We start from the raw sequence: 144,179 nt of genomic DNA, 5'->3' as shown, positions 1-144,179 counted from the left end.
ACTCAGTGCCAGAGAAGGCTCCAAGTATAAAATCCATCTGTCTAATGCAGGTTTTACCTATCAATCAAATGTGTCATTACTTGGATTAAGTTGTTCAAATGATCGGCATCTTGAAAAATAAGGAAGGTAGCTATGCCATGACAAATTTAGAGTGAATTATAAAGATTTGGGGCAAATGATCATGTCCCATCAGGTATCTAAGATCTTAGTACTCCACAAGTCGAGAAAATATTCTGTTCAATGTGTTGCTTTTGTCCTTTTGGCTTCCTCCTGAGACACTTGCCCTGGTCGTTATGATACCTGAGGCTAACAGTGCCTTCATGACTAATTAAAAACTTGCATAACAGCAATGTTAAAAGGCTGAGAGTCCTTTCTTTCTAAAAGCAGGACTTCTGGCACCAAGTTTTGGACTTAGTGATATCAAGCTGATTCCACAGCATGGACACAGGCTATTTTTGAGCAAAGCTAGCTCCAGTGTCTCATTCTCTATAGTGGGAACAGGAGCTGACCTTGGTTGACCCTACATAGCCTAGACATCATGGCTTCTCTTAGGAAATATCAGAAAATAGTGAGAAGCAAGTATTGCTTGAGTAGGGCCTGGAGCTGGAGAACTCAAATAAATCTACAACCTCTTCTTCCCCACCCTCTCTTCCCTCTCAGAAGTAGATGGACATGGTAAAAAATATATGGTAAGGCATGCAAGTTTCTCCTAAGCTTATACATAATGTACATAACCTATTGACCTATTTAAAAATAAGTTTAGTTGTCTTGTTCTCCATGCAAGTCCTATAAGTCCTTGTTAAATAACCTTCTCTAAGATTGAGAGCATCTTAAAGAGTAGAGACATGCTTGCCTAACTATATTTCTCTGAATTCGTCAGTAGTTAGTATGTAAAAAATAAATTATTTTGTACTCAGTGATTACAAAGAAAACTTTTTAGAAACATTTTGTATAGACACCTGAAAGCAGATAGCTATAGAAAGCAAGTCTTCTATTTCTTTCCATGAAGGCAGGGTATTAGAAGAAAGAGATAAAAAAAAGTTGGCAATGGTAGAGAACTATTTTCCAACATTCCTCCTTGTCTCCAGGGAAGAGGAAGAACTACCTGCAATTCTGCCCCAGACCCTGGCCCCACATCAGACTTCGGTTTTCTTCTTAGGACACATAGGCAGCTGACTTTGTTTGTTTGTTTGTTTGTTTATGCCTGGGGAGGAAATTAAGCAGGATACTAGCTGTCCTTCCAAGTACATTCTGGAACTCCTAAGTCCTGTCCTTTTTCCCTTCTTTCCATTTTCCTTATCACCGGCAACCTATTCCACTCTATATCAGCACACTGCTAATTTAAGTCCTTTACTTCTTTACCTGGTGATTAGGAAAAGGGTGGAGTAAGAGTTACAGGGAGAGCATAGAAGACAAGGGTAGGACAACGCAAATTCCTCTTTTTTTGTCATTTATTTCTCTCATCTGTTTATTGAAGAAAGAAAAAACTATACTATGTACAGATGGTTTTAAATAGTAGTGAAAAAATACTTTGAAAGAATTTTTTTGGGGGTCCGGTTTTGGGGCCTGAACTCTGGGCCTGGGCACTGTCCCTCAGCTCTTCAGCTCAAGGCTAGCACTCTACCACTTGAGCCACAGCGCCACTTCCAGCTTTTTTCTATTTGCTTATGTGGTGCTGAGGAATCGAACCCAGGGCCTCATGCATGCAAGTCAAGCGCTCTACCACTGAGCCACCTTCCCAGCCCCACTTTGAAAGAACTTTGAAGCTACAAACTAATTTGTAAATGCTACTGAGGTACTAAAAGAATATCAAGAGTGGAGTGCTTATTTCTTAATTGTTTTGAGCCTAATGGATTTTAATTATCAGTGGAAACACACTCAGCAATTTTACTGCTCATATTGTCCTGGTAATACAGTTAATCTTCTACATTTTAAAATTATTATACCAGTATGTCATTTAACAAACATTGAATTCTTCCTATAAGTCCAGGACTATGTTAAGGGCTAAAATCTATCTGAAATAAAACATGATTCTTATGTCTGATAAGCTTAAAATCTCCTATCAAGGCAGATATGACATGATGGGAGCTTCTTATAAATTCTGTAAGAAACAGGAATGATATGGAAATATTAAAAATAAGTTATTTTTCATGAGTGTAATTTGGAAGGCTCTTTAGTGAATATAACATTTAATAATAAAGTATCAAATGATATTTTTCATAAATTCCTTCATGTATTTTCTCAACTACACCATCATCTCTTTGTAGCTAGATGCTATATTATACCTAATTTTTTTATTCCTCTCTATATGGACTCTAAGAATTTGATGCCTAGGAAACCTCTCATATATATTTGTTGGGGTTTTTTTTGTGGGGGGGGTCCGGTCGTGGGGCCGGAACTCTGGGCCTGGGCACTGTCCCTCAGCTCTTCAGCTCAAGACTAGCGCTCTACCACTTGAGCCACAGCGCCACTTCCGGCTTTTTTCTTTTTGCTTATGTGGTGCTGAGGAATCGAACCCAGGGTCTTGTGCATGCAAGGCAAGCGACCTTCCCAGCCCCTGTTGGGGTTTTTTGAAGCTGGCTAAATGGTAAGTCAGAAAAATGTCAAAAATCCATCTGCATCTTTAGCTGACAAGATTTGAACAAGGGGTTCTGATAGATACCATGAACTGGCAAATATTCCAATCTCTTTCTTCTGTACTGAAGAAATGAAAATTGGATTCTCATTTTCACTTTTCTGTAATGTGGGACAAAGTATTCTTCAATTATTGCACCTAAAACTAAGCTTGATAACATGGAAGACTGGAAGACTTAATAAGTATCATTTTATGCCAATGAAGGACTTGTAAAGTTATTGGGAAAGACATTATACAGATGCAAGATGCCATTACAACCATAACTTTCATGTGATGTTCATTCATGACAAGACTGAAGAGATTTCTCTAGAAGCTTGTCTTCGCTGTAATTTTTTATTTCACTTTTATGTTTCATCTGGCTCATCTTTTGAAGTCATTTTCTTTATTTAAATAGTTTTCTATTGTACCTTGCCTCTCAAACTGGTTTTATTTTGACAAATTTAGCTTCCCTGGAGGAAGGAACATATGGAAAAACCTATGAACCATTGAGCTGCTAATAATAATTATCCTCTGCCCTTTTAGAGCTTCTTTTATCTCAGGATATCAAAGTACTTTTCAAACTGGTGTCTATAATTGCCTCCATGATACAAAAGAATATAGGAAGTGAGTCTGAGTGATTTACAAGTTGACAAAGGCAAAAAGCACAACTCAAATTCCCTGTGTTCTTCCTGTGTCCTAGACTTCAGGGCTTTTACAAAGGGAGGAATCAGATTTCGGTATAGGAGATTCAAAGAAAAGAAGATAGAGACTTTGGACATGTAGCCTTAGTGGAGGACAATACTTCATCTGACGATAAATGAACGCAAATGGCAAGATCCCTAAGCAACAAAATGGTGGAGTGAATTGTAATGCTCTTCTGGTAGCAAAGCACTGTCAAGTGGAATTTGAGTCAATCTGCCCATCTAAGTGGCAAGTTCTCTGCCTGGCCATTGTGATTTTCTTTCTCACCTAAGAAAAGTGCTTTTCTATTTGGTAAAGTGTAAGAATTTAGTTTTTTTTTTTTTTTTAATCCATGAAGCCAAATTAAGGGTTAGCAGAACAAATTTCTCGGTTGTCCTTCAGGGCATAACTTAGGCCCAGGATTTACTGAGATTCAAGATGAGTAAACAATTTGCCACACCTACTTTAAAACATCACCATTTACTCTTCATCATTTTCAGGATTTTTTTTGGGGGGGGGTGATGGTTCTATTTGTAGCGGTAATGACATGTTTCAAACTGGCAAATTTGAAAAAAAAATAGGTGAGGGTTGGTGAGCCATGGTATTTCCATTAACTTCGTGGGTCTAAGAGCTGGCAGCAAGTTTGGCCTGTTGATAGAGGAAAAGGCTCCAGGGCCTCCATATCAAATGAGAAACTAGGGACTATAAAAGAGATAATGTGGGGAAGAGCTACAACAATCAAGTCATTCTAAAAATGGACGAGGGCATTTTATATGTGCAGAGAAGAGCACTCATTATTATCTGACTATCACTAATATGTTCCATCGAACCTACTTGGAATCATTTTTTACTATTAATTTGAATAACAGCACTGGGACTCTTATATATATAATAGAGCTAATTTTATATTTAATAGACAATTCCATTTTTTAATATTCGTAAAATCAGAATCTTGTTAATTTTTAGAAGTGAATACATTTTATTTTATAACTTCAGGACTTTCTGGGTTCTATTTGTTAATTAAAATATTCTTCCTTTAATACTTTTAGATTTGATTGGATTTTATGGTGTCTTCAATGTTTTTCTCTTGGGGGTATCTCCAATTTGAAAAAAAAAATTTTTTTTGGTCAGTTGTGGGGCTTGAACTCTGGGCCTAGGTGCTGTCCCTCAGCTCTTCAGCTCAAGGCTAGCGCTCTACCACTTGAGCCACAGCATCACTACTGGCTTTTTCTCTTTATGTTGTGCTGAGAAATTGAACCCAGGGCCTCATGATTGTGAGGCAAGCACTGAGCCACCTTCCCAGCCCTGGTATCTCCAACGTTTAAAAAAAAAAGAAGAATTTTTTTCAGTAGACTGTTTCATCCATTCATTTTTCACATTTGCTCTCATGTTTCAGGTTGATTATTTTATATTTTTTTAAACAATCTCATGATATAATCCATGCTTGCTTCAGACTAGTGATCCTCCTACATCAACCTCACACATGCTGGGATTATACAGATGGGCCTTTATATCTAGCTTTGTGATGTGTTATTAACTAAATCATCATTAACTAACTAAAGTATTAACTATTTCTCTGATGAACAAAAAAATTGAAGATAATAGAATTTAGGGAAATAATAGTACTTAAACATTTATCCTGTTCCTGACTCTTGGTTATGATATGTATGTCATTTCATCCCTCAAATAGCTTATTTATTATTTGCATTTAACAGACAAGGAAACCAGCTTAGAAATTAAAGTCATCTGATTAGTATCTCACTTCAAATAAAGCTATCATTAGAACACAGATCATACTGACTTCAAACCTACTCCTATAGACAACAACTTCAACTGTTTTGTAACTGATTCTTAAATTTCTACTTCTGTGACCTTCACTGTGTCTAGCCAAATCATCACACACCATATGCCATTTACAACCTGCTCCAATATTTTCAACCAGCCTTTGGGCATATATGTACATATGATCAAGTTGAAAATACACAATACCCAGATTCCATACCTTACACATTCTTTCTTTACGTCTTATTTCAGTTTGAGTACATCTCTGCTACATTTGCCTAATGGCTGTAGTGTCCTCTCACAAGGAGATGACCTTACTAAGTGTCATTTCTTGGTAAATAAAGCTGGGCTGCTGATGACTTTTGATTCATCATCACACTGATATTTAGTGTCAGTGAGGAGTACGCTGGAAGAGGCAGCAGTCTTGAGCTCTTATGAAGGGAAACAGGTGGCTGGTCATGTTGGACACATTCCCTCTGGCAGAGATGGGGAAACTACAACTTGCACTTAGCATTTTAATTGAGCTTGGCGTTTTCAGAACTATTTTTCTCTATAAAACTCGTTTTTTTTCAGACAAGAGAAAACCAACATAGAAAGCATGATAACTTTTTCTTTGTCACCAACATTTAACTCTTTCCAGAGATGAGACCTCCTCCTTTTTTTTTTTTTGTTTGACTCACGCATAGCATTTGCCTCTTCCTGAACGAATAGTCAGAAGTCAAAACTAGTGCACACAGGTGTTTAACATATCAGGGAGAGTAAGTGTTTTTGTCAACATTTTAAATGACTTTCCCTACAATTACCAATGCTCTCCAAATAGAATCTGCTGACTTCAAAGGCAGGGTCAGTGTTACAATGACTCACAGCCAGATAGAACAAACAAGCTCAACAAAGGCTTCAATATGTAAATACTATTTCCTTATTGCCAGCAGAAAGCTAGATTTTTGACCAAATAGAGCTAAAAGAAGATCTGTGTTGGAGGCTTTCTTCTGTGTCTCACATACCTCTAGGTCTCAAGAAATACATACCCTCTGACAACTGTTTCCTTCCCCTTCGACTCCTAACTCCTAGAGTGCACCAGAGGCACTCAGTTCCTCCGTGAAAATACTCCTGAACCTGATCCAGTCCAGCTCTCACCCACGCCACTTCCCAGAAGCTAGCCTTGCCAAGGTCTCCAGTAACATGCTCACTGCCAAGATGAAATGGCACTTCTCCATCGTGATGCTCCTTGACCTATGTACAGAATCTGACACTGCTGATAACCAATTACACAACTCTCCCTTCTTGACTCCTGAGCTTCTTTCCCCATTTAGTCTGCCTCTCACCTCATCTGCTTTCAAGACCCTTCACCCCAAATCCCCTACCTGCCACATTACAGGGGGTGTCTGAAGTTGTTTTGACTCATTCATTTCCTGTGTGGCTGACTCACAGGTTGCTGAAGCCATGCTTTATTTGTAGTAGATCCCCTCAATGGCTGGCCAGTTGTTGCAAAATACAGAAGGCTAAACAATGTTGGATGAATCAATGTTCATTATCTATTGGGTAAATTTCTATATTCCCTATAGTCCTGAACATTGCATATAACTTTCTTGTATGAAAGAGAAGTTTGTCATCTTCCATGAACTTTTCCCATACCCAACATCTAGTCCTGAGAAGAAAACATTGATAAACAAAAAAGCTCCTGAATCCAGTTCCCCACTGATTCTTGGTTGTTTGTCAATTTCTATTTCCAGTTCCCAATTAAATCTGCTCTTTCAGTCATGACATTTTCGGAGTCTGATTTGTCTTGTTCTCAACACTTCCAATGATTATTTTTTCTACAATATCTGTGCAGGGTAACATTTTAAAGGTACTCTGTGTTCAATTGACATTTTTTGTAGTAACTTTTTGCCCCTATGTATTGCAAAGTACAGCCAATTAATATTTTTTTCAGTGATGCCTGCACAAACAAATGGATTTTGTGCATTGTTTCACAATTTGATGATTAAAGTAGTCTGACAGGTGAATAGACTGTTCTATTATCTGTTTACTCTGTTATTTTAATTGCCAACATGTTCTATCTCAGAAATGATATAATCAAAAGCACAGAAATATATTATTCTAATGAAAAATAATGAATCTGTAAACTTCTTTCTGTTTTATAGCTTATATATATAATCTTTTATTTAAATATGAATCTGGGGCTGAGAAAGTAGCTCAGTGGTAGAGTGCTTGCTTTGCATGCCTGAAGCTCTGGGTTCAATTCCTTAGCACCACATAAGCAGAAAAAGCTGGAAGTAGCACTGTGGTTCAAGTGGTAGAGTGCTAGCCTTGAGCTGAAGAGCTGAGGGACAATGCCTAGGCCCAGAGTTCAAGCCCTATGACCTGCAAAATAAATAAATATGAATCTGAACATACCCCAGTGCCAAAGCATAATGTTTCTGCTCTGTATAAGTCTTCAGTTTTTCAGCTAAAGCATTCTTACTTATTTATTTTTGATCAGGATCTTACTACATAGCCCCAAATGATCTCAGGCTTTTAATCCTTCTGTTTCAGCTTCCTGAGTGCTGAATATTTGTCCCTTAGTTTGTGTGTGAATACTTTTCTTAGGGCATTTAATTTTTGCAAATCTCCCCTATAAGTCAGGTGTAAGATTCTGTTATTCAATTGCAATATCTTTATAACTTTTAAGATACTTTATTAACCATTTTCCCACTTCTCATATCCATAACATCTCTTAATGTACCACAGTCTAGTGAATCCTTGATTGTTCACTTTGCATATTCTCCATTTTGATGCTTGGATAAATATAAATAGATAGATATGTAGATATTTACTTTTTACATGTGTCAAATAATTGTTTCTTACATTCCCTAACCAGCAAGAAGTTACTTCACAATAAGAGATATTTGCTTTCATCTCTTCATTGTCAGCAAATTTTTATATTTGTAGTAGAGTGAAAGTATTTTTGAACACAATTATATTTGTAGCTAGTGAAGCTATTCTTCCTTTTGGTAGAAGTTTTCCTTTATTTACATTAGAATACCAGTGCTTCAACAGTGATTTATTGAGTCATCAGACATATCTTCTAAGTGAACTCCTCTGTATTATTATCATTAGTCTCTGATTATAAACTCCTAAAAGGAAGCACTGCTATTTATTAAACATATCCTAAAATGTGTATAGCCTTGTCCACGCTACATGGGCAATTAAAACATTGTTTATGAGTTTATTAACAAATTATTATGCATATAGCTAAAACTATATATAGACATCTAAAGGTACAAAAAAAACATTCTTCCTTCTCACACCAGTACATTCATTCAACATTGCTGAAGGGAGTACACAGTAAAAAATGAACCCCTTCCATTGTTCAATGGCTCTTGTTAGATCAATAGTATTTCCCATTTAATATAATGTGATGTCTCATGACTTTTCATAGCACTCTGTATAATTGGAAGGGATTCACCTGATTAACATATAAGAGTGTTAAATCAGATATGAGGCACCACAGTAAGGCACAAGAAAAGTCTATGTTGATATATCTAATTGAAAAGAGAACACCCTTCCATTTCTCTTGTTGCTTACTCTTTGTCATAGTTGATTATTTCAGTTACAAAACATATGCATTTAGATTTTCTCTCTCTGTTATAGACAGACTCCTTTGCCTAACATTTTAAGCCTTGGATAAAATATAAATGAGCAACAGCTTCCTGCTAACCACAAATTCTCCTTCTTGTTTTACTTTGTCTAAATGTTCTTCTTGAATGCCCGAAGGACTTTCTCTTCTTGCTTGGCATAGTCCTAAATTAGTTTGAATCACATTATTCTTACATCCAGTGTATGTACCTGCATTATGACTCCAAGGGTAATTTGTGTCCTTTAACCAGAGTGTGCTTATCATCAATGCTTCAAGGGATTACAATCTGGCCTTGATCTTGCTCAGTTCATCAAGGTTGCTTGAGGGTGGAGCTATTAACTGGCACAACATTGGTTGCATGCCATGACAACTCAGAAATCTATTTTCTACCAAGCCAGATATTTCTAACAGAGTTTTATTTAATCTAAATTGCATTTGCAATCTGGTTTTGATTTTTTAATGGGTGCATCTGTTTTTTTTTTTTCAAAGCAAGAAATGTCTGTTATTGGCCCTTCTTGAACTTCTATCCTGACCTAAAAATCCAACCCCTGAGCATCAGATTAAAGCCTACTTTTATGTTCCTGTTATATATTTTTCTTTTTAATTCAGGTATGGGTTTATTTTCAATGTCTCATTAAAAGATTAAGAAGTTTGACTGAAATACATAGATGATAGCTATGCCTTGTTTTTTGCTCATTCATGCTTTTATCTTCTCCGGGCTAAACTGCCCTCATGCTGGGTCAGTTGGTCTGCCAAAAAGATTGATTTTAAAAAGCCTCTTGTAAAATATCCACCGTCTAAAAATATGATTCAGAAGCATTCATCCATCCCTGAACTATCAGAGTACTATTATTATATATTTTGTAAATAAGCAGAATTCACTTAGGAAATTATTTGTGATTTGTAAGTTTGCTTCTATAGATGGAGCCCAATAGTTTATTTCTGGGCCTTAACACCACCACTGTCTCCTCTGCTCAAAGCTATCATCACAAATGCAGGTATAGGAGCACTGAAGATAAGTAACATTCTTACAGTTTCTGAAATTCTCAGTCCATAGCCATCTTGCCTTAACTCTATGCAAACCTCAAAAAAACTAACATGTGGAAACAAGAAATTGTCAAAGCACTCATTTTGTAGCATGTGTGGGAAAATATTTTTTATGAGTTCTACTTTGTATATTCTAAATTCAGTCAAGTCAGTTTTGATGTGAAGACAACATCTCAAAACTACATATTTTAATACAGAATGTATCAGTGGCTTTTGCAAACATGAAAACAACAGAGTTTGGATTTGTATTCCCAATATCAATCATGGTTCTCATTGCCTTAGGTCTCAACATACCTGAACCCTAGATCAAACTTTGTCATTCCAACTTAGCCACATGGTCTAAGAGCAGTTAGCTAGGCTCTTGGTTCCCTTTCTACAAAAATGAGGATCAGACCTGAACAGCAATTCAGCTCTGTCTGGCACACTAGAGTACCAAGTCCCGATTCTGTCACTAGATAAAAGGTTCAAACCTCCAGCATACATCTTTATCATGAGCTATGCAGCCAGAGGGAATGTATAGTACAATGTACACATACAGAGAATGTGGCTGGTATATGGTATGTAGTGAGTAGTATGTGGCAGTAGATAAAGAGCTGAAGAGACATCCTCAGAGAAGATGATGTATGGGTTATTAAATAAGTTCTCCCACCTGCAATACATCATTGCAATAAAAAATTTAAAGATTTTCCACCTGAAAACTGAGATATTAAACTCTACACTTGGAGCTGTGACATATGTCTTTGTCTGCTCAAGCTGCTATAGCAAAATACCACAGAGTTGGTAACTTATTAATAACAAAAACAAATCTCACATGGTTCTGAAAACTGGGAAGTTCCAAATCAGGGGCACTGGTCTTTGGTGTTTGGTGAAAGTCAGTTTCCTGGTACAAGGACTTCACTTTCTGTGTCTTCACCTTGTAGGCAAGAGGAAGCATCTTCCTACTTATAAGGGCACTAATCATTCTCATGAGGGCTCCAAGTTGATGAGCATCTTCTACAAATGCCCCGTCTCCAAAATACTATCATACGAGGGTTTGAATTTAAACGTATGACTTGAAGTGACACCAAAATATTCAGAACATAGCACCATATAGAAATGTAATGCAGTTTTAAAAGATGATAATTAGATTATAGAATCTGTGAATAATCTATGAACGTAAAATGAACACATCCATCACCACTTCACTGGAAAGTGTAGAGCTATCATGGTGCTCAGTAAGTATTTACCAAGTGCTGAGAATGGCTGAATACCTTTCCAGAACACAGTTTCTGACTGGTGAAGCATCACCCAATCCAGGGGTGGGGGCAGAGGTGTTTTCAAACAACAAAATAAAGATGCTGTGTGAGATTGTGATAAGCTCTTAGGCTCTGAGGAACACCTAAGGAAAAATATGAGGAATTTGTGGGACTCCATTAAGCAAAAGAAAGTGGCCTAGGTCATTAGGAAAAAGGTAGATTATACTATTGTGTTTTATAAGCATATCTCATTTTACTGAATTTGTTTGCTTTATTATTTGTGGTAGAGAAAGAACATTTTCTTTTAACAAATGGAAGGGTTTTTGGTTTGGTTTTTTTTTTAGATAACCCATCATCAGAAAAGTCAATGGACACCGCTTTTCTAACAGCATGTGCTCATCAGCAAAACAATTACAATTCACTGAAGGGCCACAGGAATGCTACCATTTTTAGCAATAAGGTATTTTAAAATTAAATGTTATATACTTTTAGACATAATGCTATTGCATAGTTAATAAAATGCAAGATAGCATAAAAAAATTTTATAACCCAATGGCAATCCAAAGCAATTTTTGTAACTCACTGTATTGAAAGATTGTTTTATTACAGAGGTAGGAAATAAACCCATAATACTAGTGTGTTATGGCTACATTGTTCAAAGACAAGTGAAAAGTTGCCTAAACTTGGAGAATTAGAAAGGTGCATGCATGTGAATATGTGTATATAAGAGAAGTGGAAAAAGGAGACAGACAGACAGTCAGAGTATAGTATTTATATAGTATTTATTTAAAGTTTCATTTCTTTTTTTTTTTTTTTCACCAGTCATGGGTCTTGAACTCTGGGCCTGGGTGCTGTCCTTCAGCTCTTTAGCTCAAGACCAGCATTCTACCACTTGAGCCACAGCGCTACTTCTGGTTTTCTGGTGGTTTATTGGAGCTAAGAGTCTCAGGGACTTTCCTGCCTGGGCTGGCTTTCAACTGTGATCCTCCGATCTTGGCTTCCTGAGTAGCTAGGATTACAGGCATGAGCCACCAGCACCCAGCCCCTATTCTTTTATTTATAGCTGCAACTACTTTCTAAGAAGAGGGTAGCAAATGGAATGGAGGTGCATTTTGTCTGTGATTTGATGGGCATTGTTGGATAAGAGGTTGGGGTTAGGGTTAACTGAATTGTTCTGAAAAATAGAAGATGAGAAACAGAGAGACAAAGGACAAGAAGAACTCAAAGAGAAGCAAGAAGTATGTTCAGAAACAAGGTTACAATATCCATGGTGTAAGGGAAAATGAAAGATATTTTAAGAACAATTACCTCTCTGCTCCTTTTGAATTTATTTGCATTGCTAATGTTGAAACCATTCTTCAGCTTTTCTCTGAACTCTCCAAGTCTGCTGAAGTTGTATTTATGTCAGTAGGACCTTTAATGTGAAAATCAAGGAGTGAGCTAAATTAGTGGAATATCACACAGTGGAGAAGTAGGATGCTAGACAGAAGATGAAGGTAACATAAGAATTTGATTCTTACAGGCATAGATGAATTGTTTGGTCTTTGATCATCAACGAGCCATTGGGGAACAGCAAGAGGGTTTTGTTGTTGTTCTGGTTGTTTGCCAATTTCACCTAAAAGTCCTATATCAGGAGGTGAGGGAGTTGGAGAAGTCTAACTAAGCTGTTTATGGCAAGCTTTTCAGTCAGGAATCAGCATGGCTAAATTCACTTTCAGACAGTTTAGTGGCATGGCATTGGAGGTAGGGAGAAAGTATATGAAGCACAGTCTTGATATTGAATTAATAGAAAGTAGTGTTAAAATGCACTTACACATATAACCTGGAAGACCTGGGAAATACGGTTACTGTAGGGAGCACAGAAAGTCAAATAGGTAGGAAGAGAGCTAATGAGGTGAATGAGATTTGGGATATGTTCACTTTGAAATAGTTGTGATAGGCTAAGAAGAAATGCCGTTCAGTGACTGGAATGACCAAAGAGTGTTTGTTAGCAATATTATTTTATTTAATAAGATTAAAATATTTAAAACATAAATAGCATACTTTACTGCTACACATTTCTCTTTTTCCTTTTTCTTTCCATCTTTTTTCTTTTTTCTTTCCCTTGTTTTTTTTTTTTTAAAAACAAACTTTGCAGGGCCTGGAACCTGAAGTGAACTCAGGTTCTGGGTGCTGTTCCTAACCTTTTTTTTTTCCCCCTCAAGGCTATTGCTCTACCGCTTGAACCACAGCTCCATTTCTGGCTTTTTATGAGCTTCAGTGGAAATAAGGGTCTTATGGACTTTCTTGCGCAAGCTGGTTTTGAACCAGGATCCTCAGATCTCAGCCTCTGGTAGGATGATAGTCCTGAGACACCTGCACTCTGCTGCCTTTGTTCTTTTTTCCTTCCTTTGTACTCTTTCTGACTCTTCTTTATTGCCTACTTCCTTCTTTACTCCTTTAGGATATAGTTACTAGAAAAAATGAATATTTTCTATCACTTGCAATTTTTAAAAATTTTGGCTTGTTTTTTTGCAGTGCTCAAATCAACTCAAGGTCTTTTTCCAGACAAGGCAAATGTTCTTAAACTGAACTAAACCCTCAGCAAAAACAAAAACAAAAACAAGAAAATCTTATCTTTATAATTATTTTACACATGAAATTTATGTGACGTGGTGGAAACATCTGCTCTCAGATATACCAAATGAATTAACTGTAACTGTGATGATGATATCTTTTCTCACTTTATAATTATTGCGTTTCTATTGCTACTATTAAAAATCATTGTTTCTGACAAATATTTTATAAGTAGCATATTTTTTATAATTTTGTTCTCACAAGGAAAATCATTCTTAAAACCAGTCTTCTGTCATTATCTACTAATATGACTTTCTTCCCTCAAAACCAGCTTCTCTTTTTTTCTCTTCTTCCTATTTGATCTTCTCATATTAATTAGTGATTTTCCGGGTCCTCTTACTTTGAACTTTGAATGTAAATAGCTGATGGGATGATGTCACTGTGCATTTATGAAGCTTTAATTACTTTTTGGCTCTGTTATAATCATTTTAAGGTTATGTAAATGCTCCATTAAGATCATTTAAAATTCAATTTATTAAACTAGTCATTTTCCCCTAGTTACAGAGAAATGTGAAAGCATGTAGAAACCACAATGAAAATGAGTGGTATGTACAACCTAACATTATTTCTTCTTTAAATGAAACAAGAACTAAAGCTGAGTCTAGCACATTTTAATTACATTTTTCCTGGAAAGCATCTGAATTTGGAAAATAATTAGAAATTAAACTGAAAATGATCTCTTATTAAAGATAAGATAATTTTAAAATGTAGTTTTCATGTTATACATATTTACTAATAAGGTAATAAGTGTATAAAATTTCTAGTAACTAAAGGATAATGCCTACATAAAAACATTAGATTTTTAGTGAAAAGATCAAAAGTATAGAAATTGGTGGCAGATAATGGGGATTACATTGAATTTATTAAAGTAATATTCCATGGATACATTGAGACAAATATTATCTCCACAGACAGTTGACTTCTTAACATTGTATTTTCCTCCAGCAAACCCATTCCTAAAGTCTAATATGTACAATACCAACAAATTACACTGATTAAAGTAAAAAGTAGGATAAACACTTTTTTTTTGGTTTGGCAATATTGGATTTAAACTTGGAATCTTGTGCTTGCTAGGCAGAAATTCTAACACTTGAGTCACTCTCCTAACCCTTTTTGCTCATTTTTTTTTCCCAGACCAGCCTGTGATTATTCTATTTCTACTTTCCAATCAGCTGGAAAAACGGACATACACCCATTGGTTGAGATGTAATGTTAGGAAATTTTCTGTGTAGGCTGGCTTTATATTGTGAGCCTCTCAGTCTCAGTCTCCCCATATCCACGGTTATAAGCATGAGCCATTGGGTCCGGTAGGTATTCTCCTACATACATAATATAAATAAACTATGTATTAAGAGAGAATGCAGAATATTTATAGATAGATAAAATAATAAAAGTTGCTATTCCCACTAAAGTGTCTTCATGTAATTTCCTCAAAGTATCACAAGCCAGTAATGGAACTAAAGTCAAGAACAAACGCAGTGGTTCAGGAGAATGAATCATCACAAAGTCCAAACTATTTCCACAAGTGGTACCATTGATGTGTAAGGGTATCCAAAGTGACTTCCTTTGGGAGATGGGGCTGGGAATATTCATTAATTCATTAGTAGCAAGCTGAAGTATTCTAACCAGTATTTCTCTCACAATTGTTCATGAAGATATCGTTGCTACCGGAGCTCACCCTTCCTTTTCCCTTGTTACTTAAACGTGTCATTCAACACTTTTCTTCCTGCATGGAAAGCAATCAAGAACTTTTAAGATCCCATTGCCAGCTCTGTTTAATGAACTAGTCAGCAGGATTCTAGGTAGTTATATGTATAAACTTGCCTATGTTCTTTTTCTTGGGTTCAAGATGTCATTACTTCAAAAGTTAGCTTTGGGAAAGTCTTAGAAATGTGCCCTGTTAGTTATGTAGCCCAAAGTTCTCAATATAGCCTATCCTTCATTCCCAGACATTTTGCTTTAGTGAAGTCCACATATTTATATAGGTTTGTCAATCCAAGAGAAATTACTAAAACATCATGCTTTTTTGCTTTTAGTTTTTCTCAACTATGTAGATCTGGAGGCATTAAAATGTTTTGGGTAGCATCCCAACTGAAAAACACAAATTTACAGAGCCTTCCAACATCTTCTGTTGTTTTATACTCCTTACCCCAGGATATTATCATATTTGGCAAGATAGGATTCAATTCCACTTAGAATGATGGAATTGAATAGTCAGCCCGTAGAATGTGTAGAATCTATATACTCTTAGAAGCATAGTTAAATTTAATTAGATATTAGACCATAAAATTAATAGTTCTGTATTTGGAACCAAACAGATTTTTGAATTTCATTTGACATTTAAAGAGTGAGTTAACATAAATATGCAGTAGAGCATCAGGCCCATTAAACCAAAATATTTATTGATAACATTTTATGGTTTTTCAGTAATGTAAATTGCTGGAATCTATTTCAATTGTTCGTATTTGTATGTTACATCCAAAATGAGAGGAAACAAAGTAAAGAAAGCATATGAAATATGTGAAGAAATGATTATACCATCAATAAAAATTAGCCACTAATGAATTAAAGCGAATCCATGGAGTGTGCAGTGGATACTGTAGTGAGTCTTTTGGCCCACCAACTATCCCTTAAATTGCTAGAAGAGAGTTCAGATGTATTCTAGCAAGTTTTTAACAAATAGGATTGATAGGTATATACCTCTCTATTGAAGTAGACTATACCTTTGATTCTTTCTACATGAATGAAACATATATCACTGACTTCAGATTGTTGATCTCGTTGCTTAGCTATGACTTTGAGTGTCTTATTTGTCATCCGGGGAGGAGAGCTATCTCTATTTGAACATTACTTCCAATCCTCCAATGTTAAAGGCCTACTCATAACTGCAACCTTTTGCTTCTTTTTGACAACTTCATATATTTTCCAAAAAATAACTGCACATTTCTAAAATGTTAGAATCCTCAAGCCAGTATAGTACAGTCTTCTTGTCAACTTTGATAAACTAACTTAAAATTTGAAGCCAATTTGTCTTATCTATTTTTTTAGTTTGATTCTCAGTTCTAAGAGTCAGAATCTACCATTAACCATTTTGGTTGAAACATCACCATTCATGGCTTTTTTCAAAGGAAAAGGAATTTTGTTTTCAGTCTCCCATCAACATAGTAAGCATATTTAATCTCTATCTTCCCAAATATGGTAGCAATATCAAGGGAAGGTTATTCATAACTTCATAGTTTTGTTCCTGAGCAACATAGACTCTCACAATTTTCTGCATGCTTTGAGGAACTCCTTTGGCAGTCTAATAGGACCTCATTTTATCTGAAAGCATTTGTGCTCATTAAGGCAACTTGGAGGGAATTCAACAGAAGACAGGTCATCAGTTACAAAGAGATGAGCAATATAACAGGAGATGAAATAGATGTCATGAAATCACATAGTCAAAAAATTTTGCATCTAGGAGAGTCATTAGAGGTGATGTGCTTCAAATTTCTCATCAATTATTAAAAACTTAGGAACTCCATACCCATACCCATACATATATAATCCTTGGGGGAGTGACGAACTGCTTATGTTCATTTCATAGGTAAAGAAACTGAGATTCTGAAAGCTAAGACGACTTCACAGTGTCACCTAACTATATCAGGTAGAACAAGAGTTCTAAAAACTACAAGACAACATTATTTCCAAAGGCCACATGAAAGAGTAATATAGCTCTCTATAAAATAAAATATAGACTGTGGCATAATTTGTCAGTCTTATGTAGAAAATCATTTCTAACTCTAACTGATTTAAGATAAATAATTCGCAAAACATTAACTTCCATCTTTCTAAGTTTTAGATTGCATGTGCTGAGCATTAAATGCATTTTGTTCTAATTGTGTGAAATCAATTGGTAGGTATATAATAGAGTACAAATTTCTAAATCAATCCTTAACTTTGGTAGATGCCAATGGCTTGTTTTGAAAATCTGATAAACCAAGAAGAGATAAACATCTAGATTTAGAGGTCTTAGAAGCAGATTTAATAGGTCCATGATTATAAAGAACTTTTAGGATTCTAGATCATTTTCTAGAAAGAATAGTCCCCCCCACAAAATACCATCATGAATATAGCAGTATGTATATTTTACCACACCCTCCAAACACTAAGCACTATTATCATGACATTGAAAGAGTTTTGAAAAATAGCACATGGATAATGATATTCTGCATCTTCCCCTCCTAGCCCGCTCTTTCTTATTTTTCAATCTTTATATTTTGTTATTTTGATTTTAACTTTAAATGGGTTAAGTTTGGCTGGGCATAAGAAGTGTAACAACTTGACATAAATTGAATATTAAGCCATGTGATCCTTGTACTATAACAGGGATTGAAGTCAGTAAAGGAAGATAACAGTATGAGACAGGAATATCTAGACTTGAAGGATGGAAGCATTTGTGGGACATGAAAAACAAAGACAGAAACTTCTGAGATTCAAGGGAGTGCAGTGTTTTCTATGTACAACTAAGTAAACTGGCTGAAGTCAGATAGGGGTGATTTGATTAAAAATCTATCTTGTTGGTTTTCCCTTCTCATCTTGCATTTGCTGGCAGACCTTTGACTTGGTCCAAACTGGTGATATTATTCCTGAATATTTTTGCTTTCTCCATTTGTTGTTCTGAATTTTTAATCACAATATTTGTAGGTAAAAAAAATCTCCTTTAACTTGTAGGAGCTGACCTGATGGTTTTCAATTCTTTGCGTCCCATAATTTCATATACTGAAGTATAAGTTCTTTTCCAAGTGAGCGGAAGAAAGAAAACTTTTTGTAAGCCTGTTTTTAGAATTATGTTTTAATGAGCTATCCCAAGTAAGGACTACCACTAGCCCATCTGCAAACTTGTATTCAATTCTGACCACCACATTATGTGCAAACAGTTAGACTGAAAATTCGAAAATAAAAGGGAACCATCTGGATATCTGATATAACACCAAAAAATGAGTTTTAAAGATACCATGTTTACATTCAGTTTCTTCTTATTTATGCATTCATTTCTGTACCTTTTTATCCAGAAAAAAGTTGTGATTTGCATAACTGGACATTCCCCAAAATTAAAACTCATGCTGTGAACCAGAATTACCTTTATCACATTCTTAAAATACACAGGAGTACACAAATGTTCAGCCCAGCTTTATTTGTAATATCCTTACACAGAAAGTAAAACATATGTCCTTCAAAGGCTAAGTGGTTCAACTCTAACATATCTAGGATAAAATAGTACCTGGAAGGAGAGGGTGAATTCCTGATAACATACAATTTGAATGTGCTTTAAGAGCCTCATGCTTAGGGGAAAAAAATCAGTCTTAAAGGTTGCATACTACATACATCTACTTATGTAATATTCTTTAATTTAGAAAGCTCTGAAGGTAGAGAGATGATTAGTATTACTAATGAATATAAATAAGGATGAGAGGCTGGCTGTCAAGGATTACCTTGAATCCAGGTGCCAGTGGCTCATGCCTGTAATCCTAGCTACTCAGGAAGCTGAGATCTGAGGATCACGGTTCAAAGCCAGGTGGAGCATGAAAGTTCATGAGACTCTTATCACCAATTAACCACCAGAAAACTAGAAATGGAGTTGTGACTCAAAGTGGTAGAGCACTAGCCTTGAGCAGAAAAAGCTCAGGGACAGTGCCATGAGTTTAAGCCCCATGACTTACAGAAAAAAAGCAAAAGTAAACCTGAAGATCTTTTGTGATGGGCTAGTTCGCTTCCCAATGCTGGTGGCATAGTTTACATGAATATTTGCATAAAGTCAAGTTTTCTACAGTTAAACATGCATACATACATATGCACATACAGTTGATTGCATGTAAAAATGGTAGAAAAGGACCATAGTATTGTAACAAATCATTCCATTTTACATCAGTAGGCACTACAAGATGCTGCCATTGGCTACAGACTAATCAACACTCCTGTTAATAAGTGTTGCCACTTTGCACAAGTTATTTTGAAGTTAGATTTAAAGGTGTATCAGAATCTTCACCCATATTCTTTCTTCTACTGAGACCATCAGTGCCTTTCTTCATTCTTCCACTGTTACAAAATTAACTTTGCTTCCCACTGTTACATATTTTCCTGGACCTTCCTATTCATTATTTAGGCTTACCACAATGGTTATTAGGTAAGCCATTAAAGTAAAAGGGTTTCATAGCATCTTTCTCTTACTATATGGTTTGAAAAGGCACTGATTTGCATTCATTACTGCATCCTAGCACTTGAAATATTTCCTAAAACATACAGGTGCTTAGTCAATATTTGTTGAAATTACAGTGGAGAATGGCACAATACATAAAACTGCATTTTTGGAAATCATAGCTAGCCAAATTTAGTCTGACTATAAAGATGAGATTATGGGGAAAGTCAGTCCAGAGCTACGAACTTGTACGTCACAATTCTTTTTTTTTTTTTTTTTACCAATGTCCATAACCACAAAAAGTATTAATATTAGTTCATATCACACAAAAGAGTTCATTTAAACTCAGTCAGTTATAGTTATTTAATTATTTCCATCTTATCAGAAAGCACGTTTTGACTACTTTATTTGGTGGGAAGAAAGTTAAATCTCAAGCTGGGCGCCTGCAGTGTCTTCTGCCTATAATCCTACCTACTCAGGAGGTTGAGATCTGAGGACAGCCTAGGAAAAGAAAGTTTGTGAGACTCCTATTTCCAATTAACCAGAAATATGGAAAGTAGAGCTGTGGTTCAAGTGGTAGATTTACAGCCTAGGGCAAAAAAAGTACGTGACAGTGCCCAGGCCCTACGTACAAGCACCACTACCAGCTCAAAAAAAAAAAAAAAAAGAAAAAGAAAAGAAAAGAAAGAAAGAAAAGGAAAAAAAAACAATCTCCACCTATTTTCTAGTGTGTAGGGTATTTCGTCAACCAAACAACTTAGGATAACTCCTGATTATGAGAACATTATAGGTAAAAGTACAAAGTTTGCTTTTCAGCGACTTTCAAAGCTCTTACTGCCCCTGAGGCCTGAATAAAACATTGAAAGACTACTGATTATCAACACTTTTGAGACTTTTCATTCCAACCTTTCTGTCTTGTAGAGCCACATCGTAATAACTTAGAACAAATTTCATTCTTTCATACTGGCTGTTAAATACATTCACTGTATGTGTGGGTTTCCTCTCTCTCTCTCTCTCCCTCCCTTTCTTTCTCTCCCTCCCTCCGTCTATGTCTGTCTATTCATCTCCTTTCTCTGTCTCTGTCTCTCTCTCCTCTGTCTCTGTCTCTGTCTCTTTCTCTCTCTCATTCTTTCTCTCTCTCAGAGCTTCTTTTTCTTCTGAACTCTCCAACACATCTTAGTTCCTCCAGTTCAGATGCACTCTATGAGGAAAGAAGTGAACTGTGCAGATTAAAGTAATGAGGAAGCATAAATCCCTTCAATACTACAGCGATCTTTTAGAGCAGAGGTAGCAAGCAGGCATCTCATCCGGATCATTGTTCCCATTTCCTCATTAGACCTCGCAAGAATAAGGATGGAGATGCGCGCATAGCAGCTCATTTCTGAAAGGTTTCCAATCCTCAAAGTCTAAATCAAAGGAAAAGTACAAGAGACATCTGGACACCTAAAACTTTGCAATGCTAATGTGTGCGTTCTGGAAGCAAGTACACAGAGATAGTATAAGAACCCAGTCTCTTTCACAAAATTAGTTCAGAGATACAAAATGAGGATAAGTCTACTAGCAAACTCCAGATGCCATGTAGCACTATGGAAATTTTGTAGAAAGCCATGGATGACACTCAAATATTTCTAAAAACTAGTTCTTATGTAAGTGAACTTGATTTTACTGGGGTGGTTTAGTATGGAGTAGTTATATGACTGTGGACATTTTGTACCATTGTTTTCTCATATATTATTTTTTAAACATCATAAATTGAATGCTTTGAGTTTTTTGTTTGCATCTGAAAAGTATACAATATTTTCATTTTCTGATACTGAATCATCCCCATTTCAGGTAGTAGTCAATACAGGTCAAATCTAACTTTGGAGTAACAGTACTGTTAATTAAAAGGAAAAAAAAAGTCAAAATTAATATGTTAAGTAGAATTTTTGAGACAACTCATTTTTCTTCGGGAATAACAAAGTCTTTTGTTTTCATTTCTCTATTTGGCATGTTTCTTTTTAATAAAACAAGAACCATATTTTTCTCTTTTATACTCCAGTTTGGATAATATGCAAACTTTTTAACTCCAATTTCAAGTTTTCCACTATAACTAGTAAATTCATTTATTTTCAAGTACAATTCACTCATCTGCTCCCCTTGTTCTCTTTTAAGACTTTTTGTAACACAATATTGAAAATAAAGTTATTAGCTTTAAACTATATAAAAACTCTCCAGAAAAGAAATGGGAACAGCACACATAACGAAAACGAAAATATCATCATCTGTTCTATTATATTCATAACACTTATTGTCAGAAACAGAAAATTCTTACAAAGATAATAAAAAATATAGATTCCAGTGGGCAAATGAATTGTGCTCCCAAGTGTTATTTGGAAGCAGGTTGTTTAGAACATTGACACCTATAATAGATTCATATTCCACAGCATCATTAGGACCCTCAGGCATTCTATAAATGACTATTTAGTCCACCCAGGACAGACTGTGAGAATTATATTACACAATGTATTCTTGGTCGCCAAAGAAGAGAAGGAAGAAAGGGAGTTAAAGGAGAAATGTATTGTCAACTGTGTCACAGGCTTAAATCCATTTTTGAAATAAGAAGTCTTACCATGGCATTCTCTTACCTGCCCTGTGGCATTCTTTGTCTGCCTTTGGTACTTTTAATTCTCATTTACTACTTCATCCTGCCTTCATACCACATCATAGAAACCATATTTGTCTTCATGAGCCATGTGTTCCATGGCAAAAATGAATTTTAAAAAATCACCTGTTATTTCTTTCAGGTCTATTCTTTCAGGTAATATCAACTCACTGCCACATCCATACATCTAGAATAATGCTTGCCTTACATTAGGTTCTCCATAAGTATTTGTTGACTTAATAAATAAACGATAGTTGATGTCAACACCAAGTAAAAGAGGAAATTTTTTTGATTTGAGAAAATCCACATTTGTATTGGTTTGGAGCTCTTAGCTTCGGTGTAATTCATCCACAATTAATTTTGTTTTTACTGTAATGGAGGGGGGTCTTATAAAAACGGATTGGGTTATTCACATTTTAAAGTAGAAACCTAGTGGCTTTCTTGAACACTTTTATAATAATAGTTACAAATATAATAAATAAGAACATGTATACCATTATTACTCCCCCCCTTTTAATCTTCTTTTCAACCCTAGGGTATGGGTCAATGACAATCCCATTTTAGACAAAAACAAATGACGGCACAGAGTCTTCATGACATTGCAAATGTCACACACAGTTGCCATGTCTAGCAGTTAGGCTAAATTTTGAGTTCTGAACTCTTTTACTACCTTTAGGGAGTTCTGTTCTCCTTTTTATTTGCCACTTTTCAATCTTCATATAAAAGTTTCTTGATGAGAAGGGATTATTCCTACAAGTCTCTCAGAGGCGATGGTGGGTAGTGCAAAAGTCACCACTTTATGTCAACCATCTGAAAGCCTTGAGAAGACATGATAGTAGTCATGTGCAAGAAGTATGCAAAGTACTCTTCAGATTTCTCAACTTTATTCTAAACATTAGGAAGAATTAACCAATTCCTTCCTTTAGAAATTGACAATTGAGCCGGGTACCAGATGGCTCACACCTGTAATCCTACTCAGGTGACTAAAAGATAAGGATTGTTGTTTGAAGCCAGCTGAATAGGAAAGTCCTAAAAACCTTATCCTCAATAGACTACTCAGAAAAAGCTGGAAGTGGTGCTATAGCTCAAGTGATAGAGCACTAGCCTTGAGCAAAAGAAACACAGGGTCAATGTAGAGGCCGTGAGTTCAAGCACCAGGACTGGCAAGAAAGAAAAAAGAAATTGATAATTGATATAGAGAAATTTTCTTTTCAAGTGATATCTTTAATATTGCTTATTTCTGTCATCAAAGCAGACAGCTTGACATGACTAGTTATATTTTCCTGTACTAGTTATATCTCCATTCTTGGACTAACATTAAGATAATTGGTTAGCTTTAGACTCAGCTGTCAAAATCAAAACTAACCTCTTTTTTTTTTTTTTTTTTTTACTGTGAAAATGCAGTACAGAGGGGTTACAATTACATGGGCAAGATAATGAGTACATATCTTATCAAGCATTGTAGCCTCCTCCTTTGTTTCCCCTTCCCATTCCTTCCCATCCCCCCCCCGCCTCCCCTACCCAATCCTCCTCCCCCCCACCAAAGTTGTAAAGTTCGTTTTTGACATAACGACTTGTACATCTCATTGTTGCAATGGGTACACCTGTATACTTAGTTAAACGATTTGTTTTTTCCCTTCCCCTCCACAAATTATACCAACATCAAATACAGTGAAAGCAGAGGTTATACCGTGGGGGGAGGGACATACAAAGCAACACAGAAATCATCTTATAAATGTGTTAGAAACAATTGTATGAAAGAAAAGAAACATTTGAATACATATCTTAGGGTTCATTTCCCTAAGTTCAACTTATCTGACCTTTTCTGCTTGACTCAGACATATACTAGTTATTGCAAGTAAGGGAAACCATGGAACCTATGTTTTTTGGGCCTGGCTTACTTCACTTAATATAATTTTTCCAAGCCTTTCCATTTCCTAACAAATGGGGCAATGTCATTCTTTCTGATGGAGGCATAGAATTCCATTGTGTATATGTACCACATTTTCTTGATCCATTCATCTACTGAGGGGCATCTGGGTTGGTGCCATATCTTAGATATGGTAAATAATGCTGCAATAAACGTAGTCGTGTTGGTAGCTTTAGTGTGGTCTTGTTTGTGAATACTTGGATAAATGCCCAAAAGTGGGATTGCTGGGTCATAGGGGAGCTCTATGTAGAGTCTTTTGAGGAACCTCCATACTGCTTTCCAAAGTGGTTGAACCCCTCCAGCATCTGTTGTTATTAGAGTTCTTGATTCTAGCCATTCTAACTGGGGTGAGGTGGTATCTCAATGTTGTTTTGATTTGCATTGCTTTTATGGCTAGGGAGGTTGAGCATTCTTCATGTGTCTATTGGCCATCCTTCTTTCCTCTTCAGAGAAGTTTCTCTTTAAGTCTTTAGTACACTTATTTATTGGGCAGTTGTTTCTTTGAGGATTTGTTGTTGGGAGATTTAATTTTTTGAGTTCCAGGTATACTTTAGATATGAGATTCTTGTCCATTGTATAGCTAGTGAAGATCTTTTCCTAATCCGTGGGCTTTCTATTGATCTTGCTAGCTATGTCCTTTGCCATGCAGAAGCTCTGCAATTTTATGCAATCCCATTTGTCCAACCTTTCTTTGATTTCTTGTGTTTCTGGGTCTTTATTAAGAAAATTTTGGCCTGTGCCAAGGAGACCTAGGGTTTCTCCTATTCCATCCTGTAATGTTTTCAGAGTGTCTGCTTTCACTCTGAGGTTAAACTAAACTCTTAAGTAAAATTGCTATGTATTTTTGCCATATTTTTTCTGTTGTTTTAGTTTATGCCGGGGGTTTCAATTCTTCTCCTGTGTTTTGTCACTGTAGTTGACAAACATACTACTGTGTTCAGCCTTGTAGATAGAAGGCATCTTCCACCTCACCCAACCTATTGGTTGAGATGAAGTTTTCTAACTCAAAGAACAAAACCTTTTTTGCCTAGCCTTGTTTTGAACCATGATCCCTAACTCTGTCAAGTAGTTAAGGTTACAGCCTTGAGCCACTACACCTGACTTGAAATAAATTTTTGCTACTTAAAATAGTACGTGTCTATTGATTTGGGGATTTAGTCTGTCTAATGGTCTAATAATTTGCTTTAGTCCTTGCTCTTTGACATTTTTTTCAAATCACAACCTAACTTTTTATGTTTTGTTCTCTCTTGAGTGATTTGTACCAATCTGCTAATTTTCTTTTCTAGAGTATGGTTTTTCATATATGTTATGAAATAAGCCATCTTTTAGATGTTTTAAATAATCCTACATTTACAGGAGCAATAATAATGGTTCATAAACTTTTTGAACCCTGGTTCACAGAACTGAAAAATACAAATGAAAAATTGCATAGGTTTTTATTGGATTCTGGACTACATGACATCTCTTATTTACTCTTGAGTTATCCAGATACTAGGAGAATGTTTTATTTGGGTGGTGCAGTCATATTTATCTTGCTAGCTTGCTAGAATCTTGCTAGCTTAGTATGAAAATCAAAAGTTGTCAAAAACATCTTTCAGAACACAAACAAGAAAGGGAAGCACACACTAAGATAAGGAAAATGAATATTTTTATCATGCCCTACTTCTATTATCTTCTACTTCTTAAAGGCAAGGGATATTAAGGAATTTATTTTCAACATGAAAGTCTATGCCTACAACTGAACATAGTACAACATGGATAGTTGGCATTTTAGTTGATTAATTGAATTAGTTTAGATACAGAATCCATATGAATTCATTGGCTCTTAGTGAAGATATTTATTATCTCAAAATTTTCAAAAATTTCTACTTTACGAGAAAACAGTTAAACAATTCAACCCCTTAATCAACTGGGAGGCTCACATAATATTTTTTTGCTAAACTATTTACTCTATTGACTGATGGATTTTTTTATCTTTTCTTCAAGAGATTTTAGCAGACATTATTTTTTCCCCATCAGTATTTTGAGAATCAATATTTATTGAATATCTACAATAATGCATAAAGCTGTAGAAGATTAATCCACATGTGGATTAATCACAATATATGACTTATGAGGCATCTAAGGAAGAGTTTAAAAATGAACAATGGATAACTGTTTGACTAGACAAGTACAAGAGACAGGTTCTTCCTGAGGTTTTCTGATTGATCAATTTTGTGCTTTTTAACTCTATCATTATTTGTTTGGTCCTTTTTCTTTCAATAAGTGAATCTGCTCTCTTTGTTTGGGTTTGTTTGTTTGTTTGTCATACTGAGGTTGGAGCTAAGTTCTGATTTGCTAAGCAGTCTACTACTGAGCCTTCCTTCCAAGGCCCCCTTTTTTTGTTTTTGCTTTGGTTATTTTTGTGAGAGGATCGTTCTTCTTTCCCGTGCAGGTGCCAGGATTATGACCCACTTATTTTAGACTTCCTATTACAGCTATGATGGCAGCCTTGTGAGACCATCCCAGCTTCCTTGGGTTGAGATGAACGGTTACAGACTTTTCTGACCAGGGTGACCTGAAATAGGGATTCTCCAATCTCAGCCTCCCTTAGAGCACAAGATGACACCATCTTGGGCTATTGGTTGAGAAGGGGCCTTATAAGCTTTCTTCCCAGTTTGGCCTCAAACTACAATTTTCCCATTCCAAAGTTATTAGGATTACAGGGGTGAGCCATTGGTACTTGGTTTCAGTGCATGATCCATTGGCATCATTTCAGCCTTGGGTCTGTTTCATGATGGAGTGGTAACTAAGTGACATATATAGAAATTACCCTAGCATTTAAAATTTATAGAGAGCCAAAGACATGACCTATGTGTTTCTAAAGAATGATGCCAAAATAAACAGAATTTTAAAACCAAATTGGAAATTTCTGTCACTAAAAGATTACTCTAGAAAGAGCTTGAACTCAAATAAAGATATCAAATCCTTAAATGGGTTTCAATCCTGGATGTTATAACAAGGTACTGTGTTTTTATTGCAGCCACGTGGATAACAGTACCAAGCTGTAAGCTTGGACTTTGACCCAGGCCCCTGGAGACTCATATTCTCCATGTATGACTCTTAAAGTTCAAGATTAGAAGCAAAATGTTCTACAGGCAAGTAACAAACACTGAGGTTAAACAAAAGAGATGTATTCTCCCTGACACACACACACCATTATTTAGAGTTGTACTTTCTGATGACCTTTTAAAGTTATATTTTTTTCCTCTCATTGCTGCCTTGTGTCATAAAAATAAAAACAAATACTCCTTTCTCTCAAGATGGAAAGTAAATTTGGCCTCTTTTTGACACCACCAACATGTTGCGTTAAAACAAATGTTTTAATAGTCAATGAATGCTAAGTTAATCTTTGAAAAGCTTATAAGAATACGTAAGTGCTACATTAAATGTTAAAAAATAGGGCCAGGAACAGGTGGCCTGTCATCCTAGCTATTTAGGAGGCAGAAATATCAAAATCATGGTTGGAAGTAGAGATCTGAGGACTATGATTTCAGGTGGGATTGGGAATAAAATTTCATGTGATTGCATCTCAACTAGTGGCCAGCATGGGGCTGATAAATGCAATCCAGCAACACAGAGACACACAAGAAAGAAGACTGCAGCCCAGGGCAGCCTAGACATAAAGCAATACTCACCCCACCTCAAAAATAACTAACATACAAAGGGGTTGGCCTAGTTCAAGTGGTAGAGTACATGCCAAGTCAATTTCCATTAAATATTAATTATTTCAGTTAAAAACTCAGCCAACTTTGTATTGACAATGTTTATAGTTGTTGATAGGTACACATAATAAATCTCAACTTCTATCTGTTGGGTTTTAATTCTTAAACCTGATTATAACTTTGGACAATTTAGAAAATAGCTAACGGATTCTTTTTCTGACTCTCTTCCCCCTGAATTCCGTGTTTCTACACTTAAATCATAAAATGGAGAAGGTTAATATAAAGTCTAAAGATAGAACACAAACATCTCCTTAAATTGGTTCATATAAAATTCATCTTACTAATAGTTTATACAGCAACTTATTTGTAAAATTTTATACTCCAGTGTTAAATGTAAAACGTTGCCATTGACATTTTGAACCAAACTCTTCTCATGTAAGTTTGATCCTGACAAAGGCAGCCACCTAGGCCCACAGCAAGAGATTTCATGGTGTGTCTAAGTTGCATGAATGAGCGCTGCTGATTGCAAGGTGGGTTTGGAGAATGTGTGGAGCCCAAATGGGCCTCAGCCTAAGGCTGTCAGCTCGGCAAGTGCTTGGGATAACCTGCCAGGGTGTGAACAGTGGTGAAAGCTCATCCACATTTCATTACGAAAGCGTCAACCTAAAAGGCAAGATGCCTTTTTCTTTTCCTTTTTCTTTACTTTTTAAATACATTTTTATTGTAAAAATACTGTACAGCGGTGTTCCAGTTACATGTACAGGTAATGAGTACATTTCCTATTAAGCACTGTTACCTCCTCCTTTGTTTTTCCCCTACCCTCTATTCCCCTCCCACCTCCACTACTACACCCTCCCCCACCCCGGCCTAAATTGTAAAGTTTGTTTTCAACATAGTGTCTTGTACATCTCATTGTTACAATGGTTCAACCTGTATCCCTATTTAAGCATTTTGTATTTTCCCTTCCCCTCCCCAAGCTAGAAAAGGGTATATACAAGATGCAGGGCACCAACATCTTGACAACAGGGGTTACACTATGGGGGAGGAAAATACAAAGAAACAAAAAAATCAAATGGTACATTATAAATACGTTAGGAACAATAGCAAGAAAGAAAAAAACCACTTGTGTCTCTATCTTGTGGTACTATGACTCCATCAGAAAGAAGGACATCACCCCATCTGTTAGGAAATGTAAAGACTTGGAAAAAATTATATTAAGTGAAGTAAGCCAGGCCCAAAGAAACATAGGTCCCATGGTTTCCCTTATTTGCAATAACTAGTATATGTCTGGGACAAGTAGAAAAGATCAAAAGCTATGTACATATGACCAGATAAGATTATGTCAAGTGAAAAGATGCCTTTTTCTACTTTATCCAACCAGGAGACTTTCCTTTCTTCAGAGTCTGTGCACTGATCAGAACTGATATCTTCAGTAACACACATGCAAAGACCCGATACAGAGAATCATGATTAGCTCAGTTTACTTGGCACTGTCTCTTCTACCAGGGTTGATTTCTTGGTTCATGTTGGTGAATCAGAATATCTCAAACTCTCCTCTGTTTGTATTGAATTTATGTATAAGGATCATTTCAGCATTGTTTATTTTAGCTAAGCATTGCCAATCACAGACAGAGAGAAAAAAACTTACTAAAAAAGACATATCCTTAGTGTCTCCAAAGAAATATCCCGCCTGTAAAAGTTGAATGCATCAACCATCAAACCACACTCTAATATATTACATAGCCATTGTTTTATCTATATTTTGTTTTCTCTTTTTCTCCTTTCTATAGTTTTCCTTTAGTAATTTAATAACCATTTATTATTTTACTTTCTTCTCAGTTTGGGAGCATTGAGAAAGGGACAATATATATTGTTTCATATCCATTTTAGATAGAAGTAGTTTGGAAGGTGATAACCGGGGAATTGTCTGTGGATACAAAACACAAATATTATTCTGGAAGTACTCAGCCTACCTTTTTGATGCTTGATGAAAGTCTTTTCAATTTATCTATATTTCAGGAAGCAAAAGCTTGAGGGTTTAGCACTCTCTGTCGGGTGTGATTTGGTCACAAGTGAGGTGACTAGCTAATTTGGTAAATTGCTGTTTGAGCTTATTTTCAGTTGAACTTCTGCTGAGGGAAGAAAGAACAAGCAGGCGAGCAGAGAACATACTATATGCATCACTGAAACTTATTGCTTATCTTTATTGCATTTGAGTAAATGCTCTTTTTTTGCTGTTGCCAAGTAAGTCATCATATTTTAGTTCTGCACTGAATCCCTCAGTGGGAGACAAGATTTGAATAGATCTAAAGTGCAGGGCATAAAAAGGCTGCACACTTGCTAAAATGTTCCTATCCCCAGGCTCTTTCGCACCTCCTTCCCTGGGAATCTACACAATTTTTTCTAAGGATATTATGCTAATCGATATTTTTGTGAAAGGATATTGGAGTTTTACAATTTCCTGATAATATGTTTTTCTTAAGAATAATAGAGTTTTTGGTTTTAAAAAGCGAAGAAGCATATAAGAAAAAGAGCAAGATTTATCTCAAATTCTACCTCTCAGAAACCCATTAATACTTAAGTAACTATCTCTTAAGATCTATGTTTTTATAGATAAATCTATATGATGTTATTTAATAAGATAATGTTTTTTAGTAGAATGAAAAACCATTTTCCTACATTATTTGCCTTCTCTCCCTTTCCACTGACATCTTTACCTTGATCAAATATTTGTAAATGTATGTAAAGAATTTGCTATAAAAGCTCCAAGGTGGACTCATTTATCTAATAGTTGTCTGTATATTGATTTCCCACCTAGCTACCTATTGTTGAAAACATTCAAAGGATAACATTAGCATATTCTTTTGAATGGCTGAGTAATAGACCCTAATTCAAATGTTCCACAGTGTATTCAATAATTCCTTACTTACAAATATACCAATTTTTTTTCAGTTGTCTTGCGATCACAAGTAATGATTCTACAGACATCTCTGGCCATTTTACTCTGCAACAAAATAATAAAATAATAATAGTAAATATCTTTCTGTATGATTGCTGAGCCAGAAGTACATGTGTGTGTACAAACACATACATATTCCGCATTATAGAATGCCTAAGTACTTCACAAGGTAGCTTAGGCAATTCACATGTCTTCTTTTATTTACTTACTTTTTTCTGTAGGTCAGGGGCTTGAATTTAGGGTCTAGGTGCTGTCCCTGAGTTTTTTCACTCAAGGCTATTGCTCTACCACTTTAAACCACAGTGTCACTTCCAGTTTTCTGGTGGTTAATTGCAGGTAAGAATCTCCCAGATTTTCCTGCCCACGCTGGCTTCCAACTATGATCCTCAGATCTTAGCTTCCTGTGTAGCAAAGATTACAGGTGTGAGCCACTGGAGCCTGGCTTCACGAGTCTTTTTTTTTGTTGATTGTCGGGCTTGAACTCTGGGCCTGGGCTTCTGTCCCTCAGCTCTTCAGCTCAAGGCAAGCGCTCTACCAATTGAGCTACAGCGCCACTTCCGGTTTCCTCCTGGTTTATTGGAGATAAAAATCTCACGATCTTTCCTGCCTGTGCTGGCTTTGAACCGGGATCCTCAAATCTCAGCCTCCTGAGTAGCTAGGGTTACAGGCGTGAGCCACTGGCGCCAGGCTTTCACATGTCTTTAGTAATGCATAACCCACAACCCCAAATAGCAATTGAAGAGAAACAACCTGTTTGTTTGTTTTGTAATTTGATAAGTCAGATGCTATGTCATTGTAACTTTGCTTTCCTCTTCTCATACTATTAGTTAGGTGGAGGAAGAAAGTCTTTGCTGTGTTTATTGATCATTTACTATTATATCAGTCATTTCCCTAACCTACTTTCCTCTGTCGACTTTATTTTACATAACCACTAAAAATCAAAATGATGGGTATTTGAAGGAACCTCACTTTTTTTTCCTGGCATTGTCTTATGTTCTCATCTCTCATTCTTGATGATACCATCGCCTGAAACTGCTCTCTTTGCCCATATTTACTTGATCATGCAGGCTGAATACTTTCTTCTTGGGTAAAATGGTTTGTGTTGTTCTTGGCTTTGGGGAATTCTGCTCTGTGACAATGATCACAAGCAGATTATAACTCTTTTGTGAAGAAAAGGATTATTTGCTGTATTTGTCACTCTATTTCTTAGATGCCCAGTTATTTATTTACAGTACAGTAAGAAACTAAATATATTTTCTCAATGTCCTAGAATTCCTTGATCCATTCCCAGACTGAGCTGGTCGTCGTCTGTGCTGTTCATTGTAAATAGGCTTCACAGAGGGTATCGCTTGGCCCAGTTCTTTTCATTTATTCCAGGTCATCGCTAACCAGGTAAATCCAAGTTATGTAGAAGGTTTCATTTTTTGTGTGGACATGGGTTCTGTGTTGAGTCTGAACCTTTGAAGCATTAAGTATCTGAGCAAAGTAGGTAAAGGTTTGAGGGCTTGTGGGCAACAGAAATATGTGTATATTTAGCTTTGTTTGTTCTGGCAAACTTCAGAGCTCTGACTGGGCCATCTCAGCTCCCAGCAATGTGTGGCCAGTCTTTCGTGTACACCTCTGATCATATTTGACTTTTTACGATGTAGCAGCTGCCTCATTTTCATCACTTTGTTCAAGACAGGCCTTATACTACCCAGTTCCTAAGTGACAGGACCCACAGACTGGCTGATTAAAACCTCCGGAAGAAATGCCAGATTCCAAACAATATAGCCAAAACAAGTACGTCAGAACTGGAAACATAATATGTTCTCTCATTCCCAGTACTCTCTTGTAAAAGGTGGTACACACAGATGCTGACAGCAGAGCAACTCTTTAAGGAACTCAGAGCCCTGTACAAGAAATAAAATGAGGCTGCGTTTTCTCAGAGGCATTCAGGTATGCATTCCCAGATACGGGCAGCATGCGGCACCGGAATTGTGAAGCTTTCCTAATTTACTCATAAATCTTGCACTTTCTTGAAGCAATTCTTTCCCTTGAAGGGATCCTTTAATTACCATCCTCTGGACTAACCAACCAAGCTGCAAAAGCCTTAAAGCAGCTGAGAGTCCTCCCTCCATGGCTGTCATGCAGCCTCAGCAGGTTTCCCTGCCTATGGAAGCAATTTCTATCTGCCACTTCCTGCCAAAGCACCGAACTGAATGGAGTGTGTTGTTTCAGACACCACTTCATTATCCAGAAGAACAGAAAACTTTAAAGGGATCATTATCAGAATGTGAAAATTGACATAAGGCTCTTATTTAAAGCCAAATAAAAGATACCAGAGGCCTTTGGGGGTTCATATTATCCTTTTCTCCTGAGAAAGGAAAAAGAAAATTTTCTTTTCTAGGGTGGTGTGATGTTACTGTAGGAAAAGACATGCTATGATTTGTTCGGCAGAAGCAACCATGAATTTCCCCTGCTGTAGTGCACTTTTTTTTTCTGTGTGCCTCTCCAATGGAAAGGTGAAATACAATCATAAACGACAGTGAAAGAAAGTAACACTGTCTATTATTAAACTCGTGTTTATTAGCACCTTTTTCTAACCATCTGAGCAACAAGCACATTACTGCTCAATGTAGACAAAAAAAAATTGTAAGTGAATTTGAATTGTGGGTTTTTTTTATCCATAGTTTTGCCAGGAGGTATTGTTAATTCAGAACATTATCATCTAACAATGAGATATAGTCTACTGGATTCAAGTGTCATGCCCATTAATAAAACTAGACCAATCACATATAGGTTGAGGCAGGGTGAAAGTTTATGATTAGTGTGTAATAAGATGAGTCACTGCATCAAACTTACTCATTAAATCACAGAACTCAAAGGGGCTTGTAGACAGACTCTGGTTTTACCGTCTAGGTTAGGTTAACAGAAGCATCCAAAGGCTTCATTTTTGAAAGTATATGTCTTCAAACCTAAGCTAAGTAATCTACTCAGCCAGAAGAATAAATTTGTTAATGCAGTATAATCTAGTGTTTTCCAAAAGAATGAAACTACAGAACCATTTTGAAAAACAGGGTTCCTGCTGAGATCCCATGGAATTACAATTACATAGGCTCAAATTTTGAGCAATGTTAATCCAATGATTAGAATCACTAGAAGAGTGTCAAAGAAAATTTAAGCTATCTTTCAGACAGCTATCTTGGTTATTCCTGGTTTTAAGAGAAGTCTTGCTTGCATCAGGAGATTAACCTCCATGGGCTGGTGGATGTATCGCTTTGTACGCTCAGCTGTGACATTATGTGAGCCTTGGGATAAGTTGGGTGGCTTTGAAGAGTGAATGTAGGATTGTGAGTGGAAGAAAAAGCAGGGATAGTAATCTTCACTCAGATCTCATGCTGCATTGCCCAACAGAAACAGAAAGTGGATTTTATCCTTAAATTCTCACCTGGTTGCTTTGATCTATTCTCATTTTGGTTCTGGAAATTTTAGAGCCGGAAGTGAGGAGGGAAAATAATTAATTGGCCTGCTCAATACCCAGTACCTATTATCCTTATGATACCCCTCCATCAGTTGAAAATGATTATGAGGTCACCCTGCAGCAATTTCTTCTCCAGCTCAAATAATTCCAAGTTCTTTTCCCTTTTGTTCCTGATAGGTCTATTTGCCAACACTAATTATTTTTGTTGCTCTTCCCTGGTTCATTTCCAAGTTTCCAAATCACTTAAAAAATATAGAGCCCCAAATGGGACAAAGCCTTCTAAGTGCCTGGCTTCATTTGAGCTTCTAGATGGTTTGTTGGCAATTGCAGCATTTTATGCTTTGTGGTGGATGCAAGTTCATCCTCATGTTATATTAGCTTTCATAACCATGGACTCACAGCAGACCTCACACTGTGGCAAGTTGTTCTGTGTGGATAATTAATAGCCATGATATTGACATTACAGCTGCAGCTATGCCTTTCCTACTAAATGTTGATATTGCTCACTTTTTCTATTGATTTATTTGTCATTATATGCTATTCTTGTAGGATTTTATAGGATTTCTTTTTTCAGCTATTTCAAATACTGCTTGCTTTGAAATTTCTTGGTGGCCAAGTCTAGGAAAATTTGTTCATTTTAGAGTCTACAAAATAGCCTAATGTCTTGTTCGACTCCTATTACTTTGTTTTGCTAATACACCCTGAATGCATAAAGCTTTGCACACATAAATAATGCTTTCTAAGCACTTTGCGGTTGGGCAAATTTGTTCATGGTATACATTCTAATTTATCCATTCACTGGAAAAATAGTAATTGATAGCAACTCAGAAATGTGCTGGGTACTAATAGGATAAAGAAAAATAAAACATGATAACTGACTCCAAGAGTCTTAAAGTGTAAATGGTAACAAGTAATTGAAACACCACATGGTACATACTATGAATTAGGGCCCAAACTTTTACATGGGCTCATTTGAAAGTGTGTAGAAAAAAAGAGGAAGTGAATGGGGAACACAGAAGAGATGATTCAATATTCTGGAAAGAGTAGAAAAAAAGAAAGCTTAAAAGTACAGATTTCGAATGACTTCTTAAGCCAGGTATTAATCCAGCACAATAACTCATTAGGGATATTGTGTATTATCACTTAGTTTTACAGATGACAAATCTGGGAACTTCGAAGCCACAAAAAAAAAATGTTAGATGAAAGCCAATTTGAATCTTTTGACTTATTCAGCAGTTTGCTTTCTGCATGAAATGATTGTTGTAAAAAGTAAATGGAAGACTGCAAAACTGTTTACAATTTTAGCGTTCAATTTTTTTTCCTGAACTTTTTTATTATGGAAATTAAAACATGTTTATTGTAGGACATTTACAAAATAGAAATGAATGAAGAACAAATAAAAATCATAAGGTAATAACATTTAAACTATTCTCTCTGCTATTTGTATATATAAACTTGCATACATATTTTATAAGATTGGCACTATTATATATACCACATTATAGCCTGCTCTTTTCCTTGAACAAAATGTATCATGAATATTTTCCTTATGCATGTTAATAAATGTACTCCCCTGGTATCATTGTCAATGGTGGCAAAGTATTCTATTTTTAAAGGGTTATAGAATATTCCATTGTAGGTATACAATGACAATTTGTCTATCTCATTATTGTTAGACATTTAAGCTGTTTATAGTAGTTTGTCTTATGACAAACTAACACTGCTGTTCAGATTTTCTCTATTGTGGATTCTTTCTTCACAAGAAGGAACCACTGAGTTAGAAAAGGCAGTGCTTTACAGGCTCATGATACTTATTAGCAAATTGTCCTAATTTACATTTCCACTGGCAATGAAGAAAGTGGCAGTTTCACAACCATTGTCAACACGATATATGCATGCATATATATCCTATATATGTATATATATGTATATTATAAATGTATGCATATATAACACTGTATATGTATATATTATGCACATATATAATATATTACACATATACCTGCCTGTTTGAATCTGCACATGCAGAACCCATGAATCCAGAGGGCCAACTGTGCTCTTTTAGTCACCAACCAAATATGCCAAATATTAATACTTTGCCAAATGTAATCTTAGTTCTTTTTTTTATTATTATTTTTTGGGTCCGGTCGTGGGGCCTGAACTCTGGGCTCTAGCTCAAGGCTAGCGCTCTACCACTTGAACCACAGCGTCACTTCTGGCATTTTTCTTTTTGCTTATGTGGTGGTGAGGAATCGAACCCAGGGCCTCATGCATGCAAGGCAAACACTCTACCACTGAGCCATCTTCCCAGCCCACTGATTTTAGTTCTTAAAGAACTAGAATGGCAAGAGATATTATTGCCTTTCATATCACTCCTGATCCTTTTTCCAGCCTTTTCTTACTCACTCATACTCTCACTCACTCACTCCTCAAAGACAGCTACTATCCTGAAGGAGAGATATTCTTTTAGTTTATCATTTTATTATAAAATATATATCCTATAAACAATATATCTATATGATATATATATATATACTATGGAAACATAAAAAATATACAGATAAGCAATGTACCCTTTTCTTTAGTTTGAAACAAATCTATACGCAATACATCCTCTTGTTTATTTTTAAACTCATAGCAATGGAATTATTCTGCATATATGATAAATTCAATTTTTTTTACCTAACTTCTATATTTTCTTTACAAAGCTGATTCATCCCGTGTAACCCAATACTTGTGAGTATATATTTATATTTATATATGAGAAAAAATAAGGATAAACGACTAAGGTGAAGAGATATAGCTTAATAGTAGAGTACTTGCCTTTTGTGTATAAGGTTCCAATTTCTCCCTGATTTTTACATAGAAATACAGACAATACTCTAAGTAACTAAATGTGTGTGTATATGTATATAAGAAAATAATAGAGATAGGCTGACTATTTGAATGTAATTAAATTGTGAAGCAATTTTGCATTCCTTCAGCAGTTTGAGAAGAAAGAAGCTTACTTGAGATCTGAAATACATAGTTATAAGTCATAAACTCTGGAAAACTTTCAGACAGCATAAATGAATGATGCAAAGTGAACCTTTGTACTAAATTTGCATGAAGAAATAAAAACTCAAGTGCATGCAGAACAGCTCATTTTGATATTTCAACGGTCTTTTCATTAAATCAAGTTATCAATGTGATCAGCTGAGCACAACTAAATGATCAAGATGTCAGATGAAGAGAGAAATTCAGATAAAAGTAATTGATCCAGTGGCCACCTGTAGACAGAATCAATTTTAGTATCAAGCTAATGAGAAAGTCAGGGCAAATACTTGCTTTGTAAAACTTATTCAAATATGCCTAAGACCAAAAATACATAGTTCTGACTTTTCATTACAGCAATTATGCTAATTACTAATGAAATTAAAGCCACAAAACGAGTCAAAAGAGAAAGTATAAAATAATTTTGACCAGTGTTATAGCTTTAAATTCATGTCTTCACCACTGAATGGTTATAGATTGTGCTGAGTACTTAACATCTCTCCTTTCTCCATTCTCTCACCCTATACTATCAACCTTCTCAACAGAGTCTAAAATGCAATGGTTTCCAAGAATTTCCTGTGAAGGTGGGGGAGGAGAAGCTATTGGCCTGCATTCTTTCACTTTTGTGACTACTGAAGGAATTTTTGCTCACAAAATTTTAATTTCTGTCGGCATTAAGGTGAAAAGTTGGATTAATTCAAACTGACTGGAAAGTTAATCATATAATGAAATTCTGGCTGCAAGTCCTAATAAAACTGATGTCACCTTGGGTAAGGATGAGATGTCTCAATAAACAATACACTATTATCATGTGACCTGCCCAGATTATAGCCAGAATTTCCTAAATCTCAATCTACATTCATGCATACATCCCCATATACATAGCACCACACACAAAAACAAAACATCATTCTTCTAAAGAATTCTTTAGAATTCCTTCTTCACAGTTTACATTCAAAATCCAAGACAAGCCGTCTCTCGTGGACATTGCCTTACATCCTGATCTTATGGTCCTGAAATCTCTCCAAAAACTCCTCTGATAAGAGGATTTCTTAGCTGTCCAGTCTACATTAGAACTGACCAGTACAATTTACAATTTAGTTTGTGCAGCAGGTGAGTATGATCATATATATATATATATATATATATATATATATATATATATATGAACAGTTAAAATCCAATTGCTTTCAGAAAGGCTTCTTTAGTATTGGAGTCTACCATGAAATTGGTGATTATTATATGTCATTAAAGCAGGTTCACTTTTATGTGAAAGATCTATTTTGTTGATTAAATGAAATGCTTTTTTGTGTCATTGGGTCACATATAACATATGTCCAGTCAATTATTTTAGAGGTAGTTGACGATTTCTCTTTTCACAGTAATAGTTTTTTGGCAATCAATAGAGCTTTGAAGAACTTTTTTTTTTCAAAAACTAATGACTCAAATTGTTTCTACAGCTTTTTTTCTCCCCACTGAAATGGATAGAGCTGGGTCAGGGGGAAAGGTGATCAAACATACTTTATTGTAAATTTTCCAGAGAGATGGATGATTTTGCATCCTGAAATGATAGCATAAAACAATAGTTTCTAATAACAAAAAAAGACAAACAAATTTGGAGGTAACATGACAGATATCAAGTAATAATATTGACATTAAAGAAATAGCCATAATTTTTCCAGGAAATTTCATCTCTTTTTATCTTACTAGATCAATAGGATAAATTTAAGCTAAAGGGTGGTAAATAATCTTGTCAGGTAAAGACTCAATATTGAATATTTAAGAATTTCATTTCAGGTCAAATTTTTATATACTGGGCTGGGTAGGTGGTTCAGTGGAGAGTGGTTGCCTTGCATGCATGGGTTCAATTCCTTAGCAAAAAGAAAAAAAGCCAGAAGTGGCACTGTGGCTCAAGTGGTAGAGCACTAGCCTTGAGCTGAAGAGCTGAGGGACAGTGCCCAGGCCCAGAGTTCAGGCCTCATGACCGGACCCAAAAATAAAAAATAAAAAATAAATTTAAAAATTCTTATATACTAACATGCTGAGGAACAATTTTAACCTTAGTCTCATCATCAGAAAAATGTGATTTTTTAACTCTCATTTGTGTTTTCTGAAAAACACAGGTTTGTTAAAGGAAATAGTTGACTTAATAGATTGTTAAGTTTTTGCTTCCAGTTTGTGCGTAAATTAAATAATTCGTGAAGTCTATGGACCTATTCCTTAGTCTACACGTGTAATTTTCCCTAGTAGTATTGAAAAGATTGAAGGATTTGCACTAAATAGCTTAACTAACAACACTTTGTTGACATAAACAATACTTAAATGAACAATTTGGTTAAACATCTCTTCCAAACCTGTTTGAGCATCATTACCCATTCTGCCTATGATCCAGTGAACCTTGTTGGCCTGCTTGGTCTTTACTCTTTCCATTCTCCAAGAACAATCTGTGTGGTTGTAGCCAATATTCATGCCTGGTAGCTAGGAATTGTGACATTAGAGGACCAAGTTTAAAATTTGGAAATTGCTAACTGCACTCACTGCTTTGAATAGAAGTAGCCAAATTAGAGTACTTTGTATGCATATACCCAATCCAAGGGCATGAGAGAAAGGGAATAAGTCAGGTCCTGTTTCATACTTCACTACACCCCAAGTGGAGAAGAAAGTCAAGTGATTTGCAAGTGATGGAGAAAAGCTAGAAGGAAGCCATATCTAAATCTGATCTTGATTGACTTAGAGTCAAATGGACCTAGTGATTAGATCATGTTTTAGAGACTCCAGGTTGGGAACTCTGATAGCACAAATGATGTACTTTGGGGTAGGTCTGTGAAGCTATTATTACTTACAAGTTCCCACGTAGCAGGAATATCCAGTTTTACATATTCAAAGTAATATGGATAAGGATACTTATTGAAAACATATTCAATCCTATAGGAGCCCTTTGGAAAACAAGCAAAAACTCTATTTTCCATATCTGTAACATTCCCTTTTGGTGTCCTCAAACACACATGCTAGGACTAGCTTAATGATGGTTAGGATCATTTGGTCTCATCTAATTTCTGAAAGGATGGCAAATGGATGACAATTTACTGAGCTTTAAAATGCACTGAGATTACATTTAATGTACCAATGGTTGATTGTAAAGAAGTCTGTGAATCAAACAGAATCTTAAATGTTGAACTCTTCCTGATATACAACACTGAACTCCTTTCCTCAAGTTCCTGGGACTGTTATAAATACAATGTAAATACTGCACGAATGTTAATAATTACATATATGGGGGAAATATGGAAGTGGGATTCCTGGTGGACACAAGTATCTTTAATCACAGAGATGAAGAATAATTTAAAAGGTATTACTTGGAAGTGGCACTGTAGCTCACGTGGTAGAGCATTAGCCTTGAGCTGAAGAGCTGAGGGACAGGGTTCAGGCCCAGAGTTCAAGCCCCACGACCAACAATAAATAAATAAATAGTATTACTATTCCTGTAATTTTCTTTCTTTTTTTTTTTGGGGGGGGGGTCCAGTCGTGGGACCTGAACTCTGGGCTTGGGCGCTGTCCCTCAGCTCTTCAGCTCAAGGCTAGCGCCCTACCACTTGAGCCACAGCGCCACTGCCGGGTTTTTTCTATTTGCTTATGTGGTGCTGAGGAATTGAACCCAGGGCCTCATGAATGCAAGGCAAGTGCTTTACTACTGAGCCACCTTCCCAGCCCTCCTGTAATTTTCTAGACACCAATAACACCTCATGCTCAACCTTTATACCACAACCGTTACAATGTGAGTAATCTGGTTCATGGATGATCCTCTAGCTTTACAGCAAGTAGATAACTCACACTTTTATGTCAATGCTGCCTGACCTTCCACCAAGACTGGGGCTCCTGTTACTACAGCACCATGGCTCAGGAAATCTCCAAACTCGCCTCTCTAGACACTAATTCCCATCTGACATCATCATGGGTTACAGAAAAGGAAATTTTGTCAGTCTATCTGAGGTTTGCTTAGGGATTTGACTGAAACCTCAAATCCCTAAGCAAGTGATAACAAGGCCCCTTAATACTGTTGGTTAGGAGAATCAAGGTAGCCAAAATACTGTACCTAGGGTAAGATGGGTAATGTTCTTCAAATGCTTCATTCCTGAGTAATCAACACCAAGCAGATACAAACTCATACAAACTAGCAAATCTCAGTAGAGAAGGATTTTTCCAAACACTCCTGGAACCTGGGGACCTCCAGGCCTGCCCAGCTAGACCCTGTATCCACTAGAAATGCCTACATCAGTGTCTAACCAAGATACTACCCAGAATCTTGCTCATACTTCACAGGATCCCTATTATCTCAGAAAAGTGGCAGCATATCCCAGCAGAACCATTAACAATAGCTCCTTATTCTAGACATGTCCTGGATTCCTGCCCAAGCCCTGATCTATTGCTCTGCTCTTTGTCTCTCTGGCTCCATTTTCTAGCTTTAGTATCTGTAACCCTTATCATTTGGCAACTTTCCTTTTGGCATTTTGGGCCTTAGGTTCATTCTTATTGTAGAAAAATGAAGAAAAGAAACCAAAAGCAAAAATAATCCTACTTATCCTTTAAGAGATAATCACTGGAAGTATTTTGGTGATATATCTTTGTAGAAATATTAGAGGTCTGTTACTGCACACCCATATATGATTTTCCATTTATGTAATTATTTATATAAAAGCATGTGTATATGAGATAACATAGGAAAGATGCATATTCCAGTGACTAGAACACACTAAATTTTCAGTGAACATGATCTAATATTGTATTTCTGTTCTGTAACTTGGTTTCATCATTTAGCAGTGTATAGTAAATATAGTAAATATTGGTAAAACAAAAGTGTCATAGTTGTTAATTGATACAGATGTACTATATTATAATACTTTTGTTAAACATAGTTTGTTTACATTATTTTGTTGCTCTAAACACAGCTGTAATAAACATTATTCTAGACAAAATTTTATTTTCTCAGATAAATGCCTAATAAGTTCAAAGAATTTGCATACTTCAGATTTTTTTAAATAAAAGTGATAAATTCACTTAAAGATAATTTTATACATCCAGAATGTCACTTCACTTATTTACCATATATTTTTCAGAATTATAAGTGCTATAGGTATTTTGGAGATCAAATATACAAGATTCTTTTTCTCTGGGTATGCATTTCAAAAAGGAAGAGAATGAGTACATTAAATGTCATAATGATTGGGCTGGGAAGGTGGCTCAGTGGTAGAGTGCTTCCCTTGCATGCATGAGGCCCTGCGTTAGATTCCTCAGCACCACACAATCAGAAAAAGCCAGAAGTGGCGCTGTGGCTCAAGTGGTAGAGCGCTAGCCTTGAGCTGAAGAGCTGAGGGACAGTGCTCAAGTTCAGAGTTCAGATCCCATGACTGACAAAAAAAAATTACAATGTTTAATGACAAAGTTCACAAAGTATGACTATAAAATAAGCTATGCAATATGCATTGAGTATATTAATATGTAGCAAATTACCCAAAAGCATTACTAGAATCATACCTTTTTCATGAGTCAGAAGCTGGGTACAATTTTTCCATGTGTTTATTTAACATATCAATTTAAAGAACTACATTGTAGCCTTTACTGTGGTTCATGCTCACATCACTTTGTGGGGTTTTTTGTTTGTTTGTTTCTTTCTTTCTCTGTGTGTATGTTTTGTTTTTTTATATAATATTAAATTTTTATTTTCTTTTGTACATGATAACAATTCTAAATCCTGAAACTCACATCAATACCTATTACTATTTTGTTTTTCAAATTACTTGTACTTGGGGATAAATGTTAGAAAGCTGAATGAGCTCCTCAGTAGTCCTTTACTTAGACAATACTTTAAAAAAATTATGCTCAAGTAGTTGTACAAAGCAGCAGATAATATTTTTTAGTGAGTCACAAAAGAGAAAAGGTCATGCTTGGTATAGGTAGAGTGCATCAATATGAAAGAACTGGAAGTGAAAAATAATAAATTCAACTTATGGAAATTACTCACCTTAATCACCACACTAAACCTTTTTCATAAAGCCGTTTTCATATGTGCAATTAACAATAACAAATAAATTTGAGTTTTGCTTTCCCTTTATGACCATGCCCATTGGAGCTGTTAATGAGTAGGAAATGATTAAGTGGCAGGTGGCACAGGAGCCACAGTTATGAATCAACGAGAGTGAAGTACAAGCTCAATAGTGAGTAGTAAATAATTGGTACATGGGTGTAGATAGTACACAAATAGAATACACTAATGCACAGAAACTACTTTCACTAAAGGTCTCAGGTTGCCAGCAACCATTCACTAATAATGATTTTTTAAAATATTGAGTTGTTATGACAATATATATTTTTGAGAAAGCATATTCTAAAATGAATTCTTCTACAAACTATTGGGTATACTTACCATATCCAGTTGATAAAATAGCCAGGAGATAACAAGATCATTAGATTGTAAAGTCTGTCATATATTTATTCAAGCAAAGCCATCAGATAAACCTGTTATTAGTGTGATATAACTTTGAAGCTCACAATATCTGCATATGGTATTAAATTCAAAAAGCAGACAAAGTATACAGGGAAAATAAATCTCCCTCTATCTCCTAGCTTCCCAGTTCTCTTAAATGTCCTATTATTGACAGTCAAAGCATTTGCAAATACAGTTAATCTAGAAATGTATGTGTATTATTACATATGTACGTAGAATATATATATACACATTTCCAGTCTTGGGGTTTGAACTCAGGTCCTGAACACCATCCCTGAGCTTATTTTTGCTCAAGGCTAGCACTCTACCAATTGAACCACAGCACCACTTCTGGCTTTTTCTGTTTATGTGGTGCTGAGGAATTGAACCCAGGGCTTTGTGCATGCTAGGCAAGCACTCTATCACTAAGCCACATTCCCAGCCCCCTATACTGCTTTGTTATCACTTACTAATACATCTTAATAACTTCCAATGGTTTAGTTTCTAACAAAGAATTTAATATCTCATTTATTATCAATTTTAACATTTAGAAAAAATATTATATTTGCTATAATAGTCAACATAAAATACTCAGGCACTGGTGACTCACACCTATAAACCTAGCTACTCAGGAGGCTGAGATCTAAGAATTGCGGGTCAAAGCCAACCCAGACAGAAAAGTCCCTATGAGGCTCTTATCTCCAATTAACCACTCAAACACTGGGACTGGCGCTGTGGCTCAAGTAGTAGAAAACTAGCCTTGAGCACAAAGAGGTTCAAGGATAGCACCAAGACTCAACAACTGACCCAAAACAAAAACAAAAAACAAAATAATTAAACTGAAAGGCCATTTTGTCCAACAGACACATTAAGAGAAATGCAAATTTAAAACTAAACAAAACTTATTGCCTATCAAGAAATAAATAATATTAATTACATCTATAATGCTTATAGTCAATTGCTTAAGCCAAAAATCTGAAATTATTTCTGATTCCTTCTCTAGATTTATTTGAGAGAGAGAGAGAAAGAGAGAGAGAGAGAGAGAGAGAGACGTATACCAGAACTGGCACTTGAACTCACGACCTTGTGTTCTCACTTGGATATTTCACTCGTGGTTCATGCTCTACCACATGAGCTACACCTCCAGTTTTATCTTTTTTCTGGTTAATTGGAGTTAAGTGTCTCCTAGACTTATCTAGGAGGTTAACTTTGAACCTTGGTCCTCAGATCTCAGCTTGCTGAGGGGCTAGAATTACAGGCAGGATCCACACCCAGTGGGGGCCTTCTCTGTTTGTTTCCTCCACATTTATTCTATTGTTGAAAGAAACAGGAAACAAACAAAAAAATCCTTGATATGATAAAGAGAATGGATATGGTACTACAGTGGACATCTGTTAGTAGGTATCTAATATTTTTGTATCCCAATTTGCAATTTTTCCCCCATTTACCTATGTGAGAGATGTATGCTTTTTCACATCTCACTTGTTGGAATCTCTGGAGAAAATGCTACCCTGGCTCCCAAGGTGGTACATGACTCAGACAAATCAGCATGGAATATTCCTGGCAACAGGAATGGATTCCCAGTGACCTCATAGAATAAGTCAGATCAGTCAGAGCCAATGACAGTGATTTGGGGAAATTTATATGGCTTGTTTGAGAAAAATAAATTAATTATACACACACATATACACTTGTATATATATATATATATATATATATATATATATATATATATATAGAGAGAGAGAGAGAGAGAGAGAGAGAGAGAGAGAGAGAGAGAGAGACTATATAGAGAGATAAATAGATAGATATAGTCTATTGGGTTAGGAATTTGGGAAACTAAAGTCAGGAGAGATTTCTACCATTTTGTTTCTGTGACTGAGTGAACCTGACAAGGGTGGGCCACTGACTCCAACAAAGGACTGAAAGCCAGTATGACCTGCATGGAACAACGTCAGCTCTTGCTTAGCAGACATGCCTTGACTTGTCTGTACTCTTGCATTTCTTAAGTACATGATGTAATCCATTTTTTAAAACTCCTTTAGTCAGTTTAGACTGAGTTTTCATTGCACAGAGAAATGTCCTAATAAGTAGGATTTACTCATGAAAGAAAGTGAGAGGTAGAAATATAGTCTCATTTTTTTTATAACCATCCTAACAGTAGATAAGGGGCAGGAATAATATGTTACAAAGATGATTTTCTAATCATTTCCTTCGAAGACCTAGCCTTAACTCTGGTGGTGTCATGGGAACAATGGTGAGCAATAATTGTATCACTACTTTCAAAATGTTTCCAAGTGGTAGATACCACTCATTTCTTGAGCTTCCTTAAGAAAATATCTGCCTCTAGCTTCCGTAAATTTTAATAAGAAAAATATCAACATGTGAAAGAAAGTAGATTTAAGAGTGAGTGAACACAACATGAACAAAAATTAAAGTTGGTGGAGATTCAAAGAGATGGAGCAATGAAATTCACAGAAAAAGTATGAGAAATGCAGTTTTCTCATCCCCAGTATAACTGAAATCTCTCTGAACCTGGCAGCATAAGTAATGCTTGGAAAACATGGTAAATTCTGCTATGCCACTGAAAGTTGCTCAGCTGTACCACTTTGCTCCCATCATCTTAGACTTGAAATCATCATCTTAGATTTGAACTCTTTGGAAAAGTTGAACAAGATCAAAAACTGAGTCACTAGTGTGTTCACTCAATGCCAGGAAGCAATGACCTCTTTGAAAAACTGGGACAGTGACATCAGTTTGCAAAGGGTCACTAAGAATTGCTCAGGGTGGCAAGTTTTCATGCACTATCCTGTAGGATGCTTCTTACATGAAATATGAGACCTCTAATCCTAACAATGTTATAAACAAACCTATGCAATTAAGGCTTAGGGCATGACTGGAAGCAGTGATAAGATAATAAGATTATGAGCCAACTAAATAGATCCTGAAACCATATGATGACATCATGAAATCTTAGAAGATACAGCTGGCTCCTTGTGATATTTTTGCAGTTGGAAATATGTGGCATCTGGTGCTTTGCTTATCATTCTTTGCTGAAATAGTCATCATCTTAAGTGTCTTTTATCATGTAGATGTGTTATGTTTAAAAATAATGTTGAAAAAATTTGATGGGACATGTCATCCAATTTTAAATGAAAATAAGCAAAAAATTAGTTACTGTTTCATAAACAAAATGTGTAGAAGGATAGAAAGTGTCCTGAATTCTTGTACTGTTATTAACCAGGTTTATGCTTCTGAAGTAGCATTAAACTACAGGATGATTGTCTCCTACCAAGCATTCATTCTTTCTTTCTTATGTTTTCTCAGTATAAGGAGGTAATATATACAGTTTTAAAAGTTCTGGCACTTTGTGCAAATCTCAGTTCTACTACCTACTAGCTATGTAACATCAAGCAAGTTATTTACTCTCTCAAGTTCTCTCATAAAACAGTAATAGTAGTAACTAGTATTAAATGACATGGTATTTATAGTTTGCACCATGTCTGACAAACTCCAAGTAAATATGATTTAGTATTAGTCCTTCAGTTAACAAATATTTACTGAAGCTTATAAGTATCCTGGGTAGTGTGCTAATCAATCCCTGAAAATACTTGACTAAGGAGAGAGAAACAGTCTCTTAACAATTACCTGGTGTAAAGGACATTGTTTGACATTTTGTTTGATACCAAGTTGCTCCTGTAAGTAGATTCTTGAGAAACTAAGTAGATTCAACTAAGTAGATTCTTGAAATCTAGTAATAAGGATGGAGGAAACTTATCCAGAGAAATAATGATTAAATTTAGTCTAGCCAGGCTGCTGGTGGCTTACACCTGTAATCCTAGCTACTCAAGAAGCTGAGATTTGATGATTGCTGTTCAAAGCCAGCTGGGGTAGGAAAGTCCTTAAACCTCTTTATCTCCAATTAACTACCAGGAAACCAGAAGCAGCACCGTGACTTAGAGTGGTAGAGCACTAGCCTTGAGCAAATGATCTCAAGGACAGCTCCCAGACCCCAATTTCAAGTCCCCTCCCACCCCAACCCCCCCCCCCCCGCCAAAAAAAACTCTTTAGTCATACTTCTATGACAAAAAGAGAGTAATTGCAAATTATTTTTCAAAACTTAATTATAAAATCTGTCAGTGGAAGGGAAAGTATGGAAATATATTGAAGCATCTGAATCTGTTTGTAGTGAGGGACTGCTCCTCTGACTTAAGTCTTGTCTGCTTATTCATGGTCTGCCACTGGCAGAGCTTCTGGCAGTAATGTCTTTGCAGCAGCCTCTGCCCCTTTGCAGCTTCTTTAGCTGCTCCCAGATCAGCCAATATCCCTGCCTTCCAAGAACTTCCAATCTAACAGAACAAGAGAATATGGAAATAAAGTAAGTGTAAAAGAAGTATACAAAACATACTAAACAGGAAGGAAAAGACCTTATGAAAAGAGGGTTATTTGTGCTGACAGGCTAAGTAGAAAGATTTTTTTTAGAGACAAGGAATATAAAAGACCATTTCAGACAATGATAATGGTAAATGCTGCTAAAAAGGTCATCATTCTTCTATTGTTTTAATAGTACAAAAACATAAAAGCAAGAAAAGCTTTCAAAATAATGACTGGCCTGGTTATGTATGGGTCTGTTGTTCCAAGTATACATGTGTGAATATACAGAGTACAAGATCAAGGTATAGCTTTTTAAAATCTTATTTATGTCCACTTGCCAATTTATTGTAAATGGTGGATGCCAACACAAAGCACAATTTAAATAGTAATCTACTAATTTGAAAATTCTAAATTTTAAATAAAATCACAGAACATTGTTAATAAAGTTATTTCTATCTTTCACTGTTAATATCTCCTGTAATGACTTAGTTTCACATGCCAGAAGTATGGTATTTGCATATGAGCTATCATATGCTAATTCAAAGAGGATTTACACAGTTTTGAACACTAATTCCCAACTTTTATTATGATGACTTGATTACTATTGCTTATCCTCATTCTTTACCTGAGCTTTAATGATCCCTACCTTTTGATCCAGAAGATATAATGGAAATAGGACTTGCTGGAGTAGGACAGCTCAGGCTCATGGTATTTAGATGTGTCAATGAGAAAACTCTAATACCATCACAATAACATTTCTTATCTCTCTTCACCAGAGTAGGACACAACAGAGCACAAGGAATGCATATGCCCAAGTTTCAATGAAGAGCTTATTACCATATTAGACTTAGCTGTGCTCAGTTAACTCTGAAGGCTCAAAACACAGGCCAATGATCCAGGGAGTGCACTTTATTGCCAAGTGTTGTCCAAATTAAAGAGATTATTTTAATAAATGTTTTGTTCACGTTTGACTTAGCAGATATGCCCCTGTTTTCCCTACGAGCATGTTGTCATCAAAATGGAGAAGGCAGCAGATGCAGTTTGATAGTTTTCAAGTCTATACTAAAATTTCTCCCACCAGCAAATACATTTCAAGTTCTGTTAAAGGTGATATTAAGAATGCTTATGCTCAAATTACATAGCTCAGTTCACTTCAGAGCTTTCTTGTTATTTTATGTCAATTCTCTTTCACACATCATTCAAATAGGATTGAATTATACATGCTTTAAACATACAATGTGTTCAAGGAATGAAAGTCTGCCTGGCTTCCTGGATAGATTAATTAAGTGCATCAGCTCTTTCCTGGGTAGAACGAGCTATAAATTTGTTCTTTTGACATAAGCTTGAGAAACTTTTTCTAGAATGGGCTTGGAAAAGTACTGCTCAAAGGTAGGGTTGTCTCGAAATGAGAATGTCTTGTTCATATTAAGTAGTTGAAGAAATTATTTTAAAATCTGGGCTCATGAAAAACAACCCTCCATTGTCTTATTGAGTGTATCAAATTTACACTCCTTAATTTATTCATTATGAATTTCAAATGGACTATAATAAGCAGTCTAATACAGTAAGTCGCCAACTTACTAATAAAAGTTAGTGTTTGATCCCCCACATACCTATGAATCTAGAAAAGAGCAGCTTTACAAAGATTGAATAAAATCAAAGTGGTTTTATATTTGTTTAATAAACAAAACTAGAGTAAAATATTGCTATGTTGAATTAAAATGTTTTCTGTAAATGTGATACCTTTGGAAACAAAGTGCTTAGTTCCTCAAATGATAGAATCAATAAGAAATTTTAAAGGAAATATGATAAAAGTTTGGCCTAAAAATATTATCTGATAGGTGATTTTATTCCTCTGCAAATTGGGAGATGATGACTATTATTTGATTTTTAAAAAGAAAAAAAATCTTTAGACATCAGTGCTTTTTAGAACACAGTGCTGCTGGGTTTTTATTGTTGTTTAAGACATTGAGAATTATATTTCAGATCCCTGAATAGCTAAGAAATACCATGAGAAGTTTCATAAAATGGTCAAAGACTGGAATTATGAGTAAAATTCTCCAATACTATCAACGATAGTTCCAGAGCTTTGTGTCTTTGGATCAAGTTCCTTTTATTTTGAGGCATACAGTACTTCATTTATAAAATGAGAATAGATATCTACTCGACTTACATATTATGAGGACTGAAGAGATACAATATGTGCCTTAACACTCTGGAAGTGATTAAGTAATGCCACTTGTCCATGTTTGATTTAAGTCATGACAATTTGATTTTCTGATATTTTGACATCTCTGAAATGGGACACACCTATCCTTTCTGACCATGGGACCATTTTGCACACACCTACATCAAAACATATCCAAAACTATGAGACCAAGTAGCCATGCACTGGTCATCATTTGTCATCTTCTCTAGTAGCTTAGAAAAATTAATTCCAGAGATTGTAGTACACTTTCAAGAAATGCTTTGTCAACCCAAGCATTGCTTGATGGCACAAAGGACTCAACTGGGCTTAAGAAAATCCAAACATTGATGACTAAGTCAAACAGCGATTCTTGGAAGGCAGATTCAATATGACAATGTTTTAGTTGCTTTTAAGACTGTATTTCAGACAGAGAGGAAGGGTAGGAAATACAGCCATAGTACTCAATGTACATCTGTGAAAATGGAGCCCGGTGACTCCAAGGCATGTGTGGGGTTAGAAGAGATGGAGGATTAGGGTGCTGGGAAGGTGGCTCAGTGGTAGAGCGCTTGCCTTGCATGCCTGAGGCCCTGGGTTCGATTCCTCAGCACCACATAAGCAAAAAGAAAAAAAGCCAGAAGTGGTGCTGTGGCTTAAGTGGTAGAGCGCTAGCCTTGAGCTGAAGAGCTGAGGGACAATGCCCAGGTCTAGAGTTCAAGCCCCACGACCGGACCCCCCCCCCAAAAAAAAAGAAGATATAGAGGACTAGGAAAGCAATGACATTGACCAAGATACATTGTACTCATAAACTGACATGTTGAATTGAAACTCTTCACTACAACCACTTAAAGATAATAAAAACAATAAAATATAATATATTTCACTTATATTACCTTCTTATTTGTATGTAGAGTGATATTAGACTACAAATCTATAGCAAATAAATCTAACAAACCTAGTCCAGCAAATGTAAAATTATAATTCTATATGAAAGGAAGTATTTGCCATTGTTTAATTGGTTAAATCTTCTTTTTTAGGAGTCTTTAAAAGGGTGCTAATATGGCAGTGCCAAGAACATGTGGTCTATAAAATACAATGTTATTGTGGAGTTACTAGGCATCAAAATAATGTCATATTAAAAGTCATTTTCAAGAAGAACATATATCGACATCAAATGTAAGTTCAAAACATTTCACAACTTTGTTTAAGACTAGCCTTGAGGGCTAGGAAGGTGGCTCAGTGGTAGAGTGCTTGCCTTGCATGCATGAGGCCCTAGGTTTGATTCCTCAGCACCACATAAGCAAAATGAAAAAAGCCGGAAGTGGTAGAGCGCTAGCCTTGAGCTGAAGAGCTGAGGGACAGCGCCCAGGCCCAGAGTTCAGGCTCCACGACTGGACCCCCCCCCAAAAAAAAAAAAAGACTAGCCTTGACATCAAGGAAAAGAGCAAGAAAATGACAACAACTAGTAAAGACACCTGATTTTTTTTTTTTTTTTTTTTTTTTTGTCAGTTGTGGAGCTTGAACTACTGGGGCCTGGGTGCTTTCCCTCAGCTCTTCAGCTCAAGGCTAGCGTTCTACCACTTGAGCCACACACCACTTCTGGATTTCTGGTGGTTACTTGGAGATAAGAGTCTCACAGACTTTCCTGCCTGGGCTGGCTTTGAACCATGATCCTCAGATCTCAGCCTCCTGAGTAGCTAGGATTACAGGCATGAGCCACTGGAGCCCAGCTAACCTGAAAAGTTTTGACATGCGTGCAATGTGTAGGATTATTACCAAAAGGAAAAACAATGTAATGGGAGGTTTCTAAATCTGCTGTTAAATAATAAAATACCATTATAAACAACTATGTTGACACATTGTGAATCAATGAAGATCCTGGTAGGATAGTAACACCTGAGAAACATGACTTGATAACAAGATATTATGATGACCACAGAATAAAGCCTCTTGGCAATTCATCATTTATGATTTTCTTCCAAAATCACTTTTTCAAGGGGAAAATATTCCTTGAATTCTCAAAATAGGACCTGATACTTTGCTTGCCATCTCTAACTTAATCATGCCTTTATTAAAGATTAAATATTAGCTCTTCTTCTCCTTATGGGCACCACAAAAGAAGGCACCATGATTTAATCATTTGGTATCAAGACACTTGAAATAATATAAAGCAGGATACTTTGTAGACAATATGTAAAGAACTGGTGAGAGAATAAACACATTTAATGCATTTTGCATATAAAAACACATGCACTAATAGAAAGCAGTTTTTAAGTGAGGTTGTGTCTTTTAGAACATGATAGATTTTAATTTTGTGATATAAAAGATAATGACTCTATTAAAGACTATTTGTTGATCTACTATGCCTGTCTTACTCTTCTAGCTTTATCAGCTCTATGAGCAGACTTGGGAATACTAATCCTTTGAACAAAGTGAATTTTCCTTCACCTCCTCTGGGTTTGGCTTTTTAGATAAGATTGCCCATAAAAGAAATAGTGCATTGTCTATGCAACAGTTAATCAAATTTTCTTTTTGGAGAATTGAGCCAATGTTCAAGGCTGATTAATAGCCTAGGTACATTATTTATGGAGAATTATAATGACAAGTTATAGTTTCTTGAAGATGGTGATACAGCTTTTTTTTACATACCATGACTTGTGTGTCTTAATTTTTTTCTGTAGAACATAAGGGTAATTCATGAATGGATATGATCAAAACACATTATATTCATGCATGAATATGTCTCAATGAAACCCATTCTTTTGCATAGTTAGTATATACTACTAATAATGATAATAAAATGAATTTCTTCTCAACAAGTTAATTTATGTATGTATCCCTTAAAACCAAAGGAACTTATCAGAGAGTAAGTATACATATCTGTATCCCCATAAAAGCATTATATAATGTATTGATTAAAGTTAGCCAACTTTCTGAGACCTAGATATAATGAACTATAAATGCAAAATTTACCCAAGCTTAATGAGCCTTAGATGAATTAAATATTGTTCATTTTATGATCTAAAATACTCATGCACTTCAGAAACTTTGTCTTGATCTTTCTACCAGATATATTATATTCTCCCTTAATTTTGACCCATGTTTACCCCAGATGAGACTATATATTCACCACCACGCAATTATGATCCTTGGTCTCAGCTCTATTCTTACTCAATTATGACTACTACCAGCTCCACTATGTGGTCTCACACCATGTTCCACTCCTGTGTTTGTACTAGGAAGAGCAAGGAACAAAGGAGAATCCTTTATTAGTATTGGAAACTGTGGGGGTGAGAAGCATAATTATTGATTTCCTGCACAAAGAAACATATATGTATATATGTATGTGTATATATACATATACATAAATGTGTATATATACATACTTATGTATATATACATATGTATGTGTGTATATGTAATGTTTGGAATAATAGTGGCTTTAAAATAGAAATGTATGCCAGAAAACTACAACAGCAACTACACAGGTCTTAAGTTATGTGATGTAAAAGATAATGACTCTCGGAGAGAAATTAGTTTATTGATCTACTACACCCATCTTACTCTTCTAGTTTTACCCATTAGAAGAAAAATAATGCTAGGTAAAAAGGGGAAACTAGTAAGTCAGTGTAATGTGTTTATTAATTTTACGTTATAGGAACTTATGATGATCCTCAAAGTTGAGAATGTTAAAATACAAGTAAAATTCAGAAATAAACACGTGGTTATTGATAGATACTGCAAAAAGATACACATTACACTCAGGTGAAAGTAAGGTTTTGTATATTCCTGATTTCCATCAACCAGATGGAACATAACAGCATAACACATGGAAGATGGAAATACATGTCAAGAGGCAGGATGTAAAATGCTGCTTGGCAAGTGCGGTGGGTGAAATGGAAGTGCTTGGTTCTAAATGCTGCAGTGGAGGTACTGGTATGCAGCTAGATCTGGAATGTTCTCCAAAGGCTCCTGTGTTTGTGCAATTGGAGGTGGTAAAAACTTTGGGAAGTGGGGCCTGCTTGATGTACTTAGGATGTGGCCCTTGAAAGGTATATTGGGGTCCCCAGCTCCTCCTTCTCGGTGTCTCTTCTTTCAGATTCCCATGAGGTGTTCATCTTTGTCCTACCCTGTGCTTCTGCCATCATAGAGCCCAAATAACAGGGCCAAGCAATCATGGATTGAAACCATGAACCAAAATAAGTCTTTCCTTCCTTAAGAGGGTTGTCTTAGTTATTTTGTCACCAGTAATAGAAAGCGACATATAGTTGGGCAGAATTTTTACTTGGTAAACTATATGTAGTTACACGTTTCTTCTATATCATAAAATCTGGGTCCTGGGTATCAACAGAAGTTAGATCACTACCTATTATATTATAGTAAATCCATTTCTGCTCCAACTAGTAAAGTTTTTTTTTTTTTTAACCAAGGCCACTGTAATACCTGGTACCAGAAAAAGGATGTGCAGATAAAAAGTATCATTGATTTAAGGGGAACTGTTTGGCAGTATACAATGAAAGTCCATTTGCAATGTGGCAAAAAGTTGAGTTGTTACTTGCTTACTTTGGAAAGTAGGCTGTTTGCTGACAGAGGCTTTAACATTAAGGGAAATGGTACGTACACTTCATAGTATTGTTAAGTCGTTATCCATATTTATTATTTTTAGTTGAATCAGATCAACTAAAACTAGAACCAAACGTTTTAGAAGCAGGGATGGAATGAAGCAAAGATCTGCTAAGGAATGGACTCTGTCTATGCCTGCTAGCTAACTACCCTGAAGGAGAATCAAGTGATTTGGTCCTTGCCGTGTTAAAAGTTATCTGTTCTGTACCTAAAATTGAAGAAACTTTAAGCTGTGACCATGAAACTGCAGGCTTAGCAGGAGGTAAGACTCTTGCTCTGTCATAAAGCAGCAGTGATAGTGCTGGCAAGAGGTGATAAATTGTATTGCCTCCCCACCTAAGCCTATTATTTCAGGTGTTCTCAAGGTAGCCACTATTAATTTAAAAGCTAGGAGGATGGGCAGAGCCTACTAAATAAAAGCTGAGAAACTGCAGCCCTAAAAAACCATGGCTGGCAAGACTTTGGACTGTGGTAGCTTGTACATGGAGTGGAATGGAAACAAACCAAGCTTACTACACACTTAAAGGAATTGACTTCCCAGAGAGATCCCAAACTTAGCCACAGTTCTCTGAGATCATTGAAATTTTAAGTTGGGTCACAATATTGAAAAATCCATGTGATCTTCAAGAAGATTGTTCTTCCCCGTGCCTCACTCAGATATATTTATTGAGGGGAATTTTCACCTATGAATTTCCCAAGGGCAGTTCCAGGAATGGCAGAAGAGATGGCAAAAGAACATTTGAGAGATTGGAAATTGGAAAAAAAATTGGAAAAATGTAGAAGTTTCTGCTGTTATAAAGAGAAAGGACTATTGGTTATTCCTGCTCAGTAGATTTTGGAAATTATTGTGGAATCGTGACTTACGCTCCCTTTTCCAAATAAATGATTTAATACCGTGATTCAGTTCCTTCTTTGCCACTGGAAACTTAAATGGACTGGTAGTTAAATATGTCTTTAGTTTATTGGTTGGCCTCTTCCAAGAGGCCCCAATCCAGGTGAAAGCTACACATCCTTCAGAAATCTTGGGCGGTAGATTTGGAAGACACTTAGATCTTTTTCCTATAAGGAAGACAGGGAACCTGTTACATGTATGAACACATGTCTAAATGTTATTTGATAACTCTACCTTCAAGATGACTTTCCCCTTGAATGTGGAATGAACCTAGTGACTCATTTCTAATTAGAATACAATGAAATAATCATGTGTGAATTAGGACCTGGTCAGGTCATAACACATCATGACTTTATCATTGCTCTTCTTGGATGCTTGTTTTATCTGTGAGGTTGTTGAAGCAACCTGTGGAGACACCAATGTATTGAGGACCTGAGATGTCCAATAGCCATGTGAAAGCCTTTTAAAATTTCATTCTCCAGATATAGGGAAATCTTCAAGTGTCTGCTGGTGTCCATACTGCAATCACAAGACATAGGTGTGTCAGGATTATTGGGTTGTTTTGGAGCATTCTTTTCCCCTAGAATCACTGTGGTAATTAAGTGTTCAGGTTTCAATCCACTAAATTTTGAGATTTGTTATTCATTAACTCTACATTCTCACCAGTAACTTATTTATTGTCATCATCATTATTATTGTAACCATTTGTACTGAATGTAAAGTAGTATCACACTATAGTTTTGATTTATATTCTCCTGATGGTTAAATAAATATGTGGAATATCTTCTCAAGTGATCATTGTACATCTTTTTTGGAGAAAGTTCTATTGAAATTCATAAGTGATTTTTACAAAGTTGATTTTTTTACTATTGAATTATATGAATTTTCTTTATAATATTCTAGACATAAATACTTTATCAGATACATAATTTGTTAGTAGTCTCTTTTGTTCTGTGGGTTTTCATTTTCTTGTTAGCATCCATAAATGCCTAAAATAATTTATGCTTGATTAATAAAATATACCCTTTTTTTCTATTGCCATTTGTGCCTTTGGTGTCATATTTTAGAGCATTTTGCTTAACCAAGGTTTGGATGAATTATTACTATATTTTCTAGTTTAGTTCTTACAGATTTGTCTCAGATCTATTTAAGTTAGTTTTTGTATATGGTGGGAAGAAAGGTTCTAATTTATTTCTTTTACATGTGTATCCCCAGGTTTCTCAGTCTCTAAGTATCATTTGTTGAAAAGAGTATTCTTTCCCATTGAACTTTGTGAAATCTTACAGGGGTGTGTGTGTGTGTGTGTGTGTGTGTGTGTGTGTGTGTGTGTGTGTGTGTGTGTGTGTGTGTGTGTGTGTGTGTGTGTGTGTGTGTGAAAGAGAGAGAGAGACAGACAGACAGAGAACAGAGAGAAGAGAGAATGAATGCTTAAAAGTGAATACTATTAAAAACACATAAAAAGTGAACACTTTTAAATTTTGGTATATTGAAGGTAAAGATAATTTTGATTTGGCCTTTGATTTGGCCTTTTCAATCTAAACAAGTTAGAAACAAGTGTACTTCCATTTCTTTGGAGAGTCAAACAATTGCACAAATAGTAAACTTACTCTCATTTGTTTACACAAATTAAGCTGATATATCATCACACCTGATAGAGTCTTCTTACTTCTCTTGGTTGGCTTAGCTTTCTGGTCTAATGACATATTCTAGATATTCTCTTATTTGGGGAAGGAATGATAAGGAATTGTACAAATTTGCCTTTCACTGAAGCATCTGCCTTTTTCTGGTCTTACCAGTTGTTGGCATCAAAGTCCTACTCAAAGTAAAAAGACTCCAATCCCATTAGGGAAAACCACATAGAAAGTCTAAATATCTTCATTTTAGTTCTTAAGATTTTTCTCAGTATTCAAGGAGTCATACATCCTTACCGCTGCAGCTTGAGATAGGTAACTGTCCAAAATAAAGGCAGGGCTGGAATCTGAAGGCCGCAAATAAGTGGGCATGGAGGAATTAAAAAGCAATTCCCTGCTATACAGCTAGGAAGATACTTGACAGTAAGTGGAATAGAGGCAGTTTCTTATTCTAAGAAAGACTTTCTAAAGCTTATTCAACCCACAATTTATAGCGTTTTATTTCTGCCATAAAGCAGTTTACATTTACAGTCCACCCACCAGAGTTAATAGAAATTGGAGTCATTGTAACCACAGTATGGTTAATGAAGACAGAGTACATAAAATGTAAACTTTGCTGATTCTCTAATTGGCATAAAAGCCTAGACATACAAAAGTGGGCTTTATGGGATAGTATTATTAAAACCTGGTAATCAACACAAATAAAATCTTAAAACTTTACAAGATTTTGATTTTCATTGTAAGAAAAATAAGCTTTCTTAACTATACCACTAAACAGTTATATGATTTCCACATTGTCTAGAGTTATGCTACTCTGTTTGGTAGTCAGTAGCCACACATCTGCCAAACACTTGAAATCTCCTCTAAAATGAGACGTGATGTGCATATGAAAGGTACTGGATTTTGAAGGTTTCATCTTCAAAAGAATAAAATATAACATAAAGTATCTATATGGTGCACACTCTTTAACTGAGGCTACTAAGAATTTTTAAATTATGCATGTAGCTTAAATTTGATCACTTCATGTTCTTATGAATCTATGCTCTCCTAAGATACTATGAATTGAAAGGCTAATAGCTTTATTGTCCTGTGGTTCCATTTGCATATTATCAATTATATACATCTTCCCAGATGTCCTAGTTCAATCTAGAGTGTAACAGGGCACAATTCTCAGGGAATACTTTTGTTTTCTTATACCATTTTAGTGTTCAACATCCTGAGAATCCCTTTCTTATTTTGCTCATTAGGCAAACTTTTAATAGCCACAGGAGGCATGTTTCTCACTGTAAAAATTTTCTTTGGACTCCCTCAACTATATATCATCTATATCAAATAGGAAATAAACACTCTGCTCTGGGATATGGCAGCATCTCGGTCAACAACTACTGAGTGACTTCTGTTCATTCCGCATAGGGACAGTGGCTAGAGGGAAGTGCATGTACTCACCAGGGAATGTACCCTATGCCTGTATGTACTCACATAGAACAGGACACCTATGAGTACATACTCTGTCATGAAATGGTTTGGAAGAAATGCTTTGGAAAATGCCAACCATGAGAGATTTAGTGAACATATCAACTTATCTTTTTAAGACTCTTAGTAGCCAGATAGGTATAGGAAGCCTAAAACATAGTATAAGATCACACAGGAATGATGATCTTAGGGAATAAGAAATGGAATTGGCATATTTCCCCATCACAAATGGCTTGGTGAAAGTTGGCTTCAAACTATACATTATTGTATAGACATTCTTGTATTAATTATATGCCCCAATATCCTTGCAATGACACTCTTAGCCTGGCAACATACCTATTGATTTTTTAATAAACAAAGAACAACAACAAAATAGTCTCCACACAATTAGCATGATTAAGTTAAAATGAATTCTACAAGAGGTGTGCAATTAATTTAACACTAATCCACCATCAAATAGAGTTCAGGGTTTCAATGACTATTTCTATGGGGTTGAGAAGATAAATTAACAAGACTTGAGTAGCTTCTTCAGGAAGTCAGTGGATTTTGAACACTTAGGTTGGAATGCAAAGCCAACATTTGGCTTGTTGGACAATCTCAATGATTCAAAACCTGGTTTTAAAACCAGTTTGCTTTTTAAAATAACATTTGGGTAATGCAAATAGGCATCCTCAAATCTATGCAGAAAAGTGCATCTGCCTTACTCTGTGGTTGAACACATCATCAGTCTCTTACATACAATCCATTCAGTTCTACTTTAGACAGAATCATGACAAGTGAAGCTGTCCAGGTTCCCAGACTCAAAACTGCCAATTACAAGGAGTCAATGTTAGAAGCAGAAATGTTAAAAACAGGGAAAAGACAATACATTATTAGTCAATGGGGAGAGAGATATATTACAAAGTGTCCAGGTAATCAAGCAGCCAGGGCAGTGTGAATAGCCACTGACAGAAAAGAGAAGTAAATATTTTACCATTTCCCCACTTCCCAACATCCCCAGCTCTTGTATTTTTGTAACAAGTCTTCAGACATAGCTCACAGTAGTCATGGACTTGCTGTATAACACAGGCCTCTAATTTGCTTTTTTTTTCTCTCTTAAGTGATGAAAATATGATGCTTGACACTCTCTGTTTCTCTCTCTCCCTCCATATACATACACGTGTGTGTATATATATATATATATTTTTTTTTTCTTTGTTGGCAGTACTGGAGTTTGAACTCAAGATCTTCTCCTTGCTTGGCTTACTTGCTCTGTTGGTTCTCTACCCTTTGAACCATATCTCCAGCTCAGCTCTTTGATGGCTATTTTGGAGATGGAATTCCACACACTATTATGTTCAGGTTAGCTTTGAACGTAAATTTTTGGGATCTTGGCCTCCAGTGGCTAGTATTACACTCTGAACCACTGGGACCCTAGCTGAAAAGTATTTCTTGAATTTACTACCAACTATTATAATCATTACTTTTAATGGCACTGGCACTGCATTTTCAAAGGAAGCCAAATAAATGCTTGAGAAATCAGAAATATATTTTAGAAAGCCTTTGTATAATTATAGATTAAAGAAATTTGACCCACTTAGAGGGTTAAGCTCTGATGCTGCTGATTATTATTTATTGATTTACTCTGTATCAATTCTGGATAAAGGATACACCATAGAAAAATAATCTTTACTAACTTTCCTTTAGCAGAGTTTGAACTGTAGCATATAGACATATGTTATTTAATATATGAGGTCTACACTATATTACGTGGAAATGGATTCCATAGTTGAATAACTATGGTGATGCAGGATAAACGTTTTAAAATGCACCGTTGCCATTGAGTAAAACGTTGCTAATCTTTATCCAGCCCTGTGCTAGGAACTAGATTTATGAAGAACTAATTTGAAAAACTGCTTTCACTTCCCAGATTGAGAAGGTATTCCAGAATTCATTCATATTTTTTTTAAAGGTTAAATTTTGAATGCACAACACAGTGATTACATAACAGGCACAGAATACAGTTTTAGGAGTCGGATGTTTTGCTTTGCTTTGAAGTACACTAACAACTTTTGTTTCGAAATGGTATCCAATTCGTTAGGATATGAAAACCTACCGACGACGAGAGAGAGAGCTTCGTGCACTCCTCTGTCTTCTATCTAGTAAATGTTTTCACACAGGCTTGCCATTTCAGAGCCTGAGCTCTACACTTCAGCGTTTCTCTGTCAAGCTGAAACAATTTCAGCAACAACAAGCTCTCATTTCCCCTGGCACTTTAAAAACAATATTTTTTTAAAAAAATTCTTTTCATGGCGAGTTACCAAATGCTAGATGCAAAAGTCAGAAAGCAAGCTGACATCTGGGGAGGTGTTGGGGGGCGTTCATGGTTCTAGTTGCATATTTGGGGAGCCTGGAGAATATGATGATTTTTTTTAAAAGCAGCATCCTACAAGAAGCGGGGTGGGGGTTATGGTTTCGTGTGACTCCCTCCTCCTACTTTCTTGCTTCACCAATCTGTACCCCTTTTCTCCCCACCCTTCCCCCACCCACCATGTAGAGGCGGGTTCAGCCAGCCTCAGCTGCGGGAGAAGCAGGCGGGTGTCACGGCGCTGCCTCCCCGGCCCCCGTGATGTAATTGTTATTTATTCGGAGACGGGGCCCAGGAGAGCTGCCCAAGAAGTCGCCACCCGGCTCCGGATGCCTTGTCTTGGGCACCCGGGCAGGGTGGAGATTGGCCTGGAGACTTGGCAGTGACAAAGCAGCTGGAGATTAAACCCAGCTCCCGGGGTCCCTTCCTCCCTCCGGGGAGCCAGAGTGAGAGGCAGCAGAGCCGGGTGGCAGGGGGGGGGGGTCCCCTCACTCCTCAGCTCTCCTTTCCGGGAGTCTCCGAACCTTTATTACCCGCAGTTAGACATGAAGGGGGAGGGGAGGAGCGGAGGGGGGGGGTGTCCAGAGTGACCTAGAGTTATAGGGGTACCCCTGTTTCCTCCCAACCACCCCCAGATGACAGGCAGGACACAGATTACAAGGTGGAAATTGAGGGTGGCTGAAACAGAAGCCAAGAAAACGCGTGGTGGTGTGTGTGCGTGCGTGTGTGTGTGTGTGTGTGTGCGCGCGCGCGCGCGCGCGCGCGGGGAGGGCTGGAATGGGAGGAGGGACACATTTAAGGCGCTAGCATCCGAGCCGGGGTTCCTGGGGAGGGCAGGACACCCCGATTCCCGTACTGTGACACACACCCCCTCCCGCCGGTAAGCCTTTAGGCCGGGGAACTAGCAGTGTCGCCTGTCCCCCTCCCCTGGGGGAAGATCTGTCCAGGCGGGGAATCAAGGGGGACCCCCCCTTCCCTAGGGAGCCCCGAACACCCACCTTTGCCGACTGCTCCCCCCCCCCCACCCCATTTCCCGGGCCCTGAGGGTTCCGGGCCAGGCCACCTGGATGGCGGGGGATAGGGGACAATAAAAGAAAAATAAGATCGAAGCACCCCGACCAAACACACAGCGGGGTTCCTCCTCCCGAGCGAGCGGCGGGACCCGAGCGCTCCCCGCCCCCCCGCCGGGGTGACAATGGGAGGAGGGGAGGAAAAGGGTTAAGAAACTTGGCTGAGGAGCTGAATGGCGTGGGGCGGCGAGGGGAGGGACTGGGCCGCGGCGGAGTCGCGGGCGGAGGGAGGAGCGCGGCCGCGGGCGGGCGGGCGGGCGGGCGGCGAGCGAGGCGCTCAAAGTCAGCCTCGCAGACATTGCAGCAGAGCCCCGAACTCGGGAGGCGGCGGCGGCGGCGGCGGCGGGGAAGGAAGGCGGCGGCGGCCGAGGCGGAGGCGGAGGCGGCCCAGGCGGAGGCTCGACCCAGCCGCGCGCACCCGCCCGGGGGCCTCGCGGGTCCTCCGCTGCGCGCTCGGCGGCGCGGCGGCTCGGGGGGCGACCAGCAGCCGGGGCGGCCGGGAAGGACGGGACGGGGCGGCGAGGGCGCCTCGGCGGAGCGAGCCTGACGGAGCCGACATACGGGGAGTCCGGCGGCCCCGGGTGAGTGGTGATCGCGGCCCCGGGGAAGCTCGGAGCCGCAGCCGGCGGCGGCGCCGGAAACGACCCGGGAGCGCGGCCCGCGGCAGCGGCGGCGGCCGGCTGGGCCGCGGGGGCGTCGGGGCGGCCCCTGGGCAGCGCGGCCCGGACGCGGCGGCGATTGCAGGCGGCGGCGGGGACGCGGCCGCGGGCACGGACGGCTTGCCGGGGAGAATCGTGCTACTCGCCCCGGCTTCCGAAGCTCCTTCCGGAACTCGGGGAGCAGGAGTGGGGGGGGGGGCGGGCGGCGGGGCTGGCAAGTTGTGGAGTTACAGCTCCGCGGGGTTCGCACGTCCGTCCGTCCGTTCTTCTTTCTGTGCCCAGTCCTGGGCCGAGGGGTGGCCGCCGTGCGCTCCCTGAGCGGGGACCCACGCGCGGGGCTCGGGCGCGGGGCTGGGGTCCTCTCCACCCCGTGCCCCGCCGGCCTCCCGGGCGCTGCGAGTCCGGTGCTACCCAGCCGCGTCCCGGGTGGCGCTGGGCACCACTTCCCCGCCTTCCGCCTCGGCGCCTCCCTGCCCCGGGCTCGCTCGATTCCCGGCCTGGAAGAGTGCATGGGAAGAGTCCGTTCTCAGTCCCAGGCCAGGCCCAGTGCTCGCCCGGGCTTCTGGCTTCTTGAAGGCCAGGTCCCTGGGACCCCCAGGCCCCTTGGGACCCCTAGGCCTGTTCGTCGTTTTACCCCTTGGGACAAGGAATCAGGCTCCCCCGTAGTCCTGGCAGGCTGCATTGCCCACTTCACACTGAATCCTGCCCACTCCTGCGACCGAGCATTGTTAGTTTCGGAAGGGTTTCTGCGGATTATCTCGTGCAGACCCTACCACCCTTCCCAAAGTAGTGTCCAGATTTTCATCAGGAGTTGGTGTTCGGGGCTAAAAGAACAAAGGGATCGACTGTGCTGTCGAGGCGGACACACTGGGAGTCTGTGACACATGTTGATCTCAGAAGCATTCTAGGAGTTCTTCCTCGCTGTTACCAGGATAGTAATATCATCCGATTCTGAAGAAGAGAGGAATGATAGGTACTTTTTTTTGTTTTTAATATTCTTTAGGACATTTTATTTCGGGAAAAGTTGGGGTGTTTCTAGGTGCAGGAACTTTCATCTCGGCTGGTGGAACTGAGTTAGTCTCTGGCAGTGTAAGTGGATTAAGTGTGATACTGTGAGGGAACAAACTATTAGAGGATCCGAGATGGCCAAAGGATGTTGAAGGCCAAAGTAAAATACATTTAGGTTACCTATAAACACGTGAGGAATATTCTTTTTTGTCTCTCAGGGGAATTTGTGAAGCAAAGGGTTGAAGTAATTCATTCTTTAAAGTTATGAATTGCATGGAACCTGCTTATTAGTGAATCATAGGCTTAGCAAGTGGGTGGTAACTTCCAGATGTGATTATCCAATGTTTAATCATCAGTTTGGTACCTTTGTTGAAGAGACAGTGAAATCAGTTGACTTTTTAAACAAATGGTGCTTCATCTGCCTGGCCCCTAAGTGTAGGTTGCTGTCTGCAGTATGTTGAAATGTGTTTCAACTTCCAAGTGAGTTGCTCTGCTTTTTCCCAGGATAGGATTTGACTCTTCATGGAACAGTGGCTCCATCACCATTAGTAACTTTCTCTGCCTGGACAGATTTCCTAGAGACAAAGGAAGGAGTCAGTCAGGGGAGCAAGCACTCCTCTAGGCTTTTCATACTGGTGTGGAAAGAGTTCTTTCCAAACTTACTTTTAAAAATCCCCTAGGAAGGAAAGATGTTATTTTTAAAATAAAAAGGCGGGCGGGGGGTTTACACATTGAGTTTTACTTATTAAAGCCTTGGAAGTAGTTGAAAATCAGTTGAGTGTGTATAAGAAGACTTAACTCAGAATCAAGTCTTACCTGCAGCTTCAAACGATAAAATTCAGATCTTTCCTAATTTAAATACCCTGAAGTATTGTAAACTCAAAGTAAAAGAAAAAAAAATGTGTGTATAGGAGGTGAAGGCCCTTCTGACTCTTGGAGTTTTAAGAGCAAAACAGTGTGATAAAAAATAACCTATACCACCACCTAGAGTCTGTTTGTTAGTTTATTGCTCCAGAAGTTTGCTTAAATTGACATGCCTCTTATGGTTCCAGTATAGTAAAAAAAAAAAAAAAAAAAAAAAAAAAAATGATTAAGTATTACAAGCTTTCCAAAGGCCATCCAAGAGAACAATTATTTATGTATAATAAATATCAACTGCCAATTTAAATTATCTGTGCCACCTTTTGAATAGAAAATTATTATGACATATCAAGTCGAATGGGCTAGTCTCCAAAAGATATTACTTTAAAAGAATTTAAAAGAGGGAATTTTCAGTTTGTGCTCCAAGGTAGATTGTCTGTGATATCAGATGTTCAATAAACCTTACAAATAAAGTGCCATTAGATCCTTTTGAAATCTAGCAGGAGCAAAAACCATGCTGAAACGATGAGACCCTGACAGTTATAGAAATTCTGGAACTTATAAGGTTAAGGAGAATGTAGGCAATAGTAGAGTTGTGGTTCAGAGATGGGAGTCAGGTCAATGTGAAATAAAGTGATAATCCATTTTGTTCATACTTTATATGTAGTAAAGCAGCCTGTTACTGGAGACTTAAGGGAGGCAGATTTGCTGCCATGTGGCTTACTACATTGTCCAAGGAGGAAGTGTTGTTCCACCTTTAAATGGTGTAGCCCTAGAGAAAGATGGCCTCCAAGATCTTTAATTAAATATCAGTTGAACAGAAAGAACTGGAGCACTGTATTAATTCTGTCAAACATCACTATTTTAGAACATTGAGGACAACTAAAAATGAATTAACTCATATCTGAAAGCAGAGTTTTATGGGAGGTGACAGATGAGGCAAAATATGTCAATCTAATGGAACAAATAGGAAGATAAGGAGATATGCCATCCTTAGCTTTTTAGAAAGAGGAGACTGAGGGAAGGCTATTATTAATTGCACAGATTCCTTTGCAAACCGGCACTTAGAAAACTGTGATGTAGAAGTAATTTTAAATCAGAGTGACTAGGACACATGAGGTTAAAGGAATAAAGTCTTCCATTTGTTTTTAAAAGGTAAAGATTGTTAAGCACTTCTTTTTAAGAGGTCCAGAAAAGCAGTAGTATTTAGTGTACAATGTTAAAAAGGCAATTCTGATTAAAACGTTTACAAAATATAATTCTTAATAACTTAGTTCACTTTACATTGTGATAAGGATCAGATGGACTGTTCAAAGTTTTGATTGCCTGACTTAAGTTTTTAAAGTATGGGTTAATGGAGAAGGTTTATTTTTCTCTTTCTACACTCATTCCTCCTGTCCATTTTGCTCTCCTATCTTCTCTGGCATAAAAGAGATTCTACAAGTTTTGGTATTTTCTTCTTTTCCCTGCCTTAAATTTGTAGCTTCTCAAATTTTATCTGTGGAGGTCAGGTCAAGTTTCTTTTATTTATTCTTTTATTTTTTTCCAGTCACCTAGGTGACTGATATCAACCAGGTATGGATTTTATTTTTCAAATTAATGCCTTACTTTTTACATGGATAATGACTGAGGAAAAAGCATTTGCTGTCTTGAAACTCTATATGCTCAGGTCTTCCACCTAGAAAAACAATTATTTAAAAAATATTAATTACTTTTGAAAAGTCAAACATTTTCAGCAGGCTAAGGCTGGGTGATTTTCAGGGTGTGGATATTTGGATCTGTTAAATAAGATTTATTTTCTTAAGTAGTATTTTTTTTTTTTGAGGATTGTGGGGATATGGGATGAGCAAACTCATTCAGTAGTATTTAGATAAAACAACAATCAGAAATCTAACACCAGGATGGTCACTAAGGCTTGAGAAGGTAAAAGCTAGGAGTGTCAGATGGTGAAGCAAGCCAATGGAATGGAGCTGAGGATTTTATCCAGAGGGTGGAATGAACAAAAAGTAAATGGAGGAGAGAGATCTTGTTTCCGTATCCTGTTTGCATCTGATGCTGAAGCAGAGACATGAATTGCTGATGGTAATGGATTCCCTTTTATGAGGCCAGCAATATTATATAAATAAATAGTGGTTGTCTGAGGCAGAGAAAAATGACAAGTTCCTCATTTGTGCATATGCACACTTTGCTTTTGAATATGTCTTAAGTATATCTAAAGTAAATGGTCAAAATTTGGGACTAGCATGATACCAGGATTCATCCTTTGCTTTGGTGAAACGAATGAACATTAAGTCTCTTCTTTATTCTTTAAAGATCTGGAGTTTCACATGGATCCTTGTCAAACAAGGAAAATGAGTTCCTTGATGAGGTTTGGGTGGTGAACTGAAGAAATCTTTTATAGGATCTTTGATAGACTTGATGTAAATATAGAAGAGTGTTTTCTTATTGTTAAAGGCGAGGAGAAATTGAGACCAAAGAGAACTGAAGTCCTACCAGAATTTCCTTGCAAGCTGTTAAATAACTGCCTGCTTTTTCTTTCTTTGAAATTTAATGTTCAATTGGATAGATCTTGAATGCACAGCATTGTGAAGATTAGAGCCAATTTACAACAGAAATCACCTCAGGTTTTGCTACAGGTAGCAAAGGTAGTTACAGGTTTCCATAATGAATATAGATTCAGAGATGAGTAGGATAGTATACTAATGTGTGACTGTTATACCAAATGCATTGATCCCCACACTTTTCTGCAAATATAATGAATAAAACATTACAAAATTGGTGATAATATAGAAAATCATTGCACCAGAAACATACTCTAGTTTTCCTTAAATTCATAAAGCAGAGAACAGTAATATAATTTAAAGTGGGATAGTTTTACCATTGTATTAGGAACTTGTTGAAATTTATCCTTTGAATTATGCTGGAGATAGTTAGCTAGACCTCTTGGAAGAATTGTTAAAAAAAAAAAAAAAAATTTTGAAGAACTTAGAAATTTGGCAGTTCAAACATGTGGAGGAAAAAAGGGCCTGAACTCTGGGCCTGGGCGCTGTCCCTCAGCTCTTCAGCTCAAGGCTAGTGCTCTACCACGTGAGCCACAGCACCACTTCCAGGTTTTCCTGCTTATGTGGTGCTGAGGAATCGAACCCAGGGTCTCATGCATGCGAGGCAAGCACTCTACCACTGAGCCACCTTATTTTTAAATAATTTTAAAAAGCACCATCATATGTTGAAATTTAAGCTAGACAGGTGATTGTAATATCTACTCATTATTCACTGGTTCTTTCTTTCCTCCTTTCCTCCTTCACTTTCAGTTTCTAGGGCTGAGGTAAAAGGGTTTTGTTCAACTTGGAAATAAAGTTGTCTCTGGCAGAGTTATTAGTTGTGTTTGAAATTATGAACTATCATGGTTCCATCTCCCTAGAAAATTTTTAACTTCTTCCACCTCAGGGAATAAAAGCTCTAAGTTAAAATCCATCTTGCCTCTTTAACTTTGTGTTGTTTAGTAAAAATATCTTTGACAATGAAAGGAAGAAAGCCTTATTTGCCCTGAATTCTCTGTGACTAAGCCCAGGGTTTCAAGAAATATTAAACTTGAAGCCTTGAGAGGAATTTGAGTCATCAGCTTAAGATACCATTGGGACAGGACAACTCTGATTGACCTGATGTAGGTGTTTATTCAGAGCGTTGCTGGAAAGGAGTCTCTCACTCTGAGCCTTCTAATTAAACAAGTCATTTCTCAGCCACCTGGTAAATGATAGTCAAGGCCACTGCTTGTTTTCAAAACTGTAATTTTCAGCTCCTGCAAGCTATTGAGGGCAACTCAGTGGAGTTTGGAGCTTGTGTTAGTAGTCTGCTTTGATTATTTTATTTTGTCTTGTTTACCAGCTAAGTGAGAGTACTAGATAAAGGGCTGCTAGTTAAGTCACATGCAGAGACTAAGCTAACTGCTTACATTTATGAACTTTCAATTGTGGAGCTTGTCTATATGTAATGTATGAACATGTTAAATATGTTACTGTATTAAATGTTAAATGGTCATTTATTAGTGAGAGAGGAGAGAGGGGATTATGTTGATATGCAGTCTTACAGTGCTTACAATGTGGATAAGAGCCTGGCATGTAACAACACACATCTGAGAATTAGAAGTTCAGAATAAAATATTATTTCTCTCTTAAAGAATCTCTCAAAGGAGAAATGTACAAGGGATGGTAATTGGTTTGTGCAAAGAACCCTTTCTTAAATGGTTTGGCGCCTTAGTTTAGAATTTCTAATAATCTGTAATGAAGAAGTAGAGGTATAATGGGGAAGAAGCAGGACAAAAGGTAAAGAGAATCAAGAAAAAATATTTGGAGGTGTGTGAAATACCCCAAACGGGAAATGGGAACGCAGTGTTCACATATGAGTTAATAGCCTTTGCCATTTTTGCCCTGAAGGCATTATTTACACAATGGGTCATAGAGGTTTGATTTTTGAATAAGATTTTAAAAATTCTCTTAATCTATTTTTATTTTTTAGGTTCTTCTACTAACTCGATAAATGGTACAAAAAAATAGGTTCTTTTTATCTCCATGGACAATATAATATGAGTAGATTCTGAAGTTTGGACTCTATGTCAATATATGCTATGGTTTTAAGCATATGGTTTTTAAAAGTAAGAAACATGGAATAGAAAGTTGTCCAAATGCTTGGACAATTTTTTTTAGCTTGTGGGGGAGGAGCCCAAAAAGGAAGAGAACTATTGTTTTGAGGGCAAGTGTTTTGTGCCTGCCATTGTCATAGCTCCTTTATATACATTTTCTCAATTAATGTCTACAACCTCCCTGAAATACATATGCTATTTTCTCTGGTGTATAGATAAAGAAATGTGAGAGGTGTCAGTAACTTGCCTGAGGCCCTACAGCTAATTTCATTGATAATTTGGTTTTTCCGTGAGAATGTGCCATCTTTTGAGAAGAAAATCAGTCACCAGCAGATTTTCAGGCAATCATGCTCCCTACCTAATATGTGACAATGAAACTCAGGCAGCATGTACAAATTTCCCAGCCTGGGAAGGCGCATGGCTGTCAATTGATGTACTTAGTTCTCTCTGAGCTGTGCTGACACCTGTACCACGTGTGAGAGAGAACAGAGAACCTGGATACCCAAGGGCAGTGGCGCCTTGCCCTCCTGGGCTAGCTCTGCTGAAATGTGCCACAGAATTACTGCAGTGCTCTTTGAGGCAGTGAAAGCAACGGTGTTTCTTGATATAATTCATTAAAATAGCTTGTCATGGTCTTAATCTCAGTGTTCCCAAGGCTAATTATGTTTGTCCACTTCAAGGAGCAGTTGTAACAAATTCAGAGCCATAGTTTTTCCTGGCTGAAAAGTAACAACCCTTGACTGCGAAGGTTCTTACAGTAATTTTTTTTCCCTTTCTTATTATCCTGGCTTCCCCCACAACAATTGTGTTAAAGATGGTGCAAGGTTGATACTCTCTGTAATACAAACCAGAAGTTGTGAATTGTTCGGAAGTAGAGAGATAGATGGTTGGTTTCATTGTGGGAATAGAACCTTGGAGGAAGAAGAGGTCTGAGTTAGGTAGGTTTGTGGCAAGCTCTATGGTTTTTAGTATATACCAGGTATGTGTATTTAGTGTTGAGTCCTTGAGAAATGGAGTTCCAAACCTCTTCACCTCTTTTTGCTTTCCTCATTTAAAATTTATGGAATTTTGAGCCCCAAACCACTCTAGCTGAGTCGTTCTCTATACATTGAAAGGTACAAATGGAAACTATAATAGAGACATAGGATGAGTAATAAGGCATGTATTTGTAATATTTTCTAGCGTGCTCTGGATTTGGAATTGCTGAGTAAATGTTGGGAAAACAAAGATTTCATATAAAGCTGAAAGGAATGCTTTGTTTCTATTTTTTATGAGAAGACTGTATTTTGGCCAACAAAGAGAGAAACGGTTAATGTGAGGTACCTGGGAGAAATGTTTTTCTTCAGCTTTAGATATATATTTGTATTATTTCTCTAAACCATCCATGACTCTTTGTGGAAAAAAAAAAAGGCTGGTTGAACTAGACGGAGTGTAGCTGATGCCAAACATGGGATTGAAATAAGAGTCTTTAATTTGCTATCCAGTTCATTCCCAATGGCTGCATATTTGGTGTTATTCAAGCAAAACCCAAGGCATTGTCTGGCTCTTGTTCTGAAAAAAATCTTTCACATCGCCTGGCAATACTTGACTGCTAGGGATCAGTGTTATGTTTTATTTAAAACATTTTTTTTTCAATGTTGAATTTCTTTTGCCTGGACTTTAACACATTGAAATCATTTCATAGAAGACTGTGACCAAACGGTATGGATGCTATGAACTTCAGCACTCCTCTCTTAGAAGCATCTTTCCTACCTTCTCCATTATTAAGCAAACAGTTTATAGAGGCATCCTTTCTATGAGAGGGCACACGGTGGAGTTTATAAATCAAATAGTGCTAAAAGCTAAAGAACACTCAGCACATATGTACCGTTTTCTTTTGTTGATCCTCTTTTCTCTTTTTTGGCTTCCTTTCAGATGTCCCTTAATTTGGCAAATTCCTAGCCCTTTTTCTTTAATTGACTAGGAATCCATGTGCTAAAACTTGGTAAATTAATACTTTATCTTCCAGTGGTTTCTCTTGTTATTAGTGTAAAATTTCTAACACATTATCATTTGCATTTTACAGATCAGGAAATGGAACCCCTGAGGATTTAAATAAGTTGAAAGTCATTTAGATGGCAATTAGGTTGACCCAGAGTGAGAGAAGTCAATCTTGGCTTATTGACACAATTGGTTGATTTGTATTTGTTTAGGCGGTCTCAGGAAGAAAAGTTTGGGAATCGTGTGTGAAGGAAGGTTACCCACCTTTGTCAATGGATCCAAGAGTAAAGCCCAAGCTAAGGCCAAGATAGGATCTATTGTGATCAATACTGGGTCCTGAGAAGTAGAGTGTGAAAGGGTCGATATTATTACCTTGGATCTAGTACCTTAAATCCTTGTAATCTTCAGCAGTCTTGAGTCCATTTGGTAATTCTATAATTCAATACAATTTGTAGGCTGAGAATTTTGAAGAGAGAAGTATGAACACATGCTTTGTTTATACATAGGCATTTAAAAGTTCTGTTTGAAATGCAGTGTCAGGGGGGTGGGATTGGGTACTGGTGGGTCACACCTGTTATCCTATCTACCCAGGAGGCTGAGATCTGAGGATCACAGTTTGAAGCCCAGCTTGGTTAAGAAAAGTCTGAGACTCTTACCTCCAGTAACCACAGAAAGCCAAAGTAGTACTCAAGTGATAGAACACTTGCCTTGAGCACAAAAAGCCCAGGAATAGCACCCAGACCCTAAATTCAAGCCATAACACCTGGGTGTGCAGCCACACAAGCAAGCAAACAAGTAAGCAATAGGGAAGCTTTCTTTTTGTAGATCAACCATCAGGTACATTTACTTGACTGATGTAAGCAGAACACTGGTCTAATTTATTACCTACAACTATCAGTGGAGGTGTTTGGGTCTTTGGTTCAATTGAGCACATAATGCAAAGGTTATGGACCCCATTCCTGCTTTCTATTATAGAAAGTAATAAATGAAGGGACATTGTGTAAACAAGCAGTGATAATGTGCTTTGTACCTAGATGATCACAATTCTTGGGAGAAAGAAGAGAGTAAAGCTAGCAATAACCCCTTCTTTATGTGGCCACATGCAAATTGCTTGAGGGACAGTAGGCAAGAGTATTTAAAAGGCTTACTGCAGTTCCCAAGCCTGAATCAGTATTTTCCTCTGTGCACGCTGTAGTGTGTCTCACCATCAGACTTGCCAGTATCTGTTTCCTCAGTAGACTCTAAGCTCCAAGAGCTTACTCATCGCTGTATGGCCCATTCCTCTATGCCTGGCCATCTTCAAGGCTCTCTGGAAGCACTGGTGATTTGAGCTGTTCCTATCCCTATGAAGGGTAAAATCTAGCTCATTTAAGTAAGGGGGTGGAGCTTTTGTATATTTATAGGGAACAGCTCTTTATTATATGTAACTTGCAAATAATAGTTCTTCTGTATTTCTTTAGTCTGTTTGATTTAGCCCCCTTTCAAGAATAACACTGTAGCCTTAAAAAAATGACCATCTTTCCACCTGCATTAGTTATGAAAAGGAAAAATGAAACTGTTGGTGACACTGCCATTGTCCCTTGAAACAATTTGCTATAATCCTGAATCTATTCCAAGTATGAACATTGTAATATTTTAGAAAACATGTTCAGCAAAATTTTAGAGGCAACATTTAATTTCTTTTTTCTTTTTCTTTGTTAAGGGAGTGAAGCAAACTATTTCAAAGACTTTTAGGTAGTATTCTTAGGTCACTTCTAGTAGTCAAAGGACCCACTTGCTTGACACATTGAATTATGTTGGATTTGACTGATTGGTAACATGAAATCATCTCAAAATTTCCTGCCTGCCATTATTCCTGTCTTCAATAACCTTAAAAGTTAGAGGCTACCAAGGATGACTGATGATCCAAAGCCTGATAAAGTTACAGGAATTAAGCAATAAATGAAACCCTTTTGTTAGGTTTTAAAATGTAGGATTTGGGGGAGGGAAAGTAGGGGAAAAATGAGGGAAGGGGCAACAAGTTTGACAAGAAATGTACTTCTTACCTTACATATGTAACTGTACCCTCTCTGTACATCATCTTGACAATAAAAACCAGAAAAATGTAGGATTTTATGACTATTAAAAATAGAATATTAAACAATAAATAGGGTAATATTGTGATGTCATCGTGCTGATGTCATCTGCTGATGAAAGGCAGAAAATAAAATTCAATTGAAGTTGACTCAGAAATTTTACATGAGAAATTAATTTCCAAATCTTAAATAAAGTACATTTCCTGGATAAGTGTTTATGGCATTGTTTTTAATGGATGCTTTAAAAAATAACTTCAACCTAGTTTCCTGCTTTTGGAAGACCAAGTTTTTCACCAGAACTTACTTTACCTATGCTTGGCAATGGATGTCTCTTAGCAAATGTTTCTTTTGTTTTGACCACTTGCCTATCTGCATATTTTACATTTTAAACACCCTTCTACTATACATGTTTCATTTAATGGAAATTTTCCTTAAACTTTGTACACCTTAGGGTTGTCAAGGCAGAAAATGACAATAACCATTAATATTGAGAATAATTTACAAAAATGGGGCTTTGGACCATCCACACAGAAGAATCTTTCTAGAATTTTACCTTACTATCCATTGTTTTTCATGTTTAGTGTAGAGTTTACAATTTTATGTCACTGATCTTTTAGTGTGTGTTATAGAGAGAGTGGTAGAATTTTCTCTAGTTGAATGAAGTGAATGGCGGGGGGGATAGTAGCACATATCACTGAGTGATAGAACTGAGACATCTGTGATGATTATGCTGGTGGAGAATACATGTGAAGTTATAGTAACTTACTGTGAATTTTGAAGTGTTTTGTTTTTTAGGATTGCTATGTGAACAGCCATCTTTAGTATGGAAGTGTGAAAAGTACTTGTCCTTAAACCTGTGAATTTGTCCAATACTTGTGATCACTTAAGTTGTTGGCTGTATCTTCTACTTCAGTGAAGCATGCAGAAAGGAAAAAATAAATATATTATTCTTACATATTTTTGAGTGTTGCAGGATTTAGCAATTCTTAGTGACCATGGCATGTGAGAGGAGAAAGGAAAAATTGCTTCTACACTGTATTAAATTCATTATTTATTTATTTATTTAGATTTGTCTTTTTAATATGTTCTGGAAGATTCGAGAAATGACAATTTATGGTGAGAATACTAGTATCCTTAGAGTGCTGAGTGGTTAAACTGTTGATTAGATATATCATCATGATCAACATCATCATCATCAATTTGCTGAGCAAAGACTCTGAAATGGTTCCTTATTTGAAATTTTCTGGTTGTGACTTTGTTTTGTGGAAGAGAATCGGGGGCAGAGTGTGGATAAGTTAGGCTAGAATAGCAATGAAATTCTTAACTTTCGGAGAGTCAGAATTACCTCGAACAAACATGAGGTTTTATTTTTTGAATGTATGGAATATCAGAGTGCATAGAACTTAAGGCTAGGAGGCTGTTCCTTATGATTTTTGAACTTGACATTTAATATTTTACAGCAAAGTTTTTAGTTTAACATAATTGAACTTGTACTAGATAGGGTTAATAGGCTAGAACAAAAGGTCAAAGCATAAGGCATTAGGCTTAATTAAGGGAGAGCAGGAGTGGCAGGAGTGTGTGACAGTTAAATGGGTTTCCCACAGACTAATGTCGGTTACAGTGCAACCATGCCTCAACTTAAGTGGGTTATTTTGTGCAAAGGGCAGCAGTGATTAGCAGTTTGACATGCCAGACACTTCTGGCCAATCCCATCTGTTTTAGAGGTTAAAAAAGCACACCTTTATGAGCTGATGGATTGATTTGTGTGCCCGTCTGGTAAAGATTAGAAGTCCAAGGCCAATGGCAGTAAATGTCAGTTATAGAATATCGTACTTTCTTGGTTGGCTCATTGTTTTAACCGTCAACTGTTTTATAATGGGGGATAACTGCAGTTTATGGAGTTGAATGCAGGATGGGTGGGGGAACAGGTGAGGGAGGAAGAGAAATATTTCCTCGATTAAATTATGCATTAACATATTCCATAACAGGTGTTTCAAGTTTTATGAAGTCTTTTTGACTTGTCCATTACAGTGCAAAGTCACATTGTTCTTTTGTGTTAGTTGACACCAGTGGCAGTCCAGGATTTAACTTTGCACACAGAATTGCAAGTTTTTTTTTTTAAGTTTTTTTTTTTTTTAAGTTACCTTCAAGCAGTTGGATCCTATATTTTTTATATCTTTATATATATATATATATCTTTATATGTATATATATATATTAAAGTGATCACTTTGTTTATTTTGACACCCTGGTGAAAGGGAAAGAAAACAGGAAATGAAGATAGGCACACACACACACACACACACACACACACACACACACACACACACACACACACACACACACACACACACACACACACACACACACACACACACACACACACACACACACACACACACAGTTCTGTAATCTTTTATGTGGTTAGTCAGGTGCAATCACAGAGGTGAAACAAGAGAAGCTCCTGAAAATGGTGCTGATTAGACTCATGGGTCATTGGAGATATGGCATGCTATACAGGCAAAAGGAGAGAATGGCAGCATTGATCAGTGCAGTGGGCAGAAGAGCTAGTGAAAAGCTTAGATTGTAAGCCTTGTTAGAAAAGCAAGCCAGAGCAGTGTAACCTTCAGGAGTTATACCTTTGTGTGTGTGTGTGTGTGTGTGTGTGTGTGTGTGTGTGTGTGTGTGTGTGTGTGTGTGTGTGTGTGTGTGTGTGTGTGAATTGAACTCAGAATCTTGTGCGTGTGTGTGTGTGTGTGTGTGTGTGTGTGTGTGTGTGTGTGTGTGTGAATTGAACTCAGAATCTTGTGCTTTCCGTTATTTTTTTTTCCTTCATGACTCATGCTCTACTACTTGAACCATACCTCCAGTCAGGCATTTTTGCTAATTTCAGGTAAGAGTCTCACAGACTTTCCTTTCCCAGCTGATTTTAGACTACAGTCTTCACATCTCAGCCTCCTGAGTGGCTAAGATTATAAGCATGAGCCGCAGGCACCAGCCTCCTTCATTGTCTTTGAAGAGTTGGCTAATGAGTCTTGCAACACAGCAGATATTTTAAGTATCAGTCATGATGGCAGTTTCTGTATAAAAGAACCTTAAATGGAAATTGTTTTGAGATCCAACTCTTCGCCCTCATGAAAATGACCATGTGGCAATTAAAATGGTCGCATACTAAAAAGAAGAGCTAGCCCCCAGGAGGCAGTGATAAAGGTCATTTAATTGTCACCACATCATAATTTAGAGAAAGTGAAACTGTTATCAATGTAAGCAATACATGCACTTTTTTTTCTGGGTTTTGCTGTATTCACCCAAGATTGGATTGCATCTTAACCAAAACTAGAATTTCACTTTTTGCTTCATGGACACTATGAGAGTGACGGCATTCATATAATCCATTTCCAATTCAAAATTGTAGCTCATTTAAAGATTTACAGAGGTTAAGTTGTGGTTATAAAGACAGGCTTTTGCACAAGGCAAGTTTTATGGAGTAGAATTTCAGATATTGTCCTCATACCCAATCTGTTAAGAGCATAAAGTAAATCAGTCTTTTGGGGTGAGCAGAGAAAAGTGCTGGAGAGAAACAAAATACTGTATCAGAGAATTATCTTCAATCTCTGAGATTTCATTAAAAAAAAAATAAGTAAACAGGAACAGAACATGGTTAACAGGGTTCCCAGCTTCTGACTGACCTCACATACTCTTATCAAGAAGTGGGAACTAGCAATTTCTTTTTGCATAGTTATGAAGTTGCTCATCTGATCTTGAGTTGCTTCTTACAGAAAGAAAACCAAAACACCTAAAAATGTGGTCAAGTTGCGTGTAAATAATAGTTGATATTTTATTAATATTAATATTATGTGTAGTTAATATTTTGTTAACTAGGTATGCATTTATTTTAAAGCTTAGCTCATCCATCCAGAGTGGAGTGGCTCAATTCATAGATAGAAGTTGAGAGATATATTTTCCTTTTTTAAAAGGACAAAGTGACATCATGGTATCAGAGTTTAAGAATATTGAAATAAACATGCATTCATCCCGTATTCTTTGTACAGAACGATAAGCTGCAGTGATTTGGATGGATTGTTTCATAGTTTCATGGAACAGCCTTGTGCTTCTCTGTAGGGAGAGAATGTACAGCAATATGAACTTTCTAATATCATTGCATCTCCTTCCCTAAGTCATTTTTAAATTAAAAAAATTGGCTTCAGTTATATAAAAGTGCTTGGGTTGCAAATTAAATATGAGAGATTTACCTCATTTGATAACAGAAGCCTCTTAAATTAATGTTCTGGTGATATTATGTTTAAACCTATTACTACCACTTGAGACTCCACATTTGTGCTAGTATTGTAAACATTGTAAAAATACCTTTATTTATTGTGCTAATATTGTAAACATTGTAAAAATACTTTTAGTGCCCTTTTCTAGTAAATTCAAATACCAATGATATCTAGCTTGAATTTTATTAAAGGTAACCCTTTCAATAGAGTTAACTGTTTTTGATGTGTTTTGATATATTCAAATTTATTTTTGAAGAATACACATTGTCCCCTGTAAGTTATGATAGTTGATTTTTGTCAGTCTGTTGTATTTTGTTTTCTTCAATATAATTTGGTATGAAATACATACAGCATATACCTCTGAACAAATTACCTGAATTAAGTTTTAAATAATGAAATCAGCAACTCTGAATATACTTAACATCCTTGGTTTGCAAATATTTTCCTAAAACTGTTGTTTTGTACCTTGGATTTTAGATTTATGAAATGCTTACCAAAAAAAAAAAAAAAAAAAAGGAAAAAAAAGAATAGTCCTATTTGTGTCTTAATTTTACATGCTGGTAGGGTACAGAGTTATTTTTGGTTTCTAGGTAGATTAAGTTTAATAAGAAAGCTATAATATGTGGTGCATTTTTTCAAATATATATTCTTAATACATTATATGCACTTATAAAATCAATGCATGTATATGTATGTGTGTGTGATTTATTTCAAGAAGAGATGGCAACACTTGTTGATTGCATTAAGCAGCTAGTAATTCCTAATGAGATATAGAGAAGGGCTTCTACACTGTTTGAAAAGGATTGCTCTTCCTCAGTAAATTGTATATATTCTGCTTTTTTGTATTCTGTGACCTTGCAGTCAATGACTTCAGCCCAGAATAGTTTCAAAGTCATGTAAATGAAGGCAATTAAGGTATTGCTTATCATCTTACATAGTTCAGATGAAACCTTATTGGATAGAGTCTGTTTGCTTTATGAGGAAGGTCAATATAAGGTTAAATTTTATTACACTAAATGATTTGGTAATGTTTTTATTTAGCTGCTGAAAAAGAGGTTTCCTAATAGAAAATGGTAATACACCCTATCTTTCTCTCTTCCCCCTAATTCCTCCCCCTCCCTTTTTTCTTTCTTTCTCCTATCACATGGAGAATTTTTTTCAGGGTTTTTCTGTTTTGTTTTTCCTCCCTGATTACAAGCTGTTTTAAAGAGATGCTGTCTGTTTCTAAGATATTGAAGACATTTTCCACTTAGGTATAATTCTAGCTGTAGTTGATGTATACATGTAGGTAATATTGCTTGCTACTTGTGGAAGGTAGCTTTGTGTGTTTGATACATGTACTTTTACCCTGCCAGGTGTTGCAGGACTTTAAATAGCAGGAATTGAGAACCTTAAATCACCTGGGCAAATGGAGCACCTATGGCATAATTTGACCAAGTGTCGGGGGCTGGGACTGTATCAACATAGGCACTAGAAGTTTTACTCAAAAACGGAGTGAATTGAAGAATTGAGTAAATGTCTGTGAAAGTATATAGTAATCAGCAGAAAGACAAGCTTTTCGTTGTAGTTGGCCCATACAGCTACTTCCTTTCCTTTCAAATTATTATTATTATTTAAGATTTGCGATTAATTTATCAGCTGCAGTGAGGAAAACAATAAGGAAAAGCAACCTTGAGAAAATAGTGGTTGATACTTGGCTCGGGGTAACATCTCACTAAGAAATTTGGTGTCTCTATATATGCTTCAAGGAGAATGAAATGAAGTAATAGGGAACAGTAGCTAGTTTGGGGAGGCTAGATTTCATGTAGATGGTTTTAATTTTAGTCAAAGCTGTGATCTTGGGAATTGAGCACAAGCTAGAAATGGAGGAGGCTAGCTGTGTCAGTCAGATGTAAATGGCGGCTCCACATGGTACCCTGCTGTAATGGAACCAGAGAGGCGGTTTCCTATCTTCCTTAATACCTGCTCATTGGCATGTTGACCAACTTTAAAGTTTCCACTATTGTCATCACGATACAAAAAAGTCTGTCTCTTGAAGGCCAAAAACTTTCATCCATTCTTTTTTTTTTTTTGCCTGAAAATATAAACTTGTTCATGTGTGTTTGTCTGTCATAATATTGGTTAATATTTTTCATTCCTTCTGATCCTGGAGAAGAATGAGGTCTTTAGGATGATGGTTGTAAGATAATTCTAATATTGTCCTCCTAAAATCCACGAACTAAATTCCTTTTTATCTTGGCACTAATCTTCTCACATCCTTGAGAATAGATGACACTTGTATGCTAGCGCAAAGACAGATAAAGTGTCATTTTTTGTAAATAGTTTCTTTTTTTAAGTTTTGTAAATTATTTTGTAGTGTAAATTGTGATTGGCAGTTCTACTCTAGGGGAGCATGTATGAGAAATTATAGTTTTAACATCGTTTTAGCTAGTTTTTGAGATGATGTGTTTTAGTCAGCAGTGAAATTCCCATTTTAAAACACTACTGAAATGTACAGAGAGTATCTTAGAGTTTTAGAGTATTGAGATGCACTTAGAGTAACACATATTTCTTTTAATTTTCAGGAAGCGTTTGGATTGAAACCTTTCAGGACTCTTTTCGCAGGGCGCATTATTTTTACATTTGGGAGAAACAGAAGGTATTGTATTTTATCTTACTTTTCTATATTTCCTCTCACAAAAATGAAGTTTTTCCAATGATAGGAAAGTAAAACACAAGATATATTGAATTTATTTGAGTCTTGATACATCTGAATTTTTTTATAAGCAAGTAAAAATTCTTATTTATTTATTTATTTTTGGGTCCAGTCGTGGGGCCTGAACTCTGGGCCTGGGCGCTGTCCCTCACCTCTTCAGCTCAAAGCTAGCGCTCTACCACTTGAGCCACAGTGCCACTTCCGGCTTTTTTCTTTTTGCTTATGTGGTGCTGAGGAATCGAACCCAGGGTCTCATGCATGCAAGGCAAGCACTCTACCACTGAGCCACCTTCCCAGCCCAAAATTCTTATTTATATTAAACTAATTCTATCCATTTTAATCATCTGAAAGATTTACTAAAAAGTTGTAGCTATTAGAGTATAGCAGTATAAGTCAGGTATAAGTATAGTGGTTGCTACTAAAGTATAGCATTCATTTAAAGAATACCTTGATTAGAAAATGAGATATTTAAAGTTCCTGTTTATGTAAGACAGTGTGACATCTACTGAACGCTTAGGCAGGCAATCTCAGTCACCCCTGTCCGTGACAGCTCTCCCCTCCAATGTAGGGATCAGCTGCCATCTGTATTTCTGTCAGCCTGTTGGCAAGGCCCATAGCCTTTTTGCACCAGGCCACCTGGCTCTTCCTCTGAGCTTCCTTCCATCAGCTAAGTTCCCTCATAGCCTTTCCACCTTTGTTTCATTGAGGTAGATTTGTAATTGATCTGCTTGTAGACCTAGTAATATGTGACGTGTTGATAAGAAGAAAGGATGTTAAAGATCATTAGTTGAGAAACCTACCTGCTTTTTCTTTTTTGTTTTTGTTTTTGTTTTAGTACCTTATTTTATGTGGGTAGCTATAACAAAACGGCATAGATTGAGTACTTTTTTTTGTTGTTGTTGTTTTTGTCGGTTGTGGGGCTTGAACTCTGGGCCTGGGCCCTGTCCCTGCGCTCTTCAGCTCAAGGCGAGACCGCTTGAGCCACAGCACCACTTCCAGTTTTCTAGTCGTTTATTGGAGATAAAAGTCTCACGGACTTTCCTGCCCAGGCTGGCTTTGAACCGTGATCCTCAGATCTCAGCCTCCTGAGTAGCTAGGATTACAGGCATGAGCCACCAGCGCCCTGCAGATTGGGTAGCTTTTAAAGAACAAGTTTATTTCTCAGTTGTGGAGGCTGGAAGTCCAGCAGACACCTTGTCTGCTGAAGGCCCCTCATCTTCATAGTTGGCCATCTTCTTGTTGTAACTTCACAGAGCAGAAATGGGTAGGAAGTGCCTGAGCCTCTTTTGTAAAGGTATTAATTCCTTCTCATGATGTCAATGCATTCAAGACTTAATCACTTCTTAAATACCCACTCCTGTGCACTACCATCTATAAATAGGCTTCAGTATATGAATCTGAGGGATACAAACATTCACTGTAGCATACCCCAAAGATGATTTGGATAAAGTGTGTGGTAAACAAACTCCTACTGATATGTATCCAAGTGCACAAGATACATGTTAATTGCTGTAACAAAACAACTTCAGCAGATTGCCCTTTGGTAGTGGGGTTTGAATTCAGGGCCTCACACTTGCTGGACAGTTGCTCTTCTTGAGTCATACTCCCAGCCCCTTTTGCTATTTTTCAGGTAAGATTCTATTTTTCAGGTAGGATCTCACTTTTGCCTATAGCCTGGTCTCATTTATGATCCTTCTACCTGTCTCCCGAGAAACTGAGATTACAGTTCTGAAACTCTTTGCCCAGATTGTTGGTTGAGAGAGGGTTTTTTTCTTCTGGCTGGCCTCAAACCACAATTCTCTCCCATCTCTACCTCCAAAGTAGTTGGCTCCTGTGCCACTAGCCAGGAGGAAATATTTCATTTCTTTTAGCTCACAGTTTTATAGGTTTCAGTCTATTTACTCGCCAGCTCCATTGTTTCTGTGCCCGAGAAGAAGCAGTAGTAGATCATGGTAGCAGTAGTATATGCTTTTGCAAAACTGCTCACCTCATGGTGGCCAGATAACAGGGAAAGACAAGGAGAGAAAGATGCAACCCTCAGAGCTACAGCCCCAGTGACGACATCCTCCAAGCAGGCCTCGCTCCCAGTAGCCATTCACCTAGGAACTCATCAGTGGAGCAATCCATTGATACAGGTTACACCCTCATCCTGATAACTGTGACCAAGCCTCTCACACAGGAGCCCTTTTCAGGAATACTTTATATTCAGACCAGAGCACCCTGGCTTCCTTCTTAGTGTCTCTCTACCTTTATAGCTCTGCTGACTTGCATTTTTTTCTTTTAAAAAACCTTTTGAGCCAGGCACCATGGCTCACACCTGTAATCCTTGTTACTCAGGAGGATGAGATCTGAGGATCACGGTTCAACACCAGCCCGGGCAGGAAAGTTTGTGAGACTCTTACCTCCAATTAACCATGAGAAAGCTGGGGCTCAGGTGGTGTAGAGCACTCACCTTGAGCTGAAGAACTCAGGGACAACGCTCAGGTCCAGAGTTCAAGTCCCACAACTGACAAAAAAAAAACAAAAACAAAAACAAAAAACAACATCACCTTTTTGGTAGACATCTAGCTTGGAATAGAAATAGATAAAGGAAGGGTATATAAATGCACACAATAAAATAATATTGTTTATGTTGCAGCGAGTAGACCAATTGTTTAAATATATACTTATATACTGAATATTCATGGTATCTATTCATATAAAATAACACAAACCACTTTTACACATTTTCTGAGTCACTTGTCAGTAGGCATTTCTGTGATTTGATGGAAGCAGTTTTTTATGGTAATAAACATTTGAAAAACTGTTAAAGCATACTCACTACTGGCAAAGAAGCATTGTTTTCCTCTGCTTGTCAGTTGCTTATATGCCTAGGTTTGCTTGGATCTTTATCTTCCTGTTACACTTCCCAGGTAGCTGGGATAACAAACAAGTAACACCACACCCAATTTGTTAATTGAGTAAGTTCTGACATTTTTTTTTTTTTTTTTTGCTCAGGCTGGTCTTAAGTCATGATCCTTTATATTTCTGTCTCCTGAATAGATAGGCCTAAGAGTGTGATCCAGTTGGCTTTTGTTTATATACCACTGTATAAAATGAAAAGAGTTTATCTTTCTTAGTCCAGAAAAGGTACATTCTGAGACTTTCAGTGGATCCTTAAAACAATAGTACTGATGATCTTCATATGTACTGTGCTTATTCCTGAGCATATGCTAGGTTAGTGCTGTGTATTTCTTAACTCTAGCTTGAAATATGGCAACAAAAGTAGCACAGATCAATTTTTTCTTCTTAACAATTTCATGGATCAGTTGTTCTTATGTACATCTTAGCAATTTATGAAGTAGGGAACTTTTACTTTTTTATTTAAAAGTTTGTCTTTTTGGTATATGCAAATGGAGAGTTTCACTATTCTTATGCTTTGTGCTCCTATTAAGTAAAATAAGTGTTACCTGAACACCTGTACTGTGATAGAAGACCTACTAAGTAACTGATGGGAAGTAATGAGGAGCAGAATGGATATCGTGGACAAAGAGGTAGTTCTCTTCAGGGATGTGGCATGAGATTTCATTACCACTCACAATGACACGTAATGCAAAAACTTGCACATTATTTTTGGGTTTTTCCATTTAATATGTTTGGATCATAGTTGATCTCAGACAAACTCAGTGAGTGCAAAGTAAAGCTTTGGATAAGGGGCAACTACTGAGTCATCCTTTTTTTGTCCATGGATAAGTTGAGCAGGACTGCCTCTGGAAATCCACAGGGGCCCTCTTTTAAATGGCATAGAACCTATGCATAGCAATTATCCCTAATAGTAAAATCATTGAACCAGTTAAGACTGCTATCTACTTGACCCAGTTCTCTGCTTTCATCACATTTCCCTCCCCATATCCATTTGTTTTATTGCAAATGTCATAATGTGATTAAACTGGCCTTTATTTCATTTTTCTAAAGATCTAGACCAGTCCAGAGTAGGATTGACAGTTTCTGACTTTCCACTTTAAGGTAAGGTGGTATATCAGAGTCAGTAGTAATAATAGTTATTGATTTTCCCCTAGGGCACACGATTTCCAGAAAAACAATTAGTAAAATCCCTCATAGACTTGCTTTTTCCTCCCATTATATTGGAGTTACAGGTTTTAAATATGTTTTCTTCCCATATATCCAGGTTAAAAAAAGTTTTCAGTATAAGGTCCGTGTTTGGAAGTGACTCACTACTATTTGAATTTTTATAGGTTTGTATTTTGCTGAGTATAAGAAAATAAAAGGCCCAGTGCCAGTTCTTACTGGGTCAAGATTTATTTTAAAGTACCAACATTTCCTCGGCTTTTTGATACTTAAAAAGTCCTGGAGGGGGGAAAAAAGTTTTAGCAGGGTTTCTCCTAGTAAGGAAAATCTGGAGTGTTTATGCATTAGTACTAAGAGAAGAAGTATAGTTGGTGAGTTTGCCAGAGGCTAGACTCCTGAGGAATGTTGTTTTATTCTGAGTGTGTAGTAGGGTCTGCAAAGACTTGTAGTTATATTTGTGTCATTTGCAGAGCTCTAGACATGGAATGTTTTACCAGTGACTTATAAACGGTGTCAGTCTCAGAAAATGATCAAGACAGGGCTGACTAAGGCAGTTATGACTTTGTAGGACTTTATTAGACGGCATTTGTGAAACATATTACAAAAACAGCCTGGCTTGAAGTTGAATGCTAGTTCTGCCTCTTACCTGCAAACGACTCTTCTTTGCTAAGACTCATCTGTAAACTGGATTATATCTATTTTATGGATAATGATTGAGATAATATTAGACTTCAGTAGTATTAGAAATAGTTGGTATTTACTTGCATCTGCTTTGTAAAAGCTAAACATAATAACCAGGAATAACTCATTAAATAGCTTAAAATTTATATTTATATTTCCTATTGGGAAATTTATGTTTATATAAATTTATATTTCATATGGAGAGTACCGTGTAGAACTAATTTCCTCCCACATATCCAGGTTCAGAAAAAGGTATTTGAATCTGCTTGAAGTTGTTAAGCTACCACCTTTGATCCCAAGCAGATTGAAATCAACACTCTCATGGTTTCACATAGAACCTGATAATCTAAGTGGGAATCCCAACTCTGCTATTCACTTACTGGTAGGTTACTTTGGGCAGACGCCCTAACTAATGTTCATGTTCTGTTCTATAAAATGGGCAGTTCATAGTGTTGTTTTGGAAAATATAAATGAAAGCCTCATTCATAATGCTGTTGTTTTTATTTTTATTTTTATTTTTTTTGGGTCCTGTCGTGGGGCCTGAACTCTGGGCCCGGGCGCTGTCCCTCAATGCTGTTGTTTTTAAAAGAGAAAACTTATATTTATTTTTCTGTATGGCTGTTTGGGTTTCTCTGCCCATGGGGAGTTCTTTGATGTGGCGATTAATGTTAGAATTTGGGGATTAAATAATTTCTCATTTTATTTTAATACTACTTATCTCTTTGATTTATGTTAATATAAGGTAGTTCAAAGATGATTATTTTAATTTTTACCTTCTATGGCTTGTTATCTATACCGTATTCGAATTCTCTGTCATCTAGGAGATTATTTTACAAAGATTTTAATATCATATATATTATTATTCATTTGGTAGCTTGACTTTTAATCTTGTTGTTCCTTCTGCTAGATTTCTTATGTATTTTGGGTCCAAAGAAGGAGCAAGGGAGAATGGGAGAAAACTCTGTACTTAAGATCAATATATTATTAGCCTTAAGCATATATCTATCTTCTCTAAAGTCTTTAGTTGAATTGATTCAATGAAAGTAGGTTGGGTTTCTTTTGTTTAGTGAGTTGGTTTGTTGGTTTTTGGTATTTTTGTGCCAGTTTTGGGGCATGAACACAGAGCCTTGAATTTTTGCTTGGCTTTTTCTGCTTCTGCTTTTTGCCGATTTGTTGGATTTGTCTGCCCAGATGGCTTTGAATTTCTCTCCTCAGATTTTAGCATCCTGACTAGCTAGTGAAATACCGATGCCCAGCTCACTGACTGTGTTTTAAAACTGTACCAATTTAATAATTCCAGTAGTACTAGAGAATATGGTTTAAACTTTTTGAAGGAAATCTCTTACTTTTAGTGGCTTTACATGTATTGTTTTTTCTGAGACATGATAAAATATTTTTCTGAAAATGATAGACAAATGTTGATGTTACTTATAGAGTTAAGTTTATTTTCAAGTTTATTGTTTATTTTAAGTAAATTTAAAAAATCTCCCATTTCTAGTGGGAAATTGATGAATTTATAAGAATTCTTAAGTCCCATTACTAAATATTGTGACATGTTACATTGTTATAAAACTTGAAGATTTCTAGAATTAAATAAAGTTTTAGAACGGCTACCAACTAAAATTGTAGGGTTTTGTTTTTGTTGTTTGTTTTTTGTGTTAGTTCTGGGACTTGAATTCAAGGGCCTGGGCTCTGTGCCTAAGCTATTTTGCTCAAGGTTAGCACTCTGCTACTTGAGCCACAGCTCCACTTCTGGCTTACTGTTGGTTAATTGGAGGTATAGTCTTAACAGATTTTTCGTTCCCTAGTCTGACTTCTTGAGTAGCTAGGATTACAGGTGTGAGCCATCAATACCTAGCTTTGAGTTAGAAATAAAAGCCCTTTGACTCAAATTAGTCCTGTGACTCAGACCATTATTGACCCACTCCGTTTCCAACTTGACCTGTAATGTAGGACTACTTGAAGAATGACAGGGGAGCATCTCACCTGGTAGGGTTCTCCACTTTACTCCTACAGGGCATTCACCTACAGTGTTATTTCCCCTTGTTTCCACTGTGTCTTTGCATCCTCTGTTTAATTCATCATCTCCTGAGTGTATTTGGCCTTGGGACCTTTCTCCTTCTTCCAGTGATTACATTTCCTCTCCTTCCCATTTTCTTTCCTTTGGATGAGCACGTACAGTTCTGCAGAACATCATTAGCTAGGTGGTAATATGGAGCATGATTTTACCATTTCAGTTATTTTCAATAATATATTTGGAAAGCCTTTGCTTTGACATATATTTATTTTCAGTTTAATTAGGATCAGTGAAATGTTATGCTGATGTTTATAAGGTTCCCATGAGAAAATGTGACTTAAAATTATGTGTCTTTTCCCTCAGGTGAATGAACCCACTTACATTTTAATTTATTGTGGCATTTTACATGAAATTGTGTGAATAGTTGAAAAAATATTCTGTTAATGAAAACATAAGTTATAGAAGATTGTATGAATACTAACTTAAAACAGTCAGTAGTATCTCAACTCACCCACCTGGAAATTCAAAGTACCAGTAGTTAGTTGTCCTAAAGATGTTCTCAAAGACCATTCCACCTGGAACTTTCCTTCTCTTCCCTGCATCTTGAACATCGACAGTGGCAGTGTTTCTAGCTGCAGTCGGCATTTTCCTCAACTGTATGAAGTACAGAGACATTTTTAGTAAGTTCCATTGGGCAAATTTGCATCATGTACTTAAGTCCATGCCCCTTATTACTGGAGTAAACATTACTTGTCACAAGTAGCTTGGCCTAATTAGGATTTATCTCCTAAGAGACAGAGGGTGAGCTCTGCCAGCAAGTAAGTTTGAGGCCATAACATTTTCATATCCAGTGAAGATTGTAGTGTTTTTCAAATTTTTTCTAACTCTCCTCTGAGATCACAAAATAGTCAGGCTTGTGGAGTGCCTACTTAATGAATTATAGTTGTTCTAGGTGCTGGGCCTTAGCACTCAACTAAAGAGAAGAAAATCCTTCTTTGTCTTTGTGGAGCTTACATTTTTTTTTTTTTTTTTTTTTGGTAAATAGACAAATCCATTCTATTTTCTGGTGATTTTTGTTGTTGTTGTTTTTCTTTGCATTGCTGTGGTTGGAACTTAAGCCCTTGTACTTGCTAGGCAGGCATTCTCACTGAGTCATACTTCCAGTTTAGACTATGATCCTCCTATTTACACTACCTAAGTAGATGGGATTACATATATATATATATATATATATATATATATATATGTGAGCCACCATATCTGGTCTATTTTTAGATAGGGACTCTAATATTTGGTTGGTCTGAAAAAGCAGTCTTCTTGTCTCTACCTTTGAAAAGGCTGGCCTTTCTAGTGTATACCACCCCAACTGGCCGTTATGGTATCTTACTAATAAATGCTGAATAAGGTAGAAGAAAAGAAGGCAGAATGGAAGATCTGAGAGAAGGGGTATGACATTTTAGATTATGTCCTTCAGAGTCCTCACCTAGATGATTTCAGACTGTGCTGACATGCTAACTAGTGGTACAATGATTTTGGAATTAATATTCCTATCAATTACAGATGCAGGCAAGGATGCAGCCACAAGGGAACCCAAATACAGTGTTGGTGGGACTGGAAACTTGTTTAATGACTTTGGAAAGCAGCGTGGAGATTCCTCAACAAATTAAACATAGAATTAACCTATGATCCAGCAATTCTGCTCCTGGACATTTTCCCAAAAGATTATAAACCAGGATATGATAAAGCTACCAGCACAACCGTTGTTTATTGCCTTACTATAGAATCAGTGTATAGAATCAGACCAGATACCCCTCAGTAGATGAATGGATCAAGAAACTGCAGTATATATCTACAGTGGGATTCTGTTTATCTATTAGAATGACATAGTGCCATTTGTAAAGACATGGAAAGACTTGGAAACATTGTGTTAAGTGAAAAAACTCAGGCCCAGAGAGACTAAGGCTGTATGTTTTCCTGTATATAGGTGGAAGCTAGATTTTAGCTTACAAATTCATAAATAAACACATTGGGTGGTATGCAAGTGTATATGAATGTATTTTAATTGCAGTATGGCAGATTCAAGGGAGATCTCAAATGGTATGATTCCTTAGAAAGTCAAAGTCAAAGTTCAGGAAAAGAAAGCACACCAGAAAGCCTGTACTTGAAAGGGATCAAGGGGGAAGGGGTAGACAAATGAAGAGAAGAAGAGGGGAGAAATATAGACAAGATCCAAGTATATCCTAAAAAATTAAGAAGAGTAAAGGGAGGGGTGGGTAGAGAAGGGATCGGTGAGAATGTTGAAAGATGTGACATTGATCAAGATATATTCATAAACTGCTTTAAGTGGCAACTCCTTTTTACAACTACTTAAAGATACATTTTTTAAAAAAATTATTTAAAAAGAAAAAGAAGCCTGTTCTTGTGGGTTCTTGGGGGGTAAGTGAACTCAGCCTAGCATTTGCTTGTCAAGCACTTTACCATTTGAGCTACACCCCAGTCCTTTTGCTATTGGTTAATTTGGTTTTGTTTTGTTTTTCCCAGAGTCTTATACTTTTTCCCTCGCTGGCTTGAGACTATGATCCTCGTATCTCTGCCTGCCTAGTACTTGGAATTTTAGGCATGTACCACCATACCTTTCTTGCTATATATCCTTTTTTTTTTTTTTTTTGGTTGGTGGTGGGGCTTGAACTCAGAGCCTGTGCCCTGTCCCTTTGTGTTTGTGCTCAAGGCTAGCTCTCTACCACTTTGAGTCACAGCTCTATTTCTGGTTTTGAGTGATTAATTGGAGCTAAGAGACTCCGGGCTGGCTTCAAGCCATGATCCTCAGCTCCTGAGTACCTAGGATTACAGGCATGAGCCACCTGTGCCAGGCAGTGTACACCTACTGAAATTTTAGCTGGGTGTATAATTTAAATCCTATGAAATGCACCAATTGTAATTATTCTATTTGATAAATTTGAGTGAGTTTATTTAGATGTGAAAGCATTGCCACAGTCCAGGTTTAGGACATTTTGACTGCCACAAATAGTTTCTTAATGTTCATCTGTACTGCTTCCCTCTTTGTCTTCTTCAGGAGGTAAAATTGTTTTAAAATACAATTTTAGCAGTTCTAGATATTTCAGACATAAATAGAGTCAGTTAATACAATATTCTTTGGGTCTAGCTTTTTCTACTAAGTATTACATTGCTGCAATTTGTGCTTTTTTGTTATCAGTTCATTGCATTTGCCATTTTTTTTATTTTTGTTATCACTTTATATTTAATCTCTCTACCAATTGATGTATAGTTTCGATTTGTTTACAACTTTGGCTTTTATGATGGACACTGCTATCATTATTTGTTTAATGTCTAAGTTTTAAACTGTTGGGCATTGAAAATGTGTGTATTTGTGCTACTTTGTAACTACCAAACTACCAAACTGTTTTCCAAAGCAGATAGCCTGTTTTGTATTCTTACTAGCATTGTGATAGTAGCTATTTCTCTCTGTTCCCTCCCACCTTGACATTTATTTGATCAATTTTTAAAAGTTATAGCTATCTTAGTAGGATTTTATGTGCATTTCTCTAATGAGTAATGATTTATATTGAACATCTCTATATATGTTAACTTAATATTCATATGTTGTTTTGTTTTGGGTGAATTGCCTTTGTGTCTTTTGCCGATTTAAAAAAATGGCTAAAATGGTTAATTCATTTTATTGGTGAGTTCTCTGAGGATTTTAGTAAATTATAGTTATCAATTCTTTTTCCTTTTGTGATTTGCAAATGTTTTCTCCCACTCTAGGATTTTTTTGTTTTTTCTTACTTGTGTCATTTGAAGATTTTTGCAGTATTTCAGTTTTTAAAAATGGATTGTGTTTTTCTTGCTCTACTTAAGCACTCTTCCTAACTTAAATTTCCAAGCTTTCTGCCTGTTTCTTCTTTTTGGAGGTCTGGTTGTCTTAATTGATTCAAATATGATCTGAATTGTTTATGTTGTTATAAAAATTTATACTTACTGACATATCTATTCACTTTTGTACATAGCTATCCAAATATTTCAACACCATTTATTCAAAAGATAAACTTTTTTTCATTAAATTGCGATGATACATTGAGAAAAAAATAAATGACACAAATGTGCATTTATTCTTCTGTACACTTATTCTGTTCTCCTATTTATATTTTTGTGTATAGCTTTATAGTAAGTTTTGATGTCAGGTAACTTAAGACCTGTAACTTTAATGTTAAAAAAACAATCAAGGTGGGATTTTGCTCTGTTAGTGTGGGCAATTGACCAATCAATTTGATTGTCAGTTGAATCTTTTTGTCTTATCAAGAGGAAAATGGGTTATATCATTTTATGTTTAGATCTTTAATTTCTGTCTACAATGCTTTGTAGTTTTGAGTATGCAGGATTTGTCCTTTAGTTAAGCTTATTAATAAGTCATTTTTTTAGCTGTGCTGTAAATGAATGAATTCATTTTTAGAATAGGTAATGGCATTCCTAGCATGTAAATGAAATGCAAATGGGTTTTGGTTTAGGCGATCTTATTGTTTATATTTCTAAGCATTTGAAAAAGGGTTTCTTTTGAGCAGATTTCTTAGAATTACCAACACAAAATGATAAGGACTACATACAAGGATATTTTGAACTTTTTTTGTCAACCCATTTAGCTTCATTTTTCTTGCTTTATTGTATTGTGGGGATACCATTGTTTATATTCCTTGCCTTTTTTGTGACCTTACAGAAAAATGCATTGGGTCTTGTACCACTTGCATGATGCTTTCTGTGTAACTCACATTCACATTAGAAGGGTTGTTTTGAACAGAGTCAATTAATGTAATATGCATTATTAATAGAACAAAGGACCCAAATCTGCTGATTGTCTCAGTAGATGTAGAAAAAGCTTTTGATAGCATCCTGCAAATGAACAAACTCAAACCGTAAGTAGAGAAAGCAACAACAGAAAATCCTACAGCTAATAATGTATAATTGTAGGGAAAAGTTGACTTCTCCCCTTAAAAGTTGGGAACAGAGTACTACTTTGATTCAACATTGGACTGTAGGTTCTAGAGATAGTTTTTCTCACTCTGATGTTTTATACAGCTAATTTTTGAGCTTGTAGAAAACATGAACAAAAACTGAAACTTTGTTTCTAGATTTATGTAGACTTTGTTTCTAGACTTACCACTTAATCTTGTGGTCTTTATTCTTGCCATATTGTGAGTCTTCGTGTGTTCAGTCCATATACTTGTTACTGAAAACAAACCTGAATTACTCTGTTCTCATTTTTCTCCATTTTTCTGCTTTGCTTACTTCTTATCACTCCTTGTCATCTTCAGGTTGAGGTAATCAAGTCCTGTTTTCTTCTTGGCTTTTGGAAAATATTTTGGTTATTATTATTATTATTTTAATTATTAGAGCTTCAGGATATTTGGGTATCATAGCATTGTTTCTTCCAAGAAGCAGTTCCTCAAGGCTTTAGTAAAGCAGCTTTCTCTTTTTCCTTAGGTTCACTGCTTCAATTATTTTATTCTGATTCCATGTTTGTCTTACTCATGTAGTAATTCCAGCACAGTGTTGAACTAAGTTATGTTCATTGCAAATGAACAGGATCTTGCTTTTTTGAAGCATCATATTCTGAGGTACCCTTTAATAACATTCCTTTAAAATGTTTATTATTACTCTTGTAGTTTGCTTTTTTTTAAACAGAATATGTCCATTTGGAGACTTTCTTTTCTGGGTAACTATACTGAAAAAAGAGTAAGCTAGAAAGATAAAATTTCAAAATCCCATCAAGTTGAATCATTTGACATCAATTTGTAGGTCACCATTGACAGCATTCTTAAATATAGTTACTTTCTTGTTCTAACTTTAAAATAGAAGGTAATAATATATTTCAAGAAGGAGAGAAATATAACTGAGAACGGGACAATTAAATTCTGCTAGAATTTCATTGATTTGATAGATAACATTGACAAGCTGCTAGATGGGTTTGCTTTGGGTATGGTATCCAAGGTTGGAGATTATAATTTGAGAAAATTTCTGAAGTTATTATTAAAATTTTTTCATGATTCTTCCTTTCCTCTTTAGTTCTATCCATTTCTTTTAAAAATTTTATTGTCGGAGCTGGGAAGGTGGCTTAGTGGTAGAGCACTTGCCTTGCATGCTCGAGGCCCTGGGTTCGATTCCTCAGCACCACATAAGAAAAAAGCCGGAAGTGGCGCTGTGGCTCAAGTGGTAGAGCACTAGCCTTGAGCTGAAGAGCTGAGGGACAGCGCCCAGGCCCAGAGTTCAGGCCCCATGACCGGACCCAAAAAATAAAAATAAAAAATAAAAAAATAAACTCTCCTGTTTAAAAAAAAAAAATTTATTGTCAAGGTGATATACAGAGGGGTTACAGTCACGTAAGTAAGGTAGTGATTGTACTTCTTGTCTAACTTGTTACCCCTTCCCTCATTTTTCTCCCTCTTCCCCTCCCAATCCCCCTTCCTGAAGTTCTTATCACATTCTAATAAGTATTACTGCAAATTTGGTATTTTTAAATACATGTGCAACTAGCTTTTTTCTAGTTATAAATGATTAAGGAATATGATTGTTTCCTGCTCCTCTGAAAACTTTTATCAGAATTAAAATCAAGGACTGATTTGATTTTAAGATACATTTTTGGGTTTCTACTCAATATCTGAACTCTAGTTATTTCACTGAGTTAGAAGATCAAATAAGACACTGTTTGTGAAAGAACTTTGCAGCCAACTGGTGAAGCATGTGTCTTGCTTAATGACTGCTTCCATTTTTCCTTCTTCTGACCAAACCTGCTTTTTTATTCAATGGAGATGGCATGAAAATCCAGAAAGATGGGCTGGGAAGGTGGCTCAGTGGTAGAGCGCATGCCTTGCATGCCAGAGGCTCTGGGTTCGATTCCTCAGCACCACATAAGAAAAAAGAAAAAAGCCGGAAGTGGTGCTGTGGCTCAAGTGGTAGAGCGCTAGCCTTGAGCTGAAGAGCTGAGGGACAGCGCCCAGGCCCAGAGTTCAGGCCCCATGACAGGACCCCCCAAAAAAAGCAAACAATGCTCAAAATCCAGAAAGAACTACCTCCATAGTGTATACCGCCCTCTTAGAATTGTTTTTTCATACTTCTACTATGAAGTAGGTAGTTTAAAATCGTGACTGTCTTCTGGCTAGGAAGGTGGCTCAGTGGTAGAGTGCTTACCTTGCATGCATAAGGCCCTGGGTTTCATACCTTAGCACCACATAAACAGAAAAAAACAGAAGTGGCACTGTGGTTCAAATGGTAAAGCACTAGCCTTGAGCTGAAAAGCTGAGGGACAGTGCCCAGGCCCATATAGTTCTAGCCCCACAACCAACCAAAAAAAAAAAAAAATTATGACTGTTTTCATCCTTTAATATTTTAATTAGAAAAGCAGTATATTTTTTATTGTAGAGAAACTAGAATAAATTATAAGGAAGATAAAATAATACTTTCAAATGCAAGAGTAATTGCTACATTTATTTTTGTAAAATTTTAAATGCAATTATGTTGAACAAAAGGTTACTTCCTTTTTGTCACTTATTTTATAGCATCCAGTATAACTGATTTTCCTAATATAATATTTTAGAGACTACATAGATCCCAGTGGGATAATAATCTCTTAATATACTTCTAGTTTTTTTTAAAAAATTGACATTTAATAGATATTTCTAATTTTTTTGGTATTAGAAACAATGTGTATAGGGAACATCCTTAAAGCTAAATATATGTACATGTCCTCCACAGCTGGGTTTTTTGTTGTTGTTGTTGTTTTGTTTTGTTCCTTCTAATCAGAGTAATTCTAGGCTTGGAATAGCTAAAGCAAAGAAAAAAAGACATACTTATATGTCTCACACACACATACACACAATTTATATTTCCCTGCCAAAGGACTCTTTCTATATTGTACTTGAAGAAGAAAAGGTACCACATTTATTGAATCGCATTAGATAGACTTGCAACTTGTTTGGAATTGTTACCAAAGTATCTTTTTCTGTCTTGTTATGGTGCACAGCTGACCAAGAGAGGAGGGGAGAATCTGAAGACTGCAGATGACACCAGAGCTACTTTTCAGCAGCCTTCTCAGTTTTCCTTCTCGGAAAGCAAGACACTCAAAGCTTGGAAACAGAGGGTGAGAATATTTTTACTGAGTTCTTTGGGCTTAATCATTGTAGCTTTAATGTATTTCAGACAATTCTTTCTCAGTTGTAAATTATCTTAGAATCCCAAATACATATTCTGTGCTTTACCTGTGTGAATTTTTTCACTACACAATGTGGTTAAGAAAATAAAGAGACCAACATCCTACCTTGAAGGAATTTATAAGTAAAGGATAAATATAAATAAATTAATTAAACACAACAAAAAGGTTAAATAAAAAAACAAACATGTTCTTGAGGATGCCATGGACAGGCTACTTCTGGAGAGGGGTTGGGAAGTTTAACAAAATAAATAATATTTGTGCTGATGTTACTTTATTAGGTTTTAACAACAACAAAAAAACCCACAGGAAATAAAAAGTTAATATAAAACCTGAAATAGCAATCTGACTTCAAATAAAAGTTAATTATTGTTTTCAAGAAAAATAGCAAAATGTATTGTTATTGTGGGTTAATTATGGTATAGGTCACTGATTACTTTTGGAATTCTGCAAAATGGTTACCACTTACAAGACATTTCAGAGAAATGATAGAATAATTGGATTACATTAACATAAGTAGGTGAGCAGTGAACAAAACAGATGATTGAGTTGTTCATTCTAGTTGGATTAGCATTCCTGTTTTCTTTTTTTTTTTCTGTCAATTGTGGGGCTTGAACGCTGGGCTTGGGCGCTGTCCCTGCGCTCTTCAGCTCAAGGCAAGCGCTCTAATGCTTGAGCCACAGCGCCACTTCCAGTTTTCTGGTGGTTTATTGGAGATAAGAGTCTCATGGACTTTCCTGCCTGGGCTGGCTTTGAACCTCGATCCTCAGATCTCAGCCTCCTCAGTAGCTAGGATTACAGGCATGAGCCACTGGTGCCTGGCTAACATTCCTGTTTTCTAGTATAGCTACAACCTAAATTCATTTGCCATGTCTTATGCTTTTAAACCTTATGCTATTTATTTTTGGGCAAGTGCAAAGCACCATGATGAGTTCACTTTCAGCTAGTGTACTGCAGACTCAGGTAGAAGGGAGGTGGAAGATACAGTGTTCTAAAACTTAGTGTCAATAATTTACCATGATATTTCCAAATAGGGAAGGTAACTTTGAGCCAAACCTTTATCTATATAAATAATATGCTTGGGGCTGGGAATGGGCTTAATTGGTAGAGTGCTTGCCTAGCATGCATGAAGCTCTGGGTTCAATTCCTCAGTACCACATAAACAGATAAGACCGGAAGTGGCGTTGTGGATCAAATGGTAGAACACTAGCCTTGAGCACAAAAAGCTCAGAGACAGTGCCCAGGCCTTCAGTTCAAGCCCTATGACTGGCATAAAAAGAAAGAAAGAAAGAAAATAGAAAAAAGGAATTAATACACTTGTCCAGTGATTATAGTACATTTCTTTAATTACTCTTTATATTCAGAAAACCAAGTGATGTAATCATTTCAGTTTTGCTCTTTAATGTTTATTTATTATATTTTTTATAATCATACCAATGTGTCAAATTCATTCAATAATCTAACACTCTGGAGATCGAGGTAGTGGGATTGAGAGTTTGGGGCCAGCATAGGCTACATGGGATGTGGCATTAGTCAAGGCATTTCTAAAAATGGAAGGGAACAAAGCAAAAAGGGGTGCAGAGAGAGACAGAGAGGAAGGGATGGAGGAAGGGAAAAGAAAAAAATCAGAGTTGGATTTTCTTTCTAGATTAAAAATTGATTTTCTAAAATAGTAAATAACTTTAAAAGCATAAAAAGTGTTTCAAAAACATTTCAAGATTTTAATAGTGAATATGTCAGGTGCATATGTTCTATAATGCATTTATTATTAAGCAATTCAGCATTTGGAATGAGGAGCTCCTGGTCAAATAAATTGGGAGATATGGGTCCCATTTCTTCTCAGTAGGCTTCCCATTCAGGAGCTTGTGTCTCAAAAAAGGTGAATCTGATAGATCAGTATTTGACTAGTTGAAAACTTTGTACTTATATATTTTGTCATATAGTAACATTCTAAAAGATTAATGTTTTATTTTTAAGAATGCCACTTTGAATGAGAGCAAAATGAAGAGTATAGGGAGAAAATAATTTTGTTATTGAATTTCACGAATATTATAAAGGTTTTATGTGTTAGACCAAATTTTCCTTCCTTAACTTTAATACTTAACCTCTTGTCAAGGATATAGTCATCTTATATAGTAGCTAACAAAATAAAACTCATCTTTGTTGTATTTTTTTGTGTTTTTTATTAATGTATGATTGAATTGTTGATGACTTGGCATAAATGCATTGAGTTCTTGTGTTACTTTTATGTTACATGTAGAGCCATCTGTATAATGATACAAAAATAGCCAGTGATTCAGCTAGTTTTGACAGGTTAGGTTGCCAGATTGTTACAAACGGCTTGTTGATGCAATAGCAATGGAAGAATAGTGGTTTCCCCTTCTTATCCATACTTCTCAGGTGGATGCCTGATGCCAAAGTACTACAGAATTCTACATCTACAGCTCCACACTGTTTTCTATACCTACATGCCTGGCATAGTTTATGAATTAGGCACAACAGAAGAATAATGACTTGTAATAAACTAGAGCAACTGTAACACTATTATAAAATTAGCAAAAAGTTGTTTTCTATTTCTCAAATATATCTTAGTGTATGGTACTAACCAAACTGAATCCTAGATGACTAAAACTGTAGAAAACAAAGCCACTGATAAGAAGAAATAGCAGTTTATAAAAAACTGTTCAAACATCTACCCCCAACTTTTAGGAAGAACATGTTACTGGCAAAACAAGATCAATACCTAGTCTGAGTAAGTTAATTTGGTAACCATTAATCACCATATACCAATATGGCTGTAATTGCCATTATCCAGTTTGGCTGTCTCATTGGCATTTCCTTGGCTTCGTGGACAACCCTGGTAAGAAAATCTGATTGCTTGGCTCAGATGAAGTGTTGTTACTTTTCAACATTGCTTCCATTCACTCTAATTTCCTTTCTCACAGCCAAACATCTTATTTCAGTCTTATCATTTCCTCTTTACTGATGTGACCAGAGCTTCCGAAAATGCCACTGTATATGTCACTTCTCTATGAAAACATACGTAGTGATTTGTATAGCATAATGATCAACCTTAATTTGCTATTGCAGTAGAAAATGTTATTATAATTAATGCATTTTCTAAGTATAATATCTTTAAAACAGGACATGTTTTATCTCTTTTACTTAGTCTTTTCATTGATCAAGGGAAATTCTTACTATACTAAAACCCCCATATGAATTCTTTTCTCTGAAAGTTTTCCAATAAATAAAATAATTTAAAAATCTGTGGATGGTACTGCCATTTCACTTTGTCTTTTTCGCTTGGGCTAACTTTTCACATTTGCCCTTCAACCTTGTGGTCTGTGGTTTGCGCATCTGAATTTGGTGCCATTCTAAGAGTTTTTATTATACATTTTATTAAAAAAAACTAGAACCTTCCATTTCTAGATGAGAAATAAACTAGTAATTTTTAACTATCTTGATCTCTTTTTTTTTTTCATTTTATATGCAAGACGGTTCTTATTGCCAATCTGCCATGCTTCTGTTGTGAAGGTATTCTCCAGCTGTTGCCAGGCCTCTCTGCTCCCTCCCTGCCTATTGTAGACTGACCTCTAGGCTGGAACATCTCAAAGTATCCCTGGTGGTGGTCCAGTTCTTGCTTGTGTGTTTTTATTTTATTTCAACTTTTGAGTAACTCAATTATACTTTTAAAAGGCTTTGGCCCATGTCAACTTGGAAATTAAGCAAAAGATGGAAAATATGTCCCAATATTTTGTCATTAAATTCAGTAGACATTGGGTTATTGTTTCATTCTACAAAAGTTACCCAGTTATTAGCAATTCTGTTCTTTGAGGAATTCCCCCCCCTTTTTTTTTCCTTTATGATAATGGAGATTAAACTCAGGGCCTTATACTGTCATTCACTTTCTTGCTGTTGGCTGCCCTTCCACCACTTGAGCTAGTCCACTAGACCAGTTTTTTGTTTGTTTGTTTTTTGTATTTTGTCAGTCATGGGGCTTGAACTCCAGACCAGTTTTACTAGTTACATTGAAGATGGGTCTTGCAGACTTTTCCTGCCTTTCTGACTTCAAACCTCGATCCTTTAGGTCTCAGCTTCCTGAGTAGCTAGGATTATAGGCAGGTACTAGGGCCCAGCAAAGCTTTTCTAACATACTTTATTTCATGGATACTCCCTTTCTTGGGCTGAAGTCCCTCACTCTAAAGAATGCTAAAGTTTATTTTCCATTTGGGAAAGCCTAGATTATCCCTAGAGTTATCTACATTATCTACATGCCTCCTCTGAAGATAATTCCCTCCTTTGACTTCTGTTCTTTTTCCCCAAATTTGCCCTTTGGTGCTTTCTCTATTTGTCCATGCCTTTTCTTAAGTATTGTCACACTACATCACAGATTATATTTTCTCATGACCAAATTGTGGACTTAGTAAACTCTACTTTATCACTTAGTTATCCTTGTAGTTTCAGCTGTTAACATCTGCCAGCTTCTTTACAAACATTTGTGAATTTGTGGGTTTGGTACTTTTTCATAGTAAATTCAGAATAATGCTGAGATGTTTCAAGACATCCTTAGTCTATTATTCTTCTTTACAAAAAGGTTGTTCTTACTTCAACTAGATAATGCATAAAAAACATTCTTTATCTGGATAGTTATGGGAGAAATTCTTGGAATTAGAAAGTAGATATTTTGTTTGAAGACAACCAAGACTGTCCTTCTTTTACCTCAGTAGCACAGAAGTACTTCAACTTCCTGTTCTTAGGATCCTTTTAGATTCTTAAAACCATTCAGGTCCCAAGTAAGTTTTTGTTGGTGGGAGGCATATATCATGATACTTGCCACATTCAAAATTTAAAATGAGAAAAGTTTAGATATACAGAAAACACTTCATTTGTTATCAGAGCAATGACATAGCCTCGAGAGAAAAATACCAAAAAAGCAGTTAGTATTTAGTCTTGTAGAAGTAGTTGACCTCCTGCCCCTACTGAATAGATCATCAGTATCCTTGGGAGCCCTGGACCACACTTTGAAAACTGCTGTGTTGCAGGACTTTTCAGAGTCTGTATTTTGTTTTAGTAATACAACTTAGCTTTCATGTTTCTAGGTTAGTTTTGATGTTTTTTTTTTTTTAACATCTTCAAGACTTCTCATATTACCCTCTCTCCTATTAATGTCTAGACATAGAATGTGCTGGAACTAATTACCAGTGCTAGCTTGGCAGTCATGAGACAAGAGATGCTTACTCAAGGAGAAGTCATTTTATTTGTGGATACTGTTAAGGTCATTCCTAGTTATGCCCTGACAGTAACCCTGGCTTTTAAATGACTTGTGAACTTCCAAATACTCCTCAAAATGATTCCCCTTAAAAGGATTCTTCTTTCTCCCGAGGTTTGGGGGTTTAGTAATTTTCTTAATGAGGTCACTGGAATACAGTTGATGTCTTCTTTGGTGGCAGTAATAGATTTCTCTTTAAGTCTTTCCTTCATCTCTCCTTTGTCTGACCTTCTCCTCCTCTTGCCTTAACCTGATCCCTGATGTTGGAACTCCTTTTCTGAGAGTACAGTCTGCTCTCTGGCAGATATTTACTTGGCTCTAGTGGCTCCTGTTCTTTTTCACTCTCTACTCTCTTACCTTGGCTGATACTCTGTTAAATTCTTTCTGAGGTCTTAGCAGGACAGTCAGTCTCTAGAGTATTTAACGACTCCTCAAATTGCGTAGGTACAGGGTCTTCCCTGAGGGTTCTGGGAATGCATTATGTACCTTTCAGTTGGATGGCAATACAAGATGGCTGCTACTCAGACTCTTGATTTATTAACAGCTCTTTTAACTCATGGTCTTTTTATTGTAAGATGATGTCATGATTTGACTGGAATTTGGGGACTTAGTATCATTAATGAGTGATAATCTAGAAGCCAAAGCTCACAGAATGTTGGAAGTTTTTATCTTTTAATGCTATGTCCAAACATAGTAGGTGTAAATAGTAAATACTTGCCCAGTTAATTTTTTTCTTATTAGTGTTAGATGAAACTATTAACTCCAACAATAACTTAACCAGATAATTTAAGCCAAACAATCCATCACTTCTCACTCCCTATCAGAGCCAAAGGAAACATGTCTTCAGATTATTCTGGACAGGTACATGTGTCTTTCTTAACAAGAAGAACCCTTACCTAATACTTAGTGAAGATTGATATTCAAAATGTATAAAGTTCAGATTCCAAACAAGAGCTAATGCTGACTTGTTAAAAAAAAACAAACTAGCAAAATTTTTGTTTTCCTTGAAACTTGATACGAATCACTCCATCATAATTTTTTATACACCTTAGGTTTAAACTATTGCAGTTATTTTAATTATTTTCATCGTTAGCTGTTAAATAGCTCCTATTTTATAGCACAGTTTATGTGCTGCAAACTTTTCTGAATATTTAAACAATCTTCCATTGTTTTCAGAGCTTTTTCTTCTACTTCCCTGCCCCTGCCTTATTTTGACTAGGCTTCTCTGCACTAGCTGCTCTACAAGTTCTTCTCATCTCTAAGCTATCAACAATCCTAGAGCTCCTGTTTTTGTTTTAAAATATGTATGTAATCATCTCACTGCCTATAAACCTTCCACTGTCCACCAGATAAAGGCCAGAAGCTCCTTGGCATGGCCTTGACTCAAAAGTCCTTGGTCTAAGCCAGGTGCCGGTGGCTCATGCCTGTAATTGTAGCTACTTAGGAGGCTAAGATCTGAGAATCATGGTTCAAAGCCAGCCCAAGCAGGAAAGTCCAGGAGACTCTGATCTCCATTAACTACCAGGAAACCGGAAATGGCATTATGGCTCAAGTGGTAGAGCGCTTGGCTTGAGCTGAAAAGCTCAGGGACAGTGCCCAGGCCCAGAACGGACCTGTTCAAGTCCCAGAACTGACCAAAAAAAAAAAAAAGTCTTTGGTCTAGTAGCATTTCCAACCTAATCTCCAGTCAAGAGGAAGAGTCCTCTTTCCTGTCACAATCAGTTCTTCCCTGACTTTGCAAGTGTATTTGTGCAGCCTAGAATAGCTGCCATTCTCTTCTGCCAGATTAGCCTTTACACATCTCTCATTATCACCTGCACATAGAGATAGGAATGAGAAACATAGTGTATACATAGCCTACTTTGTGTTTTAGGTTACTTTTGCATAGGGTTTTGTGTGTACTGTTCATTCCCATGTGTTATGAACACAGATCACTCTACCCTTTTCCTGTACTTTGGGAAAGTGTCTCTGAATGAATTTGAGTGCGGTTGTTATTCAACACAATCTTGGATTTATTGTTTTTTAAAGGGAATACATTGTACATTCTTTGACATCGAGAAACTTCTTACCTTTACATTAATTACTCTTTAGCAATAATCATGATGTATCTTACACCTGATAATGGTGAACTACCATCATAAATGTTAATATGCTGATTTTAGGTTAATGCATCTTAAGTATTACAGTCATTTATTTCATTGGACTTTTCATTTCTGAGAGCTGGGACTGTTTCATTCATCTAAGGGTATTGCCAAGGGAAAAATCAAACACACTTGTCTTAATCTGTTTTCTGCTGCTATACAAAATACCTGAGATTAATTAATAAAGAATGCAGATGAATTTACTCATGATTCTAGAGACTGAGAATTCCAGGAATATGGTACTTGGTATTCGTGAGGGTCCTCTTGCTGCAGCATAAGATGTCAGAGGTTGATTTGTGGCTAGATTCAAACCTGCTAAGCTGAGTGGTTCCTTGTCCCTATGCCTTGTGAGTACTTTACCTCCATGACCTTATCTAATCCCAATTATCCCCCAAAGGCCCCATCTGCAAAGACTATTAACATTAACTCCTGAATTTGGAGATGAAGTTTATAAAGCATGAATTTTGGGGGGACCCATTCCGGGTCAGCTCTACTGTGGCTAATACTTTTATCCATGTTAAAAAGCAATAATAGCAAAATGCCAATCTTTCTTACAACATGCCAATCTTTCTTACAACAAGACTGACATTGTTTTACCTATGTGCACTTCTGATATTCTGATTTTTCCCCTCTTTCTTTATATCCATTCACTTAGGAATAAGAAATCTGTTAACCATAGGATGCAGTTTTATTCTTTGTAATTTTAGTATCCCAGATGCAATATGCATGAAGTTTGTGGTTTAACCAGTTAAAAGCTTATTCTTTTAAAATTGAAAATTCTAGAGATTAATGTTGATGGAAATATTTCTGTTATGCTTTTTGTGGGTGTGCTACAAATCTAAAAGTACACAAAGGGCTTTTAGTTATTACATGAAAATATGTACAAGGAAAAAAAACAAGGAGAATTTATTAGTAAGCACAATGCAAGGGTTGTTTACTCTTTTTTAAGTACTATTAGCTGTCCAGTCTTTTGTGACTGCTTGCTTACATAATTTGTTATGAAAGAAAGCTTCTAGGTAAACCCTTTTCTGGAATGCTGGAGATTGGTTCTCTTCTGCTTAGGAAGGGTTAAGAGGAGACAACATCCTGTCGGAGACCTTGTTTTTAATTTTGCTTCTCACACTGGCTCAGATCCTGCTAAGAGCAGCCCAGATTAGTTCAGAAAACCTTTGAAGAGATTTAAGATGTCCTTCAGCCAGTTTGAAGGTTTTTGTCTTGCAAATCCAGTACAAGGGCGCCTGCAGGCATCTCGACCCTTGCTGTGCTGCTGATGCAGCTCAAGGTCACACTAACCCGCCCTGTGACATTCAACAACAACAAAAAAAATTATGCGGTGAAACTGCTTCAGCATGCAGCCATCCAACAACTTCCTTTAGTGTGGAACTGAGGAAGAAGTCTGTTTTTCCTCTTCCTTCTTCTTTTTTTGGGGGCGCCTTGTGAATTTTTTGCTGTAGGAAATAATCCCGGATTTCTGGTGTGTGTGATGACAAGGTCATTTCTTAATTAGAACACATGTAAAGAACAAAGCTAAATGGCTTCAAAACAGCTTTGTAGTTGATGGAAAGGATTTAAATTATTTAAAGAGATAGTCACCCATGTATGATGAAAATGGAATTCTAAAGGCTTTAACTCCTTCATTGCTGTCCCCTTGCCCTTTCTTTGAATTCTGTATGTTTTAGAGGACTGTATTCTAAAATTAAACATATACATACCTAAATAAATAAATAAATTGTGTATATATAATATGTAGAGGGGGGAAGGAAGAGCTACTTTTACAAGGATTACATACAGTTTTTAACTCACATTCTGATAAACTTTTCTTTTTGTTGGTCCTGGGACTTGAACTCTGGGCTTTGGCGCTGTCCCTGAACTCTGCTCTTCAGCTCAAGGCTAGCTCTCCACCACTTGAGCCACAGTGCCACTTCCAGTTTTCTAGTGATTTATTGGAGATAAGAGTCTCATGGACTTTCCTGACTGGGCTGGCTTTGAACCATGATCCTCAGATGTCAGCCTCCTCAGTAGCTAGGATTACAGGCTTGAGCCACTGGTGCCTGGCTCTGATAAACTTTTAATGGAGAAGTTTTGGGGTTTTTTCCCCCATGATATTCATCTACTTCAAGTTGAAATGGTTTGATTTAGAAAGTAGGAATTAGAGACTGGCTTGTCTCTCTGGCAGATGTGGTTCATTTGCAGTGTGTGTGTGTGTATGTGGGTGGGTGGGTGGGTGGTGTGGGTGTAACACTTTTTTATGTAGATGCCTTCTCTTCTTTTTACACATCTGTGCCTTGGATACATCATGGAGCTCTGTAACATACCTCTTTAGAAATTACAGCCCCTATCTTTCAGTTTCTCCTTTTACTGGATGAGTGTGAGGACTTTTTTTCTGAGGACATAAAACTTAATTTTAGTTTAAAATGGACTTTACAAAAGTTGTTTCTGAACACACGTTTTAAGGCTTGATGACACCATGTTCATAAACATTGAACAGCTACATACATTGGATTCCTTCTCCACCATGGAGCTCCTCCTTCTTCCTCTTCTCTTGCCAGCTAATGCTAATACCAAGTACATTTGTGAAATAGATTCTATGTAAATTGCCTTGCCATGCTTCAGACATAATGCATATCACCTTCATAGGTTGGGAGCCAAGTAATCTAAGACAGTAGTTTTATGGTTGATATTTTATAGATTTTACATATAAAAGCACATCTTCCAGTTACTCTGTATACAAGATCACATTCCGGTAGAGAAATTTTACTTCAGCCTTACAATCTCAGCAGAACAATTTTTTTTTTCAGAATTCATACCCCATTTGCTTTCTAAAATCCACGTTTTTCTGTTAAGTGTGGTTAAAGTAGAATCAAAGATGAGTACTAGGTAAAGATGTGTAGCACTATAAGTATGATTATTTGAACAGACTTTTGTGGGCCATATTCAAAATTTTAACTTTGAAGGGATAACATGATGGATTATGTAAGAACAACTTAGAATTTATTACATTTATTATCCTGAAAAAATTTCCTCTTGTCAAGAAACACTGCCTTTGGGCCGCTAAAGAGAAAAAAAAAAAGATTTAAATTCACAACAATACATATTTTTTATCTAACATGGGTATTTTAAAGGAGTTCAGGTTTGCAGAAAGAATACATCGGAGGGACGATCTGTATGCAAAGAATTGGTTCGTGTTACTCGCATCTTGTCCTTGCCTGGAGTCTGCTATGCTCTAAATGTCATGTATGACCCAAGCTCACCTGCTAGTAATTTCTAATTTACTGTCCTAATTCATCGATTTGTTATCACTAATTGTTCTTCATTTACTTCTGTGTAGTTTCCAGTACCTAAAGGGTTGAAAGGTTGCTGTAATTGGCACCCGCAGCTGCTCTTTCTTTTGACAGGGGATAATTTTGCAGCCTATGCTTTGTGTGACAGCTGCCTAATTGGGCATTCTCCCCTTGTAGCAAGCCTGCCTCCTCCAGCCTCCCTGCTGACAAATGGTGGTGGATTATAGATGAGGACAAGCTGACCCATTCGACCTTGCTGAGACAGCGGGGAGGGGCCTCCTGCTACTTGAGGGAAGCTTTAGGTCATTTAGAGGACAAGGTCATGAGCCAGGTGGAGAAATGACATGATATCACATGACAGTAGCCTGATGACATGGTCACTGTGTCAAGGACAAATGCATCAGCATCGATTAAACATGATTGCAATACTTCATTGGGTTCCCCAGCATTCTTTAATCATCCTACTGGTTTTTGTTTTAAGAAAAACAAGAATATAGAATATGATAGGCGTATTTTAACCATGGAGGCAGAACAGTTGTTTACATGATTATAAAGTTGATGTGGAAAGTCTTCTGATAAGTTTCTTTAGTATTTGGTCCTTAGTTACTGCTTCTTTGCAGCCCCTTGACTGTCTTTACAAGAGTTACTTGAAAATTATAGCAAAGTGAAGTAATTAGTTTAATGTTTAACTTCTGTCAATGATTGACATGCCTTTTCATATTCTGAATAAAACAAAAATAAGCCAAATAAAAGAGCCTAATTAAAAATAATCTTAAAACTCTAGATTTATTCGATCAAAAATGCCATTGTACTACCATAATTATAAAAGTGTTAAAGGTATTTTTTTACCTTATATCTGAGACCTGAAAATATTATTTAAGTAGTATGGGATTATCTTGAAACTTCAAGATAAATGGAAATATTATGGATCCCTTTTTGATATTAGTAATTTACTTTCTTTAGTTAAAAAGCTATTGCTTACGCTTTAACAGTATGTTTTTAAAAGTGTAAAATCCTAAGATTCCATGCTGAGTCTATTAACCCTGTGTTCATAATTGAAAGTAGTAATCCAAGAGAACTGTATTGGCAATATAACTTATAAAAAATAAAATCTATTGTTTTAAAAATAGTGAACCATTGAATATAGAGAATATTGAACATGATTCTCATTTCTGGGAAAACAATTGTTGGGCACTGTTGGATAAAAGCCCTTACTTCAACAGAATGCAATTTTATGCTTCCAAAATTAAAAAAAATACATGCACACACACACATAAAGAAGAGTGAGGAATGGTAAAGCATGATGAATTAGTTTACAGAAGTAGATGGATTTGTTTGTTTCTAGCATGTGCGTAGGAGAATCGGGGTTGGGAAGAGAGAATGTGAAAGTGTGTGTGTGTGTGTGTGTGTGTGTGTGTGTGTGTGTGTGTGTGTGTGTGTGTGTGTGTGTGTGTGTGTGTGTGTGTGTGTGTGTGTGTGTGTGTGTGTGTGTGTGTGTGTGTGTGTGTGTGTGTGTTTAATTTTGACCGTGTTGTGCATGTGCTTAGCTGCTCTCAAACCCTGACTCAAGCTTGGTGGAGGTTTAATCCTGTGCCCTTGTACACATATACTTGATTAGTAGTTGTGGTTATCTCAGCAGAAGACATACCGCCCTCCTCCTTGTATTGGTCGGGACCAGGGCATTGGGGAGTCAAGGCAAAGGAGAAAGAAAAGAGATTTTGCATTAGTATTCCATGAAAGCCTTACTGTCTGCAGAACAAATTGATTGCTTCGGTGTACCTGTGCTTGGCACCACTGCTGTGAAAGAAAGGTAGGGCTGTAATCTGTTTTATTGTATTACATATTGTGACACTCCAGGAATATTTAACATGCACTTTTTCTGTGGCACGTGCTGCAAGTCTAAGTAAAGAAAAAGGAAAGAAATGAATGAAAAGTGTGTAAGGGCAGTAGGCTACAGCTTTGTTTACTTCAGTCCATGAGTTCATTCGAATAAGATCGTTTTGCTGAAAGCGTCACTGGGAATATAAACTGATTGATACTGAAACCCTGGAAAGTGTTCTGAGACACGAATGTCTTTTCCTGTTGGAAATATGTCAGGGAAAGATGAAATTCAAGCTAATGTACGATTTTTGACTACAAATTGGACGATAACATGGAGGTTGTTACAGACATAATTAGTTGAGGAAATTATTTTAAGTTCATTTCAGTACATCATATTCTTAGTGGTCCTATGTGGTAGAAAGAGACTTTCATTAAAAAAAGATGAGATGCCTTCTGTACTTCCTTAAACTATTACTAAGAAACATGTTGTTTATCCTTTGGTTAATTTATTTGTATTAACATTAACTGTTTGATTGTTTAGTAGGTAAGGAAATTTCATCATTATCTTTCTCAGATTTTTTTTTTAATACCTGTGAATGTTTTCCAGATACTGACTCTGTATGTACTCTAATTCATACACTACAATTTGGGATTACCTACTTTGAATCGAGTACATGGTTTTAACATTTTACCAACATGGTTAAATTTTCTGTGATTCAAATTGGACCTCTTGCCAGGACTTTTGAAATGTGGCTGTGGTGTTATGTTTTAGGTTGTGTATAAATCTGTACAGTGAAAGGGAAGAAGGTATTTCTCTTGTCCAAGCTTCTGGCCACATGTGAACTGCAGGTGCCCTTTGCTTCCTCTGCCCTCTTCCTAATGCTCTGATTGTATTCACAGCGCTTGATTTAGGAGAAAGGAAGTAAATTTGCTTAGGCTACTACATTGATGAATTGAAGTTGTTTTTACATTGTGAACTTTTGTAGTCTTGAAATTAATAGGTAGCTTTACATGTGATTACTTTTTTGGAAATTTAAATGTGAGCATGACTAAAGACAGCAGGATAAAGACATAGCCATGTATGCTGTGGACATTGATTTAGGCCTGCTCACCGATTTTTTTTTTTTTTTAGAAAATGGACAAGTAGAAATGTATTTAATGCATTAGAGCAGATGCATTAAAGTGTGAATGGGAATGTGTTCATTAAAATAGAGACAAGTACACAAATTATGACATAAAACAATGAAGAAATTAACTATTTCAGGTCATGTTCTATATAAGTGAAATAGAATATTTTCAAAGAACTTTTGAGTTCCACAGCAAAAATAAAATTATTAAATTATTTTCAATTGAATGTAGTCATCAAACTGTTTTTATATATGTAGTTTTGTTGGGGGTTTTACTTACTGGCAAAAATGGTATCAGCAAATAGGAAAAATGAATCACAAAACTAGGAATCATAATATTTTACTTTTCAGGATGAAAAACTGTCCTTTAAAACTTTCTCATTTTAATTTTCTAGTTAACCTGAAAAAAATATGCAATCTTTCACTCTTTCAAAGAAATACTTGGTGTGCATATACATATGTGTATATGTGATTGTGTATATATGTATGTATAACCAAACAATTATGCATATTATAAACCTATATATACACGTACAATAATTAGCTATAGACAATAAATAATGGAAGAATGAAATACTAACCAAAAAGAAAACTAGAATTTATGTTTTTTTTGGATTTTTTGAATTTATGTTATTCTTGGATTACTTTTAATAGTGAAGGACTATGTTTGTTTACCAAATGGTCCATGGTGCGTAGTTTTTTGCCTGGAACACTGTAGATGTTCAGTAAATATTTGTTGGAAAAAAATGATGAATACTCAAGTATTTACCTCCACTTTCTTCTCTCTTGTTTATTTGTAACTTTAATTCTACTATATCCATAGAAACAAGCATTCATTTGTCTTCTGAATATATTCTAATTAAAAGAAAAGTATTCAATTCTTTTTAAACCAGTCCAATAACTTTATTTTCTTCCTCCAAATGTGTTAAGTGTTTGTCACCTCAGATTGCCTCCACTCTTTTTGTGACATTGAAGTTTTGAAGCTGTGAAACTATTTCTTATAGTGTTGTTCTATGAATTTGGCTACATTATGTTTATTACCAATACCAACAAGGTCTTCTAAAAATCCAACCAAATCATGTTAATTTTAGTCAGGGCTATCTAGGAACACTAAGTTATAGACAAAATAAAAAAAGTGACATCCTATTATGACTATTAAGTAAAGCCATGAAATGACAGTTCGTACAAGAACAACTGTATGTGGAGGACATTTCTAAGCATATTGCAGAATCAAATATTTTTATTGTTTGGTGTCATTATTATCTACACTTACCATAGTGTTGTTTGAGCAAGAAAAATTTTAGGAAATAGTGTGAAGAGTTTGTGTAACTGATGAGAACACAGAGCTTTGTATAGATTGTTACTTAGTCATTGTTATAGAATGCCTTCGTACTTAGGGCTAAAATATAAATTGCCTGGATTTTTAAGAAGTAATCTTAAACATATCATCTCTGTTTAATTTCATGTGTCTTTAAAATAATGTTACTATTGACCAAGTTTTATACCTGTATCCAAAATAAATTTTAGTTCACAACCAAAGAGAACTTAAATAGACATTACGCATGGTACACACATGTGCTTTTGTATACACACACACATACACAGAGCTGTGGACTGCCTAATATGAGTGTAGACCCAGTATACTTTTATGCCAAGAGCATGTGTCAAATTATTGGATATTACCAAGAAAAATGAAAAATTTAAAGACAATTTTGTACACAGTTAGATTATCACCGGTCTGAGGATGTGCCTCAAATGGTAGGAAGTCTGCCTAACTCTTACAGTATCTAATAAATGTAGAAAAATATAATCACAAATAAACTCATTATAATCTATTAATATTTAAAATTTGGGTGTTATATTTTCTTTAATATTGTAATCATGGCTAGGCTAAGAAAGGAAGAAACCAGTGGATTATCCCTTAATGGGAGATACAGAGCATGGAATCCTTCCAAGGCTAATTAAATGCTCAATTGTCTTTTCAACAAAGATTCTAACTCAGATTGCTTATGAACAGTTAGACTTCAGAATGAAAAGTTAAGTCCCATAGAATAAATAAAAAGGTGTCCAGGAAAATTCATCAAACAATCAAGTGCCTATTTCACAAGGCTGACAAAACTAGATTTAGCTGTGAGTGGGTGAGGCCTTCATTCATCTACTATTACTAAGTTTATTTCCAGGAAGAAGCAGATACATTTAGAAACCATATTGAACAACCATGGAGGCAGTGGGGAAATGAGTCTGCAGTAGAGATGTGGTTTGGGGACTTGGCTTGTCTCATGCTCACAATTAAGTTTATAAGCATACAAATCGAGGGAATGGAATAGGAATGGTTTAAATGCTTTTAACTTCTTTAGCCCTTTGGTCGGAAAGTAATTTTCAGAAGTTTCTTTTAGTTCAATAGTTTGTAAACAAATTCACTTCTCCCAACTGCTCTTCCCCACCTGCAAAATAAGGACTGTTATAGGTTCTTTTTTTTTAAGTTATTAAGAGGATTAAATGGGAAGCTATATGTGTTGGACCCAGAGCATTACATGAATGCAGGCATGTATGCATGCATGCATACATACATACATACATACATACATACATACATACATACATTGATATTGTTTTTGTGAGTTCACATTTCTGAGTATAAGACGGTGATATTCTATACTTGTATGAAATGGATTATTTATTTACTTTTTCCTCCAAAACAATAGAGCATTTGACTATGTTACTCTCATAGGATGTAGAAAACTCTTACATTTTTGAATTGTTGTTTCAGTCTTCAGATATTATTTACAGCATGATGAAGCTGCTTCTAAACTTTTCTGTTCTGCTGTTTTCTGATTTTAACCTAAAAAATGGTCTGTTACTTTAATAATACGATTGCTAATATGATTGTCAGTCAATGATGTGATTTTTATTAGACTTTAAGAATGAATTTGACATACCTTGTAAGTTGAGCTAAATTTAAATAATGTGTTTTACTTTTTCACTAGATGGCACTTACGATTCTAAGTGAAATGATTATTTCTTATGATCCTTATAAAAGCATACTACTTGAAACTAAGAAAGGTCTTTAAGCTGTACCCTATACACATCTTTGGTTTACATGATAATTTAAATAATTGTGTATATTTATTTATATTTTTTCTCTCTGAATGAATGTAAATTTTATTACCACTTGTTTTCTAGGTTTGTATATTTATATGAGGTCAGACAGACCCTAGGAACATGACTAGACATGCATTTATTCCGCATAATTAGTTTCTCAAACTTGCCCATGGTTAAAAGAATAAAAGTAGTCCTTGTCTTTGTGGAAGAGTAATTACAGTCCACTGGTGAAAGATCGGTGGTAAACAAGTATAAAAAGACAAAGAAAACAAGGCAAAAAAAACCCTGCAAAATGAAAGACATTCTAAGACAGCTGCAAAAATAACTCTTATATTTACTTTAAATTGTCAGGACTAACATAAGAAATAACAAATTATTAAGATTGATACCTGGTATATAGTCCTATGAATAATCAATGCTATGAAATAGTTTGTGAAATTAAATATAGGAATTTTCTCATAGTATTTTTTGATATTGGTCTTCATTACTCTTTATTACTTCCAGTGTTTTGATTTTTTTTGGGGGGGGGTCCGGTCGTGGGGCCTGAACTCTGGGCCTGGGCACTATCCCTCAGCTCTTCAGCTCAAGGCTAGCATTCTACCACTTGAGCCACAGTGCCACTTCCGGCTTTTCTCTTTTTGCTTATGTGGTGCTGAGGAATCGAACCCAGGGCCTCATGCATGCAAGGCAAGCGCTCTGCCACTGAGCCACCTTCCCAGCCCTACTTCCAGTGTTTTATCTTTAGACTCATCACTAATAACACAAAGATAAACATACATAGCAATGAAACATAAATATTGTTCTCTGTAGTTGTTCTGGAAATATTTTCATATTAGCATCTAACCTAATTATTGAACAGAGATTTTAAGGTTTAACCATTCCATTTTTTTCCCTCCGTCACAATTATAAGGTTTGATAAATACCAGCTATCTGCCCTCCTTTAGCTCCATCGTTCAAAGGAGAGACTCCTTACCAATGTGCAGATTTTAATTATGATATTGTATATGGACTAACATTTCACTGACTTACTGCTCCCCCAAAGCTGCATTTATAAACAAAATTTACAAATGAAACATTGGAGTTAGTATAGTAGATTCTTCTTGTGTCTCACCAGTCTTCACTTCTAATGACCTCTGTGCCTCCCTTATCATCTCTGCCATGTAAATTTTCTGTTTAATCTCATCATTTTAATATTCTACTGTTTTAATCCCACATCTTTGTTATTTTTTGCTGATTATGCAGAACTCCACTTATCCTATTTATTTATTTATTTATTTATTGCTGAACATATAGCCTAAGAAGTTCTGCTACATGTTCATGCTACTAAATAATATATTTGGAAGAAAAATATTGCAAAATTTCGGGAGTGTTTTTAGCACATACAAGTATGTTATTCTCCATTGTGTTAGAACTTCTACAGTATATATGGCATTTTTTTTGTTGTTGTTGTTGGTCGTGGGGCTTGAACTCTGGGCCTGGGCTCTGTCCCTCAGCTCTTCAGCTCAAGGCGAGTGCTCTACCACTTGAGCTACAGCGCCACTTCCGGTTTTCTGGTGGTTTATTGGAGATAGGAGTCTCACGGTCTCTCCTGCCCGGGCTGGCTTTGAACCGCGATCCTCAGATCTCAGCCTCCTGAGTAGCTAGGATTACAGGCGTGAGCCACCAGCGCCCGGCTTATATATGGCATTTTTGGAGGAGCATCTTACTTGATAAATAACTTTTCTAAATAATCTCTGATGAAATCCACATTTGCAATTAGACATTGTAAGAAATTGTAAATATGTGCCAGTCGGGGGGAGGGGGAGTGTTTGAACCTAGTGCATGGATACTGTCCCTGAGCTTTTCCTAAAGGCTAGATCACTTGAGGCACAGCTCTACTTCTGGATTTTTTTCTTTTTCTTTTTTTTTTTTGGTAGTTAATTGGAGATAAGAGTGTCACAGACTTCCTGTCCAGATTGGTTACAAACCATGATCCTCAGATCTCAGCCTCCTGAGTAGCTAGGATTACAACCATTCTCTGGGATGTTGTAAAGAAGCAAATGGAACAAATGTGTTCTTTCATTTGTTCCTATCTCGAGGAGAGTATATTTTTGTTATCGTTCACTTTTTGAAAACTTGCTCTCATTTATGCACATTTTATTTTCTTTTAGTATTCTCGGTCAGTATGTTTACAGGTTAACTACATCTGTGATGAAACTGCTTCTTTCCACACCAGTATTAAGACTTGAACTCAGGGTCTCCCATTCAGCTTTTTCTCTCATGACTGGCTCTCTACTATTTGAGCCACTCCTTAAGTTGCAACTTTTTGCTAATTAATTACTCCAAACTGCAGCTCTCAGTTTTCAGCCTTCTAAGTAGTTAGGATTATAGAAAGGAACTCTCACTGGGTGAAGGTGAAGGTTAGTGAATTTCCTCTTCAAATGTAGGAACTCTTAGGATCCTTGACTTCAATCGCAGAATAAGAATTTCTGGACAAGTCACAATATAAGAAAACTTGGCAGAGCTTTATTGAATAAGTATGCAGGCAGTCAAACAGCAGACAAACAAACAGAAGGGCAGGGCAATAGAGACACACACACAGTTCCTTGGACTGTTGGGGTATTTATAGGGTAAAGGCATAGGGTTTGTATTCAAAGTTATGCAAAGATAAGTGTTTTTTTCTTTGCTCTAATCACACCTGTTGTTACTTTCTGAGTTTGGCAGGAAGCACTTTTTTCAGGAAGCCATATATCCTGTCAGACAAGTGTTCATTCTTGGGGTGAGAAATGCATCCCTCAGGAAGGAATGCATCCTGGTGTCTCTTTGAAGCAAAGATGGCACTTCTGTGATTCTAAATACCATATTTCTGAGTTTCTTCACCAGGCCTCAGTTATCCTGTTTCATTTTCCCCTAAATGACTTTGGTCCCTTAGTTTTAAGGGAAGTACATGAAGGAATATCACCTGTATTTTCTGTAAACTGACCACAGTTCATTTTCCCCTGGTCTGTTTGGCTTTAGAACCATTGGTATGTTAGGACACTTCTAAAGAAAGTCTCCTATTTGGGGCTGGGAAGGTGGCTCAGTGGTAGAGTACTTGCCTCGCATGCATGAGGCCCTGGGTTCGATTCCTCCCTCGGTATTACATAAGCAGAAAAAAACTAGAAGTGGCATTGTGGCTCAAGTGGTAGAGCACTAGCCTTGAGCTGAAGAGCCAAGGGACAGCACCCAGGCCCAGAGTTCAGGCTATGACCGACCATCCCCCCCCCAAAAAAAAGTCTCCTATTTATGGTTAAGAAGAAAAGATGAACTAGACATTTCATTAAATTTAGAGTAATAGTGCCTACTTGGGCCCGAATGGAACATCAGTCCTAAAAGGTAGAAAAGATAAATGGATACCAAAGTGATTAGGCTTAGCTGTAGCAGGCCTTTAAAATAAGGGGAGAGAGCAACTAGAACACAGTTAGATGCAGCACAATCTTAATGAGGAGCTTGCTAACTTCCCACCTTAAAATGGGTAAAGTGAAGTACATTTCTTCCATACTTCTCAGGGACCCAGAGTTGGTCCTCATGGCAAATTCTGTCTCCCTGCTGTTGATGCTGCCTGCCTTGTTAAGGAAGAGACAGGTTACATGATACTCTGGAAGTAATTGATTAAGAAGTAGTTGGAGAACCACAGCAGTGGAACGTACCTTCCCCTTTTCCGTGATTATTCCATGTTGGAATAATTATTATTTCTGACTCCCCCCCTTTTTTAACATAGTTAAAATATTTGGTGCCAGAGCTATAATCCATGACCACGAGCTGCCAAGGATTAAGAATGGAGACTCATATGTCGAAACCCAATAGTTTACAGCAGCAAAGAAACGAGATAAGCACAGAGCACTTAGCTGGAGCTACCCTTATCTGACCCAGGGTAAAGCTTCTTCCCACTCAGCTTCTTTGACGAACTTTTGTAATATCCAGAGTGTAAGGGCTGTTTACTGTTAGATACCATCCCACATTTCATGGGAAATAGGTGACTATTTTGCTAGGGATATGTTGGTTGAATCAAGACCAACTTTTCTAACATTGTGCAATCTACGACACCCAGGAAGGACCATTTGATCTTTGTTTGCTAGCTAACTTCAGCATAAACATTCACCCACTTTCAGGTTTCATGTGAAATTAATTTTCCTTTTTTCCCACACATACAGCTTGAGCATTAGCTCTCTCCTCAACATTTAATCCCTTCTTCTCTGGTTTTGATTGTTACTTCCTAACATGGACCACTACTGTCTTACAATTTGTAGAAAGAACACCAAACTGGACATTGGGTAGAGTAGAGATTTCCTCCATTACTTGCCTTTCTTTCATCCATTCATTTCCCAAATTCTACTCAGGACTCAACACTCACTTTATGAGGCTTGCACACACACTTGGGCATTAATACTTGTGTTGCTTAAGAGAAACCCCAACCCACCGTAGTATAGCATTCCTAACAAAAAGAATGTGGCTTTTATGGCAGTCTGAGGATCCTTTATAGTGATGAATGCCAAGAATGTAAAACTTGAGAATTAAAAGGTGGAAAAAAGAAAAGAGACAAAGCCTAAGTCATACAAGAGGTGGGGTCGGGGAAGGCTGGGAGCAAGAACAGATGGGAGGAAAAAAGTTTGTTCTTACATGTAGCATGGCTTTGAGGCTAGTAGCACTAAAATCCTGTAGCACTAAAACCCACTTGATAGATGCACATCTATTTCTTTTTTAAAATTTTTTATGTTTTTGTTTTTGGTTGTAAAAATACTGTCCAGAGAGGTTAGTTACATGAGTAGGGTAATGAGTACATTTCCTGTCGAGCATTGTTACCTCCTTTATTTTTCCCCTACCATCCCTTCCCTCCCCACCTCCTAACTCCTCCCTGCCCCCAAGTTGTAAAGTTCATTTTCAACATACTGTCCTGTACATCTCATTGTTACAATGGGTCAGCCTGTATCCTTATTTCAGCATTTTGTTATTTCCCTCCTCTCCCCAAATTAGAAAAATTTATATACAAGATGCAGGGCACTGACATCAAATACAGTGAAAACAGGGGTTATACTGTGGGGGAAGAACATACAAGAGAAACCAAAAAATCACATAGTACGTTTTAAATATGTTAAAAACAGTAGCAAGAAAGAAAAAACAACTTGTGTCCCTATCTTGGGAATTCATTTCGCTTAATACCATCTTATATGGTTATATGTACATAGCTTTTGGCCTTTTCTGCTTGTCCTAGACTTACACTAGTTATTGCAAATAAGGGAAACCATGGGACCTATGTTTCTTTGGGCCTGGCTTACTTCACTTAATATATTTTTTTCCAAGTCTTTCCCTTTCCTAACAAATGGGGCAATGTCATTCTTTCTGATGGAGGCATAGAATTCCATTGTATGAAAAAATATACCATATTTTCTTGATCCATTCATCTACTGAGGGGCATCTGGGTTGGTTCCATATCTTAGCTATGGTAAATAATGCTGCAATAAAAATAGTTGTGCTGGTAGCTTTAGTGTGGTCTTGTTTGTGATTGTTTGGGTAAATGCCCAAAAGTGGGATGGTTGAGTCATAGGGGAGCTCTATGTAGAGTCTTTTGAGGAACCTCCATACTGCCTCCCAAAGTGGCTGAACAAGTTTACACTCCCACCAACAATGTAGGAGGGTTCCCTTCTGTCCACATCCCCTCCAGCATCTGTTGTTACTAGATTTCTTGATTATAGCCATTCTAACTGGGGTGAGATGGAATCTCAAACACATCTATTTCTTAGGTATTAGGCAGTATTCTTGAATTCAGTAATGCAGACATTTTGTCATTTAGCAAAGTTATATAGCAGGAAAGGGAACAAAAATGGCTGAGGAAGTAGGATGTATGTCAATTCATGGCTACATTTTTCTTTGATCAATGGGAAGACCATTGTACATGAGTTAGGGGGAGGGAGAGCGGGCAGAATGCAGATCTATGTGCTTGTGCAGCTGATGCTCTACCATTTGAGTCATACCTCCACCCCTGTTACTTTGCTGGTAATTTTGGAAGTGAAAGTTTTGCAGACATGTATGCCTAGACCAGCTTTGAACCTTGATCCTCTGAATCTCGTCCTTCTTAGCTAGTATGATAAGCATGAAACACTGGTGTTCAGCCATTTCATTTGTCATATCAAAAGAACTGAGGTTTTGTTACTAGTCCTAGTCTGATTTGCTCTCTTTTTAAAAATAAGAAGTCTTTTTTTTTAAAAAAAATTATATTCTTATGAGAAGTCTTTTTTAACATTAAAAAAAGCAGACTTCATCTCACCCCTGCCTACGCATGCACACTCACATGTACACACTGGGTATTAATGTTTTTGATTATACAATAACTTGACAATCAGCATATATAATAACCTGACAATCAGCGAAATGACCCGGCTCATATTAAAAAAAAATTACTCTACTTTAAAATCTACTAGAGTGGATGGAAACTAGTGAAACAATTTTCAACTGTAAAGTTCCTCAACATCAGTTAAGTTTCACACAGCTGCAGGGATGACTTGAGGAAAGGACATGTTCAGCCAGATGGCCTGTGTTGGCCTCCTTCCCATTCCTGCAAAAGATATGTTATTCACTCCCAGGGTAGCTAAGGGAAAGAACTGATTATGGAATTAAAACAACCAATGTCCAATTAACCCCTGTTTTGGTCAATGTTTCCTACACTGTTTGGCTAATTGGCATAGTTTAGATCTATCAAGAGAAACAGCTGGTTTATTGGTTAGTGCAGGCCCCTGGGAATAAGAAATCAGAGATTCTGTTATCAACTCCACCCCTACAAATCCTGAGTGTGACCTTGGATATCTCTTTAACCCTTTGTGCTGTGAGCTTTCCTCATTTGAAGATCAGAGATATATATTACTCTTTTTGCCATAACTGAAGGTGAAGTTGTCCCAAGAAGAGTAAGGAAGGAACAAGAACATTAATATTTATGTATGGAGTTCTTTAGGGTCCAAGACAAAAAGCACCGTTTGTCTTAGACCTTAGTGGTGCAGCATCATAGTGATGAAGTAGATCCTGTTCAACAAAGCTAGGTTCGGGGGGGATTTAGTGGAGATATGAAGTTGGATTTTCAGGAACTCCTCGCAGGAGTGTTCTGATTCACCTCAAAACAGGAAGGCAGTTCACCAATTCCTTGCTGGTCTTCCCTCTCTTCCATTTTACTTTTCTCATCTCTTTCTCACTGTGTGTTTGCCTTAGTCTTCGTTTCAGCATACTAACTCCCGGAACGCAGCTAAAATATGGCCTCATTAAAGCTACCCACCCCTAACGAAGCTTGCTTTTTCTGAATTCTAGATACAAGGAGAGATAATCTGTGCCTTTCAGTCAGGTTCTAAAGGTTGACTCATCCCCTTGAGGTTTGTTTCAGGGAACAGATTTTATTTAAAAAAAAAAAAAAGCTGTAGCAAAGGAGAGCTGTACATGGGATTGTTCTTTTTATTAGTGGATCAGTGTTATCAGATTGAGAAATTTAAAAATTAGCTAGGTTAAGCAAATTACTGCACATATTTAAATACGTTTAAGTTGTTCAAGACTCACACAGAATATGCTCAAACATAATTTTCAGTGATGTTCTAGGAATCCATAGATATCAAGGAACTTTATATATAGCAAGTGACAAGCAAGTAGGGAAAAAAAGTGAGAAAGTTCTCTGGTCTGTTTTTCCATCTACAAATAACTGAAGGGTTTAAATTTGTCAGGTTCTTAGGAAATGTTAGCTATGATACAGTTTACCTACATATTCCATTTAATCTATCAGCTTTATGAGGTGGATACAATTACTCCGCTTCGCTTTTTCAGCTAAGGAGACAGAGCCTAATAAGGAGAAGTAGATCAACCCAAATCACCTAGTACTGAATCACAGGAACCTAGAAACTATTTTCTTAATTATTGGACTTTGGGTTTTCTAATAAAAACAAGAGATTTAAAATTGTTTTAGGGTAAGAAAAGTAACCCCCGATTTTCTTAATGCTACAGAACTGTTTCCCTTTCCAAAGGATTCCAGATTCATTTTCCTTGTTGTTTGTGGATTACATAGAAAAGAATACCTTGTTTTGTATTACACTTTCTACAACCAATCTCTTAGTTTATCTGAGTTGTTATGTCTTTGTTTGGTAAAATGTGGATGGAGACAGATTATCTTAACTACCACATTAGGCAAATGAAAGAAAATATACTGTGGTATTTCATTTGATTAAAGGAAAAGGGGCTGTTTAAAGCACTTTTGAAAAACCAGAGCTTTGAAAATGTATAATACACTTAGTAGGAGTCAACAGTGTGTGGCAGAGAGCTCCCACGAGATTTTATATACTTCTTCAGCTGGTCAAAATTTTGTAAGGAATTGTACCTTTGCAACATTGAAGGATTAGCCTTGTGTTCTGTAGCTTCAAAGGAGCAGTGATCGGACTACAAAGAGGTGATAGCTCAGGAAGAGGAAGAAGTTTGTACTATTACATTTGTACCAACACAGAAAAAGTTTTTCTTTTTTTTTGGGGGGGGGGGGTGGTCCGGTCATGGAGCCTGAACTCTGGGCCTAGGCGCTGTCCTTCAGCTCAAGGCTAGCGCTCTACCACTTGAGCCACAGCGTCACTTCCGGCATTTTTCTTTTTGCTTATGTGGTGCTGAGGCCACAGGCATGCAAGGCAAGCGCTCTACCACTGAGCCACCTTCCCAGCCCCCAGAACAAGTTTTTAAACAAGATAATTTTATTAATCCTGTGCCCCGCCTATGTGAGGTTGGTCACATTTATTCCTCATGATGGTTGTATGCAACAGACATTAATTAGTTTTGTGAATTCGTAAATTACTAACTTTCAAGAGTGGTAAAATAGTTGGTAAATAAAAGAGCCAAAATTTGTACCAACAGCCATATGATTCCAAAAGATACCATCTTGGAAAACAGGCAATGGTCACTAGAGGTTTGCAGAAATAAGCTGAGCGAACAGTTATTTGACAAATAGATTATGAAGGGGATCAGGCATCAAATGATTAAGCACATAATTCTTCAGCTATCTTCTAACCTAGAGGTTCTATGATTCTGTCATATTTAGAGATCACTTTGTTAATCATACTGTTTCAAAAATGAAACCTGGTAATAGAATTATTAGAGGAAAAAAGATTTAACTGTTCCAACTTCCTACAAAGTCCATGAATTTGAATACCTAGCATTATAGTTACATGTTTAGCATTAATAAGGAACCATTTGCTTTTACAATACAGTAAGATGTGTTACTTTGTTTCTAGTACAGATTAAATTATATCTTACTATTCTTCTTACCCATCCCTATCAAAGCTAGATGTTATCTGCACAGGTGACTGCTTAGCCTTCTTATACCTGAGAAAATGTTACAGTTTAATGCCACTACAGGAAGCAAGACTACCAAAACCATAGCTCTTTAACACACAATACAGTTCTTCAACACATATTGCCTTGATTTTATTTTTTTTTCTATTTATTTTTATTTATTTTGTAGGTTGTTTATTGTAAAAATGCTGTACAGAGGAGTTACAGTTACATGAGCAAGGTAATGAGTACATATCCTATTGAGCATTGTTGCCTCCTGTGTATTAATTTTTTATTTCTACTAATTGCATCTTAAAAGTTTAGGAAAAACTAGAATACACATGGCATTGGTATGTTGACTCAAAATACAAGTCAAACTTACGGGGATAACTTTTTTGTTGAACTAGTTTTTAGTTTATTGGATAATCTTTACAGGGTAATTTGATTACATTTATATATTCCCACTGAATCACTTTAGTTTTAAGATAAAATTTTTATTGAACAAACTAATGTTCACTCTTAATGCTCTCTAGTCAGCATGGGTTCCAATGAAAAAGGTTATTCCAAAAATAGCTTTGACCAATTTGATTTAATCTTTATCACAATTTAAACAATTTAAATTCTTTAGTATATATTATCTTCCTCAGTATTTAATATCAAACATGGGTGTAGAGAAGTATTTTCTCAATATGCTTCTTACAGTAAAGTTAAAATTACTTTTCATGTTTCACTGTAGTAGAATGTTTTGATATGCCTGGCTTCTAGGATTGAGTACTTTGGTGTAATACTTTATTTCTTTGTTGGTGCTCTCTCTCTTTCTCTCTCTCTCTGTCTCTCTCTGTCTCTTTCTGCCCATCTCTCTCTATGTTTCCCTCTGTGTCTGTCTCTGTCTGTCTGTCTGTCTCTGTCTCTGTCTGTCTGTCTGTCTGTCTCTCTCTCTCTCTGTCTCTCTCTCTCTCTCTCTCTCTCTCTCTCTGTCTCTCTCTCTCTCTCTCTCTCTCTCTCTCTCTCTCTCTCTCTCTCTCTTAAACTCAGCACCCAATACTCACTAGGCTGGCACTCTCCTATTTGACCCATAATATCAGCCTTGGTTTTTTGCTGGTTATTTTAGAGGCAGAGTCAAGCAGATTTTTTCTGTCTTTATTGGGCTCCAACCACCATCCTTTGGAGTAACTAGGATTAGAGACATGAGCCACCAGTTCCCAGTGGTAATTCATTTCTTAATATATCTCCATCAAAACATTGCAAAGTGATATTCAGTGTTCAGTGAATTTTATTCATCCTTTTATAATGGAAATAATTGGAGAGGGGATGATGAACATAATGGTACCAGCAAGCTGAAACATAAGTTCATTCTTGGTGTAGTTTGATTACATTGAAGCTTTTAATCCTCTCAGAATATAATGATTAAAAGAAAATAAACAATGAGTTGTTATAAAGAAATGTTAAAATGAAGATTGACTTCATAGTCTTCTAAAAGTGTGTGTGTGTGTGTGTGTGTGTGTGTGTGTGTGTGTGTGTGTGTGTGTGTGTGTGTGTGTGTGTGTGTGTGTGTGTGTGTGTGTGTGTGTGTGTGTGTGTGTGTGTGTGTGTGTGTGTGTGTGTGTGTGTGTTTGCATGCATGTGCTCACATGTATCTCCAGACTTGAATTTAGGGTCTGAACACTGTTCCTTAGCTTTTTGCTCATAGTATTCTACCACTTGAGCTGCAGCTCCACTTCTTGATTTTGAGAAGGTAATTGGAGATAAGAGTCTCATGGACCCCTCTGTACAGTATGTTCACAAAAAAAATAAAATAAAATAAAATAAAAAGTGTCTCATGGACTTTCCTGCCCAGACAGGCTTTGAACTGCAATCCTCAGATCTCAGTCTCCTTGATCTTCTTAATTTTATAAGATATACATTGCATTCTTGACTACATTTTGCCCTTCTTCTCCATTCCTTTACTCTTTTCCCCTTGATCCTACTCCACTACTTTCAGGTACCAGCTTCCTGGTGTTTATTTTGTTGAACTTTGCCTTTGCCTTTTTGAGGAATTACACTACTTAAATTCTCTTGAATCTACCATATTTCATTTAATACATTTGTAGACATGTGGATACCATTCAACATCCTTACTTATAAGCTTATAAACTAATTCTAATTTCTAATTGTAAGGTAAATCATGCACCCTTTGTCTCTAAGGGCCTGACTTATTTGTTTCACGTAATTTTTTTCCAGGTGTTTCCTGGAAAATACAGTGTCATTCTTTCGCATGGATAAATACATGGATGAGTGTAGATATATCATGTTTTCTTGACCCATTTTATTTTTCCACCAGAAGATTGGCTTCTCATAGTTTCCAAGCCCACTGGACTTCTATGTAGAATTAAAAAAAAAACTTCATTGCTTTTTAATTTTGTCATTTTTGATAGCTTATATTCTGAAGATGTCCTCATTTTGAAGCCAAACATTGGGAATAGCATCTTATTTTAAAACCTGAGGCACCTTACAACCATGACAATCCGTCTTTCTTTTTTCAGACTGAGTCTCCCAAGAGGTTGACTTGCTGTATGTTCTCCTTAGAAGGATGTATCTGCCCAGCCCTGGGACATAGGATGACAAGGATAATATAACTCCTGCCCATGAGCAGGAGCTGCTGAGGAGCTGGACATATATATGGCAAAATACACTTTTGTAAGTAAGGTGATTGAAAATTTCGGTGCTACAGAGTCTCCGCGATGACTTCTGGAGTTCAGGAAAGGCTGTCTATATGATTAGCTATTTGTTTTTTAAAATTATAAAGGTCATCAGATGTTAATGATAGGGATCAGATGGACAAATGGGAGGAAAGGCACTCCTGTATTCCATTATCATTTCCTTGCTTTGCTATTTATATCCTTGTATGTCATAACAAGAATTTTCATATAATATAAATGATTTATTTCATTCAAATGCCATAAATGAAACCACAGAGACAAAACCACAAAGAAAACATGAATAGTAAGGAATATTAATGTAAGAAGATGCACATATATGTCCTATTGCACATATCATTCTATCTCATAAAGCAGTAAACCAACATAGAAAGGTAATGGGGTGGTTTCCACTAAGTTGAGGTGTGCTTTGGTACTAGTATGATTTCATTTTATTAAATTATGCCAGTGGTAGACAATAAATAGTTCTTTTGATGATTTTAATGTGAAGGGAAAATTGTGAAACACATTTGTTCAGGATGTAGATTAAGAAAAGCCTGGTCCATTGTTATCTAAGTTACTGCTCTCCCCATTTCTGCTCCAGCTCACAGGAGTCTTTGGTAAAGTCTCCTTACTGCTCTCACCTCATTCCATCTCTACCTCCGAGTGGTGGGTGCCAAGGCAGGGAGCATGTGCAGGTTGCCATTGCGCTGGCACTGAAAGTGTTTAGACCTGACAGTAGCGAAGCTTGGGTCTCAGATTAGCAGTTACCAGCTGTAATTACTGAGATAATTACTTCAAACACTGGGTTATATGCACAGTGAACCAAAGAGAGATCAGGGAAAGGTACATAGGGCAATAAGTATGAAACAATTGAAAGGAAATCTCCTACTAATGGTGTGCCAGTGACTTCATCTACTATTTAAAGACATAGAAATTTTCCAGGTGCATTGTCCATTTAGCATTCTTTGGTCTTGTTTATTAATCATCTAGTGTGGGATCCTGTCAAATTTATTGACTTCACTTTTCAAATATTGTCTGTCTCACCATGGATTGTGTCTTTAGTGATATTTCTTTTCTACATACCAACCTAAAACTCTTTGTATTCTGGGCCAATACTAGCAAGAGTAATGTCACATAGAAATTAAATCAAAGTTCATGGTCCACCCACAGCAAGTCAGCACTTTTGCCCAGATACCACATAAAGAAGTATTTATTAACTGATAAGTGATTCATCTAAAAAGATTTGATGGTGTTTTTTTGTTTTGGGGTTTGTTTTTTTTTTGGTCATGGGGCTTGAACTCTGAGCTTGGGCGCTGTCCCTCAGCTCTTCAGCTCAAAGCGAGCGCTCTACCATTTGAGCCACAGTGCCACTTCTGGTTTTTCTAGTGGTTTATTGGAGATAAGAGTCTCACAGACTTTCCTGCCCCGGCTGGCTTTGAACTATGATCCTCAGATCTCAGCTTCCTGAGTAGCTAGAATTACAGACGTGAGCCACTGGCGCCTGGCTATGATAGTATATTTTTTAAGGAAATAATTTTTTTTTAAAGAATGTATCCTTAGAGTTTTAAGACAAAGTATTTGCGATTCATCCATTAACTCTACCTTTGTTATATTGACAGTTTACTCCTGCCAAATAGAGGAAGTTTCATTTTTAATGATATCTAATTTGGTAATTTGATAAGACTTTTTCCCTTAATGTTTTTCAAGAACATTTTTATGTATCATAAATAACTTAGAAATTATATAAAGCTACAGCAGGTAGTATTTGATTTAATAATGAAAGCTTATATACTGTATATTTGTCTCAATGGTATTGTATACCCTTAAAAAGAATTTCTTAAGGGTAGGGTTGGAAGAGGGTCCTTATCTAGCATGTATAAGGCCCTGGTTTCAATCTTGGCACAAGGAAGGAAGGAAGGAAGGCTTCTTGATTATAATGCTTTAGTGGGAACTGTCATCATGTAAGTCATGCTCTCATAAATATACTTTTAAAAAATTCATTGTCTTGTTTGAACAATGAAAGAATCAGTTTTGTTAGATAATTGCATTCTCCAATAAAAATCACTTGTAGATAGTTTTTTTTTTTGGGCCTGTTAATTCCTTTTTTAAAATTCACTTTGTTATTATTACAAAGGTGACCAAAAGAGGGATTACAATTACATGTCAGGTAATGAGATCAGATTTCCTTTCTTATAGTACCTTCTATTCCCTATATTATGACTTGAAAATGGTTAAGGAAAACTGGATACATTATTGCACTTTCCTGCTTGAATTATACTAAACAAAGACTTACTGGGGTTGGAGTTTGATGCCTGCTAATGAGCAAAATTGTCAGATATTGAGTTCAAGTCCCAGTCTTGGACAAAAAAAAAAGTAAAAAATTTACTAATACTTAAGAAATCTGTATATTGCCCAAGATATCTTAGAACCTAGTGTTCGTTTCAGCCTCTGATAGGAAGATTTGCATAGTTAGGGAATTACAAGTTAAGTTAGTCACAAAATTCACAGGACAAAGACCAGTTTTAACAAACAAAAATTCAGACATACATACATATACACATATACATACACATATACATGCATTAAAAATGAACATTCCTAAAACTCACACAGGTTTCTCTTCTTACTCTTTGGTCTAATACAATATATATTTTAGACCATGCTGTATAATAAAAAGTATAGGAAGATCTTGTCCTCAGATGGGAGGAATATTTTTAACAGAGTGTACCCCTTGAGTAAATGCAGAATGTCTGCTTAATGTACTAAAAACCCTAGGAGCTTTGATCAAGTGCCAGCTGTTACATCAGTTCTGTTGGTAATCGTTCTTGCTGATCTGTGACCTCGACCTTGTGCTTCTGTCTGTGTGTGTCAAATCTATTTTAGGGATGGGGAAACCATAGTTGAGTTTAATAAGATTTATGCACCAATCTTAAAGGATGTTCCTGTATATACACTATCAACACTCGAACAATTCCAGAAGAAAGGTCAACTTTCCATTATACTTCTTATTTTGACTGAGTGAAAAAAAAATATTCTTTTGAAAAGTGGTAGAAAGCACTAACAACTTTGAAGGGCTGTTAGGCTGGGTCAAAAGAAACTCTATCTTCTGTTAGTTTCAGATTTAGATTCTTCCTTTTATTCTTTTTTTTTAAAATGAAGTAATGATTTGGGTTCTGTGAAACTATTATTTCTTTTTAAAGAAATGTAGAGAAGAAGCCATATGCACAAAACTAGCTCAGGTACACAGGAAGGCTCTGTCTCAAAATAACATAATAAAAAGAAAAGAAAAAGTACCAGATAATGAATAGACTGTAGCACTGATAATAAGTGTTGTGTGTATGTTCTGTTACATAATAATTAGTTCTTTTCCTGGATTTAAAAAAATACAGTTTTTATATTTTTCAAGACAATATAGCACAATATAGAAGCATATATTGTATTTTTAAATAAAAACAAATGTTTAGGCCTTCCTATAGCTCCTTTGATTCTCTACTTTTATTTTTAACTTAGAATCTCTAACATTTTCATCTTAAATTAACTTTGATTTCTTTTTAGATCGACTATACAGTCAGAGTGAAGTTAATAGTGAACTTTTACTAGATAGCACAGTTTTGTTGAATCTGAGTTATATACATACCCTTCCAAGGGTAATTGAGAAAAAAGAAATCCTGTATTATTTTATTGTATTAGTTATAGAACTATTTGTTTCTGTCACAAGGACAATTAATTCATCTCTTAACATTTGACTATTTCCTCATGGATCCTGTTAATAAGATTATATTTTACTTATTATATAGACAATATGAAATGGGCTAGATTTCTTGTCTGAATATAAATTCATATGTAAGTAAACGTGATCCTACTGACCAAAGTAAAAAAAAAGAGAGTGGGTGGTAAATAATATTCTGGAATTCGGTAGGTTGAGTGTATGGCCATCTCAAAACCTCTTTCCACTAGAAATTCACTAACAAGACCATAAAACATATTTGTCAGGGCAATTTGTACCACTCTGTAACAGCATATCATCTTTCTGTTTAAAATACTTGTCATTTTTATCAACTACAGTTTGAAAGATTACTTGGAATCACAGAAATGAAGAAGATCTCATAGACTTAAGTCCTTTGGTTGAACGCTTTAGTTAGTCATGCAGTAGTGTTTCCAGTCTCTTTTAGACTAGGGAATATGAGTGCCACCTATTTTAGTCCTGTGAAGTAGCTGACAAGTTAAAGCTGATGGACCTGGAAGTTGGGAGCAAATTTGGCCTTGGGCAAAAATATGTTAAGTCCTTCAGGTTGCAATAGAGAGCAGTTTGGGCAGCTATTTCTCTTGCTACAATGCCAGTGCCTTCGTTGTACTACCTGTCTCTGAAGCATATTCATAAAATGAGAAGCTATGGAAAGGTAAGGCTTTTAATGGCTAATCTCAAATGGTAGGACTCTCAGTTGAGTAAAAATGTCTTAAATAGGTTCATTTCTTTTGTTTTAAATAGGTTCATTTCTTTTTTGTTGTGCCTATTAAGTTGTATAGCCATACCTGTGTCTTTTGGTAAAGACATTTCCTCAACACTAAGTTACTGTCTTGGGGATTCAAACTTTCTCAAAAAGATATACGCTGATTTTGATTCATTTTGCAATAAATTAGAAATGTATTCTAATAAATAAAGTTTCAAACTTACTCTTCTATTCCATTTTTATTTTCCACTGTGCCCTGGCAACACTTGAATGTTTTCCTTACTTTTTTTATTTAATTTTGAATAGAGGAAAAATGTATTCTTCATTTTTGTTTTCTTCACTAAATACAAAGTCTTCACATTCGAATGAAGCTTTAGAATCCTTCTCTAAAATGATACCTTTTTCTTTCTTGTTCTATGAGATGAAGCATTGGGTTTTATTGCTCTTAATTTATTTGGCTCTTGTTTTGGAATGCTGTGTCATCCATTTGGATGAAATGCTTGCTGTTACATCCTGATTTAAAATTGTTCTTGGGTTTTTGCTTCCTGTTTAACTTTTAAAACTTCTTTTCATAGCTTGACTTAAGACAACACCAAGAGTTCTCTAAATTATTTGCCTTGCATTGTATTGTTGAAATAAAACATTCAATAAAAACGACTTTGACATAATCTTAATACTTAGATTATTTATTATTAGATTATTATGTTAATACTTAGGTTATTTTCAATTAACCCTCAGAAAACCAGAGTGGTAGACTGCTACCCTTGAGCAAAGGAGCTCAGAGACAGGGCCTAGGCCCTGAGTTCAAGCCCCATGGATGACCAAAAAAAAAATTTTATGAATATATTTTAATATAATAAAGCATACCTTGCTATTAGCAATATTGCATCCATTGGAACCTTTTATAAATTGAAGGTAAGTGGTAGACTTTTAGGAATTTTACTATTTCTATCTTTAAAGTATTTCTCCATTTTATTGTCTTGGGAACTGTATTAGACTTCTTATCCCTGCACCAAAATACCTGAGCAAAGGGAATAAAGATTTATTTTCCCTTACAGCCTCAGAGGTCCATCATGTTGGGAAGATGATGTAGGGCAGAAAATCTTGCATTTTAGGGCTGGGAAGGTGGCTCAGTGGTAGAGCGCTTGCCTTGCATGCCTGAGGCCATGGGTTCGATTCCTCAGCACCACATAAGCAAAAAGAAAAAAGCCAGAAGTGGTGCTGTGGCTCAAGTGGTAGCACGCTAACCTTGAGCTGAAGAGCTGAGGGACAGCACCCAGGCCCAGGGTTCAGGCCCCATGACCGGACCCAAAAAAAAAAGAAAAGAAAATCTTGCATTTTGGTAGCCAGGTAGCAGAGTCACAGAGGGCAGACATTGTCTGATACTTAGCCTTCTCTTTGCCACTCTTCATTCTGTCTTGGTCCCTAACCCATGCAATACATTCATCCACATTCTTTCCAGATCTCCTCACAGACACACATAGAGGTATACTTTCCTAGTTCTTCAAAACAACATCATCCTTTACAGTAGACATTGAGTCAGGATGATACTGAAAACAGTAAGTAACATTTTTAACTTTATAATGTCTCTTAGGTGGTAATTGTCACTGGTGAAGATCTATACTATATCCAAGTATAATACCTCTTTTTAGCATTTCTCAGTTACATTTTGTACCATAGAAATGAAAAACTATGATATGCAAATGTGAACAGGGTTGATAATGACTTCTTCCTCTTTAATTGTGTAAGATGTTAAAAGAAATAAGTTATATGAAGAAATTTGGCTCATTCTACCCCTGAAAGACCTTTCAGTTTCGAATCTTAACTGATTTCAGACCTTACATAGTTTCAGAACAACTGCTTTCTTGGACATTTCATTTTCTGGTAAGGTGGTAATACGTATTGGCCGTGGTATAACTTCAAGCAAGCTTTCCAGATAACCACAGCCTTTGATTTATAAATTATGTTATTAAAAAAAAAACTAACTTTCCTGACAAACCCATTTTTCTCCACTGCTTCATATCATCATTGCTTTCCATAGCATGTCTATTCAACAAAATTAATGAAAAATAATCACCTTGATTTTAGAGTATTTTTGCAATTATTCTTCCCATCAAATTCTAGGACTGGGAAGGTGGCTCAGTGGTAGAGCGCTTGCCTTGCATGCATGAGGCCCTGGGTTCATTTCCTCAGCACAATATAAGCAGAAAGAAAAAAGCCAGAAGTGGCGCTGTGGCTCAAGTGGTAGAGTGCTAGCCTTGAACTGAAGGGCTGAGGGACAGTGCCCAGGCCCAGAGTTCAGGCCCCATGACCGGCCCCCCCTCAAAAAAAAGTTGTTCTAAATTTTCTTTCTTATCCACTTTCCTAAAAAGTATGCTAATTTAGTGTGTGTGTGTGTGTGTGTATATATATATATATATATATATATATACACACACACATACACAGTTAGCATTATAGTATGGTAATCATATTAACTTTTACAATTTATTTGTACTTATTGATGAAGAATGTCACCTGAAAAGAAATAACATGGGTGGGGAAAAAGAAATCATTTATATTAGGAACAGTCTAGAAACTGGGGACAGATTTGCCTGCTTGATCATCTCCATTTTCTTTATAACATCTCCCCTAGCCCTTAAACTGACATAATCCCTTAGTCCTTGAACAGATCTCCAAAATTAGGAGTCCAGTAACTGCTATTGTATTGATTTATATGAGATTAGTAAATTAAATATTTAGTATACCCTTGCCCTGCCAATCCTTTGGCTTACTGTGATGATCTGATTGTGTGTGTTTTTACATTTACCATTTTACTTGCTTCAGGTTCATACTTAACCATATTTTTAGAGGAGAAGCTCATTATATATCCAAGTATAAAAATGTATTGTTACTTTCAGTTACATTTTGAGGGTGTTAACACTTTATAAATGATTAGCATGGCCATAGACCCAATATATTTAACGTTCTTAAGAGTCATTTTGTTTTCCTGGGATTTTTATTCATCTGTCTTCTCGTGAAGACAGAAACTATGGTAGTCCCTGTTAAAACAGCCTGTAGTCCTTCTTTGTAAATTGAAAAATGTACTCATTCTTTTTTTAAGAAATGAGTGATATATGGAAACTTAGGAATTATATTATTTTGAGTAATATAGATATTTATGAGTAATATGATTAACACAAAAGTGCTCCAATGATTTTATTCTTCTGTTTCACTTTAAGTTTTTTTTTGTCTTGTTTGGTCATAGTAGAGTTTGAACTCAAAGCCTCGCACCTACTAGTCAGGTGCTCTACTGCTTGAGCCACACTCCCAGCCCTTTTTGAGTTTTGTTATTTTTCAGATAGAGTCTCATACTTTTTGCCTAGGATCACATCTTCCCAAATAACTGGGATTTTTAAGTGTGAGTAATTTGTCTTTGACTTGAACTGCAGTCCTCCTGACTTACACTTTCTGAGTTACTGGAATTATAAGCAAGAGTTAATATGTGTATCTTTACCTTTAAGATACATACCAAGGGACAAAGACTGTTAGACGTCACGTGGATTTTCATGTTAATCTTACTCTACTTCTTGACTCTTCCATTTATGTTAAATTGAAAAATTATTAAATATTTGGTGTGTGGTTATGTTTGAGGTGAATGTGTTCTGTTGTATCATCTTACATCATGCTATATCATTTCATTGTTCTTTTTAAGCACATTTCCTTATGTTTCTTCCTAAGCACCCAATAATATAAGAGACAGAAAACTTGAAAGCAAATTTAACATCCATATTAATTCACAGCAAGGTTGTCATAAATATTTAAAATTTTGATGGGTTTTGAAAGTCACAAACCATTTTTTCCTCTTCTCTAAATTTGTTGATTATGTAAGATTGTGGACTAACTCATGGACTTCCAGGATAAGGAATTATAAAGTAAATTACTAAAGAAGTGACTGATGTATATACATGTGTGTATTGCATATGTGTATATTTAGTAAATCTACATTCTTTTTGTTACTGATAGACCATGATCCTACTTATTCCTTAACTATTTTCATTTTTATTTTTAGAATACTGCTATTTGCATTTGATGAAGAATTAAAAATGAAGAAAGAAAACCAATATATTCGTTAAGACATCTACTTGCTACTACATACCTACATATTACAGGATTCCTCAGCTTCTTATTGGGAAGTTGATCAACACTGTGGTCAGACTGCAATCAAGTTTACTTGCCTGGTGTCTTTCCATTGCCAGAGGAAATTCTGGTCAGAATGTAACAGCACAGCTCTGTCTAATTGCTATGGAAAGTGATAAACTGTCACTTCTTTTTTAAAGTTACATCTTGCTCCCCTCCATCACCACCACCACCAACAACAAAAAAAACATTCTTTAAAGTGACTAGAAACCAAGCCCCTGTGAACACTTCTATTGAACATGACTCATGGAGAAGAGCTTGGCTCTGATGTGCATCAGGATTCTATAGTTTTAACTTACCTAGAAGGATTACTAATGCATCAGGCAGCGGGGGGATCAGGCACCGCCGTCGACAAAAAGTCTGCTGGACACAATGAAGACGATCAGAACTTGAACATTTCTGGCAGTGCATTTCCCACCTGTCAAAGTAATGGTCCAGTTCCCAATACACATACTTACCAGGGATCTGGCATGCTGCATCTCAAAAAAGCCAGGTTGTTGCAGTCTTCTGAGGACTGGAATGCAGCAAAGCGGAAGAGGCTGTCTGATTCCATCGTGAATTTAAATGTAAAGAAGGAAGCTTTGCTAGCTGGCATGGTTGACACGGTGCCTAAAGGCAAACAGGATAGCACATTACTGGCCTCTTTGCTTCAGTCATTCAGCTCTAGGCTGCAGACTGTTGCTCTGTCACAACAAATTAGGCAGAGCCTCAAGGAGCAAGGATATGCCCTCAGTCATGATTCTCTAAAAGTAGAGAAGGATTTAAGGTGCTATGGTGTTGCCTCCAGTCACTTAAAAACTCTGTTGAAGAAAAGTAAAGCTAAAGATCAAAAGCCTGATACCAGTCTTCCTGATGTAACTAAAAACCTCATCAGAGACAGGTTTGTGGAGTCGCCTCATCCTGGGGGACAGAGTGGAACAAAAGTCTTGAGTGAACCCTTGTCATGTGCCGCACGGCTGCAGGCTGTTGCCAGCATGGTGGAGAAAAGGGCTAGTCCTGCCACATCACCGAAACCTAGCGTTGCTTGTAGTCAGCTAGCATTGCTCCTTTCAAGCGAAGCCCATCTGCAGCAGTATTCTCGGGAACACGCTTTAAAAACCCAAAATGCAAATCAGGCAGCAAGTGAAAGACTTGCTGCCATGGCCAGATTACAGGAAAATGGCCAGAAGGATGTCAGCAGTTTTCAGCTGTCAAAAGGAATGTCAAGCCATCTTAATGGTCAGGCAAGAACATCTTCAAGCAAAAACAGTGCTGCAACATTTCAAAATCCAATGGGTACTGTTCCTTCTTCCCCTAAAAATTCAGGCTATAAGAACTCCCTGGAACGAAACAATATAAAGCAAGCTGCTAACAATAGTTTGCTTTTACATCTTCTTAAAAGCCAGACCATTCCTAAGCCAATGAATGGACACAGCCAGAACGAGAGAGGAAGCATTTTTGAGGATAGTAGTACACCGACCACTATGGATGAATATTCAGATAACAACCCAAGTTTCACAGATGACAGCAGTGGTGATGAAAGTTCATATTCCAACTGTGTTCCCATAGACTTGTCCTGTAAGCACCGGATAGAAAAACCTGAATCTGACCAACCTGTTTCTTTTGATAATTTAACTCAGTCCTTGCTAAACACCTGGGATCCAAAAGTCCCAGAAATGGATATCAAAGAGCAAGATACCTCAAAAAATTCTAAACTAAATTCACACCAGAAGGTAACACTTCTTCAGTTACTTCTTGGCCATAAAAATGAAGAAAATGTAGAAACAAACACCAGCCCTCAGGGAATACACAGCGATATGACAAAATTCAGTACACAAAATTATACAAGGACTTCGGTGATAGAAAGCCCCAGTATTAACAGGACTACTCCAGTGAGCACTCCACCATTACACACAGCAACCAAAGCAGACTCTCCCATCAATCTTTCTCAACACTCTCTGGTCATCAAGTGGAATTCCCCACCATATGCTTGTGGTACACCATCCGAAAACCTGACAAACACTGCATCTAACCACTTGATGGACCTTTCAAAAAGCAAAGAATCACAAGGAGAGAAACCAGCGCCAAATGAAGGTGCACAGAATTCTGCAACCTTCAGTGCCAGTAAACTGTTACAGAATTTGGCACAGTGTGGAATGCAGTCTTCCATGTCAATTGAAGAGCCACGACCTAGCAAACCGCTGTTAAATGTAAACACAGATAAAACTGTAGGTATGATTGACAGAATAAATAGCCCTCTGCTCTCAACTAAAACAAATGCAGTTGAAGAAAATAAGTCTTTTAGTAGCCAACCAACAGGTCCTGAACCAGGACTTTCTGGTTCTGAAATAGAAAATCTGCTAGAAAGACGTACTGTCCTCCAGTTACTACTGGGAAATCCCAACAAAGGGAAGAGTGAGAAGAAAGAGAAACCATCCCTAAGAGATGAGAGCACCCAGGAACATGGAGAGAGAGCTTTAAATGAACAAATATTGATGGTGAAAATAAAATCGGAACCCAGCGATGACTTACATATTCATAACACCAACATGCACTTGAGCCATGATGCCAAGACCACCCCGTTCTTAGGGAGGACTCCCGCCATGCAGAGAAGCGCAACTGCCTTACCTGTGTCCGAGGACTTCAAGTCTGAGCCTGGTTCACCTCAGGACTTTTCTTTCTCGAAGAATGGTCTGTTAAGTCGATTGCTGAGACAGAACCAAGAGAGTTACACAGCCGATGATACAGACAAGAATCATAGAAATAGTGAACTGGCACCTCCAGAATCAAAGAGTCTTTGCACCGTTCCTAAGAAAAGGAAGCTTTATACTGAGCCATTAGAAAGTCCATTTAAAAAAATGAAAAACAACCTTGTTGATGCTGCAAATAATCACAGTGCTCCAGAAGTACTCTATGGGCCCTTGCTTAACCAGGAAGAGCTAAAACTGAGCAGAAATGATCTTGAATTTAAGTATCCTTCTGGTCATGCTTCCACCAGCGACAATGAACCTCGGAGTTGGGCCAGAGAGAGCAAAAGCTTCAATGTCCTAAAACAGCTTCTTCTCTCAGAAAACTGTGTGCGAGATTTGTCCCCACACAGGAGTAACTCTGTCATGGACATTAAAAAAAAGGGACACAAAAATCATGTGACCAGTAGCAAACCTGAATTCAGCATTTCTTCTTTAAATGGACTGATGTACAGCAACATTCAACCCAACAGTTGCGTGGATAGCAGGACATTTCCATATCCAGGATTGGTGAAAACTCCTGTGAGCCCTTCTTTCCCTGAGCACTTGGGCTGTTCAGGGTCTAGGCTAGAACCTGGGCTTTTGAATGGGTGTGCCATGACTAGTGAGAAGGGGCCCATTAAGTGGGTTATCACAGATGTGGATAAGAATGAGTATGAAAAAGACTCTCCAAGACTGACCAAAACAAATCCAATACTGTATTACATGCTCCAGAAGGGAGGCACTGCTGTTACCAGTCAAGAGACACAGGACAAGGACATCTGGAGGGAGTCTTCATCTACTGAAAGTGTCTCACAAGTTACAGTCAAGGAAGAGTTACTTCCTGCTGCAGAAACTAAAGCTTCTTTCTTTAATTTAAGAAGCCCTTACAATAGCCATATGGGAAATAATGCTTCTCGCCCACACAGTGCAAATGGAGAAGTTTATGGACTTCTGGGAAACGTGCTAACAATAAAAAAGGAATCTGAATAAAATGTAGCTGCCATCATCCAGCCCCAGATCTTTTTAAAACTAATTAGTATGAACTTGAGATCTGTATAAATAAGAGCATGATTTGAGACAAGCATGGTATAATTGAAACTTTTTTTTTTTCATTTTGAAAAGTACTGGTTACTGGTGATGTTTAAATATGCATACTAATTTTTGCTTAACATTAGATGTCATGAGGAAACTATTTGAACTAGCAATTGGTTGTTTAACACTTCTGTATGCATCAGAGAACAACTGAGAGTAGCCTATGAATAAAATCTTTTGTAATAATGAATAAGAGGCATAAATTGAAATGTAAAACTCCATCCTAGTGGATCAATGCATTTTGCTGCCTTTATGAGGGTACTTTATTTTGCATCTCAGAAGTCAGTCTACATAACATTTTTAATGTCCAAATGGTTAACTCTTTAAAGAATAATTATTAAATTTTAAAAAAAAGCTCTGATTCACCTCTCATTTTCAATTCAAGAATAAATTAGGAAAAAACATACATTTTTCACTTTTGCTAAAAAAACAAAAACAGAAAAAAAAGAACACATTTATTTTTAACTCTTGGAGGTGGTTTTGTGGTTCTCAATGTGTCTGTCCCACCCCAGACCTTTTCAATATATATTTCTTTAAACCTTGTACTATTTAGTAAAAATTGATTACAATAGAAGGCAGTTTGATAGATCCTTAAAAAAAAAAACAGGCAGATTTCCATTTTTGTATTTTAACTACTTTACTAAATTAATACTCCTCCTTTTACAGAATTTGGAAAGTTAACACTTATCTTCAGGTGGTTTCCTGAATTGTTGACTATTTATGAATTTGTTTTTAATAAAAGCAAAATGGTTTTTCTTTGGACAATTTGCACCATCTCTTGTAAAAGTTCTCACCATTCCTATGGTACCTTGTGAGTCTTATGAGCAGGATTTCTTAAAGCTGGACTCAGACCATCTATCTGTATTGGAATCATCTGGAGCACTTGCTTTAAAATGCAGATTCATAGGCAGCATCTCAGAGCTACAAGCACGAGGATCTCTGCTAAGTGGATCTGGGACTCTTCCATCTGCGTCTTAGCATGCTCCCTAGGTGTTTCTTCTGCATACCGATGTTTGAAAACCATTGCTATGACTTTTCTCAGAACATGGGACTGTAAAACTATTTGATGCCTATATTTTCCCCAATACAGCTACACATAACTCAAAATTTGCAATATTGTAGTTCCTATATTGCTGTTCGTTTTGTCTTTGGAAATCGGGTTCAGAATACTTTTTATGAGAAAAAAAATTGGGTAGAGGGGACAACTTTCATATCTGGCTCAACATCTCAGGAAAATCTGTGATTATTTATGTGTTCTAATGAGTAACATCTACTTAATTAGCCTTAGGGATGGAATAACAGGGCCACTTACCAAACTCAGGTGATTCCAGGATGGTTTGGAAACTTCTCCTGAATACATCCTTATCTTCTAAGACCATTGTCCTATAAACAATGCTGACAAAGATTAGAAACATTTAGTTCAACCTCAAGAAAGGCACTGAAACTGAGATTGACTAAAGCAAAAGAACAAAGGGCACTTATCCATGACAGAATGTACATTCCGAATGTACAGTCACTCCCCTGGATCTATTCCTTCTAAATAATGACGCAAAGAAAACTGACAGTTATAGAAGAACATTATTGAGCCACATTGGATGTCAATGTGGAAATAAGTATTTTTAAGTTGAAGTTTTACAATCCATAGTTCACACATATACACACACAGACACACACACTTATTTTTGTTTACAATTGTGAACCAGGTAAACAACTGGCCCGTCAAAAAATTACTGTATAGTCAATTATTAATTGGTAGGAAATTTAAAGTTGTTCTACTTGATGTTGTTTCTAAGATTTTTTATATTAAAAATAGACATTTTTTCCTAATATGATCTAAAAGTCTAAATATTTTTTTCTCAAAGTGACTTGTACATAGTTACTGGATATCTCACAATAGTCAGGAGTGTATCTGATGCTACATTATAGAGAGGTGAAGGCACATACTTGTTCTGACATGAAAATTCCACTGGCCAAGGGAATTTATTCTCCTCCATGTCCATACTGTGACATGTCTATCCTATATAAACAAGCGTTGAAGTAAATCATTTTTCTTGGTCATTGAAAAAGGTCTAGAGCCTTAGAAGTGTTTCAGAAAATTCTTCTTCCTCCTAATATTTCTCTTAAACAAAAGAGTGACATTCAGGTGGGGTGAAAGTAACCAGAGCCAACAGTGCTTTTTGTTTGTTTGTTTGTTTATTTGTTGGTTTGTTTTAGTTGGTTGGTTATTTTTGTTAACAATTAAAGGAATGAGGGTATGTAATACAGAAATAAATATGACTGCAAAAAAAAAATGCTGTTCTGATTTACTACACAATATTCCCAATTTCAATTTGGAGTGATTTTAAAGAAGAGCACTGAGCAAAGGCATACATCCACAGATCCACTTTGTTTATACATATGTAGATACAAGAATGCACATATACACATTTTCAAGGACTATTTTAGATACCTAGGCAATTTCTTCCTAATAAAGTCATTTGTGAAAGGGTACTATAGCTTTCATTGACATCAGTATGGTAGCATTACCTGTTTATTCTCTGCTACTACATATAGAAGAGTAAACTGGTGAGAGTATATATTTTATATATATATATATGTAATATGTATATATATATATTGACTTGTTACATGAAGATGTTAAAATTGGTTTTTAAAGGTGATGTAAATAGTGATTTCCTTAATGAGAAATACATATTTTGTATTGTTCTAATGCAACAGAAAAGCCTTTTAATCCATTTTGGTTTCTGTATATTCCATGTATAAGTGTAAATATAATCAGACAGGTTTAAAAATTGTGCATGTATGTATACAGTTGCAAGTCTGGACAAATGTATAGAATAAACCTTTTATTTAAGTTGTGATTACCTGCTGCATGAAAAGCGCATGGGGAACCCTGTGCATCTGTGCATTTGGCAAAATGTCTTAAGTCAGATCAGATGTTCATCCCACCATGACAGTATTCCATTTCTGGATATGACTTCTGTGGCTTAAGATTTGTGAAAGAATGTGCTTTGAATCCAAGGGTCTTAATTTTTATTTTCCAAATCAACCACTTTGACAATTCACTTTCACGAATTTTTTAAATCCTGTTGGAAACATAATATTATACCAGGAGTATTCTAGCAAATACTGGAATACAGGCACATTACCATTCATGGTAAGAAATGTGGGGTTTACAAAGCCAGTTTTGATGCGATCTGCTCAGTAATATAATTTGTCATTTTTATTAGGAATTTAATTTTTCATGTGATGTCTTGAAACTGTACATACTGCAGTGTGAATTTTTTGTTTTTTTTAATCTTTTAGTGTTTACTTCCTGCAGTGAATTTGAATAAATGAGAGAACAAAAAAAATACACAAAAACTGTATCGCCTCTAGTTTGAAATGACTGTTATTTTGTGAGCTTCCTCTGGTATTTAGATTGTCTATAAACCTACAAGTCCAGTTGTGAAAATAGATTTTCAAAGATGTTTTCCCTGTCTTAAAAGGAAAAAGAAGCTGGCTAGCAAGTTATAACATTTAAAATAAGATAATTATAATGAAGCTCAAAATGGCAATAAGACTAGAATTTCACTTTCCCCAATGAATTTGTGATTGAATGGCCACTACATTTTTTTAAATGAAAAAAGATTTGTATAGTATTAAGGAAGTTGATTCCATGTAAGTATACAGACTTTGTTTAGAGCTTTTATGAATTCCCCATTAGTGTTTATTTTCAAAAGAAGAAAAAATATTTGATCATTCAGAAGTGATTGTTGTACCTGTCCATACAGTTACATATGCAACTGTATACTGCATGTGTGTTGGTTATGAGTGGTTAAATATACATATAAGTAATTTTTTTCTTTTTTAGTGAAAATCTTCTACCTTTTTTATCCTATGGCCTAGTGATTTAGAAAAATAGATTAGTTTGACTTGGGACAAAGGAATTTTTCAAAGATGAGTTCCATTTTCTAGGACGAAAATCGATATAATCCAGGTTCTATAGATGAGTATAATTTTTTTAAAACTGTTTCAACTTGTAAGTCAATGATAACTGGCCTAGCTTGTGCAAGGCCTCGGTTCCATCGACAGTGCCTGCCAGGATATTAGAAATAAATAAATAAAAGCATTTAAAAACTGGAAATACATCCTGCTTTTTACATTATTAGTGTGTGAAAAAATTGCACTTTCTTATATATAGATGCTACCAGCAGAATGAGAGTGTACAGCCATGTTTTATTAGGTTATATGGTGAAAAAGCCTGGCAAATAGGTAAAGTAACAAATGGAGGAATTTTAAGAGAACCATTGGTTAGTATTCTTAGTATGAGGCAGTGTTATTTTATATGTTTTAAATTCAACTCCTTGTAATTAATTACCTATGTGAAGTTTTATTTCAAGCTTATGAGTGAGGAAATAACTTTTTTAAACTTTCTAAACTGACATGTTAGACTACAGAAAATGATTCTAAATGTTCCATTATTGGGTCAACCCTTATTTTTTGTTTATTCCATAAAATGTGTAGACAAAGAATTCACTGCTATGACATCTTTTCAGAGTAATTTGCTAGCATTTATTATTAAATTATTATTCTAGTTCTCTAGTTAGTCTAATAATATGCCATTTTCATAAAATCATAATTAAGTTTAAGGCTACCTGTTCTAAATCCCATGTACTCTCAAGTAGTGGAATAATTGGAAGGAAACTAAAATCTCATAAATTCAGCCACATTTTTGGTGTGCTCTTAAAAATGTCTGCAAGTAAATGTATTAATCTTGCCAGGAGTAACTAAGATAGCATACTTCCACCATCAGAAGATGATTTTTGAGCATTCTAAATAGTGTTTTTCAGTTATGTTTTGCTCATTTAAAATGATAACCTCTTTTATATGTTGAAAAGGAAAAGACCTAGCAAGCTACAGTGTTCTCTGATGTAGGGTTGCCTCTGACAGCCATTATGGTGAAGCTTTCCATGAGCATGCTGAAATCTTGTGAAGACACTAGTACTCCATTGGGTGTACCAACTAGCCTTGCACTATCTTCTAGAACATCCTGCCTTTGAATTTTATATTTTCCCATTGGCTTTACCATAGCATCTTTGAATCTGTAGAGTTTTTAAGGTAAATTCTCCTTACCTGGTTAAAAAAAAAATTCAAAAGATGAAACTGCAATGCTAATCCAAACCTTCACCAAGACCTCAAGTTCTAAACTATGATTTTTCCTTTGAATCACCTTTGATTTTGGTGAAAATATTGTAGAAAATACAGCATGGATCCAAATATGGATTTTTAAAAAAAAGCTCAATTTAGTCACAAGACTGAAAAGAACAAGACCAGTGGACTAAATGCCGTAACATTTTCTCCTTATTCCCTAATTGTTTCTCTATTACTAGTAAACACTGTCCATCAAAAGAGAATGGCTTCAGAGTTGTTACCCACCTTCACATCACCCCAACCCACTTCAACTATATAAAGTACTTCATTAAAAGTAAGTGGCCTTTGCATATGTCCATACAAATCTGGGCGTATATCCATAGGACAATTTTGCTTTTTTTTCTTGTTGGCAACAAAATGGGAAAGCAGCTTTTTTCATCCCTCCCTACTCCCAAAAGCATACACAGAGTTACTTATCTCTTAAGTAGTCTAAAAATAGGGACTCATAACTAAACTCTAGGGATACTCCAAGCAGAAGATAACAGTAATTTAGGGCTTAATGGGCTCTGACATCATTACTTGCTCTTACATACACTTTCACTTCTATAATCAAATATACTAATGTCCCACTTTACTTAGTTTTCTGCTAATAAAGATAATCATGGCAGTCTTTCCAACATGAAGAGCAAGTGGGTCCTTTCAGATCTCTTTGCAGTTGCTTGTAACCATGGAAATGCCATGTCCTTGCTGTCAAGTCAGCTTTGCCTGCCAAGTAGCCCCCTAAAGATGAGGGGATTTCTTTTAGTTCATCCTGGAAATGCATGTTTGGTGAATAGAGTAGAAGTTTTTTTTTACCTATTTTGCATTTTGTTAGCCAGAAGAAGGTGTATAACAAGAATAAATAAATCTCCAGAAATATCACTTTATTTTATCTGTGGATTTGGACTTATTGGTTATAATTTCCTTTTTATTGTGATTCCATGAAATTAAGTTCTGCATTTTCTTTACCCAGAAAAAAAAATTACTTATTTACTATCCCTACCTCCTAAGAGAGGAAATAAGGTCTTCACTGAAATTACTCTGGTTGCATTTGACATCTCTCCACCGGCACTGAAAATTTTACATTTACAGTATTGGGATGAGGAGATTGATATTCAATAGCGATTGAATAGACAGCTTCCTCTAAGCATGAAGTATTAATAAACATAACTCAGCATGGTTTCTGCCCAGTATGGTTTCTTCTACCAAAGAAATAGGTATCTCTGGCTTCAAGACTCTTTTCTGGTGAATGGCAACTCCTTTGTGCAACTACTTAAAAATAAAATTTTAAAATACTGTCTTTCTGAAAGGGAATATTTTCAAGGGAGGACTTGTGAATAGGAAATATCTGAAGACAGGGATGTGTATGTTGGAGGACAAAAGTTTTATGCATGATGACCCTAGCTTTGGTCAGGATGAGCAGACTCTCCCTATATTGTTTTGTTTTGTTTTGTCCTATTAGTCTCTAGGAAGAAATGTAGCTCAGTGATAGAGTGCTTCCCAAGCATGCTCAAAACCCTGGTATTGATCACTAAACACTACAATTTTTTTAAAGCCCTTTGCTATCTTTAGAGAAAAAAAAAAGACCTTCTAGTTGTATATAGAGAATAATACTTTTATTTTCATATCACAAATAAGGAGTTTGTTTGTGAGTCTGCATATTTTAAAATCAGATTTCTTTCCATCATCTCTTCACCCTGAGGAAAATGTGTAGACCTAAGGTAATGTGATATGAAGCCATGCATTACATATGGAGTGGACACTGACTTTAGTGCTATACTTCACATCTGGAAAGGGCCTCAGATACCTATGCATTAAGACCCAAAGCTTGGCACTGTTGGGACACGGTGGGACTTTTACGAGTTGGAGCTTAATGGGAGGTTCCCAGGCCAATGGGAACCATTTGAGGCTCTGGTCTCTTCCTTTTGCTCTTCCTGGCCCTGAGATAAATGGTTTTCTTCACTACCTGTTCCCACTGTGATATATCAACATAGAGCCTAAGCAACAAGATCAACTAACCATAGATTGAAAAGTCAAATCCTGTATAACAAAAAGAGACCTTTCTTCTTTATGAGCTGATAGTCTCCGGTATTTGGTTATAC

At 36.6% G+C, this 144,179-nt stretch overlaps 1 protein-coding gene across 4 annotated transcripts; it reads left to right on the top strand.

The window, feature by feature from the left end:
• Positions 1 to 62,355: 62,355 nt before the first annotated feature.
• Positions 62,356 to 140,278, top strand: Nrip1 (nuclear receptor interacting protein 1). Of its 4 annotated transcripts, XM_070030485.1 has the most exons (5): positions 62,980 to 63,162; positions 80,648 to 80,721; positions 95,574 to 95,690; positions 124,320 to 124,473; positions 132,978 to 140,278. In XM_070030485.1, exon 5 carries the CDS (start codon positions 133,345 to 133,347, stop codon positions 136,801 to 136,803), a length of 3,459 nt encoding a protein of 1,152 aa, XP_069886586.1. In that variant the 5' UTR covers positions 62,980 to 63,162; positions 80,648 to 80,721; positions 95,574 to 95,690; positions 124,320 to 124,473; positions 132,978 to 133,344; the 3' UTR covers positions 136,804 to 140,278. The 4 variants fall into 4 exon arrangements, with proteins under 4 accessions (XP_069886587.1, XP_069886586.1, XP_069886585.1 ...); XM_070030486.1 differs by lacking the exons at positions 62,980 to 63,162; positions 124,320 to 124,473 and adding an exon at positions 62,356 to 62,391; XM_070030484.1 differs by lacking the exon at positions 124,320 to 124,473.
• The last annotated feature ends 3,901 nt before the right edge of the window (positions 140,279 to 144,179 follow it).

The sequence above is a fragment of the Dipodomys merriami genome, unplaced genomic scaffold (genome assembly GCF_024711535.1).
Source record: "Dipodomys merriami isolate MVZ:Mamm:240054 unplaced genomic scaffold, mDipMer1.0.p SCAF_2, whole genome shotgun sequence".
Taxonomy (NCBI): domain Eukaryota; kingdom Metazoa; phylum Chordata; class Mammalia; order Rodentia; family Heteromyidae; genus Dipodomys; species Dipodomys merriami.
The sequence above is the reverse complement of the archived record's forward strand: the minus strand, read 5'-3'. Positions and strand labels throughout refer to the sequence as shown.

Bases quoted from the DNA above. Each gene is read 5' to 3' on its own strand.
- Nrip1 (XM_070030486.1), top strand. From the start codon at position 133,345: ATGACTCATGGAGAAGAGCTTGGCTCTGATGTGCATCAGGATTCTATA.